A 144,179-nucleotide genomic window follows, 5' to 3' on the forward strand; every position below is an offset into this window, starting at 1 on the left:
GAACCGAAGCTGGGCACACGATCCTTTTTTTAATAGCGCCGTGCGGAGCTATATATACCCAAGTCAATGGTGGGTACCCCCTACCCGAGGCCGGGTTCAACAAATAGTTAAGTTCAGCGGTTACGCTTTTGCTCCCCGTGCAATTTAATTTAAAACAAACTATCCAACAGGGTCATCCGTGTAAACAGGATTGACCAAATCCTCATCGGGCTCTCCAATTTCGAAGCCTCCAAGGAAAGGCTTAAGCCTTTGACCATTCACCTTAAAAGAGGAACCGTTACTCATGTTCTCTACTTCTATTGCCCCGTGAGGGAAAACAGTTTAAAACATAAGGACCGACCCATCATGACCGCAATTTACCAGGGTGAAGATGCAAACGAGAGTTATACAATAACACTTTTTGGCCAGGTTCAAAGTTTTTTATCACAATTCTTTTATCATGCCTTTCTTTGATTTTAGACTTATAAGCACCAGAGTGGTTGTAAGCATCATACCTCATCTCCTCGAGTTCTGTCAATTGAAGCTTCCGATGAGCTCCGGCAAGAGGCATATTGAAATTGAGCTTCTGAATCGCCCAATACGCATTGTGTTCAAGTTCCACCGGCAAATGACAAGCTTTTCCATAGATGAGTCGATTGGGAGACATACCCAAAATTGTCTTGTACGCAGTACGGTAAGCCCACAAGGCGTCGACCAAACGAGTTAACCAATCCTTACGGGTAGGATTAACCATCTTCTCCAAGATGTTCTTAATTTCCTGATTCGCTAGCTCCGCTTGACCATTTGATTAAGGATGGTAAGCTGTTGAAACCTTATGAATAATAGAGCACTTCCTCATCAAAGCGGCAATGGACCGGTTGCAAAAGTGAGAACCTTGATCACTGATTATACCCCTCGGCATCCCAAATCTCGATAAAATGCTGTCCCTCAAAAATTCGACCACCACTAAATGATTGTTAGTGCGCGTAGGAATTGCCTCTACCCATTTTGAGACGTAGTCGACCGCCAACAAAATGTAGAGGTACCCGAAGGAAGAAGGAAAAGGCCCATGAAATCGATACCCCAGCAATCGACCACTTCAATGATCATGATGGGGGTAAGAGGCATCTCATTTCATTGAGTAACACACCCTAAGAGCTAACACCGAGCACAACCCCAGCAAAAGGCAAAAGTGTCCTTGTACAAGTTCGGCCAATAAAACCCACATTGCAAAATCTTAGCGGCGGTTTTCTTGAATGAGAAATTACCACCACAAGCCTCCGTGTGGCAAAATTTGATCTCGCTTTGTTGCTCGGAATCAGGAACACAACGACGAATAAGTTGGTTTGCACAATACTTAAAAAGGTATGGATCATCAAAGGAGAACCTCTTCACCTCGGCTAGAAAACACCGCCTTTCTTGAGCGTTCCAATGAGCTGGGACTCAAACCCGTCACCAAATAGTTTACGATGTCCGCGTACCATGGGGTTGTGAAGTGACATCTCTATGCAACCCTACTTTGCTAACATCGCAAGATTGTAACATCTGAGATCTTTAATCCTCATCCCTTCATCATGCTTCTTATCTAAAAGTTTGTCCCAAGACAACCAATGGATCTTTTTCTCTTGATCCTTTGAACCCCACCAAAACTTGGCCATCATTGCATTCAACTCGTTGCACAACTTGGTTGGGAGTTTCACACAAGACATGGCATAGCTTGAAAGGGCCAAGGCAACTGATTTAAGCATCACTTATTTGCCTGCTAGATTAAGGAAAACCTCATTCCGACCTTCCGTCTTCCTTCGCAACCCGTCCTTCATATAAGAGCAGACTTTGTACCTTGTTTGACTGAGATCCGTTGGAAGACCCATATAATTCTCAAGGCTAGAATCTCTTCTAATTCCCAACAATTGACTTAAGCTGTCCCGAGCTGCGATAGAAGTGTTCGAGCTGAAAAAACAGCAAGATTTCCCGTAATTTATAGGCTGACCCGATGCCTTCCCGTACAACTCTAGAATCTGCTTAATGTGATTAATCCCCTGCGTAGAAGGTTCCCTGAACAAAAGAGTTTCATCTGCGAAGAACAAGTGACTGACAAACGGACCATTTCTGCAGATTCTAACCCCTTTGATACTTTGATTAATTTCGCCTTGCTGCAAAAGGACAGATTGCCCTTATCCACATAACAAAAATAAGAAAGAAGATAAAGGGTCCCCTTGTCTCAACCCCCTTGAAGGTTGAACAAAGCCAGAAAATTGTCCATTTATCAAAAAAGAATACGAAACCGTTGACAAGCACTCCATAATCCATCCTACCCATTTTGGATGAAAACCCATCTTTAACATGATTTTCTCCACAAAAATCCATTCCACCCTATCATATGCTTTACTCATATCAAGCTTGATAGCCACACTATGCTTTCTACCAAATTGATCTACAATTTTTAAGATGATGGATTAGCTCTTGCCCGATTAGGATGTTGTCTGAAATAACCCTCCCCGGTACAAAAGCAGATTGATTAGGAGAGACCACATCAGGCAACGCTCTACAAAGACGGTTAGCAAGAACCTTAGCAAAGATCTTGTACGCCACATTACAAAGACTAATTGGCCTAAGCTGGGTCATATTGACAGGGCATTGCACCTTAGGAATTAAAACAACATGGGTATGATTCATACCTCTAAGGAGTTTCCCTGAATACATAAAGCTACAGATAGCATCAGTCAGATCCCTCCCCACCACCTCCCAGTACTTCTGAAAAAATCCAGCAGTCATGCCATCTGGACCAGGTGACTTCACTGACTCCATCTGGAAGAGTGCTGAACGAACCTCAATCATGGACACTGGCTTTAGGAGTCTCCTAATCATGTCATCTGTAATCTTCTTTTGAACCCCTGCAATCACCTCCTCCACCAGAGAAGGATTGGAAGAAGAAAAAATATTCTGAAAATAATCAGCTACAATTTCCGCTACCTCATATTCCTGCTCTCTCCAAATTCCGTTTTTGTCCTCCAACCCATGAATCTTATTCATCGCTCTCCATTGGACAGTCTTAGCATGAAAAAAACTTGTATTCTTATCGCCTAATTTTAGCCAGGAAATTCTGGGTTTGGCCCTCCAATACTCCTCCTCCTCCCTGCTAGCCATCCTCATCCCCCCCTCCATCCTTTTGTACGCATCTGCGTCGAAATCCGCCCTTTCATTTTCCTGTTCCAACTAGTCTCGGAGCTCATTCATCTTAGCTTTTGAGTTCAAATTCCTACTAGTTCTCCATCTTCGCAATTTCTTACGACAAAGCCGGATTTTCTGTTGGATACGGAACCACCTTGACCCAACAAATCTCTCCTCCCAGCAAGTTTTAACAATAGAATTGCACTCATCCTTATCTGACCATCTCGAGTCAAAGATAAAGCGAGGAATTTTCCTCTCGATAGTCATCCCATACCGCAGAAGGATTGGGCAATGATCAGATCCTCCTGGTTTGAGATGAAGAAGAGCCCCGTTAGGAAAGTCTACCCGCCAACGAGGATTTACCACTGCCCTGTCCAGCCGCATACGAATACTATCTCGCCCACCCCTCTTGTTGTTCCAAGTGAACGGATAACCCACATAACCCACATCGATTAGATCGTTGTCATTGATCAAATTCCTGGAATCTTGCATCTCCTAGCCCTCCTTATCCCTCCCTCCTGATTTCTCCTCATTGAACAGAATATCGTTGAAGTCCCCCGCAATCACACATGGTTCTTGGTCGTTTCCAAGTTTTGATGCAATGTGTCTCCACAGATCTCTTCTTGTCAATTGCTCTGTACTTGCATAAACCCCTATCACTCTGCTACACTGGCCTCTCAAATCAGTCACCTGAACATCAATAATGCCCCTATGCAGTTCCAGCACCTCCATTTTAACACCGAGTTTCACCAGCAAGCACTCCACACCAACCCCCCCCCCCCAAGAGATTCCCACCGGTTCCGCAGTAACCAATTTCTCCATTCGCACCACTTTTTTTAACTTTTCTAATTTTTAAGGAGTACTGAATCTATGTTCTAGGTGCTGAAATTTGGTGATCTAAGTGCTGAATCTGTGTTTTAGGAGCTGATCTAACAGTTTATGGTTTGCAACTACTTCATATTAAAGTTTATTTAGCTAAATGTGGAACTATATCTCAGATGTTTTTCTGAATTTCCTTCAATAGGACTTGAATCTGTTTGGTTTGCAAAATCAGGTTTACTTTTCTTTTCTTTTCTTTTTTTAAAACAAGTTGACACAAACTTGTTTTCCGCTTTCACTTTTTTTATAGGAAAAGTAAAAATTAATTTTAGCAAATACTACTAGAAAACAGGAAGCAGAAAAGTGATAGTATTACCAAACATAGCCTTAATGTTCAGCTTTGTATGGATGCACAAAGTCGTCATAGTGGCATCAACCTATTGGATTACAAAAGCAGTATCGAGCTTCTGAAAACTAAAAATTCATTCTTCTTTGGGAAAAGGTTTAACAAAAAGTTGCTTTGCAGGAAAAGTCGAAACCAAAGATAAATGATAACATAAAGGATGAATGAACAGAAAAAAACGGGTGGGACTGGAACACCAATGATCCTAAAAGAAAGAAGATTGTTGGTTTCGTACGTCACATAGGTTTAGCCTATCAAACTGGTAGTGACATGTTTTCGTATCAAGTCCAATGACTTCACCAAATTTATTTGCTAAGAAATTAGTGGAACCACATTTTAAAGATAGACTTTTTCTCGGCCGCTCTGTGAACAAGGTGTTTACAGAGCAGCGCAATCTCAACCGTTCATTCGCGCAATCTATGGCTGAGATTGTTTTCAATATGACCGGTCACAATTAACTTTTTCCCGGAAAAATTTCATTAAAATCTGGACCGTCCAAAACACTTTTGGACGGCAGTGATTCACTTCTATAAACTTTCTTTACAGAGTTTCCGTAAAGAAGTTTTTCTCCCACATTTAAGAAGGAACGAATAAGGTTTACAATTTGAAGATGGGAAATCAAGAAGTAGAAGATTTGGTGATGTTATTCAAGCGGTGGAGACTCCATTTGTGACACCTATGGATTCCCCTGCATTCTACTATTCCCATTTCCCCTAGGCCCTACAGACTCCTCATTAAACACCCATGGGTTTAATAATAAACTTACCAAAGAACACATGCTTTCATCCCAAAAAATCATATATGTATCTCTCTCGACCAACTAAAATTACAGTAAAAAAAACGCGCCTAAAATGCTGAACAAACGAAATCGTACAGAAATTGATGAGAGAGAGAGAGAAACGTGATTCTAATAGCACACATAGATTTCTTCTTTAATAGCTTTAAATTTTCTGAAAATGAAGCGCATAAAGAGAACCTCAAAAAGCATGGAAGAGCTACATAGCTTAAAAAACAAAATCAAACTGCAGAAAGGGAGAAGAGGATCACTCGGTGAATTCTTTTCCGAAAAAAATGCGACTATAAGTGGCAGTAGTGGAGGCATCATGACATTTGTTTGAAGATAGACAAACAAAATCCACGGATCTAAAATGTGAGGAAATATATTTCACAAACCATGCGCGTAGCATAGCGAGTGTGCATAACTTATGAAAGGAAAATTTCTAATCAAGCAACCATATGTCAAACCTCCTCATATGACTAACTTTCATCCCAAGAGTATCATTAGATCTACGAATCAAAACACAAAAAGAATCAATCAGTACCTAACAATCAAACTCACCTATATATGCACTAGTTTTATTTCTATGGACGTCGACTCTTGCTCATTGGCGGCAAAGACTCAAAAGTGGGCTGACAAAATGGCTAACGAGTAATTTTCAGCACATGAGCACGCTGTGAGTGCCTGCACACTATCAAGCGCACAAAATATCTCCAGTATCTCGCCATCTCAACCCAAAACTCAAGCGCTCAATCTAGCATGCTAATAGCTCTATCCAGTACTATCTCTCAATGCAGTGTCCCAATGCAATATTGAATCGCCAGTTTGTTTAACCATGAAAGGCATGGGAGTTTTGGGGCATGGCTTAGGGGGGTCCAGTGCCCAAGCACACTGTCAAGAACTGAAACAAAGTCTTTGGATCTCCGTGTTTGATCTAGGGCCTAAGCACACTCTCAATTTCATAACTTATAGCGTTATTTCAAACTTTATTGGACAGGAAATGAGATTAATGCAAACTAAAACATTGTATTAGATTATGAAAAGGTACTTGAAAAATATGAAAGTCTCGCGAGCTTTAGATTCAGCAGTCAAAAGTAAAACCCATCTACACTAATGTCCATATCATCGCATTCATCTCAATGCAACTGGCGCAAATATATTAATGTCGAAATAATAACTTTGATTGTCCCTCAAACTACAAAGCATTGCCAAATCCATGAGATCCTATCCAGCTTCCTAGAACCTCAGAAAATATATAGGCCCCCCTACTAATGTTGCAAAGAATTAGAGAACTCCTCCAGTTCCTTTTAATAGGTACGCGGCGTACGCCTATTCTTGTTCCATGTGATCACCAAGCCATTTATTCTTGTGAGTTTAAGTAGTGTTACTGGTTGTATTTTTCATAAACCTTATCTGTCCAAAAATAAGGTCCCCAAGTATTAAGCTGGTAGGAATATGTTGAACTAACAAAAAGGACCCAAGTTTCTCTTACCTCGGAAACATCAACATACATTGATTCATCATTTAGACAGTTTACATCAGTAACCTGTCACTCTACCTATGAATCTGTCACAGTCCCAGGTTGACCAATATGGAATCAACAATAGGAAACGAAGGCTTCAAGTTAGAGAAGTGGAAGAAGATTACAAGTTTTACTTGTTTTCACTTTCACCTACAGTTAATCAGAGAAGTTGGAAAAATAATAGGAAAGACAACACATGGGTACCATCTCAACTCTCAAGCCACTTAGATATGTTGTTGCTCTCATACTGACTTCCCTCTGAAACTAAGATAATATCGCACCATGCTTGAGGTAGAAGTTTGTCTAAGCCTCATGATCACCATACAAAACTCGAACCCCAAGTGACAAAAGAAACAATAAAAAATCCTCACATCATCAACGATCACAAAATGGGAAAATGCTGCAATATTTCAATTTACTTTCTACCTAATTCACGGCCAAAGTATTTGAAATTGAAGCCGTCACAGAAGTATAAGAAATTTCGAACAATGAGCTAACCCCGTGTGGCCACAACCATAAATCTCAACACAGAAAAGAAAAAACATGGGCCTGCAATAAGGAAGGATGTGACCTCATGAGGAATTTTAATTGTTATGCGATCACAAAAAAACTGAAGCAAACATTGGGTTGGCTGAGAGAAAACGAAAACCAAATGTCGCAAGAATTCTTTGTTCTACCTGGATTTCCGTCAATCGTGGCTAAGAAGGCTCGACATGAGCATCTACAACGAAATACTCCCTCCGTCTCAATTGTCTGCTCCCCAAAACAAAAACTTAAAAATGATGTACTTTAAGCTTTCGTCTTGCGAACTGGTCAATCACTATGGGACGGAGGGAGTACCAACAAAATAAACAAAAACATAGCCCTAAATCAATCCTTTATAGAGTCTAGTACCAAGATTCACCTTCCCAAGATTCGACATATGCTCAATTTGACAACTAATAACCAATCAATTCAGGTATTAAATTAAAAATACACAAGTGTAGAGAGATAAATATATACATTTATATGTATACCGGATGTCTTTGAGGAAACCGTATTTGATGAGCTCCTCATTCTTGAACTTGTTGAGGCCCATGAAGATGGTGTAGTCGCCAGCCTCGGGTCGGACTTTGAAGTAGAACACCATTGTCCCTCTTTGCGTGAGCTCACCACAATCCGCTCTCTCTTTCTCTCTCACAAAAGTGGTGTTTGCTTCTTGAGTAAGGAAAGTAGTACATAGAGTAGGTAGGAAAGTACCAGAGAGTCATTAATGAACAATGATATGGGCAGACGATTTTACCAAATAGTCCTCTAATAAAGGAGCATAAAAGGACAAAATAGTGAGTAAAAAAGAGGACACATAAGGAAAACATCAAAAGTCCGAAAACCCGTTAAAGTAATTTGAAAATAACATGAATGGTGCCTCTGGACCACGCCAAAACTGACAAAATGACAAATATCCCTAAACTCAAATCACAGCCTCCACCAATCAGGGGGCATTTTCGGAAGTATTGGCCAAAGAGCAAGCCACGTCTTAAGTTGAGCAATTCTCTTATTATACCAGTTGGTGGATATATAACCAATCAATATGTGTTCCGGCACCACTCCATATGCATCGTCTTTGATTTTTTGGCAGTACCTAAGCAACCAAACAAACCCTTTAATTGGATTGACTTACAACATTCCACAGACCAACAACAATGATCATCACGGCATCGCCTCTACATTATGGATATTTATATATGCACATATGCACAGATATGCTCATAATAATCACAATATCATAGGAACACAACTCAAGAAGATTTGAACTTTTTCATCAGGTTTCTGCGTGGGAGTAGAAACAATCATATATAGGATGGAATGAGTTCCTAACAATTATACCAAATACCAAAACGAAAAGGTGTAGATAGCAATTTATGCAGAAGATCTTTGAATTTCAAAAAATGACAAATTGAGATCTATGACGGACTTTGTAGCCACCTCGGATTAGTTTTGAAACTGGAGAAGGATATTAAGCAGTAAGAGGAACTAAGTTACTACTTAAATCAATGAAATTTGGTTTTCTACAAATTTATCTAAGAACTGTGCTCCCATGTACCAAAGAAATGATCCATCTGTCTCCTTTATAGTTGCTCTATACTTCAATAATTTTGCCTCGTCATGGGGCCAGAAGGGTATCTCCAACAGTGCATGAAAAAAAAAATCCTGATTCCAGTCATTATGCTTATTAGTTGGACATCAGCTGATTGACTGATTAACAATTTTAACAGATAATGAGGTTATCTTCTAATGAATGGCTTAAAGGTACATTGCTGTTAAGCATCTGTAAACTTGGGGAAAAAGGAGAGCCCACAAACTTGGGTTTCTCTCTCTCACACTTTGTATATATATGGACAAAGGTACAAGTACAAATCTACCCCTATGTAAAAGATACATGACAAAATAACCCCTACAATTTAACACTCTCCCTCAAGTTGGTGCAAGATATCTATCAAGCCCAACTTGAACACAATGGGATGAAAAATCTTACTACTAAGTCCCTTCGTAAATATATCAGCTAACTGGTCCTCAGATCTTACAAACGGCATACATATCAAACTCTTGCTCAACTTTTCCTTTATGAAATGCCTATCAATCTCGATATGCTTTGTTCTATCATTCTGCACAGGAATATGAGCAATATTTATAGCCGCTTTGTTGTCACAATAAAGTTTCAAATTCCCACCAAAAAAGGTGCAGTAGCCAGAAGTGGAGCGCCTATCGTCTATTGAACCAGCCCAGTCTGCATCAGTAAACGCTTCCAATCTCAAGTGACCATGATTGGAGAATAAAATTTCTTTACCTGAAGCTGATTTGAGATATCTCAAAATACGATAAACTGCATCTAGATGCACTGTACATGGCTTATGCATAAATTGGCTGACAACCCCAACGGCATATGTGATATCTGGTCTAGTGTGAGAAAAGTATATCAAGCGGCCCACAAGCCTTTGATATCTTTCCTTATCTGTATGCTCCCCAACATCTCCACTGAGATGATGAATCTCCACTGAGATGATGATTAGCCTCAATAGGTGAGTCTACAGGTTTGCAACCCAACATCCCTGTTTCTTCCAAGAGATCAAGAATATACGTCCTTTGGGAGATAAAAATACCTTTATCAAATCTTGTCACCTCCATCCCAAGAAAGTATCTCAATGACCCTAAGTCCTTAATCTCAAACTCTTGAGCAATACGAGCCTTAAATGGAGTATTTTTTCTGCATCATTGCCAATCATAATTATGTCATCCACATAGACAATGAGGATAGCAATCTTGCCATTACCTCCCTTGATGAACATAGTATGATCTGTCTGACTCTGCCGGTAGCCAAATCTTAACATAGCTTTATGAAATCTGTCAAACCAAGCTCTCGGTGATTGCTTTAATCCATAGAGGGTATTTCTCAATCTACACACCTTCCCTTCGGTTGCAAAGGAAGAGAAACCTGGTGATATATCCATGTACACTTTGTATGGCCCGTAATCCTCGACTTCGATCCTTTCCTCCACTGATTCAGGGATCGTCTAGCTTCCTCACCCTAGCCTGCACAATGAACGCACGACTCAGACCTAGCCGGGGTTGCCCGGCAAGGCCCTCCGGCGAGAGGATCAGAATGTGTAGAGAATAAAGCCAGAGACTAGGGTCTGTACCTCTTAGGGTCGTGATCCTTGAGTATTTATAGTCTCCTTAGCTTGCTCTCCAAGTACGGGCACATGCCCTGCACGAGCTAGGTGACATCATTGTGACGTCATAGAATGGATCTGGTAACCGTTTTGGCGTGAGCTGGCACCTCCCATGTGCGCTCATCATTATCTCTTGGCGTAATTGTTTTTAATCACGTGAGAGAGCACGCGACTTAGCGGGTGGCCGAGCCCCGCACCTGGCCGAGCCCAGTGATCGCCCCGAACGAAGAGCCTTCCAACGGACCCAATTCTCTCGCAGGTCGCCGAGCGCGGATGACACTTCTGGTGTTAGGCATAAGGTGGGTGCCATGTTGGTGGCTGATAGGCCTCGATTCAAGCCGAGCCCTAGCGCAGGTATGTGCACGGTAATCGAACGCGGACAACTATGCTCGGCCGGCTACAATAGCCCCTCAATCTCTGCCATTGCCGAGCGCATGGTAGAGATTGACGTTGAGCCTTAGCCGAATCCATTTGATCGCCGAACGTTAACCTTGGTAAAGAGGTGGAATTCTGGCCGAGCTTCAATCATTTTTCTAGCAACCGTCACAGACAAGCCCCAATGGAGGGGCGCCAGGTGTCCCCCCGTGGTTGGGTACAACTGATGAGAGGACGGCTGGCACGCAGGGAATTCTGCAAGGTTATCCCATCGCTGCCACGTGTCGAGTGTTGATTGGCTGCTGGTTCGGCGGTGTCAAAATGGGCGGGAAACTCGACTTCAAATCCTACCTCTTATATAAAGGAGGATGAGAGGAGAGAGAAGGGTTTTAAAACTCTCTCTCTCTAAACCTTCATTTCCAGAGCTCCAAAGCCCAACCGTTCATCTTCCATCTTGAGATCCCAGTGGTTTTATCATCAAATTTCGTCGAAACCTCAGGTATGCGTTCGATATCCACTTTTCTCCTCATTTCTATGGTTCTTGTCCCCTTTTTCATTGCTTTTCTGGGTTTTTTTTGGGGGTGTTTTGTTCCGTGTGAATAGTATTCCCCTGGGGATGAACAGTGATGTTCATCCCTACGTTCAACCTGTTCTTCCGAGCCCCAACTTTGAGGTTGGTTTGATTAAGCCGACGCTAAGTTGGGCCAAATCCCATGACTTAAGTCTCAGATCTTTCCAAGCTTGAGTCTCGTAAGAGTTAAAACAGGGTGGGCCAGTAGGGTAGCCAAGCGTAGGGAGATCCTCGTCTGTCTCCGACGATAAGGTTTCTCACTTTCTTCTTGTGTTGATAGGTCTGGCTCACCCGGTCATAGTCATCTCTTCCGACTCTGAAAGCTCAGGGGACGACTCTGGGGACTTGATAATCCAAGAGTATTTGGAAAGGCATAGAAGCCGACGCCAGAACTCTTCAATTGCTTCAAATATGTCTGCTGATACCAGCGACTCAAACGCCAAACGCGACTACGAATACGGCGGGGACGGATCCAATACCAAACCTGAAATTTCGTTCACAACGTCGACACACTCAGAGGCTGAGCCCCATCTAGGGGCCGAAGCTGAATCGAGATTCAACTCTCAGGCCGAAGCCACGTTTTCTGCACGATCTGGGCATGGCAAAGCGCCTTCAGAGGATAGAGAGGTCGCCGACCTCTATGAGAGGGGTCAAGTCTGTACCCGCGCTCATTTCTTCAGTGAAGAACTTGGTGAATATGAAAAGTTTTGTAAAGACTATAGTATTCCTGCAGATGTCATTATCAGCCAGGTAGCCAGCAACCGTATTAGGGATAAGAGGGAGCATCATCCCGAGCATATAACAGTTCCCCTAATGGCGATTTGTGAAGCTGGGCTGCGGTTCCCACTTCATCCGTTTCTGAGGGAACTTTTGGCTCGGTTCAGCCTAGTTCCCCATTACTTTGCAATTAATAGCTATAGGATTGTGATGTCAGTGATTGCACTGAAGGAGCTCCACAATCTGGAGTTCACCATCGCCGACCTTTTCCATACTTACATAATGTCTAGGCATGGCCAGACCGAGCGTCGATACTTGTCTACTCGTAGGGACAAGACGCCCCTAGTGGATGGTTTGCCCGATATAAGTGGGCAAATTTTTATGTTGAAGTAAATGGCAATTATGAGTTCGGCGACCAGTCTAACCATCGACACGCTGTGCCGAAGATAAAAGATTTCCGAGGTTGATTTCCTTTTATTCGGTTTTCTGCCGAGCCTTTTTTGTTCCTGTAGCCCCCCCTTTTTAAACAATGTTGACTACCTTTGGTTTATTGTAGATCACCGGTCCATAACGAAGACTCAATAGTCGCTGGCCGTTGAAAAGCACATAGAAGTCTTGCTGTCTCAAGCTGTCAGAGACGCGCCGACGCTGCTTGGTTACGCCCCATCTTACAAAGGTAAGCTCAAGAGGAGAGAGGAGGTTGGTGGGCCGAGCATAAGGGAAGGAATCTCTAAGAAGAGTGGACTTCCAACGGCAGAGGAACATCAGCGGAAGGGAGCAAACAAGAAGCAAAAGGAGCCGAGAGTGAAATTTCCTACGTTCAGGAAGCCAGCAGAATTCTGGTTCCAGGAAAGTCAACAGTCTGAGTTTCCAGATATAAGCATTCCTCTTCAGACCCTCATACCTGAGTTTGCTAGACAAATGGGAAGAAGGAACGTTGTTTGTGTCAACATTAGGGACGGCGCCGCTGTTCGACAAAAAGAGACCAATGATACCAAGCCTGTTGAAAAGAGGCAGAAAATTACTCATGATTTCTTCCCAACAAAGCCACCGACTCCATTTCCGAGCTAGAAGGACAGGACCGAATCATTAGCTGCAGGTGGTTCGAAGGAGGTCCAAAAGTCAACGGGTTCGGCCGGCCCAGTTACTGCTCAGGAATTTGCTCCATCTTTTGCTCTGGTTGAAGGCAGGGTTGTGACGATGGAGGGCTCTGTGAAGATGGAGCCGGGGCTGGCAGTTGCAATTGTCCAAGGTTTGGCTCTACCGTATGATATGCGGAAGGTTCCAGATGATCTTCAGCCGAGCTTGGTGCATGCCAATGCTTACCTTGTCCAGGTATGCCCGTACCTGATTTGTTTCAACATTTTTCCGTGTGCATTTCCGAGCTTGTCTCCTTTTGTTGTGCAGGCTGGTCAGGCTTTGCTTCGAGCGTCGAACAAAGCCGAGCTTGTTACTGCCGAGAGATCTCGTTATCGTGATGATCTCAAGTCTGAGCGTGAAAAGGTGAAGTCGTTAAAGACTAGCCTGAAGATGGCAAAGGCTCGGGTGGCCGAGTTGGAAAAGAAAAATAACGAGGCCGAGGAAAAAACGAAGAAAGTCGAGCGCGAGCTCGGGAAGATTTTGAGGAGAGAAAAAAGGAAGATGAAAGAGGTTGATGAAAAGGCCTATCAAGCCAGTTTTGACCGAGCCGGAGCCGAGTATATGCGGGATGCTCGGAAGATGGTCAATGAGGAGGCGGAGAAGAGGGTGCCCGTGGCTTATAGGAAAGGTTATAAGGATGGTGTGGCTGCTGCCGCCAGCGCTCTTCAACTGGAGTCCGACTCGAATTTGTACAAGTCGATTCCAGCACCTGCTGTTCCTGAGCTTATCCTCCCGTACACTGAGGAAGAGTGTGCGCCGCTTCCTCTTGAGGAATTCCCCGAGAGTGATGACGATGTTGAGGACGTCTCTGCGGATGATGCCGATGGTGGAGATGGGGCTGCTGCACTGGAGACTGGTGAGGTTGGGACTGAGAAAGTGGCTGAGGACGCTGAGCAGGAGCCAATGAATGTTGATAAAAATACCGAGGCCGATGCTGATGTTGCTAAAGAGGACACTGTTCAAGCATGAGTAGGAGATTACCATTTTTCTTTCTTTTTTGTTGTCTTTGTTGTTTTTGAACTTGAACTTGAAATTTTTGTTGGGCTGGGCGGATCCGAGCTTGGATTTTACCGTGCTAGATGTAATAGTTTGTGGGGGATTGACACCGAACGATATACTTGGCAGTATCTCCCAGCTTAGGAATTTTCTGCAACACCTGTTTTCTTTTGAATGAATGACTTTGACTTCTATGTTTGCAATGTATCACCTTTGCCGAACTTGATTGATTTTTCTCATGCCTTTTAAAATTTAAAAGGCTTGCTTGTTTGGATGGTAGATATCTGTAGCCCCCACTTTGGTCTGGGTTCGGCCAAATATTAAAATATTGGCCAATGTAGGAATTGGTTTGTCTATAGTGGGATAATTGCCGAGCCTTGACCAAAGTACGGAGGTAAAATAGACTCGATGGGAAGCCGGTTAATCACCTGAAGTTCGATAGGAGCCCCCTACATGTGATTGGGGGCTCGGCCAATGGTGCCAGCCCCTCGCCAAGGTATAAGGGTCTTGAAATGTTAAATGTCTGTGGGTGGTTTGCTCATCAAATTATGAGTATAACCGGGCGTTGGCTGACCTTATAATCTTGCCAAACCGAACCCGAGCCTAAATTCCAGCCGGAGTGTGTGAGTTTAGGCTCGGTGGACCATATGTCCAGTTTCTGCTTCTCTGGGCAGCGATAGTGGCCGTAGCAGGGGCATTAAAGTCGTTTGTGAGTGTGACCGAAGTCAACGTTTGTGGTTGGCAGAATTAGCCGGGGGTAGAGTTATGAGAAAAAATATTAAAACAAGCTAAAAGCGTAGAAGACATCGATCAAGATTCTTTTTAAATGTGAGAAACGTGAAGTACAAAAGAGTCGGGCCGAGGCCAGTTTAATCTTTGAAACAATGTGGCCGAAGTCACTACTTTAAAGAAATAAACAGGATAGGCAGTGGCCAAACATGAGGCCTACTGTTTGTAGCTGATTACATGTATGCCTTCTTCAGATTCTGTGCATTCCATGGGTTGGTAAGGATTTTACCATTCATGTCTTCCAGTACGTAAGCACCTTCACCAGCAATTTTGACAACACGAAAGGGACCATCCCAATTGGGCTTGAATTTCTGCTTCTTGCTGGCTTGCACCACCTTTCGCCAAACCAAGTCGTCTGGCTTGAAGATCTTGGTTCGAACACTTCGGTTGTAGCCTCTTGCCACTTGTTGTTGGTACTCGACGAGCTTTAGCTGAGCGTCGTCGCGCTTCTCTTCTACCAAGATCACTTCCTGTTCCACAGCTTCATCATTAGTCTTTGGATCGAAGTTCTCTGTTCTCAGAATGGGGAACCTAAACTCTAGTGGGATTACGGCCTCCATGCCGAACGCCATTGAGAAGGGTGTTTGGCCTATTGAGCGCCTCGGGGTAGAACGGTAAGCCCAAAGAACACGTGGCAGGTCCTCAGCCCATTTTCCTCTCTTGGAGTTTAGCCGACGCTTGATCCCGGCACAGACGGTCTTGTTTGTGGCCTCAGCTTGGCCATTTCCTTGGGGGTAAGCTGAAGTAGAGTTGAAGAAGCGTATACCAAATTCAACACAGAGACTGGTTAAGTCCTTGCAGACGAATTGGCTTCCGTTGTCTGAGACAATGGCATAGGGGACGCCGAATCTAGTGACGATGTTTCTCCAGACGAATCTTCTTACGTCGGCTTCAGTGATTGTTGCCAGAGGTTCAGCCTCTACCCATTTTGAGAAGTAATCCGTTGCCGTGATCAGAAATTTGAAGCCTCCAGGTGCCGTTGGTAGCTTTCCCACAATATCAAGCCCCCATTGTGCAAAGGGCCAAGGACTTGTGATGGGGGAAAGATTCTGGGCTGGTTGTTTTGGGATAGGGGAGAAAAGTTGGCATGGTCGGCATTTGCGGACGACTTCCTCGCAGTCTTTCTTCATGTTCTTCCAAAAGTATCCTTGACTTATTGCGCGTTGGCAGAGCGAACGGCCGCCAGAGTGGCAACCACAGCTACCTTAGTGGAGCTCGGTGAGAATTTCAGGTACCTGGGTTGGGTGGACAACGAGGAGATAAGGGCCCGAGAAAGATTTCCTGTAGAGTTGGCCACTTTCGAAAAGCCAGTAGTAAGCGGCTTTGTTCTTGATGCGATAAGCTTGCTTTTTGTCTGTTGGAAGAGTATCATGTTTGAGGAACGCCACGATCTCGTCCATCCAGCTCAGACCAAGTTCAACGTTGAGTACTTCTGGAGTGGTGTCATAGCTTGGGTGGTCGATGCTGCCAAAGTTGATAGTCCTGAATTCGGAGGCTTTGGAAGCTGAGGCAAGGCCAGCGAATGCATCTGCATGCGCGTCGTGTTCACAGTTGATCTATTCGATTTTGAAATTCTGGAAGTGCGTGATGAGCTCGGCTGCCATTGCCTGGTATTTTGACATTCGCGGGCCCCGAGCCTCATTGTCCTAAGTACTTGATTAACTATGAGTTGCGAATCACAATAAACAACAAGATCGGAGACTTTCATCGCAACTACGGAGCGTAGGCCAGCAAGGAGGGCTTTGTATTCAGCTTCATTATTGGTGGCGGGGAAGTCAATGCTTAGAGAACTTTCATGAAGTGTGCCACAAGGGGAAACTAAGACAACCCCTGCTCCGGCTCCGTTGCTGTTGGAAGCCCCGTCGACATGTAGTCGCCAGATGTCGCCTTGAAAAAGTAGCCAAGGCAGTGGTGCTTTAATTGATTCGGTGACAGGTTGAGGAGTGAGAGTTTTGAGAATTTCTGTGTCCTCCGGTGTTAGTTTTGCGATGAAGTCGACGAGAATTTGACCTTTGATCGTGGCTCGAAGCGGATGTCGAAGTTTGCTAATTCAACTGCCCATTTGGAGACCCTGTTGGAAAGATCAGTCTTGCGGAAGAGGCTTTTTAAAGGGTGCTCTGTTAAGACAGTTATGGTGTGGGATTGGAAGTAAAGGAGGAGTTTCCTGGCTGTCGAGACGAGAGCGAGTGCCAATTTCTCAAGTGGTAGATATCGTGTTTGCGCTAGGAGGAGTGTTTTGCTTGTCAAGTAGATGGGCAAGTCGTTTGTGCCAACTCGCCGTACCAATGCTGAACTAATTGCGTGGGCGGAGAAGGCAAGGTATAGATACAAGTTCTCGTACTCCTTTGGTTTCACGAGTAGAGGGGCCGAGCTTAAGTATTCTTTAAGTTCGGTCAAGGCGGAGTTGCAATCCGTGGTCCATTCAAAACTGCGTCGACTCTTGCCTTTCAAGGCATGGAAGAATGCATAGCATTTGTCTGAGGATTTGCTGATGAACCGGTTCAGAGCCGCTGCCATCCCAGTAAGCCTTTGTACTTCCTTGATTGTCCTTGGTGGGCGCAAGTCTTTAACGGCCTTTATCTGGTTAAGGTCGGCCTCAATACCACATCGGGTGACCAGGTGTCCAAGGAATTTCCCAACGCTCACGCCGAACGCACACTTTTCAGGGTTTAGTCGCAGCTTGTGTAGTTTAAGGATTTCGAAGAGTTCCGCCAAATCTTTGAGGTGGTTGGATTCCTTCTGGCTCTTAACAGCGAGGTCGTCAATGTAGGCTTCCACGGTGTGGCCAATTTGTTCTTGCAACATCTTGAATATGGCTCTGTTGAATGTAGCGCCTGAATTCTTGAGCCTAAAGGGCATGACTCGGTAGCAAAAGATGCCATATGGTGTGATAAAAGCAGTTTTTTCCATGTCGTCCGGGTCCATGGCAATTTGGTGGTAGCTACGGTAGGCGTCTAGGAAGCTTAACCGAGCATGTCCAGACGTTGCGTCCACAAGTTGATCAATCTTGGGGAGTGGAACCAATCATTTGGACAAGCGTCGTTGAGATTGGTATAATCCACGCAAACTCGCCATTTGCCGTTTTTCTTCTTAACGACCACTGTGTTGGACAACCATGTTGGGTATTGTACTTCTTGGATGGCATTGGCTTCCAGCAAATGTTAGACTTCTTCAACGACGGCGTCGGCATGTTCAGCTACAGAACGTCGCGACTTCCGGATGACAGGCTTGGCATCTTTCTTGATGTTGAGAGAGTGACTGATAAAGTTGGGGTCGATCCCCTGCATCTCGTTGGGGGTCCAAGCAAAAACTTCTATGTTTTGCTTGAGATATTGGAACATATCTTCGTGGTCGGCTCTGCTGATGGAAGAGCTGAGTAAGAAGAATCGGGAGCCATCCTCGTTGATGGGCATTTGGACGAGGTCCTCTTCTGCTTTGTCTTCGGCTCTCTGGCCGACGTCATCAATCACGGCAATGTTTGGGACTTCGACCCACTGCACTTGCTTGGATTTGGTGGAGTTGTGGACGGCTGAGGCGTAGCATTTTTTCGAGGCTATTTGGTCGCCTCGCAGATCTTCTTGTCTCCCATTGGTGCCGATGAAGCAAACGACCTGGTGATTGATAGGTTGAAGTGATTGCTTGCATGTCGTGCAACCAAGTTCGGCCAAGAATTGCGTTGTATGGGCTTGGTACGTTGACGACGATGAATTCGACGCTCAACGTTTTCGAGCCGACGACGACTGGCAGGAAGATTCGACTAAGTGGCCAGACAGGTGCTCCATTGAATCCGATGAGGGGTACTTTGGTGGGTTGCAAAGCCGAATCTGGGAGATCTAGCTTTCTGAACAAGTCATAGTACATGACCTCCGCCGAGCTTCCTTGATCGATTAGAACGCGCTTGACGTCATGGACTCTAATTTGGACAGTTACGACGAGGGCATTGGAGTGTGGGCTTTGCACACGCTCGAGATCGCGCTCGGTAAAAGTTATAGTCCATTTGGGTAATTCTTCTGGACGTGGACGTTCAGATCCAGGTCCTACCGCGAGTACTTGCTTGGAAGCGGAGGCGTGATTGAGGTCAACACGAAGGTTTGTTTCAGATTCCTTTGTCACGGGGCCGTGAATAACGTGTATCGTCGTCCGCGGCTCATTTGGGTTGGGATTTCCAGCAGGTTGACGGGTGGGTGTTTTGGTTCGATCGATGTACTGATCGAGATGGCCTTGGGCCGCCACACGCTCCAATAGTGCTTTGTACGGTGCGCATACCGTTGTGTAGTGACCGAGTTCGTTATGATACGAGCACTTTTTCCTTAGGTTTTGATCTTCTTGGCCGGTGTTTGTGCCGAGCTTCCCTATTGGCCATTCGAACCATGGTTGCCTCATTATCTCCTTTAGGAAAGACCAGATGGGCTCCTTGAAGTATGGGGTTTCAGCCACGTAGTCATGCACCTTTGGCGGACGTTTCTTTCCTTCCTTAATGTTGTTGACGTGTTTCTTTTGCTGGGACTGATGGGTTATGATTGGTGCAAGTAGCTGTGTCGTGGCCGTTAGGGGTAGAGTTATTGGGTTCGGTATCCCCTGAGTCGCTCGGTCTGCGTAAAATTCTTCAAGAGCGCAGAATCGTTCTACGATGCGCATCAATTCGCCCATGCCATGGGGTGGACGGATGGCGAGTTCATCCAGGATCTTGCTGCCAGTTTCCAAACCATTTTTGAAGGTTCGCGCAGCCTAGTACTTGTCAATTCCAGGGATCTCATTGAAGAGTTGCCAGTAGCGCTCGGCATACTGTCTGAGTGTTTCTGAGGGGAGCTTCCTCATCTGGGATAGTGACTCAGGCTCTTTGGCAGTCCTGTTGCTTGTGATAAAACGAGTGTTGAAGGCACGTTCGAGGTCGGCGAGGTTCCGTATGGATCCAGCGGGCAGCTTGTTGAACCACTTGAGCCCAAGGGAGCCGAGGCTAGATGGGAACGCTTTGCATTTGATTTTGTCTCTTGTGGTGCACAACTCAATGGTTTGGCAGAAGTGTATCAGGTGGGTATAAGCTTCGCACGTAGTTGGGTCGAACTTTGTGAATTTCGGCAGATGGAAGTTAGGCTTGACTGTTGTATTGATTATGTGGGACGTGAAGGGGGAGACGCTGAGGTCCTTCAGCTGTCGCTCAAAGCCTGGGCGCGGCGGCTTGTCGTGCCCTTCTGTCTTCGTTCTTTTGGATTCTTTGCTAGGTGATTTCTCGCGGGCTCTGTGCCGAAATTTTTCGCACAAATCTTTTGTTCGGTGTGGGCCGTCGACAGATTTTTCTCTGATCCGTCAATTCCTGGCGTCGTTCGGCCCTTCGATCTGTTCACCTTTCTTGTTCCACGGAGCTTGACTTCCATTGCCCAAGTTTTCTGGTGGGATCTCTCCGAGACGTTCAGAGACATGGCGCCTGGTTTGCATGGAATCTCGGCTACAGTGGGAAACCGTTGTGCGAGAGAACTCCGCGCGACCAGTCGAGTATGTGCTTGTGAATGACTCAATGTCCCTTGTGTCGATGCGATCATGGTGGCTCTTTGAGCGACGTGTTCCAGATGTTGTAGGCCGCTTGTAGAGAATTATCTCTCTTGCATCGCCCGTGTCTGGTGTGAAACCAAGGCGATCTTTGACGGAGCCACGATGGCCTTTTTCGTGAGGAAGCTCCAGTGGTGGTGGGAGGGGTGGTGGAGGCGGTGTTTGTCTTCGTCGCCTGCCGCCTCCAGCAGATCTGGATGTGGCAAAAGCGGTGTCTTGATGCATTTGTTGTTTCATTTGGGCCACTTCCGCCCTCAGAGCCGCCAGTTCGTTGTCTCTCTCATCATCGCGACGCTGTAGCAAGCGGATATAGGCCGTCGTTACGTCGTCCGCTACTGGGGATAGTCCGCAGTTAGGGGGATTGAGATGGACATGTGCCTCTCAAAGAACGGTGGAAGGATTGTGTTTCCACTGGCGTCTTTTGCTCCTGAGGTAGCGATGTCAATCAGATCTCTGCCCATGGTGGATGGATCTGTGGTTGTTGGGAGGAGGGGGGTGGATTGAAGGAGATTGGAGCCGTTTGAGTCAGAAGTTTCGTTATTCACGTCATGTTCACCAATTGTGTGGCCCGTAATCCTTGACTTCGATCTTCCTCCGCTGATTCAGGGATCGTCTAGCTTCCTCACACTACCCTGCACAATGAACACACGAATAAGACCTGGCCGGGGTTGCCCGGCAATGCCCTCTGGCGAGAGGATCAGAATGTGTAGAGAATAAAGCCAGAGACTAGGGTCTGTACCTCTTAGGGTCGTGATCCTTGAGTATTTATAGTCTCCTTAGCTTGCTCTCCAAGTACGGGCACATGCCCTGCACGAGCTAGGTGACATCATTGTGACGTCATAGAATGGATCTGGTAACCGTTTTGGCGTGAGCTGGCACCTCCCATGTGCTCTCTTCATTATCTCTTGGCGTGATTGTTTTTAATCACGTGAGAGCACGCGACTCGGCGGGTGGCCTAGCCCCGCACCTGGCCGAGCCCAGTGATTGCCCCGAACGAAGAGCCTTCCAACGGACCCTATTCTCTCGCAGGTCGCCGAGCGTGGATGACACACTTCTGGGATCAGGCATAAGGTGGGTGCCATGTTGGCAGCTGATAGGCCTCGGTTCAAGCCGAGCCCTGGAGCAGGTATGTGCATGGTAATCGAACGTGGACAACTATGTTCGGCCGGCTACACACTTCTTCTAAATCACCATGAAGAAATGCATTTTTAACATCGAATTGTAGAAGAGGCCAATTCAAAATAGCAGCGCAAGAGAGTAGGGTTCAAATAGAGTTCATCTTTGCTACCGGAGCAAAGGTTTTCTCATAGTCAATTCCGTATGTCTAAGTATAGCCCTTGGCAACTAGCCGCACCTTGTATCTCTCAACTGTCTCATCTGCTTTATGTTTTACTGTGAACACCCATTTACAACCCACCGATTTCTTTCCCTCCGGAGGAGACACTAGTTCACAGGTGCCATTCTTTTTCAAAGTTGTCATCTCCTCTACCATAGCTTCTTTCCACTTAGGTATTATGAATATTTCCTTCCAACTCTGTGGGATAGATATGGAAGAAAGAAAGGAAACAAATGCACAATACGAGGGAGAAAAACAATCATATGAAACAAACTGTGAGATGGGATGTTGAGTACATTGTCTAACTCCTTTTCTATGAGCAAAAGGAGCATCTAGATTATCAGAAACAAGAGGGATGGTTCATTACCAGATGAGTCAGCCGAAGAATCAGCTACTAGACTTGAAGCCGGAGTAGGTGATAGTGATTGGCAAGGTGGTATCGCACAAGCCGACTGTCCCTTTTTTCCGTCGAGAAAACTTCTGCAAGTTAGGCAATCTATGCGGGTAAAACCTATCATCATCAACATCTCGGCCACTCATGTCATGTTCTACTCTTGCTTCAGATATGGGTTCTTCCCTAGAATTTTTCTTCTCCCCCTCACCATAACGAGGTATTGGAAAGTAAGACCAAGACTCCTGATTATGGGATGTCAACATCTTTTGCTCCATATTATTTGTAGACACCCCAATCTGGGCTTCCAGATTAGTTTACTTACGGTATTTGATTCCTCAATGATGAAATGGATCAAGAACACCCCGGGAATGATAGCGTCTTTGAGTTTTGAGAGTTTGCAAAACCCTTGAACCTAACTAGCCTAAGCCACTTCAAAAACCAAAAACCCTACTGGTCCGCGCCAGGGCGCAACCATCCCGTGCCAGGGCGCACCCTCGCGCGATAGACTCACTCCATCGCGCGACAGAGCGCCAGGGCGCACCATCGCGCGCCTGACTCACTCCATCGCGCGACAGTGCGCCAGGGCGCACCATCGCGCGACAGACTGACTCCATCGCGCGATGGTCAAAGCTGTCCCCATCACCTTTATCAGCTGGGATGCTTAGCCACCAAGCAAACCTCAACCAGCCTCGTGGACTGGCTGAGCTCCTCTCATTACACCAACCAGATTTATCACCATCCATCCCTATAAATACCCCCATTCTTCTTTCATTCAAAGGGTTCCAAAAAATGAAAGGTTAAGCACAAGCTCTAGTGTTTTTCCTCCATTTTCACACTTCAACCTTCCAAGAACAAAGCTTGTTCTTTGCTTCTACCACTCAAACTCCACAATCAAGCCTTCAAACATCAAAGCTCAACACCTTTCAAACTCAAAACCGAAGGTATAGCTTACCTTTGTTCTGTTTTCTGTTCTGATCTTTGAGGGGGGGCTGGCAGGGCCAAGGCTGGTAATCAATACCAGTTCTGGTCCTAAAGCTGGCAAGGTTTCAAAAACCGTCATGGTAGGAACCAGCGCGCGATGGTCCCACTCTCTCGCGCGACACTCCGGTGCTGCATGAGATGGACCGCGTGGGGATTGGTGTCCTACTGTTTTGTGCTTTATTTTGTGTATAGATCACTCTGTTGAGCATGTTAATAACCAGTTTACTGCTTTCCTTTGTTAGAAATTGCTAGCCATAGTTCAATTTGCATGTCTTCTGTTTTGGAGTACCCCTGGGATCATTTTGAACCTGTCCCAGAACCCAGAAATGTGTAAAGCAAATGCTGGTACGCGCCAGGGCGCACCATCGCGCGCCAGACTGGCTCCATCGCGCGACAGTGCGCCAGGGCGCACCATCGCGCGCCAGACTGGCTCCATCGCGCGACAGTGCGCCAAGGCGCATCCTCGCGCGCCAGACTGGCTCTGTCGCGCGATAGTATGCCTCTGACCAGTGAGTGGCCTTGCACGGGTAGCTTAGTTTTAGGCCATTATTTTGTCCCCACACTGTTTATGGGGTGTTTTATTATTTTGTAAGGCTTTACAGCCTTTAAACTGTATATTATGCTGCCTATAAACTGCGTGGTTTGTCCTGGGTGTGCACTGGTCCTTCCAGAGCCCAGATGGTTTGAGAATAAGAGCTGTGGGTTTGAGCTCACCGGCACGCGCGTGTCTTGGAGTTGTGCGTGCATGAGTAAACAGCATGCAGTGACTCGTTCAGTGCATGCTGGTTTCTTCCTACGCACGTCACCCCAAAACAGGGGCCTCCCAGTTTGTTTAAACTCCCACAGCAGTCTGTTCTCATCCTATACTAACTGCTCATGCATGCTATCCATCACATCCTGCAAACATGTGACAGTTTTAAATCCCCGATTAATTGTTCCCCCGCTCTAATTGGCTAAAAAATTGATTAATCAAACAGAATCGCAAACAAACATCTTTCGCAAATGCCTAAGTAGAGACCGATCTCCGGATTGGGCGAGAGGGGTGCCATAAAACCCTTCCCCTCTCGTAACCTGGCTCCCGAACCCAGATATGGTTATGACGGACTGGTTCCTTAACTTTTTCAAATCAAACAGCGCGGCAAGTGCTTCGAAATACGGTTCCTTGTGTGTCGGACATTCAAACCCGAGTGGCGACTCTGTATTTTGCGAGCGCTTGCTTCCCCGCTCGCGCTCCCTCGATCTGGGCCCTTGCGTCTCGGAATCCGAAAATTCCAAGGGCACACTGCCCACAGTTCTCCCCCCGAAGAGATGTAGTGGAGAGGGGGGTAAAAAGAAGTTTCCCAAAAAGTGACATTCATAGAAACAAAATGTTTACGAGAGTGAGGGTCATAGCATTTATATCCCTTATGAGTAGGAAAATAGCCAAGGAAAACCCATTTACGAGCCTTGGGGATCTAACTTGCCACCAGGATGTTTAGGAGCATGGACAAAACATATACAACCAAAAACTTTGGATGGAAGGGAAGAAACCGAAGAACTACGAGGGAGAAACTCAATAGAGATTTTAAACTGAAAAACACTGGATGGCATGCGATTGATAAGATTAGTTGCACTAAGAACAGTTTCACCCCAATAAAATTTTGGGACATTTATGGTGAAAAAGAGAGAACGGGCTACCTCAGCAAGGTGGCGATTTTTACGTTCAGCAACCCCATTCTATTATGAAGTGCCAACACAAGTGGTTTGAAAAAGAATGCCATACTAAGATATGCCTGAAACTGCCCATCAAGGTATTCAGTGCCATTATCACTACGAAGGATTTTAATGTTGGTGTCAAATTGAGTACGAACCATCTGATGAAAAGATTTAAAGCATGAAAAAACTTCACTTTTTGACCGAAGTAAATACATCCAAGTGACACGAGAATAACAGTCAATAAAAGTGACAAACCATCGATAACCAGAAATAGAAGTAATCGGGGAAGGACCCCAAACATCAGAATGAATAACCGTAAAAGGGGAATCACTTCTTTGATTAATAGGAGCATAAAAAGAGTGTTTGTATTTAGCCAGCTCATAAGCTTCACAAAAAAAAACTGACTCCTACTACATTGCTTAGTTAAAGTAGGAAAAAGTTTTTCTAGAATCCCAAAAGATGGGTGACCTAATCTATGATGCCACTGATGCAATAAAGGAAGAGTTGAACTCGTATCTGCTTCAAGAGCTTGACCCAATGACAATGGTGTAAAAGATGGACGAGATGCAAACTCCAAAAAATAAAGACCACCATGTGCTTTACCACTACCAATCATTCTCCCCGAATCCAGCTCCTAAAAGACACAATGTGTAGGGAAAAAAATCACGGAGCAATTCAAAGAATGGATAAGATTACTAACAGAGAGAAGGTTAGTAGAAAAATTTAGAACATGGAGAACTGAAGAAAGAGAAATGGTTGGAGAGTAGCGAAGGAACCTTTCCCTAAAATAGCAGATAGGGAACCATCAGCTACTCTGACCTTATCCTGACCAAAACATGTAGAATAGGAGTCAAAAAATAAGAACAACCTATCATATGATCTGTGGCACCAGAATCTATTATCCAAGGAAGAGAGGAAGAAGCAGTAGATGTACTAGCAGGGATACCTGTGAGCAAAGTACGAGGATGAAGTGGACGTAGAAGCTGTGGAAGATGGAGAGTCAAGCCAAGCCATTAGGCGCCTGAGAGTTTGTAACCCCCCTTGAGAAAGAGTACCACCACCTTGACAAGTATTAGGCACGGGAGATTGCAAACGAGCACCAATAGGGTCACGCAACATGTCAACATTAGACTCCAAAACATGTACATGAGAGCGCACAGGACCACCACCTCGTCCACGAGGAGGACGACCATGCAACTTCCAACAAAATTCCCTCGTATGCCTGGTTTTGTTGCAATAGTCACACCAGAGAAGTTCTTTATCAACAGAGCCATTTTTATCACCAAGCTGACTCTGAGTAGACTTACCATCCCGTGGGGTGGGAACGGCAACTAAGGCAAAGCGATCCGAAATTGGAGGATGGATCATCACACTCCGTCTACTCTCCTCCTGTTGAACACATGCATAGGCCTCTCTTAAATTGGGAAAAGGAATACGGCCCAACACTTGTACTCTAATTGGATCATATTCCACATCAAGACCAGCAAGAAAGTCATAGATACGCTCCTTATCAACCATCTGCTGAAAAGTAATTGCATCGGCAATACAAACAGCTTGAAACCCCTAATAATAATCAAGTTCCTGCCACACTCTATTCAATTCAGCATAATACTCGGCAAGAGGTCGATTGTGTTGATCCAATCGGCAGAGTTTCTTTCTCAACTCAAAGGCCTAAGCATCATCACCTTTCTGGGAATAAGTTTGTGCTACAGCCAACCAAATCGTGTGAGGTGTATCCAGAAGCAAAAAGGTATGGCGAATGGTAAGAATCATAGAGTTAAATAGGCAAGTCATGGCTAAAGCATTCTACCAAGTCCATGTCTCAAATTCGGGTCCAGCAGCTGTTGGTTTTTGAACAAGGCCTGTGATAAATTCCAACAAGCCATCGGCAGTGATAGCCAGAGTAAAAGTGCGAGACCAAAGCAAATAGTTTGAACTATCCAACTTAATATGGCAAATATCAAGAGGAGAGTTATTCAGAGTCCCAATAGGACTCATCTCATTATTGGCACTAGCGGAAGTATTTTTGGGATCCTCCAACATATCAACAGAAAAGTAGCAAAAGACTACAAAAATGCCGCAAGTAAAAGAGGGAACCAACTACCAGACAATACCCCAAACAGTGAAAATAGCGCAGAAACAGTACATAAACAGTGCCGAACTACCTCAAAATCAGTTCTGAGTGCAAACGGTGACCTATTTGAACCCGTACGAACTCGAAATCAACATACCCAGCGTCTAAAAGACCAAAAAACGACTTTGGATAGCACAAAACCCTGAAAACGAACCTGTTCGTGGTCAAACAGTAGTCATACGAGGTTGGAAGTAATTGCGGTCATCGGTGAGTACTCTGAGGTAGCTGGAAGTGGTTGTACGGCATCGGAATCAACCATGGAGGTGCCGACAAGGTTCGCCGAAGGTCAGGAAGTGTAGATGAGGGTGCGTAGCAACTGGGAACAACTGCATACAACAGGTTCTTAAACAGCGTCGATGTCTTCAGCAGATCTAGGTCTTCAAATGGATCTTCACCTCTAGTCAGTTGATCAACGAGGACTAACGAGGTTGGAGCCAGCTGAAGTCGCCTAATTCGCCTAGGTCGAAACGTGCTCTGATACCATGTAAACTTGGGGAAAAAGGAGAGCCCACAAACTTGGGTTTCTATCTCTCACACTTTGTATATATACGGACAAACGTACAAGTACAAATCTACCCCTATGTAAGACATACATAACAAAATAACCCCTAACAATTTAACAGCAGCTAAATATTAATCACTAAACAAACTTACTTTGGGCGGAGAGAGCGCAATCAGCTGATATAACTTGCATTAAAAGAACTTGGGGGAAGAACATTAGCTCCATGATGAATTGTACGTCAGCTGACCATAAAACAAGCAAATCCTGGATAAATAAGCAAATTTGAGCTGGGTAGGCAATTGCAATCTCACCAATGGTCCATGCCAAAAAGATGCTTGAGATGCAAATTAGATGAATATGGCACATAGACACATATCCGTATCCAAGTCCATGCAAAACGCACCATTTAATTTCTGGAAACCACAGCTCCATATGAATTCCAAGGCGCCATAAGAAATAACTTCTTTGTCAAAAGGCCGGTCATAATTCAGAGGAGCTATCACCAAGAGAAACTGTGTATTGGCAAGAAGTGACGGGTCTCAAGGTATTATCTTCTCCAAATTGAAAGTTACTCCACACCTCGACACAGCTCCTGAAATCTCATTAACCTGCAATAAAAATTTAGAGACCAATCAATGTCGCATAACAGCACATTTCTTCTCTCTTTTTTCCTTGATCTTGGGATAACAGTGGTCACAGCTTATTAATCTCATTGTGAAAGCATAAAATTAAACCAGTTAATTAGCACAAAATTAAATCACGAGGAATCTGAGAAACATCTAGAAAACCACATGTTAGTGCTTTGTATTGATATGTACATTATGGGTAGAACAATCAGAATTGCAGGAACTTGAAATTGCAAATAGCATGCAAGAATGATACATGAAGGCCGGTGAAATAGGAAAAAGGTTCACTTGCAAATTTACTATTATAGAACCCATTTCTTTAACTACTTCAATTCAACGATAGTGTATCATCACAATGGTAGGAAGCACAAGATTAACAAGCCTATGTAATCCAATTTCAAAAGATTAATATCGTTGTTGAGCATATAAGAAACAAGGCTTCAGTTCCGCAAATGCAAACCTACCGTCCGCTAGATTTGAAAGTAGAAAACGAATGGATGTCATAAATCAGTCTCTAGGGGTCCATGAAATTGCTAAAAAAGATCAGATGCACCAACGAGATTACAGAAAGGTCATTAATCTGTTTCAGAAGGGGGATTGAAGAATTTAAATAGAATTAACAATCATAGAACTTGTGTTCCTTCTTATTAGCGAGAAGTGGTTTCACAAGCTAAATGACATATTGCTATTACATTACCATTAAGATGATAATAAGGGCAATCTAAACAGACACTTCCCGAATTGTAGATGGGAATGTAATACAAGACAAAAAAAAAACTAACCTTTGCAGAAGCACCTCTGGATTATATGGGAACAGATGTTTTTTATGGAGACTCTGCACAGATTTTTTCAATGAAAGCAAACAATCCTTGGCATTCTCAAATGGTAGCTTCTTTGTTCTATAGTGCTTGCTACCATTCATAAGATCCTTCAGCCGTTCCTTTCCAGGAGAAAGAATCCCATTGCTTTTGACTGATGAAGAGGGTAGATGTCCCAGAATCTCTGATTCATCTGCAACAACTTTTCTTTTCTTGGCAGATAACTTATATACATCTGTCATGTTAACGATTCCCTCTTCCGTAGAAAATTCCACAAAAACATACCACGAGTCACACACACCACGCAAGGACCTAAAAGTTAATTATTTAAAAACAAAAGGGAAGTGAGAAGCACATCAAGTTTGGAAAGAGACGAAATATAAGAATCAACGCAGCCAAGTTTCAATCCTCTAAAAACTAACATGGGAAAAAAAAATTAACTTAATCCCAAATGATCTATTAAGCGGGGTACTTTGCAAAACTGAAAGTCCCCGTTAATTAATGTGCTTGTTTGCGTCAGCTATTCAAATCAATAAAATTGTGGGGGGAAAAAAAATCTTTCGAAGGCAAGAAAGCTCTAAAAATTAACTACACTGTTGTTACTTTAGCTTAAGTAGGAAACAGTTTGTCTTGGGCACAGGATTCGGGTAAATCATTGTTCAGAACCTATATCATATGGACTTTCCTAAGGTGTAAAGTACCTGTGTCACACACTCAACTCCAGTAAGGGTAGGCGTTGCGTCCACATTCACCAAGAAAACATTTTCCATTCGAATTTACTATGAAACTCTGCAAAAAAAAAACTCCCATATTCTGCATGAAATGCCTATGAGACCTACTAAACACCATTTTACCCATGAAACACGTGAAAAATTAATAAGAAATTTAAATGCTGTGTCCCATTTCTTTAATGAGAAGTGGATGAACTGGACACTTTGAGGCATGCGTTCACAAGAGTCCATGTACAGAGTTCCCAACATAAGAGATCTGAATGCAATTCAAGCAACTAAACTACCTCAAAAGATATTCAGCAGAATTGGCTCCTGTATCTTTTGAAATAAGGTAATCAAGAAGCACTTCATGATCATAGTGTAACTGCAAAGGTAATGAAGATTGTTCGCATTACTTTAGTCAATAACCAGTTCCTGTAAGTGAAGATAGAACATATAGACACTAGAATCATCTAAATGGTAGAAGAAGTCTTGTTGAACTTGCCTCTGCAAGAAACAGATGGAATAGATGTATGGGGTTGAAAAGGTTCGAGACATGGAAAAGCATGTCATCTTTCATCTCCTCAAAAGCACACCTGTCTTGGCAGATTCTACATGCCAACTCTCATTAGAATTCTGCAACCACTATTCTTAGTACCTACTAAAGCATACGAGCTTGTGTATTACTTACCGTTGCTTGGCGAAGAGAGGCACACAAAACAGTTGCAAGAGCACTTCAAATAGGATATCATCCTATATGCAAGAGTTAGATGAGGGATTAGTAGATAGAACTGTTCAAAAAAGGTCGTAAATCTAGGAACAAGAAATTACGAAAACAACAAAGTGACAACCATTCAAGCGATGAAACTTCGATGTCAATTTCACACTAGAAAATCACTAGGAGGCTGGAGAGATTAATCTACTACATAGGCACCGAATGCCAGGATTTGTTTTCTTTGCAATGGTGAAATGTCACACACACACACACACACAGAGAACTGGATAAATGCCTTTCCATCCTGCCATCTTTCCATAATTGCTGGGGCACGGGACAAAGCATGTTGTGTAGCCAAAATACATTAAGAGTCGGGACATTTATGTAATCAATTTTAATGAGAAAAACAGAACCCCTTCTTGGGAAAGATTAGATGAATGGGAAACCTCAAATACATCCGATCCCTCTTCAAAAAAACGAATACGTTCCTATCGCCGACAAAACCAATGCATAGTATAATTGCCTTCCGCACCGCACCAAAAACAATGTCTGATAAACACTGAGAAGGAAAACTAAAAGACACAATCACCATGAAAGAAGATCTAAATACCACAGCTATAAAGACTACGTCAAAGATAATTATTACTATTAAAAACCTCAGGGGAAGTCAGTGTCATTTACCCATTATTTAGTTCTTGCTAATGAAATATCTGTCTGCCATATAAGCCTACCATCTTTCAGATGTTGGTGAAGAATCTTATATTTTAAACAAAAACTTTTATCGACCTTAACATTCAGCACCACTGCTGACCATGATGTGTATGAGAAATACATGTGACCCACCCACCAGCAACTTCATAGATTGAAACATAGGTGGAAGAACAGATACAGTACCAACACAGCATTTAAGCACTTTCAGCAGAACCTTTACAAGCCCAGAGATACATAAGCCAACCTCAACAAAAGAAATGAACATCCAAGGTGGTCGCCTAAAAGAAATATACTAAGTTCTAAAACTATTGCAAGAGAATATGGAAATAACCTCGTGAATGAATAGCCTGAGGAAGGATAAGGAAAAGTTAGTGCATCTACTATAATAGGATTCACACACTACAAACATTTCGGCCGGAAGGTGCCCTTGAAGCCACCAATAAAGCTCAGATAAGCCTGTCTTTCTACTGCAACACTCGAGGTCAGAAACCATGCAGAGCTTCATATGTGCACAATGACACTCTTCAGCACTTTTGTCTCTCATGCTGACCAAACAGAGCGAACACCTCAGGAAAAGGAAAAGAGCTAGCCTTTGTAAATGGCTGGGTGTCCTACTACACATTCCGGCATGAGAAACACTTGATAAAAATGGGGAGCCTTCTAGACTGTCTTGATCAGACGCCAGCTGAGTCATTTGTAGCACTAAAAGATCATTGAAGTACTTGTGGATAAGGTGCAACCACGAAACAAGAAGAGAATACTCCAAATGGAGCTGGAAACTAAGCCTGATCATTAACACCTGCATAGGACGTCCAAATCAGCAAACACAGCAAACTACACACTTAATAACAATGTGCTGTTAATATTCATCAGCAATGGTGAGCAAGGGTACATCTATGATCCGAAAAAAAAATAACCATATCACAGCATAAACAGCTCTACAGCCAGAGACGCAGAATGGGAAAGGTAGTAGATATTAATACTTTGTCACAACTGTTCTTCAAAATCAAGTAAATATACGTCGAACACAAGGTTGTCAAATCATGAATTTAAATGGCCTTTTGTCTGAATTTTGAATCGAATCAAATCATGGACTTAAAACTGTTAGAGCCTCGGTCGCGGAACAAAAATATGTACATATGCGTGTAGATACTAAAGATTCATTATTAAAATGAAAGCTTCACCTCAATACAATAAAAAAGTTTGATTTTAACGATGATTATGTAGCCTAGACCCAAGTAGGAAAGAAACTTTCTTATATGGCAACATATGTGGGCTGGCTCTGAGCCCAACTGCGATCGGTAAGTTAGAGAATACAAGAATTAAAGAGATCGACTTGTCAAAATTCACATTCACGTAGGATTTGGTATTGAACAATATTAACAACTGCTTGTGTAATCATAGTCTAGAAAAGTAAAATACTATTAGTGACATCTTAAAGACGTTAATCCCATCTATTGACTCATATGATAATGAACTATGGAAATTTCACAAAACTCATAATAGCTAATTCATGAGAACAAGTTATGTAAGCTTTAAAAATATCTAGAGTGAATATTTTAATGATTGAGAAAATTGAGAAACAACGAATTAAAAATATGCTACAAATTGAGAATAAATCTTCTAATCGACAAGTTAACTAACAAATTTTACATGGGAATACGGGTTTTCGAACTTAACTATCTATGGAGTCATATTCTTGTTTTTCCCAAAAACAAATGAAGGTTAAAGTGGTTTCATATTCATCAAATGCAACAATTGTATTTTGCAAATACTTGACTTCCCTTTCTTACACCTCAATCGCCTACTCTTTCTAATACTTGACTGGCTCACAAGTTTTAAGCGAAAGGACAAGTTGATTCAAACCACTGCTCCCCCCAAGAGTGCATAAACTCAAGGAGGAAAGTAAAGCACTTCATTTAAATGCTTTAATACAGTTAGGTTTACCATGGTGAAAGCGAATTTTTAAGTAGCCTCGCTTTCAGAGCTACTCCCAGCTCACACTATGTTGGAGGTTGTTCTTCCCCCTCACCAAGACAGTGGGAGTGGTTGAAGGTTGAAAGCTCCATAGCCAATAGTCTACTAAGGCTGGTGACCTACTTCATAGAAGTACATGGAGATCTTTGTTGTGCTTAGGAGGAAGGAATGAATTGAATCGCAAATCATTCGGTTCATCACTGATTCCATCTAAACCTTCATTCCCTTATAGATTCGAATCATTTTTGGATGAATCATTTGAATGTTTGCAATTCGTGAACTGTTCGATTTTGACAACTACGGTCAAACATGACATATCAAAGAACTAAAGCTTTTTGTTGTGTGTGTGTGTGTGTGTGTGTGTGAGAGAGAGAGAGAGAGAGAGAGAAGGAAAGTATACATTAATTGTACATCAAATGGACAACCAACCATTTTTTGATGTAGCACGATAAGAGGCACACTAGGGAACATGTGTTCGTTCAATCTTTTGATGGGTTCAATTGATTTTGGCTATAGCACGGTGGAAAACTTTTCGGTTATAAGGCGAAATTCCTTGTATTGATGATGCAAATTTCTGATAGTGCTTCAGCTACAGGGGCATCAAGGAATACAGCAGAGCATACTTTTGTTCATACATGTTCGCTAAAACAAGCAAGGTAATTGTAAAGTTGGACGATAGAATAGAAACCCCAAAAGTAGGGCTATTTTCTCATTACGTTCAGTTATACAAGAGTAAAGAATAATTACACTCTACATCCTTATCTACTAATCTATTTACATAAGAGATTAATTATGCGCTAATTGCACACTACACCGATAACTTAACACTCCCCCTCAAGTTGGTGCGAAGATATCAATCAAGCCCAACTTAAACACAATGGGGTGGAAACTCTTGCTACCAAGTCCTTTTGTGAATATGTCATCTAATTGATCTTCAGATCTCACAAAAGGCATACATATCAAACCCTCGCTCAGCTTCTCCTTGATGAAGTGCCTGTCAATCTCTATATGCTTCGTTCTGTCATGTTGAACGGCATTATGAGCAATGTTTATGGCAGCTTTATTGTCACAGTAGAGTTTCATAGGACCATTATCAGAAAGTCCCAAATCACGTAATAAGGTTTGGAGCCACACAAACACCATGTATCATAGCTCTATACTCTGCTTCTACACTAGACCTGGCGACCACAGATTGCTTCTTACTCCACTAAGTAATCAAATTTCCCCCTAGGAAAATATAGTAGTCAGAAATAGAGCGTCTATCATCCACAGAACCAGCCCAGTCGGCATCAGTAAATGCCTCCAACCATAGGTGACAGTGATTGGAGAATAGAATTCCCCTCCCTGGGGCTGATTTGAGATACCTCAAGATACGATAAACTGCATCCAGATGTGAAGTACGAGGGTCATGCATAAACTGACTAACAACACCCACAGCATAAGTAACATCCGGTCGGGTGTGAGCTAAGTATATCAGTCGACCTACAAGTCGCTAATATCTATCCTTATCAGTGAGCTCCTCACATCTCCACTAAAATGATGATTCGCCTCAATAAGAGAAATTGCAGGTCTACAACCCAACATACCTGTTTCTTCCAAAAGATCAAGTATATACTTCCGTTGGGAGATAGAAATACCTCTATCAGACCTTGCCACTTCCATTCCAAGAAAATATCTCAGTGGTCCCAAATCTTTAATCTCAAATTCTTGAGCCAAACTAGACTTAAGTTGAGAATCTCTTCCACATCATTGTCTGCCATTATTATATCATCGACATAAACAATAAGGATAGCAATCTTACCAGCACCTCCCTTGATGAACATAGCATGATCTGCATGGCTCTGTTTGTAACCTTACCTCAACATAGCTTTTGAAAATCTGTCAAACCAAACTATAGGTGATTGCTTCAACCCATAAAGAGCCTTCTTCAATCTGCACATCTTTCCCTCAATCTCAAAGGAAGAAAAACATGGTGGTACATACATATACACCTCCTCCTCTAACTCCCCATGAAGGAATGCATTTTTCACATCAAACTGGCGAAGAGACCAATTCAAATTGGCAGCACAAGAAATTAGAGCTCGCACACTGTTCATCTTTGTTATTGGGGCAAACATATCCTCGTAGTCAATGCCATAGGTTCGAGTAAAACCCTTCGCGACCAGTCTTGCCTTGTATCTCTCAACTCTCAACTGTACCATAAGCATTCTGCTTGACAGTGAAAACTCACTTGCATCCCACTGATTTCTTTCCCCCTAGGAGTGACTCAAGCTCTCAAGTGTTATTCTTTTTCAAAGCCATCATCTCCTCTACCATAGCTCATTTCCACTCATATATCATGAACACATCCTACCAATTTTGTGGAATAGCTATAGAAGAAAGAGACTAAACAAAGGCATGGTATGAAGGAGATAAACGATCATAAGAAATACTGAGAAATGGGATGTTGGGTACATGACCTAACACCTTTCCGAAGAGCAACAGAACGATTATCAGAATCAATAATAGGAGGTTCAATGGGAGAAGATTCATTACCAGATGAGTCAACTGAGGAGTCCAGAACTGAAGCAGGGGATGGTGATTGGCAAGATGGCAATACACATGAAGATTGGCCTTTCTTTACTTTCTTTTGGTACGTTTTCCAAGGTAGTAGGCCATTCACTTGGTCTGATACGCCTATCCCCATCCACTCGTCCACCAATATCCTGTTTTGCACTATCAACAGACACTGGTTCCACTCCAGACTTCTTTTTCTCCCCCTCACTATGAAAAGGAAGTGACCATGACCCTTGATTCTGAGATGTAAACACCTCTTCCTCCCTCATCTCTTCCTGACTAATATACTGCTTCCCCTGAAGAGATCGTGTGGGGGGAGAGTAAAAAGACTCGGTTTCCCAAAAAGTGACATTCATAGAGACAAAAAACTTCCTAGAGTGAGGATCATAACATTTATAGCCCTTCTGGGTAAAAGAATACCCAACAAAAACACACTTATTGGCTTTATGACCTAACTTGCCACCAACAGGGTGAGAAACTCTTTGAGGAAGAGTCAAGACACGAGAACTGTTAGGAAGACACTCAATAGGAGTTTTGAAGTGAAGAACACTAATGGCATACGGTTGATAAGATAAGTTGCAGTCAAAATCTCTTCTCCCCATAAATATTTGGAAACATTCATGGTGAATAAAAGAGAGCAAGCAACCTCAACAAGATGACGATTTTTGTATTCAACAACTCCATTTTGTTGTGGAGTGCCAACACAAGTCGTCTAAAAAAGAATACTATTTTCATCTAGAAAAGCCCTAAAATTCCTATCAATATACTCAGTGTCATTGTCACTACGGAGAATTTTGATATTTGTGTCAAATTGAGCGCGCACCATCACATGAAAAGATTTAAAACAAGAAAAGACTTCACTTTTTTACTTAAGTAAATACACCCAAGTAACACGAGAATAACTGTCAATAAAAGTGACAAACCACCGAAAACCTTTGAGAAAGGTCACCGGAGAACCCCAAACATCAGAATGAATAACCATAAAAGGAGAGGCACTCCGTTTATTAATAGGTGCATAAAATGAACGTTTATGTTTTCCAAGCTCAAAGGCTTCACAAAAAAAATGACTCCTAGAACAATGCTTAATTAAATTAGGGAAAAGTTTCTCTAAAATCCCAAAAGAGGGATGACCCAATCTACGATGCCACTGATGTGACATAGAGAGAGCTGGACTCGTATCTGCTTGTAGAGCAAGACCTTATGACATGGGTGAACGAGGTGCAAACTCCAAAAAATAAAGGCCACCGTGTGTTTTACCACTACCAATCACTTTGCCCATGTCCAGTTCCTGAAAAACACAATGAGTAGGAAAAAAGGTCACTGAACACTTTGCAGAACGAGTAAGACTACTAACGGACATAAGGTTAATGGCAAAATTTGGAATATGTAAAACCGAAGAGAGGGAAATAAAGGGAGAATCGCGATCAGAACCTTTCCCTGAAATAGCAGAGAATGATCCATCTGCTATTCTAACCTTATCCTTACCGGAACAAGTAGAGTAAGAATCAAATACAGAGGAACAACCTGTCAAGAATCAAATACAGAGGAACAACCTGTCATATGATCTGAGGCACCAGAATCTATAATCCAAAAAATAGTAGAAGAGACAGTAAATGCACTAGCTGGAATACCTATGTGAGCAAAATAGGATGAAGTGGGACCTGCTGTGGGAGTGGGAGCTATAGTAAATGGAGAATCAGCCTGAGCCATTAGGCGCTTGAGAGCTTGCATTTCCCCCTGAGAAAATTCACTAACATGATCAGAAGATACCTAAACCCTAGTACTGACAACGCATGAGACCACGACCGCGTCCACCCCCTTGCCCACGAGAGGGACAACCATGTAACTTCCAACAGAAATCCCTGGTATGGCCGGGGTTGTGGCAATGATCACACCGGAGTGACTCGCGATCAATAGGCCCACTGCTAGCACCAGACTATGACTTGCCACTCTAAGGAACAAGCCCACCAATAGAACCAAACTGACCCTGAGGAATGGCAACCAAGGCAGAACGATCAAAAGTAAGAGTATGCACCATAGCAGCCCTCCTACTCTCTTCAATGGCATAGGCCTCTCCCGAAGACAGCAACGGAACACGACCCAACTCTTGCACTCTAATCGGATCATATTCCACGTCAAGACCAGCAAGAAATTCATAAACACGCTCTTTCTCTATCCTCTTCAGCCAATTAGCAGCATCAACAACACAACCAGCCTGAAACTCTGATAATAATCAAATTTCTGTCATGCTCCACTCAAGTCAGCAAAGTACACAATGAGGGATCGATGATTTTGTTCCAAAGTACGGAGTCTCTTCCTCAACTCAAAGCACTTTGCACCATTACCTTGCTGAGAATAGGTTTGGGCTGTGGTAGTCCAAATTTGATGTGGAATATCAAGAAGCAGGAAAGTATGGCAAATATCAACTCTCATAGAGTTAAACAACCAGGTCATAACTAACGATTTCTGAGATTTAAACTTCTTGAGTTCAACCGCCTCAACAAGTGAAGTAACAAGCCCCTCAATGAACTTTAACATCCCTTTGGCCTCAATAGCCAAAGTAAAAATACGAGACCAAATCAAATTGTTGGTACCATCCAACTTAATGTGACAAATATCCAGAGAATAGTTATCCAGAGTCCCTACACGACTCAACTCATCATTTGGACTAGAGGAAGCCTTTTGTTTTTCATCCGACATTTCAACGAAATTAGATGATAATAACCGATGTAGAATAAGAAAGAATAAGGCTCTAGAAACACTTACTTAATATGATTCAAACACTTAATATGATTCAAACACAAACCAACATAAAAAAAACTCTTACCAATCCAAATGAGAACTACCAGTCCAGACCCAACTTCACATTGTGTAGAAAGCACTGACGCAGCCACAAAAAAAAACTCAAAAAAAGGATCGCGATAGTCAAGAATTCCAGAAACAGCACAGACGTAGCTACCACGAAGATCACCAGAGAATCGCCTGAGGGTCACAAGGGTGAGGCTGGGTAGCGTCCGGCGAGTGTCGATGTGGCTGGGTAATACCAAGGCAAAGGTCTGCAGCAGTGCACAGCAATGATCGAAGGATATTGGATGCTGTCGAAGATCACCAAAGACTGGAACAAGGTTGTCGGATGCAGTATAGAGTCAACAAGGGGCTGTCAGGTGTTGAACGATGGGTAACAAAGAGGTTGGAAGTTTCTAACGATGGGTAACTTTGGATCTCTTGCTCTGATACCATGTAAAGTTGGACGATAGAATAGAGACCCAAAACGTAGGGCTATTTTCTCATTCCGTTCAGTTATACAAGAGTAAAGGAATAATTACACTCTACATCCTTATCTACTAATCTATTTACATAAGAGATTAATTATGCACTAATTGCACACTACACCCATAACTTAACAGTAATCAACAAGTTCAGAAGTCCTACCAAGCTTTTTTAATTCAAAAAGAAGACATGAAATACTTACGAACTACTTATAATGAACGCATGCAAAACATCTTGCCCTAGTTTTGTGACCATCATTTTGCGATATCGTATCAGAGTAGTAGCACAGTATCATGTCACATATTTGCTCATATCTATTCGTGCTTCTGGCAACCAGAAGAAAGAAAGAAAATACTCCTTCATAATGCTCATTTTTTATATGATTTATGAAATAAAAATGATAGCATCATGTTCCTTCATGAAGGAACATGATGCTCATTATACAACACTACATGATATCGTACAATGGTTTATACAAATTGAGCGAGTACAATGTTCCATGTTCCATATATATATAGAGTCCCCTAATTAGCTTAAGTGCGGATCTCATAGATCCCGATCGAATTTCGATGATCCGAGCCGCTCAATGTGATCAGAACGTAATTTTAAGGGTCCCCACGATAAATCGTCAAAAAAAATGTCAGGAAGGGCTTTATCCGAATAGTTTTTTTATTGAATGGTTCAAATAAAAACTGCTCAAATCAAACCCTTCCCGGTCATTTTTTTTGCCGATTTCTCGCAGATACTCTTAAAATCACGTTCTGATCACAATGAGCGACTCGGATCATCGAAATTCAATCGGAAAATGGGAGAAATGGGGAGGTACGCACTTAAGGAGTTTATTTAAAGTCCTCACAGGAAGCTCAATGCCACAAACATAATAACCAAACTTCATGTAGTACGTCTGAGTTTTAAATATAATTCCAACAGAATAATAAAAGAAAAGAAGAAGAAGATAAAGTGCATAAAACAAAACTCATCAAACTTTGAAATTCATTCAAAGAGCGACTAATGGAAATCCATACCAACATCTTGTGTCTAAAGTACTCAGACATGCCCATATTGTTTCGATCTCCATGACCAAGACACCAGGCTAAAAGTCTGGGAATGAGGTTGCTGATTTCACAAATAATAGGATGCGTATTTAAGGTCACACCAACAGCTTCCATCCACACACGTGAATTAACCAAGGAACAGAAAATCTGAACAAGAGTACCACGAAACAGGAGTGTTGAATCTAGTTGCCCAACTCTAGAGTAAAAATTCCCATTAGATATTTTAACAGCCTCACAATTCTGATCATTGTGAAGCTGATCCAATGACTTCCAAGGCAAATTTGGAAGACAAGAACTGATTGAATTCAAGTACACTTCAAGAAGCTGGTCATCAAGGTCCTCCTTCAAATGTTTCAACATATTGCGTAAAACCCGACCAACACAAGCCACTGAAGACCAATTAGCTTTTGTAAGTTTTGACGTCAAGGAAATAATGGCACTTGATGAATCGCGATTTGAAACCAGGGCTTTAGTAGTTGGATGCTCCAAAGAATGCAAAAGAGCATTAGAAATTGCCAACTCCAAGCAAACGCACAAGGATCGCATAAATTCACCCCAATTGCCTCCCTATTTAGCATATAACTCTAATAAGATAAGCACAAGATAAACAGGAATGAATTGAATTCTCAAGCTAACATATTTCACATACAGATGCCACCATGTAGTCAAAGATGGCTACAAGAATGTTTCCGGCCAAATGTTGAACAAATTGACTCTCAAAAGATAGGAAAAGTATCTGTAAGAAAACAAAAAAACATGAGTTCAAGAGAAGAATATTAGCAGGGGAGAAAGTGGACCTTGACAGCTCGGCAGCAATTCAAGTACCAGAAAACAGGTACAAATCATCAACAACACAATGGATGATGCTCCAAAATGATCTAAGCATTCATCTTAATATTCTGGTAAATGTTTCTTTTACCCCAAGGTCAGGTATTTCTAATACAAGGACAGTCATAGTACGACAATGTCTAAACACACGAGAAGCTTTTGAAATGCATATCAGCAAAGAGAGGCCTAAAATGGTATATCACTTAATCACACTACTTTCTAAAACTAATATGTTTAGAGTGGAATGTTCCACACTCTCTGAGTCATTTTGTGTCTTTATCTAGAGGCAACTTACTATTTTCCTTCATTATGCTCATACGCACACGAGCACATGATGTCTCTCCAAGCATACTGTTTCATCGACCACTTTAGCAATCTAGACACCCATCAAAACCAAAGTTCTCTTCAATGGCATTCAAAAATAAATGACAAGAACTTTAAGTCAGAGCAATCATAGTTCTTCAACATTAAAAGCTGAAAACTACATATCATGTTATATTGTTATTTGACAACATTGATATTACAACAAAGTAATAATCTCCCATCTTTAATAACACCAGGAGAAAAAGAAAAAAAAGAAGCTTCTCCCGGTAGTGCTGAATCCCACAGAATCACATTCAAAAAGGTGGAAAACTCATCTTTAGCATGATAAAGACCAATTACCAAGTCACCAATGAGCTTAGGCAAGCAGTCATGATCGTGACGAAGTGAAGTTTCGTGGTCAGAAGCTGCTACGTTCACCACCACAACCTGTTTCAGATTTGGAGGTTTTTAACTGATGGGGAGCTAAAGTGTCCAACCAATTTCAAATTCCATTTGACAAGAAAACGACATAATGAAGAGAAAAAGAAAGCAAGTGAGAGTGAGTCTGACATTGTCGTTGGAATCCTCATCAAGTTCATGTATCCACTGCTGGATTTGCCGAAAGAACTGAAAGATAATTCATAAAAGCAACCATCCATCAGCAAAACAAAAACCCCAAAATCGAAGAAAAGACAAGGGTAGGGGTGACTTCAGAATTTTATCTTAGCGGGACAAAAATGTACTAAAAATATTTTTGTACACAGGACACTCTATAAAATGGAAGTTTATACTTTGAGTAATTGAGTGAGAAATTATCGGGCTTAGTTCTTTTTTTTTTTGGTTGAACTTACACACAAATTTAAGTGAATTTAAGTGAATAGTCATCTTTTCTAATTTCTAACTTTATATGAATGATACAATATTTAAAAAATACAACACATCTATACTATATATTAAGCAAAAGTGTCTATTAGTGAGAAGGCCTCACGGCGCGAAGTGACAACAATTGATTGGCCAAAACAATTATTTAGTACAATAATTTTTGAATGTTTGAAAGAAATCTCAAATCTTTAATTTGTGGGATAATTTGTTCAAACATGGAATTTAAACATGTACAAGGATCCTATATTAATCAAGCAGGATTTGTGGGATGAAGGAAAGGTAGTTATGGCATAAGTAAATCCTACATATATACTATGCTAATATTGTTTGACCTTACAAATTTAAGTCTAATTTTCATTGCTTCGGCTTAGAAGAGGGAAAGAACAAATTATTCAATCAATGTCCGGATATGTGCCGATCAGAAAAAAATTTGCCCGGATTTGTTGGTTGCCAATAAGAGGATTTGTTGGTTGCCAATAAGACACGATATAAATTCCAAGTTTATAAATCTTCTCCCTTTTTTGTCATTTCCAAATCTTCTCCCGTTTTTATAAATCTTCTCTAGCAAATTTACGTGTCTAATTATGTTGAGGTCCTCAATTTTCTCTCATTCCGCAATTTGAAGTTCTTTGATGCATGTAGCTCCTCTCCACCCTGATGAGTATCTACTTCTAAATTTTTTTATCATTCCCACCAATGTCTCTACCAGAGTTATCTCATGTATGTAATAAAAATCTGCCATAATGTATGAAGTTATGAGCTGTGAAAGAAGAAATGCATAGGTAATACGTGCCACCGCTAAACAGCAAATTGCTGATGTGAACTTCTCGAATCATCCTTCATCTAGAAGGTAGGTATTTTCGTTCCTCCCTCATGTTAGTAGAATACCATATACATATTTTTTCTGTTCTTCCTCATGTGCTTTGACACTACAGGTGTCGAGTCCGCACTTGCTCTACGTAAAAATCAAGGACTTGACTACCAAGCATGTTATGAATTAACTTTTCAAACAATTTGTGTGTAAATTTCAGTTTAGAAGGACCCATAAAATGCTGGCTTGCTTAACCAACTCACAAGAACATAGAATGTTGACTTGATTAATAGTTGAGTTGAAAGTCTTAACTAATCTCCTTTTTATGTTGTTTAGGTCCATTTTCAAGATTGGATGTTGATGACTTAACCGCATTCAGTTATTTTTTAGTTCTGAACAATGGGAAGGTAAGTTCAGTTACTTTTTTTTTTTTTCATCAGTTCTTTAAATTTGCTGGAAATAATGTTTCTTTTTTCATCAGTTCTTTAAAATGATAGTATTATACACAGATTTACATAGAGGCAAAGCTAGGGTTGATGAGTATTCAAGAAAAACAGAAACTTAGCATAACATTGCATACAAATTGGGATGTTAGAGCCACCAACTAGCAGAAGAAGAAGCATGGCTCACCCATAACAGAAACTCAGCATACCAGTCGAACAAAAACATTAGGGATTAGGATTTAGCTGCAGAGCCTATTGTTTGTGTTTCCTTGGATTAGGGAAAGCATTGCAGGGAATGAGAATTAATGTCGTGGCGCAAGAGACTTTAGAATTTCTACAATTCTCCATAGTTAAAAGAAATTAAAAAAAAATTAATTGTCAAAAGTACATATTACGGAGTAGAATTTAAATTTTCTATGTTTTACGATTCCCGTGCTATTGCTGCTAGTATGTAAAAAAACCACAAAGTTTTATTGCATTTTTTGGACCCAGGGTGTTCGCTTGAGTCCGTGGTTTAAAGAGAAGGGAACCTGAGAAAGAACGATGAGAAGGTCTTTCTCGATCTCTTTGGCCAATTCCTCCTCCTGCAAATACTGGGATTAACACAAAGAATTCTAGTGAATAAGAAGATTAAACGGGATGTACAGAGCAATAAGGGAGTGCTGAAGGAAGAAAAACAAAGAGAATGGAATAAAATTACGGCGAAAGGACGGAGAGACTCGTCGATTAGACGGCACAGCTTCGAGTGTGCGGCGACATGATGCATTTTCCCCGGCGAGTGTTTTTCTTTCCCGGCGGGGTTCAGTCTTTGAGAGAGAGAGAGAGAGAGAGAGAGAGAGAAAGTCATTAGCAGCTGTAGCGCCTTCCAAATTGCTGGGATCATAACCCGTATTTGGGTGAAAAAGTTGAGAGTATTTGGGTATGAGCTGTGCTACGAGCACAGCATGCTATGCACAGAGCCCTTTTTTTTCCGCCTTGGGTCGCACAAAGATGATCGGAGCCGCTCATTTTGTTCAAAATATGTCGTTTAAGGTCTCTGTAAAAAACGAGTTTCGTTCGATATCGTTAGAGGTGTTAACAAAACACCCAAAATCACTTCAGAATATAGGCCTAAATTCTGAAGTGATTTTGGATGTTTTGTTAACACCTCTAACGATATCGAATGAAACTCATTTTTTACAGAGACCTTAAACGATATATTTTGAACAAAATAAGCGGCTCCGATCATCTTCGTACAACCCAAGACGGGAGAAAAAGGGCTCTGTGCACAGCATGCTGTGCACATAGCTTTTCTGTTTGGGTATCTCTATGTTAAACCTTTTTTAAAAAAAACCAAAATAAGTGTTTTTCAATCAAGTTTTTTATTCAATTTTGCTATCAACAGTGACAGAGATCCCGACCTCCGGCCCGATCCTAGGTGGAAAGTAAGAGCTCCACTCCCCTACTTCTTGCAGCTCAAAATTCAGAATTTCGAGAACATAGATCTACTTTCTCAGAGACTCGGACTACTCTCTCTCTCTCTCTCTCTCTCTCTCTCTCTCTCCTTTTCAAAACACGGTCTCTCCTCCATCTCTTCCCAAACTCCGATCGCACCACCACCATCTCTCCTCTCTCTTGACTAATTTCCCTCTACGCTACCCCGTAATCTCTCTTATCCATCTCTCCTCCTAAACCACCGCCTACGGCCGCTACACCACCGACAGCCACAGGGTAATACCACCTCCAACTGTAATCGAGTTCTTCTCTAGGTAAGGTTTTATATATTTATCTGTTCCATTACTATTTGTTTGCGATTTAAGGCTCTGTTTGCAATTTAGGGTTTTAATCGATCTCTCTTGATCACTCTGTCCATTATTGTTTGTTCCCTTCAAGACATTCCACTTTGATTTGGGCTTTATACGGGGTTTGAAGTGTTTGAATTAGGGTACATAAACTAATTGCAGATCATCTCTCTCTCTCTCTCTCTCTCTCTCTCTCTCTCTCTCTCTCTCTCTCTCTCTCTCTCTCTCTCTCTCTCACACACACACACACACACACACACACACGAAGTGATTTTTGCCTCACAGGAATTGAGGGCTTTGGTGTACTGATGGATTCATGAAATTTTTTGCCAAAGGCTGACTAGCTCCCTAGGCAGCCAACTAGTTGGTGCCTAGCTAGGCTGATTTTCATCTAGCAGTTGACCTTTACCTAGCTCTTAGAATAGAGTATCAGAGCGTATGTTTAAATGAATCACCAAACAAGGAATTATATTTTGCCATATTTTTGCAACTTTCTTTGACAGTTTGGCACAATCAAAAGGCTTAGACTCGCAAGGGATAAGAAGGTTGGGTTGGATCACTATCATTATGCTTTTGATTTTTAGCTTTGTTTGTGTGTTCAAATTGTTTTGACTAGAATGTATGCTACAATTTTATGTTAGACTGCAATTCTCTTATGGTTTTAGTTCGCTAAATTTTTTTAGTTGTTTGCGAATATCGTAGCTGAGTCTATGCATGTCTATACATAACTATCTTATGTTTGCTCACATGTTGCTAGTTCATCTTATTCCTTTCATCTGAAATTGTAAGAATTGTCATTTTTGATAGATATCATTTGAGTTGTTTGAAACCTACCTCAATTCTTTCACCTTTTGGATGAGGAAGTGTTGGTATGTAAAACGTGTAGTAAGGGGTGTAAAACACACATCAGTATGTAAATTTTGAGGCAAGGCCACCATTTTTGTGGAAATTCTTATAAGTGATAATGGAGCAATTATCATTACAAGGTAGCTGTGAAAATAGTTCCTGTGTGGGTGATTTTCAACTGAATAAACCTAGGTTTCTTTGTCAGTAACTGATTATCCTATTTTTGTGATTTGATTTTATAGCAGGTGGGTGGCGATTAGCGCTAAGAAGATTAGGTTTGAGGAATAGTAGATCTTTATGGGAGGATGTTAGTATGTTGTGCATATCATCTACTATCTATTCCCCATTCATGGTCGTGAACTTCCATGAGAAAGTTTAAATTCTTTTCCCTTAACCATCTTGCGAGGAAATTTGGACACGGTGGAGAAGACATAATGGAAGTAGATGTTATGTAGTTTGAAGTTGTGTTTTTCCTGTTATGGTGGAACTAAAGGTTTTAGCTTTGAGGGATGCAATGACTTAATTTAAGGAGTATTCCAAGGTTATTTGCCCATACGTTTTGTTCCCTATATGAATGGATACAAGTTTTTGATGGAACTTCATTATGTTGATGCTGCCAGGGGTCTGTTTTGAACCCTCTAATCATTGTTTTGAACCTTCTAGTTTCATGGAATACAGTAGATGTTTTATATAATGAGCAACAGAGATGTAATAGAAAACCAAGTAAATCCTACTTTTGAATATGATGCCAAATATGCATTCATCTGCAAAGCATTCAACTTAAGCTACAAACTGACAAAGAAAACATGATTCATGTTCAACATATGCAATTTTAAATTTCAACCATGTACAGAACATTAAAACCAAACGAATTAACCTGTATTGTAAGCAATTCAATTTTTTGAGCATCATATACTAGATAAAGGTCGAGAGTAAATGTTGTGGCACACATGAGAGGAGGACAAATAGAGATGTGTGGCTGTAAGGGCTGAGAGGGTCTTGAGAAACAAGCCCAAATTTTTTTTTTAAAACAGAAACAATCACACATTGATTAGGTTGTAAAGCAGACTCCCAGCAACCTCCGAGGAATTAATAGGTTTCCTAGGGCCAACAGTCCAAAATAATAACAGTGGTAAGATTCTATGGACATGGGATACAAGACACTCACAGGAAACTATAAAAATTCTAGGTTATGGCTATTACTGCATTGGATACGAAAGCAACTCACCAACATAAGAAAACAATGGACTAGATCAACTCACAAATTTCATTCAAGCAACTAGCACAAGTGTTTTTATTTCTTTTCTTTTATTACTGCTAATATCAACAATAATTGTTGCTAATGCGTCCTGAAATGCAGTTGGATATAGGACAGACATGTCCAAACTTGTCTCTATAACTGGTCTAATGATACAAGTCACTACGAATAAGTTAAATACGCCATGTGGCAAATGCCATGGTATCCTAACGTGTTTGGGGTGTGATTTGCGTCCGTCATGTGTTACACTGCTACGACTTTGCAACAGCCAGTCAGAGCTTCATAGCCCATAACAAGCCCAAAACTATGGAAATGCTACCGTTGACAAATTGCCATTAGGAAGCTACCGTTGACAAACTCGACAAATTGCCATCCATCCTAGCTATATAAATAGCACATTAGGAAGCTGCAAGTGCAATTGACAAGCTCGATCCAAAACTAGAATGCCCTGCAAAAATCGTGAAGTGTTGAGGAAACTGAATAGGTGATACTCTGAATAAAGTAGGGATAGCATGAGTAGCTTGTTAGATTTGGTTATAGTTACCAATCAAAGCATCATTACCCTCCACATATAAAGAAAAAAATTTAGCCATAATATGTAAGAGATTTGAAGAGAGCGAGAGAGTCAAAATGGGTTCAAAAGTTTGGGGAAATGTTTCCCGGTATAAATTTGGTTCTACTTTGAAACAAAAAGTCACTCTTTGAAATTACTCTGTCAGTAATGTGTAACTAAAAAATAGCTTCATAGTGCTAAGATGATAACAATTTGAGTGTTTAGAACAATCTGAGAAGAACAAATAACTCTAGTGAACAAAACTAGGGCAAAATGATCTATTACCAGTTTTCAAATGGACCTTCTTCATTTAGGACTTTGATCTGTAAATATGCTCTTCAACAAGAGGAGTTCTAGAGAGAGCGATCCATTGGGGGAGAGAGAGGGAGATTTTGCGATTTCCTAATTTTGGGGAAGAGAGAGAACTGGTATATATGAGAGAACTAATCTGCAATTTGTTTGTGTACCCTAATTCAAACACTTTAAATCCCATATAAAGCCCAAATCAAAGTGGAATGTCCTGAAGGGAACAAACAATAATGGACAGATTGATCAAGAAAGATCGATTAAAACCCTGAATCGCAAACAGAGCCCTAAATTGCAAACAAGTAGTAATGGAATAGATAGATATAGAAAACCTTACCTAGAGAAGAACTCGATTACTGTTGGAGTCAGATGGTGGAGGTGGTATCACCCTGTGGCTGTCGGTGGCAAAAATGCTTGACGATTTCCTAGTCCTAAATTAATGGGTTGCCCCAAGCGTAGGGCAGAGATTGACGTAGCACAATATTCGGTAAGACTGGAGTCAAATCCACAAAGACGGTGATGTGTACTGACTTAAAAAGTCGGATTGTTATAATTTAAACGGGCTCTTAGATAGTCACCCCTTGTCGATTTGATTGAGATTAACTAAAACCTAGGAAATTGATTGTTCTTTTCAAATAATTAAAAGGAGGTACGGTCGTAGGGTTCATAGCACTCGCAACCAGTTCCGAACTTATCTGCTCTGTTCGGTGTTCTTAAAAACATTTGATTTTAGAGAGAAAAAGCTACCCCAAAAGATGCGAACCTTTGTGGTCGCCGTTTACCCATGTGCAGTGGAGAATGAGTTTTGGACCCCCATTCCCCCATTCACATGGGCTCCGACAATGCCAAGGTTCGTCTAACAAATGTTCTTTGTTAACCTAAAATTGTATTTTCTTTATTGTTTGAAAAACATGAGCAGAACATGTCCAACCTGGTCATGGTGTACTAATCACTCTGCGACCATACCTAAACAACTACCCACTCATTATTAAGCAAGAAACAAAAGAAACCCTAATTTGAAACATGCTTCTATCACGCAAGATGAAAAATAAACAAGAAATATCAACTAATCAAATATCAACGAATAACTTTTATTAAGAACAGAAATTAAAACGAGTTACCAGAGTGCGAGTAATTGAACAAAGCTTCAAAACTTGTAGGAAAAACTCGAAAGAAAAGTAAACAATATTAGGAACAAAAAGCCTCGGCTCGGCAGCCCCGTTCTCCGTTCCTCTTTTTCGTGTGTGAAAGTGTTGCTTGATTGCTTCCCTTTTATAAGCCACGTAGCCGACAATGTATCTCGGATAGCAGCCCCTTCTTTTTCCTCTTACAAAAGCCCTTATACGAAATCATTAATTTGGGCCCATTCATTTCCTTTGATAATTGAGCAACAAATTTCTACCCAATTGGGTCTTGACCCAATTCCCTTTTAACTTCAATAGTACACGTTGCACTTGTGCACAGTCAAAGAGAATCAAATTCTTCAAGCATTTAACATTGGCCCCATAACATACAATGGGCCCATCAATTAAATTAGTATCATTGGCCATGCTGGAAACTCCATGTACCAATCTGCCCACTCATATGCCAATTTTGCCATAGTAAAGCCCATTAGAATGGTAAGCCTCCAAATACCTACAACACAAAATAAACGCATAAAACTCCAAGTAATAATATAAATAGACGTAGCAATGATAAATTAGGGGGCGCTTATGTGAATATTTACGCGCCTATCAGCTGCAGCGGCCGTAGGCGATGCTTTAGGAGGAGAAATGGATAAAAGAGAGTATGGGGTAGCGTAGAGGGAAATTAGTCAAGAAAGAGGAGAGATGGTGGTGCGATCAGAGTTTGAGAAGAGATGGAGGAGAGACCGTGTTTTGAAAAGGAGAGAGAGAGAGTAGTCCGAGTCTTCAAGAGAGTAGATCTGTGTTTTGGAAATTTCGAATTTTGGGAACACAGCTGCTGCGAGAAGTAGAGGAGTGGAGCTCTTACTTTCCACGAAGGATCGAGCTGGAGGTTGGGATCTCTATCCTACTGATAGCAAAATTGTTTTTTATTTTTATTTTTATTTTTTATGTTTTCCCTCCAAAATATGGGTTAAAATGATTCATTTATATATCAATAACAAGAAAGTAAAAAAGTGATACTGAGAAAATCAGAAATGTTACACGCACAGGAGGTGCGGCACACCTCAGCCACATCAGCTGAGGTGGCAGTGGTCCCAGTTAAAAAAAAAAACTCAAATCAAAATCAGTATCGGTTTCCTCTTCAATCTTCTTTCGCGCTCAAAATTGAACGAAGAGAGAGCAAGAGAGAGAGGACGGCGACCTTTACCCAGACCAACCGGCCAACACTACCGGTGACTTCCGCCACCATCACCACGACCGACGACCTCCGCCGCCATTAGCCCCTCCCCTCCACTGACGGCAACCACCACAGGCTGCAATTGTGTCACACCGCTAACCGACGCGACTACGCACCACCAGCGTCTCTACACACTCATACACTCACTCTCACTCTCTCTCTCTCTCTCTCTCTCTGCCATAGCCCTAGAACTTGTTCCAATTTCACTCTGATTAGGGTTAGGGCTTGAACTGAAATTGGGGATGTGAACAAAACTTGTTTTTGTTTCGATTTCAATTTCTATTATTTCTTCACTGCTTTTTTTCTGCTCGAATTAGAGTTAATGCTAAACAGAAATTTCGATTTGGTTCATTTATCAACCCACACCCTAGTTGAATTGTTCAAAGTCTGTAATTGATATTGCCACATGCTTATGTTTGGTTGCCATAAAAAAGCAGACGAAAAAATGTGATTAATTGTTAAAGTCTGTATTGCTTGGTTACTATGGATTTTAATGTGTTGGTTACTTTGTTCATTTTAATATTTTCATAAATCATATGTTCATTTTAATGGAGTCTAACATATTTGCTTATATGTTTCTTTTTATTTTTACCAATATGTGATGTTTCCTTTGCCATCACCATCGTCTTTGATATCGCTGGAGTCTATTCGGTCGGCTATGCCTCCTCCCGATGGCGAAATTGATTTTGGAAGGTATTTTCCTCATCCTTTAATATAATTAACATGGTTTTTTGGGCAATAGTTGAACAAGATTTAATTAGTTGTAATTTTTTATTAAATTTTGAAGAGATGTATAAGAATATGAGGAGGAGGAGGAGGAGGAGGAGGTAGGGAGTGGAGACAATGAAGAAGAGGTATTTGTAGACACCCTATTCTGGATTGTCCAGATTAGTTTATTTACGGTCTTTGATTCCCCGATGATGAGTAAGATCAATAACATCCCGAGAATGTTAGTGTGTTTGAGCTTTGAGTATTCCAGAACTCTTTCAAACCCTTTCAAAATCCCTCATGCCAGAACCAAAAAGCCTCAACAAAATCCTACTTGCATACGCTGGTACCAAACTGGTGTGCGCTGGTCCACTGTCACTTGTCAGTCATCAGTCAGCTTTGACCATTGATCAGGCTATGACTAGCGCACGCATGTCCACTACTAGCGTATGCCGATCAAAGGTAGTCCCATCACCTTTATTCAGCCACATTTACAAGACTTTTGTGCCATCCAGTACACTATTTGATCAACTAAGATGTGATATCGGACAGGGGATCTTCCCTCTCTCTCATGCAAACTCCCATCTCCTTGTCCCATGCATTTAATGCATGGGAGACTTACACTCCAAGGCTAACCAGCCCATTTCAGCTGGTTACCTTCATCTCCCTCCTCTATAAATACCCCCATTGCATTTATATGCAAAGGGTTACCAACTTCAAGAGCCCTGGTTAAAGCCCACACCCCCCCCCCCCCCCCCCCCCCATTTATATTAAGTTAACTGATTTTTGCTTTAACTTTACATTTATTTTTATAATGTCCTTTCTTACCACAGTTTTGATATGTAATATTACTTTTGTCATACTTTACATCATTAGTTGTATTTTTCTTTTTATTCTTTTGACTTTTAGGTTTTTTGTAATATTTATCTTTAGAGGATTGTGGTTTATTATTCCTAGAATACTTGTAATTTTTACTTTTATTCTCAACTTTCTTATGATGTTTATGTTTTCTTCGTGATGGTGCTACTGGAGGTAGACCGTATTGTTCACAAAAGTTTTCTAACTCGTACTTGGCTTTATTTTTGTTTTTTTGGGCTTGTTTACTAATTTTCATATCAATACACATTCTTAATCTTTCTTTTTGAATTGTACTAATAATGTCACCATATGTTAACTTATCATATTCAGTTACTCCTGTAGGTTGACTAAGGACATCTCTAATTTTGTGGACAAATAAATTTTTCTTTCCAAAATGACTTTGTACAATCATCTCTAAGCATTACTCTAGATATAAAAACATCTTTGTACCATCTAAAATTGTTGGACAATGCAAATTACTTAGCTGATCATGTATTCTAGAAGTAATGTTACTATGTTTACTAATAAAATGTTTAATTATGGTATAGATAAGAGTATTAACTCCATCCGGTACTCCCATGCCAACATCATTATCAAAAATTGGGAGACCATTCTCATTGATTTGGATGGCATGTTTTATCTCTTCACGTGACTCATTGGTGAGGTATTTATCCCACAATGCTTTTAACATTCCAATAAACCCAGAAGTTAATAAATCAACAATTTGTGATTGATTAAGGTTAGTGTTACTCAAGTAACTATTGGCAACCATTGATATGTGGTTTAACTTTTCTAATATTTGGTGTTCACTTAGACCATTATTATTCCACTTATATAACTTATTTGAGGAAACAGAAAATTGATTAGTTAAATTATTTTCTTCATATCGTAGGTTGGGGGGGTTGGCCTAGAGTACCAATTCTTTGTGAGACTGGTAGGATTTGTTGAGGGGTGAAAAAGACGATTTATCTCTTGGCCAGAGAATTGTCTTTGTAGTTGTGAATTTCTTTCATCAGAAGAAGTGGGTGAATTTTGACTAGAAGTACTAATATCATAATTTTTTTGTAATTGTGATAACTTGGGGTACGTCTGGTTCTGACTTAATAGCTAACTTTGTCAGTATTTCCTCAATTTTTTAAATATTTTGATTCTGATTTATACTAATTCTTGATTTTTTTTTCAGAAAGGTGTATAAGGGATTTTTCTATATTTTTACTAGATGAGCGAATGCTGCTAGATGATCCGTCTTCAATTGTAGTTTCTATTTTATCTAATTGTTTCCTTATAGTCTTGAAACACTGATTAGTGTAATTAATTTGTTCAACTATTTGTTTGCACTCAGCTCTCTCATTTGGTAGTTTGAATCGGGATGCTATTATAGATGTACCTTTGTAATCAATAATTATAGAATCTAAAGGAGGATGGCTAGAGGTTATAATAGTTGTAGGGGGATGAAAACAGTTGGTACTACGAATCAACTGGATCGCAACGACTTATTCGTGCCTCTTCACCGGAACCCTAGCTCGACGTCTGAACCCTAATCTGCAAAATAGACAGGGGGTGAGTGCACCTTTGCCTCTCGTGGCAAAGGCCCTCCGATGCCTTTGTTAGTATCACGTACTAGAAAACTCAACCCTAATTATCAGTAGGAAAGCAATAATAATGCAATGTATTGCGTACCTTTTTCCTCTAGGTTCACCTCATATTTATAGACTTTCGTATGCTTATTGCTCAAGCATCCCTATTTCCATAGGATTCCTAACTCGTATAGGAAACTCAGGATATCAAGGAGTCTCGTTTCCTCTATCAGTTTATAGAAAAGAGTCCTTTTCGGATTCTTTTCCATTAAGAGCCGAACATCCCATACTTGTTAGGTATCTTTCTCAGATCCTATATTCTTGGGATCTCTATCCCTTTATGGGACATGACTACTCTGGAATCTTCCAGAGTATTCCCTCTGCTCCTACTCTCGATTGGAGCTCTTTCTCTGTTCGGCTGTCTCATGGCCGAACAGACTACCTGGACCAAGGACTTCACATGTAACTTGGTCTAAGTGTAATCAGAATGTCTCTTATCTGCCGAACAGATAGTTTACACCAGTGACTTGTCATGTCATTGGCCTTTATTCAGCCGAACAGATTGCATGGACCAAGGACTTCACATGTCATTGTTCCATATCGCTGTTCTTCATACTGCCCGGCGATAAGTCCAGTCGTATTTACCACGTGTTCCCAAACATCACGTGTTCGGTAACTAAATGTATCTGCTCGGGAATACCTCCCTACAATAGTATTATCTGACTTTTTCCATTTCGTTTTTGTAATAGTGTTGGCTTTTTTTTTATAGTAATGCTCCAAATAATCGAAAAAATAAACTTGATTTTTAGTCTCTTCCATAAATCTTTCCCAATAAGCTATTATTTTATATTGTTGACAAGGTGTATATTTACTAGCATATTCTTTTCTTTTTTGCTTATTTTCTTTTGACTTAAATTCAAGAAATAATTTGTCAATATCAATATTAAAATCTTTATTTATAACCCATAAAGACGGATCAACAGGGTGTGAGGTTATTTCTTCAAAATCAGTTTCAGTTGGAGACCCTTGTGAAGTGTCTTCATCGTCAAATTTTGACTGTGTAGAATAACAAGGTTTACTGATTTGTAAACTTGATTCAATAGCCTTTAGCTTAATTCTAGGATCAAATAAATTTCTATCTAGCCTAGGCATAGCGATTGAACTATTTGACCTGCTTAGTTCTTTAATTCTAAGAGGAGGGTTTACTCTTTGTTGATCAAAACTTATCCTAACCATATCATCTAGGTATTGTTGAATATAGTCTAGATCAATAGTATCATTTTACATTTTTTGTGGGTAACTTTTATTTTCACTAAGCCAACTGGCTGGTAGCTGGATATCACTTCATGAGATGGTTTTGGGTACTTGTATATTAGCATTAGTGCTACTTTGTATGAGTAAAGTTTTATCCTTTGGACTTTTGACTTAGGCATGAATATTCAAATTAGTTTTCATACATTTATAATAAACACAGTAAATCAAGACAATTGATTGACTTCCTTCGAGCATTTTAGTAATTGCTCCGACAGTTTGAATATTTAAAGTTAAGGCTTTTAATATATTCTTGTCTTTTAGACTAAGAGGTCAATCAGGGTAACAGTTAAAGTAAACTGGACCATTATGTAAGCTTGACTCCATTAATCCTAATAGACTATCATTATAGACTGTGAATCTACTATCTCTTAAAGATAATAAGACTGAAGAATTTAGTCCTTTTCTTGTAAGGGGTTTAATAGCTACTTATACTAATCCTACATGAATATAGCTATATCCTCTTTCAATGTGTCATTTGACTGATTCTTTACTAAGAAGTGTGAATCTTTTTTCTTGTTTAGTAATAGCATAAACCTGTTCTATAGTTTTTGCTACTTGATCAGTTCTAAAAGTATCTTCTAAAAAACTTGTTTTGTAAATTTTTTTTACTGGGATTTTGGGTATATTCCAATTTCCTAATTCTGTATTTAAATCTCGGTACTCATGTTCTTCTTGATTGACTATGTCTGGAAATTCAAATAACCAAGTCATTGAGGAGCTGGCTGAAGAACTACATTTGAATAATCTATTCATTGTGCTTAATCCTAGAGATTCTTCTTTCAATATTTTAATCCTAGACAACCATGTTTAAGACCTATCATGTATACACGCATAACCTAGTTTTAATTCTATCCTTTTCGACTGCCTCACACTAGGACTTACACATACGGATAGATAACAACTTAGGTGGCCATTGACAGAATGCTCAAATGATGACAATAGAATTAAAATACTAATTAAAAATTCAATAAGAATAAAAACAACTTACAGATTACTTAGTGTTTACTTCTTCAACTATATCCTACTTGGCTCTGATACCATGAGGGGGCGGAAGCACAAAATATATATATATACACACACACGCACACTTTTATAAAAGGGCAGGTAAAGAATGCAGCCAATATTTACTGTATTTATTTTCGCAAAACATGAATCTAATTGTTCAAGTATAAACCATTCTTCTACAGCACACATCATTTCTCTCCTCTAGTCAATTAGTTGAGAAACCTCGTGGTTAGGGATGAGCAAATAGTAGTTCAGTTGGAGAGGAATGTAGCGTTCTCATATAATACTGTATGGGTCCGAATATTCTGGTTCGGCCACAGTCGCTACGTTCGATGGAAGACCACGATGCTCCCTTGAAGCTCAGGCTCGGCCATGTCTCCCTCGATGCTCCCTTGAAGCTCAGGCTCGGCCTAGAGCTAAGCAACTGGGCTCGGCCACCATTTGGGGGCTGCTACGCAGACGACGTTCGCCTAGCCCGAATTCCCTTCGGGCTCGGCTTCCCTTTAGGCTCGGCTACCCTTCAGGCTCGGCTACCCCCGCGATCTTACGGGCTCGGCCACCTGCACACTCACGTGTCGCCCTGCGTGCTGAGGCGGTTACACCAAAGGATAATCATGAGCGCACGTGGAATGTGCCAGCTCAGCCCTAAAAACGGTTACCAGATCTGTTTGGTGACGTCACGATGACATCGCCTGGCCCGCGCAAGACACGTGCTTGTGCTTAGAGAGCAAGTCAAGGAGCTCTATAAATACCTAGCAATGGTAACCCTAAACAGGTACATGCTTCTACATACTCACACTCATTGTCTTCTGCCTCCTCTCTCTGCACAATACTTATCCTCTCGCCGGAGGGCCTTGCCGGGGCAACCCCTGGCCAGGTCTTAGTCATGCGCTCCCTGTGCAGGCGAGGAGAAGACTCTAACCATCGAACCACCAGCGGAGGAGAAGATCGAGGATCACGGGCCACACAATTGGTGAACCTGACGTGAATCGCTTCTGATTCAAACGGCTCTCACATCCTCCAAATCTCCTCACTCCTTCGTGAAACAATGACCAAACCACTCACCATGGGCGGAGATCAGACGGATGTGGCCATCTCAGGGACCAAAGACGCTAGCGGAAATGTCATCCCCACAACACCCCATGAGAAGCACATGTCCATGTCCCTCGCCCCAGGATCCGGTCTCTCACCAGTCGCGGACGACGTAACGACGGCCTACATCCGTTTGCTACAGCGTCGCGACGACGAAGGCGATAACGAGTTGGCTGCGCTAAGGGCGGAGGTGGCCCAAATGAAATAGCGCATGCAGCAAGAGACCACCCCATCAGCATCCAGATCTGGTGGAGGGGGTAGGGGAAGACAAACACCACCTCCACCTCCACCACATGGGTGTCAGAACGAGGGAGGCCAACGCGGATCCGTAAAAGATCGCCTAGGCTTCACCCCGGCACCGGGCGACGCCAGAGAAATAATCCTCTACAAGCAACCCACCGCATCTAAAACACACCGTTCTAGAAGCCATCATGAGCGGACCAGGACGAGGGATACCGAGTCATTTACAAGTACGTACTCAACTGGTCGTGCGGAGTTCTCTCGCACAACGGTTTGGCACCACAGCCGAGATTCCGCACGGACCAGACCCCATGTCTCTGAACGTTTAGAGAACATTCCGCCTGAGAATCTAGATGAAGAACACCATGCACGGCGAAACGGGAAGGCCCTACGCACCGAGAGTGCGAACGAAGACAATAGAACCCGTCGAAACAAGGACAAAACCGTCGACGGCTCACGCCGAACAACGACGGACCTTCGAGACAAGCTTCGGCGCAGGGACGCCGAGAAGGCGTCAGCAAAGGAGAACCAGGAAAGGGTTTCAAAGAGAACAAAGACGGACAAGCACGGCAAACCGCCGCGCCCAGGATTTGAAAGACAACTGAAGGACCTCGCCGTCTCTCCCTTCACCTCCCACATCATCAACACGGCGCCGGAATCAACTTTCCATCTGCCCAAATTCACTAAGTTCGACCGAGCAACCTGCGAGGCCTACACTCACCTAATCCACTTCCGGCAGACAATTGAGCTCTTCACACTAAAGGATGAAGTAAAATGTAAGGCGTTCCCGTCCAGCCTCGGCTCCCTAGGACTCCAGTGGTTTAACAAGTTGCCCGCTGGATCCATACGGAACCTGGCCAGCCTTGAACGTGCCTTCAACACACGCTTCATCACGAGCAACAAAACGGCCAAAGAGCCTGAGTCCTTATCTCAGATGAGGAAACTCCCATCCGAAACTCTCAAGCAATATGCCGAGCGCTATTGGCAGTTGTTCAACGAAATTCCAGGAATCGATGAATATTGGGCTGCGCGCACTTTCAAAAACGGTTTGGAAACCGGCAGCAAGATCCTAGACGAACTCGCCATTCGCCCACCACACGACATGAGAGAGTTGATGCGCGTCGTGGAGAGATTCTGTGCTCTTGAAGAGTTTTATGCTGACCGTGCAGCCCAGGGAATCCTGAGCTTGACAGCATCCTTCACCTCGGCCGCACCCCAACTGCCGGCACCAGTAATCACCCAGCACTTGCAAACCAAGAAGCACCCCAAGACATACAATTATGCCGAACCTAAACCCCACACTACGGTTGGGGCTTATGCTTTGGCTCGGATTGAGCAGTTTGACGTTAGAACCTACGATCCGGAATCAACACAACGGTTGATCCAACGGTTGGCACTTTCTCCATCAAAGGCCTTCATATCCGTCCGCCAACTTTCTGTGTTCAAGGCTACCGCACTTCGGCGACATAGCCGTTAGGTCCACAAGAGCAACTAAGTTTTATCTGACACGATCAAGGCACTGACCGAGTTTGCCAGGTTTGGTCATGTTTGGTTCGGCGCAGACGACGTTCATACGAATGGTTACAAGCAATCGACCTATGCTGAAGTTGACGTTCCTCTCTACAGCTAAGTACAACCACAATTTCAATCCAAGTATTCCTCCACACCGGCATAGGCTGAGCATCTAAATGATGACTTCGGTCACACCTATACAAACGGCGTTTGCGCCATCAACGGCCTTCGGCCAACTCTCAACCGTCGGGGCTTTTTAGAGTCTAATCGACTGTTCGGTGCTTGCGCCATCAACGGCCTTCGGCCAACCCTCAACCGTCGGGGCTTTTTAGAGTCCAATCGACTGTTCGGCGCTTGCGCCATCAACGGCCTTCGGCCAACACTCAACCGTCGGGGCATTTTAGAGGCTTATGCCATCAACGACCTTCGTATCAAGTTGGCCAACTCTCAAAACCGTTGGGGCTTTTTAGATTCCACATGACATTCGGCGCTTGCCCCATTGAAGACCTCATAGCGGTCGGCCAACTTTCTCACGCCAAGGGGCTTTCTAGAGTCCGCACGACATTTGGCCCTTGCACCAGCAAAGGCTCTCATCACGGTTCGGCCACTGATATTCAGCCAGACTCATTGTCAACTTCTTCTGCTACAAAGCTCCTGTACTCTTTGTAGCAGAAGAAGTTGAGGGGCTATTGTAGTGGTCCGAATATTCTGGTTCGGCCACAGTCGCTACGTTCGATGGAAGGCCACGATGCTCCCTTGAAGCTCAGGCTCGGCCTTGTCTCCCACGATGCTCCCTTGAAGCTCAGGCTCGGCCATGTCTCCCTCGATGCTCGCTTGAAGCTCAGGCTCGGCCCAGAGCTGAGCAACTGGGCTCGGCCACCATTTGGGGGCTGCTACGCAGACGACGTTCGCCTAGCCCGAATTCCCTTCTGGCTAGGCTTCCCTTCAGGCTCGGCTTCCCTTCAGGCTCGGCTACCCCCGCGATCTTACGGGCTCGGCCACCTGCACACTCACGTGTCGCCCCGCGTGCTGAGGCGGTTACACCAAAGGATAATCATGAGCGCACGTGGAATGTGCCAGCTCAGCCCTAAAAACGGTTACCAGATCTGTTTGGTGACGTCACGATGACATCGCCTGGCCCGCGCAAGGCACGTGCTTGTGCTTAGAGAGCAAGTCAGGGAGCTCTATAAATACCTAGCAATGGTAACCCTAAACAGGTACATGCTTCTACATACTCACACTCATTGTCTCCTGCCTCCTCTCTCTGCACAATACTTATCCTCTCGCCGGAGGGCCTTGCCGGGGCAACCCCCGGCCAGGTCTTAGTCGTGCGCTCCTTGTGCAGGCTAAGAGAAGACTCTAACCATCGAACCACCAGCGGAGGAGAAGATCGAGAATCACGGGCCACACAAATACGACTGTTGGAGAGTAACTTCTGCTAATGAAAAAGAAAAAAAAATTATTCGACAGGCAATTATGCTCAAGAGATGGGTAGAGGAAGGGGCTGAAGCCCCTGCCGAAGAAGCGGCCCTGCCGCCTTCACCAACAATTCCAGAATTTCATAATGGAATGTCAGATTCCAACTTTAGAAGTGCTTCAAAAGACAACGGGCCTTCTAATAACGGAAACCTGGAATATAATTTTTAATGGTCGGAGCATGTATCATTCAGTGATTCAAATGTTAGGGGCCGTTGGCGACAACGGACGGCTTATGTTCCGGGATCATTTACACGTGTTCTCCTTTACTCTCTAAATAGATGTTGATTTGTGGACTTGAAGAGAAATTTAGCGTACATCTCAGATCAGAGACCCAGCAGCATCTGTACATGAATTTTTACTGTGTGGACATAGACGATCAGAGAATAAGAGAAAGATGGGATTTATTGTGATAATCAAAAGAGTAGAATGTTAAAACCCAAGATTAGAACCTTAAATAGACATTAACATCAAATACCATTCTCATGAGTTCAATAAACAAGCCGAAGAGGACAAAGGTGGCATCCATTTCCAGATCAACAGAATTAATTCTTAACAAGGATCTATAGCCAAAACAATCAGGTCAAGACGCAATTTACAATGTTACAAGAACAAGGATCTCAGGGCATTATACCCGCAACATTTGAAGTCCAAAGGCAAGAAAAAACCTCTGATTCAGAGACCAAGAATCCAACAACCCGTCTGCAAGAATTGTCCATAGAGTTCAAGAATCCAGGCAAATCCAGATGCCATGGGCTGCAAATAACTAATAGTAGTTCCCCACGGAAGGGATGCTGAGAATCAATCAAGCATGTAAAATGTTGCCTCCGTTATCATTACCTCAGGAAACTGCTACTAGCGTCGACCAGTGCGACTTTTTGCTCTTGCTTTCTGCAACACATAGTATAATCAGTGAGACACCAGAAAAATTGAATATTAGGCTCTCAAAGGCCTAGTAACAACTTAGTTGTGCCACGTAAACAGCTTCCCCATCTGTATTTTAAAAAATCTAGTACTATTGGATTGGCACCAACATTGACAAGAAAATTGAGAATGGTGGGACAACGGCGCTACGTCTTTCTATTCCTTGTACCTCTTCAACATTCATAAATACATGGTGGTCAGCAGCAAAGTTCACAAGAGCCAGTTTCTTTAAAATTGTGCATTTGTGTGTGCAAGTGTTTTTTTTTGGCATTATTCATGCATTCTGAATGAAAGAATCATGGTAATGAGCACAGAAATTCTATCGGGTCTCTAGATCTGCCTTCTCCAATGCATTCAGGCCTTGATTTGGGGGGCATAGTTCCACGCATAACGTGCCTTGCAATCTTCGATTTTTTTTGCTCCTAATCTAGTGGTATGTCTAGAACAGCCACTTTGTGCATCTATTACCAAAGGTTGGATCCGTCTCCAGTCCTCCCCACCCACACCCTCCTCGATTGGGGATTTACCTGGATACTGTCATTGCATTTATGCTGTTAAGTTCCCAATTATCACAGACTCACAAAAGCTTAATCTATTAGGATATGGGCCTTACTATGTATACCAAGTTATTCAACACCTTCTGTCAAGTGCAACCTCGTCTTGCGTGTGGAGATGCAAATATTTATAGGTATTCAAAAGAGGATATGAAGAGGAGAAGCACAGCAAACGAGGAATGAATCCAAACGGAGAGACTTTAACCCAATACCTCTCACAACCTGAGTTTTGATACCATGTTAAGTTACCAACTGTTCCTTGGACTGTTAGGAAATGGGCCCAATAACATAACAAAGTATATCAAGCTATTCACCAAATGCAACATAGAAGAGAATTCATAAGCTTGAAATTTGGTCTTTTGGTAGAAAATAAAACTAAAGCAAAGGTCAAATTTAGGGTGTTCTTCAGAAGAACCAAATTGAATCTAGGAATGCAATTGTTTCAAAACATTCAAGCTCTCTTTTTTAACATGCAGGAACATCAATACAAAATAGTACCTTTTGAGATGAAAGGAACGAAAATCGAACACTAAACCTAAATTTACTTGGAACAACCATCCAACTACTTGGGCTAGCTAGCAATTTGAATATTTAATTATGTAATTAATACAGGATAAAAAAGCCAAGGCCTTAGTTGAACGACCTCTCTCCTATCGGGGTAATAATCCACCCCAAAACCTCGCTTCCATGCTCCCAAATCAAATCTCTAAAAATCTCGCTCCCATCTTGAAAAGAGCATGTTTACAACTAGGATAGAATCTCACAAGCATATGAATGCCAACAAAACAAAAGAAAAGTTACCAAGCAAGAGAAAATGTGAAGCAATCATCAGATAATAGAAAAACATTGACTCAAATTTGATAAAGGATAAACACAAAATTCGCTTATATTTGCAAGAAAAAGAAAACACAAAGCCATCATACACCAAATTTTCCACGCACCAAAAAACACGAAAAGAAAATTGCTTTGATTTCAATGTCGTTTGTAACACTTCAAGAATGTTAGTTAGCTGGACTAGTTTTGGGGGATTAAATAAGAAGGGCGAATGAGAGGAGGCTATGAAGCACAGATACTCTATTTTGGTCTCCGTATCACGTATCGTATCCGTATCAGATACCAATACTCTCGGATACTCTCCGGATACGTATCCGATACACTTTTTAAAGTATCCTGCTTTTAGAATTATTTTTGGGTATCCCGATACGTTTCAGATACGCGCAGGTACTCTCGGATACACTCCGGATATGTATCTGATATGTTTTGGATATGCGCGGGTACGTGTTGGATATGCTCAGATATGTTTTGGATACGCGCGAGGGTAAATATGCTCGGATATGTTTCGGATAAGCGCGAGGGTAAATATGTTATTACTTAAAATATATGGGTTAAAATTGCAAGTAGGACTATATTTTTCTTTTCCCCCCACCAATCGACACCAGAAACACACCGACAATATCCTCTCTCGACAACCTTGTAAATCTCTCATCTCTCTCGTTCTCTCTCTCTCTCTCTCTCTCTCTCTCTCGTTGTGTGTATGTAAATATATATAACTATAGGTGAATATATCTCTCTCGACATGTGAAATGGTGAACTAGTGTAATGAAAAACTTTAATCATTAATGAAATTTTAGGAATTAAAAATTATATATAATATATTTTTTATTTACTTTTATATTCAAAGTATCCCCCAACGTATTGTATCCTTCTTTCTCAAAAAATCACGTATCCGCGTATCCGTATCGTATCGTATCCCGTATCCGTGCTTCTTAGAGAGGAGGATATGGTAGAGGGAGGACATTAAGAAGGGAATAATTTTATACTTTGTTTGGTTGGTAGCATGTATGGGTGGATAAAATTTGGTGGATGATGCAATAGTCCATCAACCAAACACTGGTAGTATATTCGGTTGGTAGTATTAGTATGTATCGGGATTAAATAGTTTGGGTCTGTGTGCCCACCAAACATTGGATTAGCTAGTCCCGGTCCCCAGATTAACTAGTACCGGAAAATAGTCAATCAACCAAATAGTCCAGCTAACAAACAGGCTCTTCAGAGAGTGGTTTAGGTGATGTAGATGACAAAGCAATGTAATACAGAATTTTAAGAGCGTATCCGAATAATCGAAGCCTAACTCATATTAGCTTAAAATTTGCCAGTGTCACCAAGAAAATCCAATAATCCACATCACCCCCTCCTCGACCAAAAAAAAAAGAGAGAAAAGAATACTAAGGTTGTGGTTTTCAAACGGACATAGTTTAAACATGGGGCACACGCGCTCGCGCGCGTGCACACACACACACACACATAGAGAGAGAGAGAGAGAGAGAGAGAGAGAGAGAGAGAGAGAGAGAGAGAGAGAGAGAGAGAGAGAGAGATCACTAACAGATGCAGTCCCGAAGCTTGCTCCCGACCCTGTTGCAGCACCTACAATAATATTAAGATCACTCGATCAGGCAGTGAAGCTCAGATTGCAATTAGAAAACCAGCCATGTGAAGGAAAATTTGAATGTTTCATCGCTAAATGTTATGAACTTCTTTGTAACAAAATAAAAATAGAACGAGAGGGAAGAAGAGTCCCACTTCGAGGGGGGAAGACCTCTGATTGGTTCAAATAGAGGAGAACTGGACCTCTGTACTTCAAAATAGAAGACTTTTATCAATCAATATTCAACTCCCTTAAATGATACACAAAGGTTATATTTATAAACAATGAAGGACAACCTCCCACTAACCCACTACACTACAAACTAGGAACACTTACTTATCCCACTAATAATATCTTCTACCACTACCTTAATTAAAATAAATACAAAGTGATTTTAGGAAAACAGATACGTAACAATTCTATCCCCTTGGGATCAACCTTGCCCTCAAGATGGAAATACAAAAAACATTGGAAATCCACCGGGATCCCACATTTTAATAAAGAACCCTGTAAGCATGCGAACGAGGTCTTTTTCTAGGTCACAACAACCAACTCTTCGGAAGCACTAATCTTGAACTTTAACGCCACTTGCTACTTTGTGTCAATAGATGATAAAATAAGTTGATCCATACTCGAGTTTTGATGAAGCCAAGGATTGATGGCTCTGATACCACTTGTTACGATAGGGGGACTCAGATTGGTAACACTAAAACATAGTCATAACAAGGAGGCCATGAATTGAGGTCTTTGCAAACCTATGATGTCTACGTATTCATCAATACTTGGCAAATAGTGTCAAATTGGTAACACTAAATTTTTGGTCTTGTATTTTTTCTGTTTACTTTTGCAATTACTGTATTTGTTTAGCTTTTTGTCGTAATTTTTGGGATTAATCATTCGTCTCAACTAGAGGAATCAGAAATGTATAAAAATATGGACCGCAGTTGAAAAAAGTCCATATAAGACAACACTAAAGACAAAAATACCAGTTGTTTGGTAGCTTTGTCGTCTTTAGTGAACCTTTTTTTTTTTTTTTTTTTCGATTGGTCATAATTTTTTACTTTTTAGACGCCTCTTGTCAAGACAAATGATTAATAAAAATATATATATAATGTGAATTTACAAAAATTCAGAAAAGACGAATAAACGTACCAAAAAAAAAAAGACAAATATTCTTTGGGAGAATGGGCTAAAAGGTTAACAATCATTTGCTAAATTGTAAGAACTAAGAAGCAAGATCAGAAGAACACATTTGATCAACAATCACATCTAAATCAGAATTAAGAATATTACAAGCTTGTAAATAATGTGGCAATCTGTCCAAAATACAACCCCATTGACATATTTTGTCTGTTCCAGACATCGCCTTACGAAAAAGTAGAATAAGAGAAGGGGCAACATTTGAAAATTGGCAGTGTCACATGTGTTGGATATTAATCTAGTTCCACTTCTCAAACATTTTCTGTTTTTGCTTTGTAGCTCAGGGGTACTATTATGTATAGAGTTCATGGCCATGGGCTGCCCATGTTCTGTCCTAAGGATCACGCCATAAATCTGTGTTGAGTAAAGAGTACTGTTTTGTTTGAGGTAGGTTTTGAAAATTATTAGTCGCAATCTAAATAGGAAGTCAAAATCCTGACATGAAAAAATGTTCCGTGAAGTCCATACAAGACCAAGTAATGCATATAATTCAACAGAGCTGAGTTCAGAGGCTTGAGAGTAGAGTCATGCAATTATAGCCTTATGTGTGATGCTGTTAGAGAATCTAGGTACGTTGCCAAGTTTTAAGAGTGATTCCTTCTTAGTTTAGGTGCTTTTGGCCTAAAATATTCCAGAAGTAGATCTTGAGTGAAATATATCGGAATCCTATGCATTGTACTCACAAAACTAACTCTTCTCCATAACAGTTAACCATTGACTAACGTTGTTGCACACAGTAACCAGAACAGTCCTTTTGGTTCCTTTGCCTTGTTCGGTCAAGCGGCCCTAACCCTACATCCATCAATACGCTACAAAACCTAGTTTCAAAATTCCACAAAGTGCTGTCCTACATTGTTGCACCAAAACGTTGATTTGGATCTTTAAAGTATTCTAATAACATAATCTGCCGCACTTCAAGATCTTGGAACACAGTTCATAGTAATGTATATGACTAATCTTAGTGGTTACCAAAGCCCTCATGAAAGACAACTTCAGATAAAACCAAACAATACTGGCTACCACAATGACGTATGAGTCTTTGCAAGTTTGTTTTCCTAGCCCTTGTCCCCAATCCATAAATAACAACGATAGTCGTAGAATGTACCTGAAGCAAATGGGGTCAAAAAGGATGAAACTCCAGCAGAAGGGACACCAAGTAAAGAAGGGGTATTACCCAATGAGGGTGTTGAAGGACCAAAAAGTGACGATGGGGCTGATGCACCAGGTACTCCAAATGAGGCTGTTGGAGCAGCACTGGGAGTGGAAAATAACGAAGACGAAGACGCAGCAGCAGATGGAGTACTAAAAAGTGAGGACCCACTCCCTGACGAAGCTGCTACAACTGCTGCAGAAGTGTGTGGGGCAGAGGATGCCTCAGGTGTTGCTGAGCTGGCAAACAACCCTGCAACTTGAGTCAACGGTTGTGAACTTGCAGGCAAATGCAAGGTTGGGTGTACCCTCCGGGCAGCTGCTTCTTGTTTGGCTGTTTCCCTTCTATCAGCCTCAAGAAATGGATCATTTGAATCCCCACGGTGGCGTTGGTCGGCAAGATATGCTGCTTTCATGGATTCAATGTACTGATGAATGCTCTCCACCTACACAGCACCAGAGTATAAAGTTCTTACGATTAGTGATAAATACAGAAGAGCATATTCATGAGTACATGAGAAGCAACTCCAATCAAATAAGAAGCATGTCGAAAGTATAAAATATGAAGGGCATATTACAGTTTCTGAGCTTCAAAAAGTATGCTCACACAATCACTGATCCAAGGTATTTGAAGTAGTGTAGAAGAGAAATTGCATGATTTAGAGTTCAAAAATGTAGACCTGAGAATACAGTCCCACAAACTGCCACAGTTATCATGCTATCTCTCAGGGACCTGATAATGTGTCTAACTGTGGTATCCATTGAATTTCTATATCGAGGACGTCTGAACATGCCAAAAATAGTGATATTTCTTACCAAGTCCGTGGTAATTTTGAAACACAAATTGTGATAGCTAGGTAAATCCCAACAGGCAGACATGGATCTCATACCATTGCCGAGCATTTTAAGTGTCATACATTATAAGAATCCATGTAAAATGGCTATCATGTAATTACTGCCAGTCTGCCACTAATGTATCACACCAGACTTCCAAAAGTAGACTCTCAGATTCCACATTCCAAACTAAGTTAGGTATTCCATCCTTTTGAACAACTGAGAATTCTTTCCAGCTATACATGAAGCTAATACCCGATCACAAGTGAAAATAATTGCTTTGGCATCTGGTTTCATAACCGAAACCGAAAGCAACCAAGGAAGACACTAATTGTGCTTCCATTCATGTTATTATTAAGTAGACAGTAAATACTGAACTTCTTTACGTTCAAAGAAGTTAAAAACAATCGACTCAGTTTTCTTCACCTTTGCTGCCACATGAACAAAAAAGTCATGCACATTTGACATAACTTTGGGAAGAGACTGTAACAATGAGGAGCTAGAGTTTAAAGAGTTCCTGCCAGAATCGACGAGCAGCAGCTGCTCTAACTCTTCAATCCACTGACGGCATTGACCAATATACTTCTCAAATCTTGCAACTGTTTGCTGCAGAAAGGGAGATGGTTTCTTGGGGAGACCACTATAGAAATCAAAAATTGGCACTCCAGAGGTAGCTACAGGTTGAGTACTTCCACTTGGAGCACCAGTCGCTCCTGAAAGCTGTGATGGTGCAGTGGCATTTGACGCAGCACCTGTATTTGGACGGACAAACCTTGGCCGTAACATAATGAAAGAACGAATAGCGACCTCAGTGTTGCGTAGCATATCTTTGACAACAGCCATAAGTTCATACAAAACAGCCTTCTGCCGTTCCATTGCTGTACTAACTCCACCTAGTTCCTGCCACAAAAAATTTCAATATCATCATCACCAATAAAGTCAGATTTAAAGAGAGAAAAGGTTGTTCAAGAAAACTTGAGGCATCTATCTAGCAGAGGTTACAGTAGTCAAAACTTAGCCCAACACGGGTTAAAAAGAAAAACTTAGCCCTACAAATTCAAGAATTAAACTATATTTTCTCCTAAACTTAGCAGCGATCACATGTCTGTCTACAAGACTACAACCAAACAAAAATTGAAGTCAACTGAAGAATTTGAGATTCAAATCTTCATTGAAAAGTTGGTAAGCAGAAGAAATGAAAATAGTTTAAGAATTCCATTAAGACATCAGTTTTTCTTTTTCGGGTAACTTGATTGGAGACATTCATGTTGCTTCATATAACAGAGGGACTGAACACATCCAATCATGGGCAAGCTATAATTTAATCATCTCTGACTTTTATGTAAAATCTGCTTCCAAATCTAGGTCAGAAACCATCACTGGGAAAAGCCGATGACTAGGGTAAAGGAGCAATAATTTTGGGGGAGTTGCAAGATCTTTTATATCCGTGAGGAGAAAGGTCGTTGCCCACCTTATCATAGTTGAGTTGAAAAAATAAACGTAAGAACTTACCATAAAGCTAGGTTTAGTAAGCTACAATCATGTCACAAGCAGCTACAGTATGAAATTCATTAAATTAGGAATGTAAGAAACCTGTACAATGTGGCTTGCATCAGAATCAAACCCGTCATTGGAGATCAAAGAATCATAAAGTCTACTACACTGATCCAGCCGCTGGCTTTCGTCCCTACACTCAAGGATCTTTTCCCTAGCCACCAAAAACCACTACTTTAGCAACTCGAAGCCTAAAATAGCAAATCAGATTCTAAGATAAGGAAAACACTCTACTGGCGAAATTGAAAAGCTCCTTAATCAAGACATTGCAGCAGCTCAAACCAAATCCCCAGCCAAAACTACACACACCAACTTCCACTGGCTAAAACTTGTCACTCAACATATACATGCGTCTATTGCATTATATTATTGTCTATAGTCCCAACATTTTCAATTTCAAGAAGTATACTTTGAGGGGAAAGAAATATCCAAATCATCGAAAAAACCACCCCTTTAGCAAAACAATTAGTACATATCTTCACAATCAACAAATTAACAAAACAATTAGTACAAATTTTCACGAAATTCAAATGCACCTAATTGAAACCATTGAGGCACTTTAAAAACAATCAACTGGGTAAATTTTTTTTAACTCCTATGCGCGCATATATATACACAAAACTATGTCATTTGGAACATACTCAATTTGAAGGAGGAATTTCTGGGAGTCCGGGTGGAGGTCGGCCCATTTGGTGCCGTACGTGGCCGGAGTTTTTTCGTTGGTGAAAAGGTACAATTGTTGCTGCGGCTGGTGGTGTTGTTGCTGCTGCTGCTGGTGTTGTTGCTGGTGTTGTTGTAGAAATTGTTGCTGTTGTGGTTGTAGTTGAAATTGCTGTGGTGGTTGTTGTTGTTGTTGGAAAAATGGGTTGCTCTGTTGGAATGGGGATTGCTGTTGCTGTTGAGATGGGAATAGTTGTAGTTGTTGGGGTTGTTGCTGTTGCTGTGGGGTGAAAGAAAACGCCATTGCTGAAACCCTTGATTTCTTCTTCGTTTGTTAATTGGCAAAATATGGTTTGAAATCTGGAAGAAAGAATTTTCAGGCAAAACGTCTGCTTTAAAACCCTAGAAAAGAGAGGGAACTGAGAGAGTAAAAGGACCCGCCTCCGGTGGAGACAGCATTCGGGTTTGAGGGCTTTCTCACGTACTCAGCCCAGTCTGAGCCCAAAAGGCGTATACTGTTCTTTGCTGGGATTGATTCCAGCGCATTGTAGACATCTGTTCCACATTAATCACGATCGTAACTCTAAGGTATAGCTATCTGTCCCGAAATGGATTACAATCACCTTGTTTGGTTGTTATATTTTTTAAAGTTATTTTTATATAATGAGTGGAGAGATAGAGAGAAAAACGTACTGAGAAACGTGTAGATAGAAAAATGAGATGAGATGGGAACCAATATATTCCCTTCGTCCCAATTTGTTTGTCCAATTGTCGAAATTCGTGTCTTTTAAAAATATACTTATATCTTATATTTTATAATTTTTTTTATGATTTTAAAGATTTTATATAATAAAACTAATTGAGATCTACCAAACAAGATCCATATTGCATATTAAAAACATTACGAATTGAAAATTATAAACAATTTTGTTAGAGGTCAAATGTTCTTAAAAAGTTAAAAATGAGACAAACAAATCGGGACGGAGGGAGTACTTTTTTGAACCTTTGAAAAAACAATTTGTAATTTTCCGTTATGAAATTTGAGGAATGATATGTCATTCCCTTTTTTACCAATATCACTCTCCTTTTTGTCTTGTAGTGTATGAATTTATACCATACATTTTGTGAAAGTTTATTGCATTGTGGGGTAAATTAGTAAATTCACCTAACTAAAAGACAAAAGGGGAGTGGCAATGGTAAAAATGGGAGTGGCATTATCATTTGCCTAAAATTTCTTTGTGTAATATAAATCTTATTTAATGGAGTAGATCACAGTCAATTCTATTAGACAATATTTTCAACATTAAAGGAAATTATAAGTTACATAATAGAATCAAATTTTTGGGAGGCACAAATGTAAAATTTGTCATTCATTTTGTGACGGAGTGATTTAGTTTGGTTTTTATGAAGTTCCATCTAATTTTCTTAGGGAGTCCTAAATAAGTTGTGAGACCAACTATAAAAGTCAAGATTGTTGGAGAGACCTGTAGAGGAATTTGTAGACGGAAAAGAAAATACTCCTACAATGTCAGATTAATAACCATAGTGCGGAAGCGGGTGGTTCGGGTTATCTTGCGAACTTTAACCAAATCGGACATTGGTGTGGATGAATTACGAACTCCCGATCACGTACCAAATCAGCGACAAATTCTTGCGATGGAGTGATACTACGAGGATTGAGTATCACCCTCTATTCCACGGTGCAAAAGCTCAGATTGCTCTTTAATGGTAGAGAGAGAGAACTATCGAAGAGAGAGAATTTCCCATAACTCTATATCTTTTTTGTATACCTCTAGTGTATATACTTGTGTGTGTTCTTTATGAATATCCTATAGGAAATAAATAGAGAGAGAGAGAGCATCCTAGATGCTTTAGAAGTAGAAGTCTTTTTTAATCCTAAGAGATTAGAATTATTTCAACTTCTCCTATCTTATCTCCAAGATGAGAAAGGACTCTCTAATATATGGGTCACTGGGTCATGCCCACATGGGCGACCCGATTTGGTCCCGGACCAGCCCCAAATTCCAACATCTCCCACTTGTCCATGCATTGGCATGACAAGTTGTATCAATCTCTCTTCCATCTACCCAACTAAGAAGCAAACTCATACGCGCTAATGAATCGTGCGATTGCTGGAGCACCTGCAAGTGAGAGCTCTACACTAGAAACTCTTTAAGAGCCAGCCTAGAGACATCAACCTATAAGAGTGCCTCATGTATCTTGAATCCATTTAGTTACACCGGACCAAGCATCTTTAATCTTTCCAAAAAGCATGCTTGACCCAACAACATCATGCACTCTAACTTTAACTTCCCCTACATGGCCCAAACACATCTCCTAGTGCATCATAATTCCAATAAAAGTATAATTGTCGCTTCTGTCCCCACAAGGAATTAGCTAGAAGAAGCTAGCTATGAATTAATTGATTGGACCATACATAGAGATATCATTGCTTAAAATCAGTTGCAAATAAATGTGGAGCGCATGTTCCATCTATTCCCTTGTTCAAAGGAGCAATAATTTTCCTGATCAATGGCCCCACAAGAGGTCCTCTTTCTAAGGGGCAGAATGAAAGCAATGGCTAATATTTGAGGTGTAATAGCATTTATCAAATGTCCAGCGGGTCGCTCCCACCTTGGCACCAACGTTCACAAAAGGCCAAAGGAGCACCCTTTTTTCTATTGTACACCCATGATGGAAATCATAACCCCCACTAATGGGGCTTTCAAGATGACTTGCCCCATTTCAGAACACCTTCTTAAAAAAAAAGTACTGATGAGCAGGGAAAAACCTGACAAGGTCAGCGCTATACAATATACGGACCTGGGAGATAGCGGCCAGCTTTGCCTACAATTCCCAAGGAGAGATAACCAATGACAAGGTCAGGGGATACCGACTCCGCCTATAGGACGGAGCTGGTGTAAGGTCCAAGGACCAGCTTTGGACCTTGGTTAGAACGACATAAGTAATATTTTTTGGATATTACTTATCCTAACCAAAGATGCCCGGATGGGATAAACTGCAACTGAAATCCTACAGGATAAGGAGTGCTATAGACGAGATAAGCGCTAACCATCCCAGATGTACATGGACTCCTAGTTAAGGCAGAACTCCTCCTCACCCCAAGCGGGTGATTCGGAATACAATCCTACGAGGACTCTACCTCCCAAACAAGATGCCTATAAATGTGACGGTAGAACTCCAATAAAAGGTACGCAACCCTAAATAGAGAACAAAAAGACTCTGAAGTATACTACTGACTTAGGCATCGGAGGGTGGTTGGCAAGCCACCACACCGGTGACTCAAGCTCTCACATTGTCTTTGCAGGAACAGGTCGGGGCCAGACACAAAGCTGATTCATCAGCTGGCGCCGTCTGTGGGAAACGACTTCTTCCTTACGGTGAATAGTTTTGTATGGTGGACACCCGATCAAGCAGAACAACGATGGCTTCAAACCCCCCATAAATGGGTGTCGACGACGCCACGAAGGCCGCAGACGCAGCCAAGGCGGCCGAAATCGCCAAGGCTACGAAGGATGCCATGGCCGCCGCCGCCACCAAAGCTGCTAAGACGCAGAGGCGGCCAAAGCTGCTGCAGTGAGCAAACCAGGAGGCGACCAGATGACCCCAGAAGCGTTCGCTCAAATGTAGGAGCAAATTAAAACGCTAACCCAAGGGCTACAAGGAGCGATGCAGGAGAACGCAGATCTACGAAAGCAAATCTCAGAGCCAAGCATCTTAAATCAACGACACAACAAAAAATAGGAAGAGGATGACAGGGAGGACGCCGAATCCAGCAAAAAGGAAAGCTAGAACCGAAAAAAGCATAGCAAACCACTCCTAGAGAAGCAACCCCACGAACAGGAAGCGTTGCTCAAGATGCAGGACCAGATTGATGGGTTGATGAAACACATCAAGGCACAAACTCCTGCCATGGTAGAAGAGTTGGTGCAGAATACGGATTCACCCTTCACATCTGAGGTCATGGGGCTGCCACTCCCCAGGAAATTCAAAATGCCTCAATTGGAGACATTCAATGGTTCCACGGATCCATTGGATCATCTAGAAACATATAAATCCCTAATGCATCTACAAGCAGTACCAGATGAGGTAATGTGTCGTGCATTCCCTGTTACCCTCAAAGGAAGTGCTCGGGCATGGTTTAACTAACTCCCCCGAGCAAGCATACGTAGTTTCAAAGAGCTTAGCACTGGCTTTGTAAGCTACTTTATTGCTGGCCAACGCTACGGCAAACCAGCAACGCACCTCTTGACAGTAAAGCAGGGGAGATGGGAGTTGTTAAAGGAATATACTACCAGGTTTAACAAAGAGGTGGTTCGGATAGAGGAAGCCGACGACAGCGTGAGCATAACTGCGAATATAGCTAGACTGTATTCAGGACAGTTTTTATACCTTCTATCTCTAGAACCACCCAAGACCCTGGCAGAACTTATGCTTAGAGCACAGAAGCACATGAATGCAGAGGAAGCCGTCTACGCAAGGCGTTCCCGTGATAGTTTTGATCCCCATGCAGGACCATCACAGGTTGGCAAATTTCCCCCATCTGATAGGAAAAGAAGAGAATCCTCCCGCAAGACGGGAGGGGAACCAAAAAATAAAAAGATGGACTCCAAATCCTCCCTAAAACGAGGAGGAGGACAGCCCCAAGGCAAATACAAGCAGTTTACACCACTCATTGCCACGGCAGAACAAATCCTCAGCAACTTACAAAATGATCCGGACCTCAAATGGCCCGGAAAGCTAAGGACTGATCCTAACAGGAGAGCTAAAGACAAATACTGCAGGTTCCACAAAGACCATGGTCACAACACGGATGACTACACTGACTTAAAGCAGCAGATCGAGGAACTGATCCAAAGAGGCAGACTTCAACGTTTCGTAACAAAGAAGTATCAGAAGATATCCATGAGGGATGATACAAACAAGGAAGGAAAAGAAGCCACGGCTCCCCGATCAGGTCCCATTGGAGAGATCAAAGTCATCCATGGAGGATTTGCTGGAGGTGGAGAGTCTAGCAATGCCAGGAAAGCTCACCTCAGGAAACTGAGAACGGAGGAATATTTGGAGGTCAACACAGTTGGCCGTCCAAGTAAATTCCAAAAGAAAGAGGAAATACCCATCATTTTCTCAGAAGAAGACATTAAGGGAACTCAAGTTCCTCATGATGGCCCTCTGGTTATAACCATTGTCGTGGCCAACTACCTCACGAGAAGAGTATTGATAGACAGTGGAAGCTCGGCCGATATTCTCTACCTCCATGCATATGATCAACTAAAAGTTGGACGAGAAAGATTAAGGCCTTTAATATCACCGCTGGTTGGATTTGCAGGTACGCCCGTCTATCCAGCTGGTCAAATAGCCCTACCAGTTACAATAGGGGATGAAGGAAGTCAAATTACGTGAATGATAGATTTCATAGTAGTCGATTACCCTTTAGCATATAATGCGATACTGGGGAGGACGACCCTAAATAAAATTGGGGCAATAATCTCCACGTATCATCTAATGATGAAATTCCCAACACCGGAAGGAATTGGTTGCATCAAGGGAGATCAGAAAGCAGCACGAGAATGTTACGTCACCTCACTTAAAGGAGCAAACATCACGATGAGTATAGAAAGCCTCAACACACAGGACGAAGAAAAACTCTAGCATGGAGAACTTGTGGAAGAGCTCCTAGAAGAACTTCTGGAGCCAGGTCTACAAGGGAGGACTGTGAGGATTGGATCGGGGTTGAGCACAGAGGCAAAGGCAGAACTGTTACAATTCCTAAGAGATAACAAAGATGTCTTTGCATGGTCCCGCGAGGATATCCCAAGAATCGACCCAAGGGTCATATCTCACAAACTGAACGTGGACCCCACAGTGCGACCTGTTAAGCAAAAGAAAAGGACTTTTGCTCCAGAAAGGAACGAAGCTATAGCCAAGGAGGTAGACAAACTGGTACAAACAGGATCCGTCCGCGAAGTTCTCTACCCCGATTGGTTAGCCAACGTGGTTATGGTGAAAAGGCCAGCGGCAAATGGAGAATGTGTGTGGACTTCACCGACCTCAATAAAGCGTGTCCAAAAGATAGCTTTCCTTTGCCACGAATTGATTCCTTGGTCGACTCTACAGCTGGGCATGAGTTCCTGAGCTTCATGGATGCATTCTCAGGATAAAACCAAATCCAAATGCATGAAAGAGACCAAGAGAAAACCTCGTTCATAATTGACAGGGGCGACATACCAAAGGCTGGTCAACAAAATGTTCAAGCAACAAATAGGACGCAATGTAGAAGTATACGTGGACGACATGCTAGTCAAGAGTGCCAAGGCACGAGATCATGTGACAGACTTGAAAGAAATCTTTCGAGTCCTGAGGAAATACCAAATGAAGCTTAACTCGACGAAATGTGCTTTCGGGATCTCCTCAGGAAAATTCTTAGGCTTCATGGTTTCTCAAAGAGGCATTGAAGCAAGCCCTGAAAAAATCCAGGCTATCCTTACCATGCGCTCACCCCAGAACATAAAGGAAGTCCAGAAACTAACAGGACGTGTCGCAGCACTTAGTAGGTTCATCTCACGAGCAACTGATAAATGTCAAACGTTCTTTAAAGTTTTGAAAAAGGCCTTTGAATGGACTGCCACGGAGGAAGCAGCTTTCAACCAACTGAAGGGATATTTAACGTCCCCACCATTACTAAGTAGGACTCAAGATGGAGAGGACCTATATCTATACCTTGCTGTCTCCCCTCATGCCGTCAGTGCAGTTTTGATACGAGAAGAGCAGAGGACACAACTCCCAATATATTATACCAGTAGGGCGTTACGAGGAGCTGAGCTGAGATATCCCAGGGCTGAGAAGATAGCCTTTGCAATGGTGATAGCAGCCAGAAGGCTACATCCATACTTCTAAGCTCACTCAATCAAAGTATTAATAGATCAACCACTTCGAAGGATCCTCCATTGTCCAGAGACATCAGGACGATTAATTCAATGGTCAATAGAGCTTGGCGAGTTCGATATAGAATACAAGCCTCGGATTGCTGTCAAAGCACAAGTGCTCGCCGACTTCCTCGCAGAATACACGTATCCAGAACCAAAAGAACTCCCTAAGTGAGAACTTAAACCTTGGGTCCTTCAGGTTGATGGATCAACAACTAGAGAAGCAAGTGGAGCTGGTCTGATTCTAACGTCCCCAAAAGGACAACACCTGAGCTACGCACTTAGGTTTGAGTTTCAACCAACCAACAACGAGGCTGAATACGAAGCTCTCGTTGTAGGTTTGGAGCTGGCTAAGGCAGTAGATGCTAACCACGTGTTGGCCAAAAGTGATTCACAATTGGTCGTAGGACAAGTCCTAGGAGAATACGCTATAAAGGAAGAAGTAATGCAAAAGTATTTGGATAAAGTGAAGTCCCAAATAGCAAGGCTTCAAAGCTTTAATATCATCAGAATCCCAAGGGAGGAAAATACTGATGCCGACTATCTGTCAAAATTGGCCACAGCCAAGGAAGATGCCATTCCACGGAACGCACCAATACGATATTTGGAGTTGCCAAGCATCTTTGCCCCAGGCATACGAGTCCAAGCTATCGACTACAGCAATTCTTGGATGAGTCCCATCGTTGAATACATACAAAATGGGGTGCTACCAAAAGATAAGATCCAGGCTAGGCAGCTCAGGATCAGAGCTGCGAAGTACTTGATGATGGGAGACGTACTGTACAGAAGGAGCTTCTCACTTCCATGCCTCAGATGTCTGACCACGACGGAATCTACACGAGCCATGGAGGAAGTCCACCAAGGAGTATTGGGGACCACCAAGGTGGCCGCATGTTAGCCTACAAGCTCCTTAGGATGGGATACTACTGGCCCAGCATGCAAAAGGACTACAAAGCAATGGTCCAAAGGTGTGAGAAGTGTCAACGTTTTGCCAACATCATGCATGGATCACCCACAGTCTTAACCCCAATGAGAGGACCCTGGCCGTTTGCCCAATGGGGAATAGACCTGATTGGCCCACTTCCTATAGCAGCAGGCCAGGTCCAGTATGCCATTATAGCTGTAGATTACTTCACAAAGTGGGTTGAAGCCAAGGCATTAGCCATGATCATAGCGGAAGTAACAATTGATTTCTTATGGAAATTCATCATTAGTCGTTTTGGTCTACCGCGAGTGGTAGTCACAGACCGAGGAAGGCAATTTGACAATGCTCAGTTTAAGGACTACTGTGTTTCCAAGGGAATACATGTACACTATGCATCCAAGGCTCACCCAAAAGCCAACGGACAAGTAGAGGTCACAAACCGAACTATCAAGAAGGGAATCAAGAAAAGGCTGCGAGAGGCCAAATGAGTTTGGCCAGACGAGCTTTATAATGTGCTATGGGCATATCGTACAACACCCCGAACTGCAACTGGAGAAACCCCATACTCTCTTGCATTTGGAGCTGAACCTGTAGTCCCAATTGAAATTGAACTCCTCAACTATAGAACTGCAAGCATGGACCACCAAGAGAACCAGGAGGATCTTAGGGCTGAGCTAGATCTCTTGGAAGAAAAAAGGGAAACAACAATGGCCAAGGTGGCTGTATTCCAGCAAAGAATGGTTAAATACCATGAAGCACAAGTGAGGCCAATAGATTTTCGGGCTGTTGACCTAGTCCTAAGGAAAGTTGATCCAACTGGAAAGAAGGTGGGCAAGCTTGGCTCAAATTGGGAAGGACCCTATCAGGTCTTGCATCACATCAAAGCTGGAGCATACAGACTCGCAACCCTAAAGGGAAAACAGCTACCGAATTCATGGAATGCAGAACATCTCAAAAAATATTACAAGTAGGTACTTGTAATGGAAATTTGTTTATGTTTTTAGGAAGTTTATTTCTGTTTTTAGGAAACTTTTGTTTAAACGGTTGGCAATAAAGTTGTTTTCGTGAGCACCATGAGTTCTTTCTGTTAGCCCAAGTGGCCAATAAAACTCCCCACGAGGGACGGTTATTCAAACTTCCTGTGAAGCAGGATATGGTCTATTTTTCCTGTTTGCATGATAAGGAAGAACAAACAACAATAATAAAATTCTTAAATTTTATTCATCATAATCCACACCTCTAAGGAGGAGCAAACCATTATTACAAAAAGTACTTTGTGGGAAAAACCCACAAAGTTGCAACCTAAACGCTACCTCCCTCCCTCGGAGGGGAGGGAATCGGGGGCGCCGGTTGCCCACGGAAAGCATCAAGCTGATCCCAGTTGGCGATCAGCACCATGCGGACGGTCTTCTCCATGACAGACAGTGAGTCCACCATGGCATCCATCTTCACGGACAGCCCATTAATGGCTGCCTTCAAGTTCTGCAACTCTTGGCACAGCTCTGAGACACGCTCGTTGTTCGCCATTACAATTTGAGAAAAGCATATGGAATGGGAAGTAATCCATCACAACTACTGGTTTTTATAGCACATATTAGACGGTTCATTAACCGCCTTCTAAACCAATCAGCATGATCATAACCAAGGTGGCAATTAAAGCCGCCACCTCAACCGCTTAGAATAATGGGAAGTTGCACTAGCGATTACCTTGGGTAGTTGAAAGGTTGGTCTTTATTAAAGCTTTAATGAGACTTATGGCACATCCTACCAGAACCTATAAAAGTGTATTAATTAATTACATGCCAAAGAAAATTTTTACGCTTAGGGGAGTAGGATTATAAGATAGGCATAGCACAGCTATGCATAAGCAGCTTCGGAAAGATTTCCAAGCTCGAAAGATGTAGCCAAAGCTATGCATAATTAAGCAGCTTCGGAAAGATTTCCAAGCTCGAAAGACGTAGCCAAGGCTATGCATAATTAAGCAGCTTCGAAAATATTTCCAAGCTCGAAAGACGTAGCCAAGGCTATGCATAATTAAGCAGCTTCGGAAAGATTTTCAAGCTCGAAAGACGTAGCCAAGGCTATGCATAATTAAGCAGCTTCGGAAAGATTTCCAAGCTCGAAAGAAGTAGCCAAGGCTATGCATAATAAATCAGCTTTAGAAAGATTTCCTAGCTCAACAGACGTAGCACAACTCTAAAAAGTCATAACTTACCCAAAAAGATGTCCCAAGGGAAAAATAAAAAAAAGTGTCTCAATTATTTGCATGTAACCAATTCACACACTTAGGGGAGTAGGACGTGGTATAAACCACAAAGTACACAAAGCTCAGAATGAAAACATCTAGCTTTGAAACAAAAAACAAGTACCTGGTGTAAAAATTACAGCCCTGATAAAAGACCAAGCACAAGTGCTTAGCAAAGCTGAGATAAAGACAAGAAATTAAATCTATGAAAGACAGCATACAAAGCCATATCAGGCACAAAGACTGATAGAAGTTGCAACAGAACTTGGCTCAAACTGAAAGCACGCTTTCATCTGTACCTGTCATGATCGTCAAAGAAAACAACATTTACAAGACTCCCAAAATATGATCTTAATGAGATCATCCTCAGCGATCAAGAAAATAAAGTTTCCAAACCATCCAACCAGGAATAAGGGCCAAGATTAAGGCCACTCCAATACGGTTAAAAAGTACGAAAATACAAAAAAGTATTTAGTTACAGACCCTAGAAAATGAATCAAAAGTTTCTAAACGGCCACTCAGGGGCCCAGGGTAGAACCATCAATAGCTTGCCCATCACCAGATGATAGGCCAAGAGGTGTTACTAGGGGTGGGCACGGGTCGGGCGGGTCGGTTTTGACCCGAAACCCGACCCTGACCCCGACCCGACCATGTTCGGGTAAGTATATGCAGGCCCGTAACCACACCGCACGAGAGATGAAAACCGTCTGTGAACCCGATCCCTCGGTCGGGTCGGGTCGGGTCCGGTCCGGTCCGACGGGTTGCACAAAAACTGAAGAATTGGGCTTTTGGATTGGGCTTCTGTGGTTTTGTTATTGGAATTTTATTGTTTGAATCATTTTTTTTTAATTATATTCTGAGCCCAATGGCCACATAATCATGTGTAGCCCATTCTTGTTTGGGCTTCCACTAGTTTTAAATAGTAGATTTAGGCCAACCCATTCAGGATGCTTCAGCACCCGACAAAGCAGACGGCAGACGCTAGAGCAGCAACTTGAGAATCCGCAGACGCGAAAGTCTCAGCCAAACGAAACAGAGGCAGTAGATCGAGAATCAACCAAACCTTGGCATCTAGTTCATAAGTTTCACATGCTTGATAGATACAATAAATACAGCCATCAAACATCAAAAAAAAGTACACCAAATACATTTTAAATGCAATTTTCGTCCACAATACCATAAAAGGAGCAAGCACTATACCCCATTCAAACTTCAAAGAAATCAAGTCCACTTCAAGTTTAATACACTTAGTTACTTCTGTGAGTTCTGTCTAGTGTCAAGTGTCAACTAACAACAGAGTATCAAAAGTCAAGCTTTGCACATCCACAAAAAATATACCCCATCCAGAATATACCCCATTCAAAGTAAATTAAAGTCCACTTCAAAAACTATACCCCATTCAAACTTCAACAAGACTATACCCCATGTTGATTTTGTACCACTTCAAAAACTATACCCCATTCATACTATACCACTTCAAACCCACAAAAAAACAGCCATAAAATTAGAGTGTTCGGCTGCAAAATATCCACAAAAAGCATTATACCTGAAAAAAATAAAACAAGTTCGATTAAAAGTTTAAAAAGATAGAATATAGTGAAGCAATGCAAATGAGGTTTGAGGTAGAAATTTCATACCAAAATCCATTGTTGATGATAGTTAATCAACCTGAACCAAGGCTTGAGTTCGAGGTTGATCTTGATCCAGTAAAACTAGCAAGAAAAAAAATTAAGATAACTAGTAATATTGGTGAATGTAATTAAAGTAAATTAACAAAACAACAACGTACATTTTAAAGTAATTACCTGAGTCGTAGGATTCATATTGCTCAATGTCATCCATTGCCTTACGAAGAGAAATGGGGACATCATTTCGAAGCCAATTTTGTCCACATACAAGCATCTCTACCATCGCAGGAGAAAGTGAGCTGCGAAAAGGATCAAGTATGCGTCCTCCGCTGCTAAAAGCTGACTCGGATGCAACTGTAGAGACGGGAAATGCTAACACATCACGAGCCACTTGCGACAACACATTATACCTCACAGAATTGTTCTTCCACCACATCAAAATGTCAAACTTTGAATCATCATCTTCTGATTCACAAGTTTCAGCTAAGTACTTATCCACCTCAGACTTGGACGAAATGGAATATTGCTTCTCCATGTAAAAAGAAAATTGACTGGCTAAAGATTTATGGGGATCATTGAAATCATCAATAGTCATAGCCGAAGCCTCACGCACATTAGGCACTTCCACACTATTCTTATCATGCTTAGCATAGTCGTTAAACAAACGTATCAAACAATTCTTCACTTTTTCCTTCATTGCTTTAGCAATATCTTCACCATACAATCTTATGAAGCAAAACTTCACATAGTCTAGCTTATTTCTAGGATCAAGAACCGCAGCAACATACAACAACAAATTCATTTTGTCTCCCTGTCCCCAATACTTATCAAGCTTTTCTTTCATACTCAATGCCATTGAAAACAAAAGAATATCACTGCTCTTAAGCAATTTCTCTACTTCCAATTGAATCACATACATGTCTTTAAAGAAAACATCAGAAGTGACATAAAGGGAACCTGAAAACCTCTTTGTTGCAATATAGAAAAGCCTTAAGAAATGGACAAACGTTCTACAATCGCCCCAATCTTTCTTGGTTGGCTTCCTCTTTTCCCCACTCCCTCTATTTCTCCCACTCCCTCTATTTCCCCCAATTGCCCCATTATTATCGTTTTCCTATTCTCCCTCGCTAAACTCATCATCCTTAAAAATTTCCTTGAAATTGGAGTCCTCTTCGTGTAACCGGTTAAAAGCTTTCTCAAACTTTTGAGCAGCATCAAGCATTAAATAAGTGGAGTTCCACCTGGTCGGAACGTCAAGGCACAAATACTTCTTGGATTCAATTTTCTCTTTCAAGACACATTTCTTAAAAGAATCAAGCCTACTAGGGGAGGATCTTACATACCTCACAACCTCACGTATGCAAGCAATAGATGGAGCACGCTCTTCCAAACCATCACTAACAATGAGATTGAGAATATGTGCACAACAACGAACATGTAAATAGTCATGACCTAAGACGGTTCCCTCCCAATCCTTTGTTTTCTTTACCAAATACCTGATAGCCGAGGCATTTGAACTAGCATTGTCTACTATTATAGTAAAGACACCTCCAATGTTCCATTCAAGCAAACACGCCTCAATCTTTTTACCAATTGTATCACCCTTATGATCATCGACAATACAAAAGTTCAAAATCCTCTTATGAAGTTTCCAATCGTCATCAATAAAGTGTGCAGTTAGACACATGTAATTTAGATTTTGAATCGATGTCCATGTGTCTGTAGTGAGAGAAATCCTACGACCTCGTGTACATTCATTAACTTAGCCTTCTCTCTATTGACAATCTTGACGACATCTCTAGCAACAATATAACGAGATATAGGTTCAAACTTTGGTTGTAAAGCCTTGCAAAACTTTCGAAAACCAACTCCTTCTACGAACGCAAATGACAATTCATCAAGCATAACCATCTCAACAAGAGCAGTTCTAGCAGATTCTGCAGAAAAACTTGTGGCAACAAGTTCAAAACCTTCTTTTCCATCTTTTTTAGGTTCAAAACTTAAAGTTTGTTGACCACCTGTTGGTTCTCTATTGTAAGGGTACTTCTTGCAGACTGTAATATGAGCCAACATGCTACTTGTTCCATGCATTTTAGGATCAGCCATATACTCGTTACGACAATACTTACAAATACCTCGTTGTATCCCATCCGTAGTGTCTTTAGCCTCGATTTTATCGAAGTGATCCCATGCTACCGATTCCGGTCGGCCAGTTGGTCCAGTTCCTTGTTTTTGTGCCTTAGGGGGCTTAGCCCTAGCCTTAGCCTTAGCCTTAGCCTTAGCCTTAGCCTTTCTCTTAGTAGATTTTCTGGGCACAGTAGGAGTATCACCACCATGGATAACAGCTTCAACTTCATCACCCGAAGCAGAATCCATAACCTGAACAGAGATCACAAAATAAATCAAATCTCAGAAATCTGCACACGTTGCATAAACATGCAGAACACATAAATCAAAACTCAACTGAAAACCCATGACTCAAAGAAATTAAAAACCCCCAAAAAGTAAATGTCTGTTAAAATCAAAACCCCCCAAAAATCAAAACCCCCCCCAAAAATCAATTTTATTACGAGAGACAGAGAGAGACAGAGTGAGAGATTTACCTATTGGAAAGGTCTGGAGTTTGGACCGTGGACGATGGCGATTCAGCAAAGTTCAACAGCTAGATGCGAGATGGACGAGAGAGAGGAAGAAACGATTGATGAAAGAGAGAGACGGTGACCGGCGAAGGGTCACGGTGGAGGCGAGGGAGTGGGGCCAGTGAGCTCAGTGGGGTGCGACATTTTTGTTTTGGGGTAGGGTCGGTAGGGTTTTGGTTTGGGGCGTCTGGGAACTGGGAAGAATGGGGGAAAGTGGAAGGCTTTTCCTTTTATATTCCTAGGGTTGATAATAACATATATTATATATTAAAGGGTCGGGTCGGGTCAGACCCGACGGTTAAAAAAACTTGAACCCGAAGTCCGAACCGAAGTCATATTTTTAAGGGAATATGAACCCGCACCGTCCGAAGCAAGTGGTCGACCCCGCCCGTGACCCTTCGGGTCGGGTCGGGTCCGAGTACCCGCGGGTTTTTTGCACAGGCCTAGGTGTTACGGCTGGGATTGGAGCTTTAAGAGGCAGAGAAACCTTTTCTGGAGTTTGGAGAAGAGATGCAAGGGAAGAGCTCGGGGCAGATGTATCTTTTGAAACCGCGTCATCAGCTTCATCCTCCTCCTTTTGTCCCCCGTCAAAACATGAGGGCCCTTCTTTGTCATCAACTTCAAATTTGAAAAAATCCAAATTTGGAAAAGCTAAGGCTGCTCAGCTCCTCATGGCTTCAAACCCATTAGAGTACTGCTGGGTGATGTCTTGACGGTACACATGGGACTGAAGGAAGAGTTCAATAGCTTCTTTGCGAGCGTTCTTCACCTTCTCTAGCATCCCCATGCTTATGGCCTTGTACTTCTCCATCTCCTTACCCCATTTACAAAGTTTCTACTCTAAACTACGAGCAGTAGCTACGGCCTTGTCTCTCTCCTCCTCCAAGCCTCTCTTTGACTTAAGAGCAGCATCTCTCTCGCTGATCACCTTTCGAAGCTCAGTGGACATGGAGGCACCCTGCTTTGTGAGATTCAGATTGGCCTCTGTCAGCGTGACCACTTGTTTCCCCAAGCTATGGCTTTGGGAAGCAAGGTATTGACCACGAGCCGCAGCCTGCCAGAAAGAAGCAAGAATTTAACCAAAGGAACAACAAAGCAATGATTTAATTTCAGAAAATGGAAGAGCATACCATGGCCAACTCGACCAGCATTTGCTCCCCCATTGCCTGAAGGGACATCTCAGCCATCAGCTCCTTATCGGCTGCATGAAGCAGCCCAGAAACATGCTCAAGAGCATCCTTATAATTGCCCAGCACCGAAGGGCCACCAGGAAGCTTCATCTTCTTCGCAGGAGGGGTACCCTCCACAGCTACACCTTTTGGCTTTTTTCTAGATTTCTCAACTTTCCCCTCAACCAGCGGCTCAACCTTAAGTCAAGTGCGAGGTTATTAAGAAGATCAGCATCCAGAAAGCTGTCCACATTCAGCTCTTTTTGAAGACGAGAGCTCTTCCTTTTTCCTGCTACGGTCCCGGACGGTTGCTTCGCCCTCTTAGCTTTCAGTTGGGTCAGCAAGGCTTTGTCCATTTTTGGTGCCATTTCTTGATTCTCACTTTCTTCCTCTGAAGAGAAATAAAACAAATGAGGGAATCAGCTGACACTAAAACACTAAATAAAAACATAAAGATACCTCGAGAGAGAGCTAAGGCCTCACGAGAAGTTTTTGGACCAAACAAATAAACAGCTAAAGAATCTGGAGTTACAAGCAACTCCCAGCTATGGACTGTGTAACTTCTGGCCTGTTTAAGCTCGGCCTCAATAGCAGGACTCGAAGGATAAGGAGTTCGAGCTGCACAAACATGATCGAATTCCTAAGGGAATAATCCAAGAATCATAATTGCACAGACAAAACGGAATTTCCAAGGGAATGATTCATAAAAATTGCAAGGATAAAGAAAAGTTCAGTTAGCTTACAACTTGTGATAGGGACCCCCCACCTACGGGGAATCTTAGGGGCATACATTTCGACTTCCCAGTTAGGGAATTCCCAACCATTACCACCAACAAAGAAAAACTTATCTTTCTAGTTTTTACTCACAGCACTAGCTCCCCCTCACCAAGCCTTTTCGTGAAGTAATACCAGCCAACCCCTCCTGGGGCTTCCTTCACAGAAAAGTGGTTGAAAAAGGGCCCTTGGTCAAAAAAAATCTCCCCATCTGACATCGCGCCCCAAAGCGCCGCACAGCCTATTAACAGACGCCAAGAGTTTGGCACAATTTGGATAGGTGCCAGACCAAGAAAACTCAAAACATCCCTTACTACGGTGGGCAAGGGCAGGCGCAAACCCCCTTCTAAAGCACCAATGTAAATACAAATCTCATTTTCAACAGGGTCACAAGCTCGCTCGGACCCTAAAGGCTTCCTAAGGGAAACTGAAGGTGGGATTGAATACTTAACCCTAAGAACAGCCAACTCCTCGTTTGTGATCGTGGATGGGATGTTGGAGGCAGAAAAAGCAGGAACCCTACGGGAATCCCTCGACGAAGACACAGGAGGCAAGGAAGTTCTAACGTCACTCGACTGCCCGATATCAGACGAAGCCCTCAGGCCGCTGCTACGACGCATCGAGACTTCTTCCTCAACAGTCGATTCCTCGGCTTGAAGGATCGAGGAGAAATTGATAAAACCCTCTGACATTAGGGTTCCAACAGAAAACTTGGGATATAAGCGAACTGACAGGTAAAAGAGATCACGAAAAACCCTATTCTGAAGAGAAATGGAGTAAGGGGCAAAGTCTTTTATAACCGGGGAGTAAAGATTGATACAAGAAAAACCTATTAACCGGGACAAAATAAACTCGCCTGGAACGACCCACTTTGGGTCTGAAAACTCTATACTAGGAGGAGAATCCAGCATGAAAAACAAAGAAAGAACAGTAAAGGAAGGAGAACGCACCTAAGAGGGACGGGCTCTAAGCACAACGACGAAGGAGAAATCATGAGGGAAGTCTCACAAAGAAGAGCACCTGGGTAGACTCGGGCACTTCTCTGGCTTGAAATCGATTAAAACAAAAGAGATGATAAAGCGATGAGCATCAATCCCGAGAACGGCTCCTCGATACACGTCATCCACCTCCCAGCACCGGGAGAATCGAGATCTCGCCACCTGTCCCCATGATGTGACCCACGCATTTAAAACCTCTAGGAAAAGAAAAAGGGTGGTAATTGCCAGTTAGGTCTTACCAATGTTCCCAATCTCCAGAGAACTGCTGGAGCATGGAAACAGGGGAGTACTTGATGAGTAGGGAAAAACCTGACAAGATCAGCGCTATACGATATACGGACCTGGGAGATAGCGGCCAGCTTCGCCTACAATTCCCAAGGAGAGATAGCCTATGACAAGGTCAGGGGATACTGGCTCCGCCTATAGGACGGAGCTAGCGTAAGGTCCAAGGACCAGCTTTGGACCTTGGTTAGAACGGCATAAGTAATATTATTTGGATATTACTTATCCTAACCAAAGATGCCCGGCCGGGATAAACTACAACTGAAATCCTACAGGATAAAGAGTGCTATAAATGAGATAAGCGCTAACCATCCCAGATGTACATGGACTCCTAGCTAAGGCAGAACTCCTCCTCACCCCAAGCAGGTGATCCGGAATACAGTCCTACGAGGACTCTACCTCCCAAACAAGATGCCTATAAATATGACGGTAGAACTCCAATAAAAGGTGCGCAACCCTAAACAGAGAACAAAAAGACTCTGAAGTATACTACTGACTTAGGCATCGGAAGGTGGTTGGCAAGCCACCACACCGGTGACTCAAGCTCTCACGTTGTCTTTGCAAGAACAAGTCGGGGCCAGACACAAAGCTGATTCATCAAGTACTTATTTCACATTTTTAAATTCAAAAATAATGTAAATGAAAAATAATTTTTTAATTTTTTTGTACCATTCAAAAGATCTCAATGAGATCTATCGAACAAAATTCATATTACTAGGAAAATTATTTGCGTAAAGACATTATTTTTGAGCTTAAAATTTTCTTCTAAAAGATAAGTACTACTTATTTTGAGTTTGGGGACATGCCCTTATAATATTACTACCAGAGAAAAATTTCTTTCTGTAAATAAAGTTTACGAGGCTCAATCGCATGCATCCAAAAGTGTATTGGACGGTCCAGATTGAAAATCAATTTTGACTGGTAAATATTAATTGTTATCGGTCAAAATTGAAAACCAAATCTCAACCATTGATTGCCGAAATGGACAGCTGAGATTGTGCGGAGCCGTGAATAAGTTCTCTCATTACTACCTCCGTCCCAAATTGTTTTATCTGTTTTTTTTTTGTGATTTTACAAATATTGTCTATATGTCATAATCTATAATATTTTTGATAATTTTGAAATCTTTATTTGTTTAAACAAAATTAATTGAGATCTATAAAATAAAAATCATATTTCATATATTTTGAAAATTCTAAAATCAGCCAAATGGACTGACAATACTAAGTGTGTGAATGTGTATTAAAGGATATAAAAGGTAGACAAAAATATGTGTTTTTCTTGTCTTCTAGGGTATTTATCGTCAGCCCAGTGGGCTAACAATAGCAAGACCGTACAAAATATTATAAATTAAACGATACAAATAATTTTTTGAAACATCCCATAAAGGAATCAGGCACAACCTTTTGGAACGGATAGACTAATAAATTCAGGGAATCTAACTATGGGGCGGTTCCGAGAACACCTAAAAAACACCCAAAGTTTCCAATCAAATTTTGATGATCCGAGCCGTTCAATGTGTTTAAAACGTGTTTTTATGGGTACTCGCTAAAAATCAGCTCAAAATATGATCGAGAAGTGCTCGATCCAACGGCTCGGATCATCAAAATTTGATTATATATAATTATATAAAATCAAAGTCGCAGTTGGGGGAGGTTAGGTGAAGTACAAAATTAAGCGAAAGTGCCTAGCACATGTATAAGTAAACTAAATAACGTACATCTTGTAATTATGTTTTGGCTTTTTCGTGATCAACTATTTTGAAACTATGTTTACTTTATGGTAATAGAATTTCTGTATAGATTACAGGTCGGGCTGACATTAGTATTTCTACTTTCATAATTTTCTTCATCTTACACAGATTTTTCTTGTTTTGCATGTAACATTTGTATATTATTAATTGGTTTTTCTAAACAAGGGCATAACAAAATCAAAAATTAACAAAAGAAACTTTAAAAAATTTCACTAAAGAAACAAATGATTCCAATTTAGTGAATTTTTTGGTTTGTAGGAAACTTTTTAATTTCGAAACATATTTATTGATGAATCATCTTTGTCGTCAGTTCCGACCTGATCCTGCAAAACAAAGGAAGAGCTCGAGTCACCGGTGTGGTGGCTTGCCAACCACCCTCCGATGCCTAAGTCAGTAGAGTATTTGCTATATGGTGAGAGAATTGAGATTCTCGATTATGGATTGCCTACCTTTTGTTGGAGTTCTACCGTCATATTTATAGGCATTTTGATAAGAGGTTGAGTTCTTGTGGGACTGTATCTCGTGGATTCTGGATTACCTCTTTGAGGAATGTTGAGTCCTGCCTTAGCTAGAATTGAATGTGCATCCCCCCTTAGCTAGGGATCCTTATCCATCTTTGATTATGCATATCACTAGCACTTTATGCTTATCCTGTCGAAGGCATTCCTTTATCCCTTAAGATTTCGGTTTCTCAATGTGTAGTCTTTTTATTGGAATAAGTATATTCTATGGATAATATTACGAATATTATCCTCCCTGCCATAGCTAGGGGCCAGAGCTAGTCCTTGGGCCTTATGACAGCTTCGCCTAAAGAGCGGAGCTGGCACGCCCTGATTTTTTTCCAAATAGATTTCTAGTGAGGTTCAGATGAGGCTGGTTTATACTCCCAAGGTCTGTAATTCTCGTAGCATTGACCTCCTTAGGTCTACCATACTTATCAGGTACTCCCCAATTTCCAACGTACAGCTTTTCCCTGGAGGTTGGGAACATAGATTAGACCTAAGTTGCGGTTACCGCTCTTTTTCCCTTATTGAGGGTTTTAAACGTGTGGGTCGCATCGTGGGACAGGTGGCAAAATCCTTACTATCCCGGTGTTTTGAAGTGGACGACGAAGATTAAGGAGGATTTCTTGGGATTGGAGCAAGGCTCTTAAGCTTCTTCTTGTTCTAATCAACCTCAAGCAGAGAAACATTTGAATCTACCCAGGCTATTTCCTCCATGAGGACTTTCTTCATCAATCTTTTTCGTCGTTCTCCTAGAGCCCGTTCTCTTTAGGTACGTCCTCATTTCTTGGTTGTTCTTTCTGTTGTTTTTAAGCTAGATTCTCCCCATAGCGTAGAGATTTCGGGCCCAGCGTGGGCCGGAGTTCATCTATGCTAGGTTGGTCGGCTTCGTTTCCGTCAACCTTCACTCTCCTATCATAGAAGATTTCACCCCTTATTCTATCGTTCTTCAAAACAGGGTCTTTCGGGACCTTTTCTTTCTGTCTGCTAACTTGTACCGTAGGTTCTCCGTATGAACTTTAATGTCAAAAGGATTTATCATTTTTTCCTCTATTTTGAACGTCGAGGAGTCATATGAAGAGGAGGAGGTGTTGTTGTAACGTAGCAGTAATGTTAGGGTTTCGTCTGACAAAGGTCAGTCGAGCACTGTTAAACCCCTGTCGCCTCCTGTTTCTTCATTGAGGGGTTCCCATTTTTTCTGCTTCTAATATCCTTTCTACGATTACAAATGAAGAATTGGCCCTTCTTAGAGTTAGATACTCAATCCCAGTGTTCGTCTCCTTTAGGAAACCTTCTGGGTCTGAACGGGCTTATTCCCCTATCGAGAATGAGACTTGTCTTTACACCGGTGCCCTAGAAGGAGGACTGCGCCTGCCCTTTCCTACCGTGGTGAGGGAGGTCTTGAGTTTTCTTAGTTTGGCCCCAGGCCAAATCGTACCCGATTCTTGGCGCCTTCTGATAGGCTGTGCGGCGCTTTGGGGTGCAATGTCGGATGGGCAGACTCTTCTGACCAAGGGACCCTTCCTCAACCAATTTTCTGTTAAGGAGGCCCCATGAGGTGTTGAGTGGTATTACTTTACAAAAAGGCCTGGCGAGGGGGAGCTGGTCACAGAGCTCCCTATTGTGAATAAGAATTGGAAGGACAAATTCTTTTTTGTTGGCGGAGATGGTTAGGAGCTCCCTAATTGGGAGATTGGGACTTATACCCCTCAGATTCCCAGTAGGTGGGGGGTTCCCATCACAAATTGTAAGCTGTTGCTTTTCTTTAACCTTGCAATTTCATAAATTTATTCTATATCTTTATGAATTCTTCTATGGGATTCAGCTCGAGCTCCATATCCTCTGAGTCCTGCCTCAGAAGCTGAGCTCCAACAAGCTAGAAACTACGCGGTCCACAATTGGGAGTTACTTGTAACTCCAGAGTCTCTAGCCACATATTGGTTAGGTCCAGAAACCACTCGTGAGGCCTTAGCTCTCTCTAGAGGTACTTTTTATTTGTCTTATTTAGTGTTTTGCTATTAGCTGACCTTTACATTGTTTTCATTTCTTTTCTTTTCAGAAGGAGAAAGTGAAGACAAGGATATGACACCCAAAATGGACAAAGCTCTGCTGGCACAACCTAAAGCTGAGAGAACAAAGCTAACATCTGGGGCCGTGGCTCCCAAAAGGAAGAGCTCTAGTCTCCAGAAAGAGCTAAATGTTGATAGTTTTCTGGACATTGATCTTTCCACTGACCCTGCTCTTGACATGGTGATTGAGAAAATCGCAGAAGAGGAGGTAGAAAAATCAAAAAGAAAAGCAAAAGGACTAGTTGTGGAAGGGACTCCTACTGCTAAAAAAGTTAAAGCTTCTGCTGGTCCTTCTGTTTTGAGTAATTATCAAGAGGCTCTCGAGCGTACTTCTGGGCTGCTGAGTGCAGCAGATAAAGATTTGATGGCTGAGATGTCTCTCCAGGTGGTGGGGGAACAAATGTTGGTTGAATTGGCCATGGTATGCTCTTGACATTTTCTTGATTATTGTTGTTCTCTTTGTTGACTTCTTTCTTTCTTTTTGTAGGCTACGGCTCGTGGCCGTTGTCTTACCTCCCAAAGCCATAGCTTGGGGAAGCAAGTCATTACTTTTACTGAAGCTAACATGAAGCTTACAAAGTAGGGGGCCACCATGATGTTGGAACTTAAGAAAGTTACTGGTGAAAGGGATGCTGCCTTTCAATCAAAGAGAGGTTTGGAGGAGGAGAGAGATGTCGCTGTGGCGACTGCTAGAAGTTTGGAGCTGAAGATCTTGAAGTGGAATGGTGAGCTTGAGAAGTACAAGATCATGAGCCTGGGGATGGTAGAAAAAGTAAAGCATGCTAGCAGGGATGCTGTTGAGCTCTTCCTGCAGTCCCCTGAATACTGTCAAGACTTAACCCAGCAACACTTTAATGGATTCGAAGCAATGAGGAGCCGGGCAGCCTTAGCTTACCCAGATTTGGATTTCTCCAAATTTGAGGCTGATGATGATGAGGGGCTCTCAATTCTGGACGAGGGACAGAAGGAAGAGGACCAAGCTAACGATGTGGCATCTAAAGATACGTCTATCTCGAGCTCTTCGATTGCATCCCTTCTTAAAACTCCAGAAAAGGTTACTCTCTCCACTGAGACTCAAACTCCGGCAGCTACACCTTCTGGCCCATCATCTGGTGATGGGCAAGCAATTGACGTTTCCACCTCTGGCCTTTGAATGGTTGAAAACTTTTAATTCCTGGGTCTGTAACTAAATACTTTTAAATACTTTATTTGATTTGACCTCTACTCCTGCTTGGTTGGTTGGCTTTGAACTCATTTTTCCTGATGACTTGTAGGGGTGATCGTGGTGAGACCACATTCATTGGCCTTTTGTTTTGAAAATATGAATATGTCAGGTACAAATGAAGGCGTACCCCCATTTTGTGCCAAGCTATGGCAGATTTGACAATCTTTGTGCATGTTATGATTGTGCTATACGTACTGAATTTTGTGGATTTTGCCAATTTTTGCTTTTGTCATAGATATGCCAAGCACTTGAGCTTGGTTTTATACATCTTAACTGTGCCAATTTTTGAGCTCGGAAATTTTCCTGAGCTTCTTTTATTGCATAGCTGTGCTATGTCTGTGAGCTTGGAAATTTTCCTACTTCGAAATTTTTCCTAAGCTTCTTTTATTGCATAGCTGTGCTAGGTTTGTGAGCTTGGAAATTTTTCCTAAGTTTCTTTTATTGCATAGCTGTGCTACGTCTGTGATTTTGGAAATTTTTCCTAAGCTTCTTTTATTGCATAGCTGTGCTACGTCTTTGAGCTTGGAAATTTTTCCTAAGCTTCTTTTATTGCATAGCTGTGCTACGTCTGTGAGCTTGGAAATTTTCCTAAGCTTCTTTTATTTTAGGGTTGTAGTAGTCCTACTCCCCTAAGTGTGTAAATTGCTTGCGTCCAAACAATTAAAACACTTTTTTGATTCTCCCTTGGGATATTTCTTAATTCTGTGGTAACCTATAGTTCCATAGAATGTTGCATTTGTGTAAAACATGCGAGGTTGGCCCTGAGGGTCCAAATCTTTTGCATTAAGTAAAAGCAATCGCTTCAACTGCCCAAGGTAAAAGCAATCATTTCAACTGCCCAAGGTCATCGGCTGTGTAACCTCTCATTTACTTTAAGCAGTTGAGGTAGCGGTTTTAATTTCAGCTTTGAATGTAATCATGCTGATTGGATCAGTAAGCGGTTAACGAACCACCTAGAATTTGTGCTATAAAAGCCAGTAGTTATGATAGATCACTCTTCATTCCTTATTCAGTTTCGAGTTGTAAATGGCTAACAACGATCGAGTTTCCGAGTTGTGCCAAGGATTGCAGAGCCTAAAGGCAGCCATCAATGGGCTGTCTGTAAAGATGGACGCCATGGCGGAATCACTTTCTGTCATGAAAAAGACCGTTCGTATGGCGCTGATAGCCAACTGGGATCAGTTGGAGGCTTTCCAAGGGCAACTGGCGCCTCAAGTTCCCTCTCCTCCAAGGGAGGGAGATAGTGGTTAGGTTCCAACTTTGTGGGCTTTACCCACAAAGTACCTTTATGTAAAAGGTTTCCACACCCTTTAAGTGTGGATTACAAATAAAAATTATTAAATAATTTTATATTTGCGTGACATTTCCATTTCAAATTTACAGGAAATATTTAATGATTCACCCTCCTAGGGAGATTTATTGTCCACTGTGGCTAAAGAACAAAAAAGAATACTGATAAGTAGGATAGACCTGAGGAGCTCAGCACTATGAGAACTATAAACCTGGGGAGTATAAGATAACCTCACCAGGACCTCTCTAGGAACCTACCTGGAACAAAGTCAGGATTTGTCAGCTCCGTTCTTCAGACAAAGCTGGCAAAAGGTCCAAAGACCAGCTCCGGCCCCTAGCTATAAAGAGGAGGATAATATCCATTATATTATCCACGGAATATACTTATTCCAATAAAGATACCACGCCGAGAAACCTAAATCCTAAGGGATAAAGGAATGCTGACGGTAAGATAAGCATAAAATGCCAATGATATACATGATCAAAGATGGGTAAAGATTCCTAGCTAAGGCAGGATGCTCATGGATTCCTAGCTAAGGCAGGACTCCACATTCCTCAAAGAGGTAATCCGGAATCTACGAGATACAATCCTACAAGGACTCAACCTCCTATCAAAATGCCTATAAATATGACAGTAGAACTCCAATAAAAGGTACGCAAACATATAAACCGAGAATCTCAATTCTCTCACCACATAGCGAGTACTCCACTGACCTAGGCATCGGAGGGTGGTTGGCACGCCACCACATCGGTGACTCGAGCTCTTGCTTTGTTTTGCAGGTTCAGGTCGAAGCTGACGACAAAGCTGATTCATCAGCTATCATTAGGCTTGTGCAAAATACCTATGAACCCACGGGTCCGACCCGACTCGACCCGAAGGGTCTCGGTCGGTTTCGAACAGGTATATCGGACGGTTACGGGTCGAGTTTTGGTAAAAAATGGGTCTTGGTTCGGGGTTCGGGTTCTTGTCAAACGGACCCGTCGGGTCCGACCTGCCCGACCATATTACATATATATGATGTCCTGAACTTCTGCTAGTGCAGGTTTGAAAAAGCACGCCTGCTGTGCCTAAAAAGAAATTCTGAACTTCTGTACACATCAATACATTCAATACCCACCCACTCTTTTTTTTTTCTTTCAATCTTTCTCTACACTTCTCTCTCTTCTCTCTTCTTACCACAATATCCCATACAAAAAAGATAGGTCTATCTCTCCTCTCTTCAATATTTTCAAATTGAAGCCATCAAAGGGAAAATTCTCTCTCTCTCTCTCTCTCTCTCTCTCTCTCTCTCTCTCTCTCTCTCTCTCTCTCTCTCTCTCTCTCCTGCAAACAACTCATTCTCTCTCATCACTCTTTCTTCTCCTCTGTAATTTTTATCTAGGAACCATGGCCATGGCCATACCTTTCCACTTCCAGATCTCCGCCTCCGCGAGCCTCCGTCCCATTCCAGACGAAAGGCACACCATCACGGCGTCGCCTCCACCGCCTCTCTCTCTCACATCCCTTGCGTCCGGCGTCCACTGTTCGACCTCGGAACGACGGAATCAGTGAAGCTCTAAAGTTTGAACCCACAACCCACAAACAACTTGCTATCTTTCTCTCTCTCAAATTTTTTTTCTGAGTTTTTCCATTTTTGTAGTTGTGTTTGGCTGAGATTGGATTTGTTCAAACTTTTGAGATTCGTTTAGCCCAACCCGACGGACCCGACCTGACAAAAACATTCGATTTCATGGACGGTTTTGGTAGTTCTGCGGATCGGTTACGGGTTAAAAAATAGGCTACCTGACATGGTCGGGTTAGGTTCGGGTTTCAGGTCAAAACCGACCCGCCGTGCACACCCTTAGCTAGCACCGTCTGTGGGAAACGACTTTTTCCTTATGGTGAACAGTTTTGTATGGTAGAGACTTGATCAAGTAGAACAACAATGGCTTCAAACCCCCCACAAACGGGTGTCGACGACGCCACGAAGGCTGCAGCGGCTGCCAAGGCCGCCGAGATAGCCAAGGCAGCAAAAGCTGCCAAGGCTGCCGTCGCCCCCGAAAAGGCTGCTAAGGCAGCAGAAGCGGCCAAGGCCGCCGCAGCGAACAAAAGCGGAGGTGATCAGATGACCCCGGTAGCGTTTGCTCAGATGTAGGAGCAGATAAAAACATTAACCTAAGGGTTACAAACAACAATGTAGGAAAACGCAGATTTGCAAAAGCAAATCTCCGAGCCAAGCATCCTAAACTTACGACACAGTCGACATGAAGAAGAGGATGACAGGGAAGAAGGCGAATTGCTTCGTTCGCTCCGATATAAGGAATAATGCCCCAAGCGTAGGGCTTAATACGTTAGTTGAAGCATAATAATCCGGAAGACCAGGATCGTACCCACGGGAATAATTAGTACAGCTTGGTTGGATTTGTAGAAGTAAGCAAGTTTTCGGCTTTTAGGCAGCCAACTTTGTTTTACGTTTGCGGTGGAAAGTAAAACGGCTAAATTAAAAGCGAATAAACTAGATAAAAAGTAGGTTAGGTCTAGGAATTACTAACACCCATGACTCAGATAAAGATACATTTCTCACCCAATTACGCTGTTTAAGATACTCAACTAAGGTTCTTAATCCGGAAGATAGAATGGTTTGATTACCAAGCTAGCTCTAGAATTTATTTAGCGAACACCTCGAGTGACAGAGCTCCAAGCATCATGTGTGGTAAGTAGACAATGCTCTTACCTACACATGATCAAGGAGGTTAACACCTTAGCAATTTGACAAATAAACCTGAATCCCACATCAATTTTCAAACCAAAGGTTTAAATTTTATGGTGAAAATTGCAATTTTACTTGAGCCATGAGGTGCTAATCACCCCATGACCTAACCTTGGAAAACTACTCACACATATCTACGAAGATAAGAGCAAGCAAAAATCTACTTAGCATAATTGAAATAACAATGTTAGAAGAAAACTAGATTAAACGATAGATCGGAGTAGCGGCTACAACTTTAATGAAGACTACAATAGCAAAAACTAGCTAACTAAAGCAGAAAATTAAATTTAAAGTGCTGAAAAATAAAGAACAATTCAAAAAGTAAGTAAATCTAGGCTAGATCTAAATTATGCAATACAATCTATGCTTGTACAAAGTGACATCACGCCTTTTATATTCTCCAAGGAACGTGCACGGAATATTCTAAAAAGGTTCCAAAAATCCTCCTCTACGGCCCTCGGTACCGACGGAGAACATGCTACACTGGTGATTAAGAGTCTCGGTATCGATTGAAGTCAAAATGTGGTATCAATACTGAGTTGAACTTGAGCTGCCATAGGGACTTCCATGATGTTCTCGGTACCGATGGAATGATCCCTTTCCTACTGATACTGAACAATCCAATGGCTGGTCTAGTGAAGCTCGGTACCGATTGGAATGATGGCACGGTACTGGTACCGAGCAGTTTGAGGTTGCTCTTGACCGTTGACTTGCCTTGATCTTTGCCTTGGCCAATTCAAGCCGTCGGGTCATCTTTTGAGCCTTGAATAACTTTGGTAAACCTTGGGGCTTAAAACTCTTGCTTTGAACAATTTTCTACAAAACAAAACAAAACTACCTTACAAGCAAAAGCAATTAAAAATGACTAATTAAACGATAAAATTAACTAAACTAGATAACTATTGCACCCTACATTACATTATCGGGTGCTTATCACACCCCATAACTTGAGGTTTGCTTGTCCCTAGCAAATAAAGTACGGGAAATTTGAAAACTAATATCCTTGCAATCCATTCCACTATCATAACTTAGAACATGCTCAGCATTGTAAATTAACAAGAGTTCAATCAACCCGACTTTTTATTTCATTCCTACAATTCACAATTTTAGCATCTGTAGGTGGACAAATTCAAGTAGTGCTTTGAACAGCACTGGAATGCAACGGCTTCACGTGCCTCTTGACCGGAACCCTAGTTTGTCAACGAAACCCTTATCCTGCAAAACAGACAAGGAGTGAGTGCACCTTTGCCTCTCGTGGCAAAGGCCCTCCGATGCCTTTGTTAGTATTTCCTACTAAAGAAAACCCTAATTATCAGTAGGTGAACATCGAATAATACAATGTATTGCGTACGTTTTACCTCTAGGTTTACCTCTTATTTATAGATTTATGGATGCTTGCTGCCCAAGTATCCATATTGCCCTAGGTTTCCTATCTCGTATAGGAAAACTAGGATCTCTTGGATTCTCGTTTCCTTATCAGTTTATTTCCTTAATCCTTGTAGGACTCTTTCCATAACAAGCCGAACATCCCATACTCGTTGGGTATCTTTCTTAGATCCTATATTCTTGGGATCTCATCTCTTAACGGAATACCAGTGATTCTGGACCCTTTTAGAATGTTCCCTCTAATAGGACTTCTCTCAACAGACGGCCTGGACCAGTTACTTCACATGTAACTGGTCCTAAGGAAGCAATTTGGACCATTTCCTTTCTAAGGAGCTCTCCTCCTGTTTGGCTCTTTCTTGCCGAACAAGTTTCTTGAACAATGGCATCTCATGTCATTTTCCTTGTATTTGGTCCAATAACGTCTCGTGTTATTGCATCGAGAATCGTACAACCTCTCTGGACCATTGACTCCTCATGTCACTGGTCCATAGCGTGTTGACCTTTCTTTGACCGTGCTCGGGCTCGTTTTGTACCTGTTCGGGAATACCTCCCTACAATTGCTCCCCAGCCTTACTCGTTTATAATTTACTTAGATGACGAGTAAAGCTCTTTTACCGAGCAAATTCATTTTGTCCCTGCACCCTATTTCATATATTGGTGCAATGTTTCATCATTTTACCAAGGCGAAAACATCTTTTCATTTGGCCGTCACAGGCTTTTTAGCCCTAATCTTTACACATGTCGATCATTGTATTGCTTTACATTAAATGCAGACAGACGTGTTTTGGGGAACGGAACGCTCAAACGGCGTCTGGGGTGATGTTTCACCTATGCCACCCACTTTTAGGGTATTTTTGGGTTTTCGTCCCATTTTCAAAACCCCAATCTTTCTCCTAGACTCCCTCTGCAGAAAAAGACAGTTCAAGCTTTTACCCGCCATTGAAGCTCTATTCATCATCTCAAGGCCTCCTCCTTTCTGCTCTTTAGGGATTCCATCGACTATTTTCGTAAGTCATCATTCTTCTTCTTACTGCTCCATTTCTCTGGTGGATTGTTTACAATCTCTTTTTAGGGTTTCATCGTCCCCTTTTCTTTATACTTCAAAGAACCCCAAAAACCTTTCTGGTAATGGGAAGATTTCGGAGACACTGTAATACTCCTCAAACCATGGCTAGTTTCAGATCTTGATATGGGATTCCTGACAACGTAGCTACTGTTTTGGCTCCTGAGGATGCCATTCGTGAAAGCTTCGATTTCGACACCCTTCACATTCCAGTAGTAGCCGTCGTTGAAGGCGGAGTTAGGTTTCCCTTAGCCCCTCTGCTCCGCCAAGTCTTAGCATATTATAGGCTTTCGCCAATGCAGGTTTCTACTAATTTCTTTCGAGTAGTTATGGGCATAAATGCCTTAAACCAGATGTTAGGGACTTCTCTAGGTTTATACGACATTCACCATTTATATAGTATCTCCAAAACCGGGGATGCCCTTTCATATTATTTGAAAAGTAGGGATTCTAGAAAGAAGCTAGTCCTTGAACTCCTTGACTCTGCTCGAGGGGATGACGACGACTTTCTGATTGTTACGGGCAACTTCGAACCCAGAAATGAGGACGGCCAAGTGATTGGTTTCCATGACCCTCACATATTCGGGAGCCCACGTTAGTGCTTTCCCCTTAATTCATATGTTTTGTCCTTTTTCATAGGAAAAGCTTTTTCGTGCTTCTAATTATTTGTGCTTTGCTTTGTTTCAGCATCAAACATTAACCGAGGTTATAATATCATAACCCCCAAGTGCACGTAGCTGATATCAGACGAGCACTTGCTTTCAACGGTGAAGGGACGTACCTTGCTGGGCGAGCAAGAGCGGCTCAAGTACTACTCAGCTACAAAGCATCATACGGGGGTTTTATTGATCGGCGTACCCGTGCAGCTGACAACCCTTCAGTAGCTGGTCCTTCAAGACCAATCCCCAAACAAGAAGAGAGGCGTTCCCGGACTCCTCTGATCTCTGACGAACCAATCCCTCTTGCTGAGGAAGCTTCCAGTTCCACATCCAACTCGTCTTCCAGCGGCCATACCCTCTCACCTCCAGAGATGAACCGGCCAATTGACTTAGGCAGCCTCCTCACCATTCCTGGTCGGGGTCGTGGTACTGTTCAGGGCCAAGGTGGTCAAGGTCGTGGCCGTCGTATCCAGACTCAAACTGATGCTCCTCCTGGATTTTCTCTAGAAGAAGTTGAAGCCCTCCACAGAGAAAAACGTCAACGGGTGGAAGAATCCCAAGAAAGACCCCCACCATCCTCCTCATCTCCTGCTCCTGCTTGGGCTCCCTCTTTCTCTCATGGGAACCGAGCTATCACTGCTTGGGACACTGTTGAGACTGATGGGACTGCACTTGCATTATCCCAAGCCTTCTTGTTGCCTGGAGATATGCAGAAAGAAGTTGCAATGTCTCCAGACAATCTCCTGAGCACTTTTATGTCCCATAATGCCAAGGTAAATTATTCCTTTAAAAACCACATCGTACCATATCGTTTGGTATTTATGTTTATCACAGCTGTTTTGACCATTCCAGGTGATGCAAAAGATGGAGGCCATGGCTCAAAAGCTCAGTCAGTCCGAGCTCCAACGTGCCAAACTTGTCAGTGAGAACACCAAGCTACAACGTACCATTATCAGGCTTGAGAAAGAGAGAAACCAAGCCTTGGGAGTAGCTGATGGACTCAAGGGACAACTGAAAGGGGCTGAGGACAGCCTGAATCAAACTCTGAAAGAACTCGAGGCAAGCCAGACTGAGGCCAAAGCTGCACTTGAAAGGGATATAATGAAGGAATTAAAGTTGCTATAGAAAGCTACACAAACCAGATGCCTGGAATTCAGGACCAAGTTTGGGTGGCTTCCTGGACAGCCTGCCTTACCAAAGCGGAGATTCCTGAATCATCCCCCCTTTGGACCAACATTGAACTACCAAGTGCTGCTGTTAGCTGTGAGGAAGATATTGCAGAGGAGAGAGATGAAGAGCAGGCGGTGAACGTGTTTGAGCAACCTGTTTCTGAAGTGGAGCCTCATAATGATATGACCAACCCTGGCCAAAAGGAAGTCAGTGGTGGTCAACTTGGAGATGAAAATACCACAGAAGACGTAATTGCACCAGTAGCTCCTTCAATTGCTCCTACAACTGTTCAAGATCTCACAGAAGATGAATAAATTCAATCGTCTTTGTATTTGACAATCTGTTTTGCCACCCGTGGGTTTGTGATGTCAGAATTCTGTGGTGAAAACTCTTTTAGTATTTCGTACTTGTCTTTGATTTGTAAGTTTCCCGTACTTTTCATCGTTTGACGTTTCACGTACTTATGCATATATTCGTATGCTCGTATGCTTTGAACTGTTTGTGCATATTCTCGTATGCTCTATGCATGTATTCGTATGCATCTCAAGGGTTTAAGTTTCTCGTACTTGAATATTTCGTGGCTAACATATACTCGTTAAAGTTTATGCATGTCTATCCAAGTTTCTCGCACTTAAATTCCATACAAGTGTTTTCATACTCGTATTCGTTAAGTTTCACATACTTAGAACATCACACAAGTGTTTCGTACTTGCGTTCTCACTAGTGTTTCGTACTTGCGTTTAAGTTTCACGTACTTAAAAGTTTCAAAATCACACAAGTGTTTCATACGTTGTGTTGCACATACTTTAAATGTATACCCTGCTCCCCAATACGAATGAGGGAAACTAATCTCATAGTTCGTATTTAATACAACTACCAAGAACTAAAAAAGTAACTTTATTCATAATGTGCAAAACTCAAGAGAGCGTTATTCGTACCCCTTGCAACTAGAATAACAAAACTAGAACACAAGAGAGTTTTATTCGTAACTCTCACACAATCACGATTTGCATGAAGAAAAGTTTATTCATATAAAAAACTTTCTCAGATTATGGACATTCCAAGGTCTGGGGACTGGGTTCCCGTCCAAGTCTGCCAATCGATAAGCCCCAATGCCCGTGATTTCTGTAACTCGATATGGGCCTTCCCAATTTGCCATTAACTTTCCCTCATTAGCCACTTTAGTATTGCCGAGCACCTTTCGTAGCACAAGGTCTCCAACACCAAACTCTCGTGGGTGTACATTCTTGTTGTAACTTTTGATGAGCTGCTCTTGGTATGAGGCCAAGTGCACCAGGGCCCGCTCTCGTCGTTCCTCGGCAAGGTCTAATTCAATCTCCAAGGCTCTATCATTTCCTCCACTTTCAACCAAAGTGGTCTTATTGGTCGGCAGACCTATTTCCAATGGAATAACAGCCTCTGTTCCATATGCTAATGAATAGGGGGTCTCTCCCGTAAACCTCCTAGGCGTTGTTCGGTATGCCTAAAGTACCAATGGCAATTCATCAGGCCATTTTCCCTTTGCTTTATCCAACCGCTTCTTAATTCCATCAAGAATTGTTTTGTTAGAAGCTTCTGCCTGTCCATTACTTTGAAGGTAGGCCGGAGTTGAGTAGTAATTTCTTATCCCATACTGGGCACAGAAAGTTTTGAACTTCTTCTGAAACTGGGATCCATTGTCTATAATCAATGAGTATGGGACCCCAAAACGAGTAATGATGCTTTTCCACAGGAACTTTTCTATCATAGGTTCAGTGATCTTGGCCAATGGTTCTGCCTCAATCCACTTAGTGAAATAGTATGTTGCAACTAGCAGGAATTTTCGGTTCCCAGTTGCTTTGTGCAATGGACCCACTATGTCCATTCCCCATTGAGCAAATGGCTAAGGACTCGTTAGAGGCACCAGATCCTCGGCTGGTGTTCGAATCATTGGTGAAAACTTCTGACACTTCTCACAAATTTTAACGTACACTTTGGCGTCTTCTTGCATGTACGGCCACCAATATCCTTGGGTGATTGCTCGGTGGGCGATGGACCGGCCCCCAGCATGGCTTCCACAAGTTCCCTCATGAATTTCATGGAGGAATTTTTGCACCATTTCAGGATGCACACAAAGCAAGTAGGGCCCTGTAAAAGATTTTCTATACAATTTTCCCTCTGGGGATAACCAGAACCGAGCAGATTTAGTCCTGATTTTATGAGCCTCCTTTTTGTCCAAAGGGAGTGTTTCATCTCGTAAAAACTCCACTATTGGGTCCATCCAACTTGGTCCTTGGTTCACGTCCAAGACCATCTCCACGCTTCTCCCAATGCTCGGCTCAGTCAGATACTCCATGGCTATTTTTCTTTTAAACTCAGATGGTACAGCTGCGGCTAACCATGCCAATGAATCTGCATGAGCATTCTTTCCAGAACTTATCTGCTCAATATACACCCTTTCGAAGGTATCGAGCAGATATCTGGTCACTTGTACATAGGCCGCCATCTTCTCGCTCCGGGTTTCATATTGCCCGGACAGTTGATGGACTATGAGTTGTGAATCAGAATACACCCTAATACGTTCAGCTTTTAGGGTTTTTGCACTTCTCAAACCAGCTAAGAGTGCCTCGTACTCTGCCACGTTATTTGATGCACTGAACCCTAGCCGAACAGATAGTTCCAACATTGACCCTTCAGGGGGTAAAAGCACAACTCCAATTCCTGAACCGGTGTTGCAAGCCGACCCATCAACAAACAGCTTTCATTCCAGAGGATCTTGTTCGGCTGATTCCTGTTTCTTCGTTACAGGTGGCGTTGCTTCATGCTCCTTTCTCGTAGGAGGCAAAGGTGCTACTGTGGGTGAGAATTCTGCCACAAAATCAGCCAGCACTTGACCTTTGATTGCTGTGCGCGGCTGATAATCAATGTCGTATTGGCTCAACTCTACGGACCAAGTTGAGATCCTTCTCGAGAAGTCTGCCTTTCGTAGCAGTGATTTTAACGGGAACTCAGTGTAAACCACAACTTTATGACTCTGGAAATAATGTGGCAATTTTCTGGTTGCTGTCCTTAATGCCAGGACTAATTTCTCGAGGGGCAAATACCTTGTTTTGGCATCTAACAAAGTTTTGTTCACATAATAAACTGGGATTTGCTCGGATCCCTTATTTCTCAAAAGTACTGCACTCACAGCATGCTCAGAAACAACTAAGTATAAAACTAAAGACTCACCTGGTTCTGGAGTCGAAAGAAGGGGAGGAGAGGCCAAATATCCCTTCAGATCCTAGAAGGCTCGTTCACATTCTGCTCCCCACTCGAACCCCTCTCTTTTCTTTAACAGTTGAAAGAAAGGTCTGCACTTGTCACTTGATCGGCTAATAAATCGATTAAGAGCCGCTGCCATCCCAGTCAACTGTTGGACCTCTTTCGTTGTCCGAGGACTCTGCAGATTTTGTACAGCCTTTATCTGGTCGGGATTCGCCTCTATTCCCCTCAAGGTTACAAGGTGGCCCAAAAACTTTCCAGAGCCGACTCCAAACGCACACTTCGAGGCGTTGAGTTTCAACTTGTATTTCCTCAAAATTTCAAAAGCCTCTCTCAAATCTGCAATATCGCCTTGCCCAGCTTTACTTTCACCACCATGTCATCTATGTAAACCTCCATAGTTTTGTCGAGCAATTTTCTGAACATGATGGTTGCCAATCTCTGATATGTTGCCCCTGCATTTTTCAATCCAAAGGGCATGACATTGTAGCAGTACAACCCTCGTGGTGTAATAAAAGAAGTTTTCTCCTGATCTGGCCCAAACATGGCAATTTGATGATATCCTCGATATGCATCGAGAAAACTCATTCGCTCATATCCAGCAGTGGCATCTACGAGTTGGTCAATCCTTGGAAGTGGAAAGCTATCCTTTGGGCAGGCTTTGTTCAGGTCTGTGAAGTCTATGCAGACTCGCCACTTTCCATTCTTTTTCTTTTCTACAACAGTGTTGGATAACCATTCTGGGTAGTAGACTTCTCGTATTGCTTTGGCCTCCAACAAACGGTCGACTTCCTCGATAACTGCATCCACATGCTGCACGGCTGCCCTCCGTTTTTTCTGAACGACTGGCTTACGCTCAGGATCAACGTTTAAATGGTGGCAAATTACGTCTGCACTTACCCCAGGCATTTCTTCTGGTGTCCAGACAAATACGTCGACATAAGTCTTTAGGAAACTTATCAATTCAGCCTCTTCGTCTGCTGGCAATGATTCCCCAATTAAAAAATACCTGTCAGGATCAATCTCGTTGATCTGTATTTTCTTTAAACCCTCTACTACCCTCTCGGCTGGGTCCCTTCCGATATCCTCGATGGTCGGCTGATCGGGGATTTCTACTGAATTGATATGGTGGGCATTTTGGATGCATTTTACGATGGATACTAAACATTGTTGAGCTACCTTTTGGTTACCTTTGATGTGCTCAATCCCATTAGACCCTGGGAACTTTACCATCTGATGGAAAGTTGAAGAGACTGCCCTCATCTTGTGCAACCATGTTCTCCCTATAATCACGTTATAGGAAGACGGTACATCCACCACTAGGAAGTCGGTTCGTAGCACCACTGTCCCAGCCCGAACAGGCAGAGTTACCTTGCCTAATGGCCAAACTGCTCCTGCTCCAAATCCGACCAAAGGAGTTACTGATTGTACCAAATCTTCTTGAGTGAGCCCCAGTTTCTTGAATGCATCGTAGTATAGCACTTCGGTGCAACTCCCTGAATCCACCAGGATTCTTTCCATATCATATTCCCCAACTCGTAGGGTTATGACCAAAGCATCATTGTGAGGTACCTGGACTCCTCCCAGATCTTCATCCGTAAAAACTATGCCCTCGTTGCCTGCCCCTTCGTTGCGCCCTCTTTTCTTCCCCAACTGCATCACATGTTGGTCATGTTTCACTTGTCTCTGAAGCAATCTCACCTCATTTCTCGTATAAGGTTCGGCTAATCCATGTATCATATGGATTACCCCTTTTGGATTTTGTTCGTAATCCAACTCCATTGCTTTGTCTTTATCCTTGGGATCTTCTTGGATAAATTCTTTGAGATAACCTCGCGAAACCAAATCATCAAGATGCCGTTTAAACATCTCACAGTCCTTAGTCATATGGCCCCAATCCTTATGGTAACTGCAGTGCTGATTCGTAGCACGTTTTGCATCTTTATTCCCACCCAGAGTTGGGGGCCATTTGAAATGAGGTTGATTCTTTATTCGATAAAGAATCCTGTAGATGGCCTCTTTCCAAACCGTGTTTATTGAAAAGAATGACTTGGGATCCGGGGCTTGTTTATCCTTGTACTGCTCTTTCTTCGCCTGCCCATAATCTTTTCTTTCACGATAAGTTTTGGGCTCTGGCTTGTCTGCTTTCTTTATAGGCCCCTTTACTTGCTCGGCGGCCAGCTTACCATCGTCCCGTAGAATGTCATCCTCGTTCCTGGCATGCTGCTCAATTCTCTCCATCAGTTTTGCCAATGTCTGCACAGGACTCATGTTTAGGGACTTACGCAGTTCTCCCCGAACAGGTAAGCCTGTTTTGAATGTGGCTATTGCGTATTCTTCGCTACAACCCTCAATCTCGTTGAAGGTTTCCCAGTACTTCTTTGCATATGTCCTGATCGGCTCGCCCTCTCCTTGCTTCATAAAAGAAAGACTCTCAAAGGTTTTGAGAGCTTTCCTGCTCGTCAAGAACCGTGCAGTGAATTCCTCGGCCAACTGCACCCATGTTCGGATGGAGCGTGAGCTCAATCTATGAAACCAAGACAAAGCAACCTTCCCTAAACTCGACGGGAACATCTTGCACATGATTGCATCATCTCCTTCATGCATAAACATTGCTTGCTAGTAATGCTGTATATGGGCCACGGGATCAGCATCTGTCTCGTAGAGGATGAACGTTCCATGTTTTACCCTGGTTGGCAATCTAGCCTCCTGTAACTTTTTTGCAAAAGGGGAGGATGCTATATTCTGAAGTGCTTTCCGTGCAGCTTCCCGTGCAGTCATGGTTTCATCCTCTTGTCCTTTCTTGGATCGAGTTCTTTCCCAGTCGGAATCAGGTCTCTCGTACCTGTCCCTATGATGTTTCCTACTCCCTTCCTCCTCTGGGGTAGAGCTTCGACCTCTGCTTCTCCTCTTTCTCGGAGAAACCCTCCTTTGCTCGGGTGTTCGGGTCTTGCCCCTTCCCTTTCGTGGGGAAGCTTTATGTCGCCTCGGGGTCGGACTTCTGCTTCTGCTCCTTCTTCCTCGTGAAGGAGCCTTTTTGTACTGTACCAAAGCATATTCACTGCCTTTTGAATTTCTTCGAGATAGTCCGGAATCCTCCGGATGTTCCCTAATCCTCTCTAGTTCTCTGATCTCATATTCTCGTTTTTTGATCAAACGAGCATACTCCTCGATCTCTTGCCTCTTTTTGTCAAGAACGTCTTCGCTACGGTACACACTCCTGGAGTGCGCAATCGATTCGTCCCCTCGATGGGATTTAGTCCTTCTCGTGGATTTCGATGCCGTCTCTCCATCTCTATTTCTGGAGTTGCCGTGGATGGCAAAGGGGCGGCCCTTACTCGTGGTCCTCTTGTGTCCTCCCTCGGGCTTTCTTGGAGCCCCGGGTGGAGATTTATCCCCTCCTCCAACTAACACATCCTTTGGGTCGTGTGGTGTTGCTGGATCTACTTCCACCATGGTCGTATTTTAAAGGGAACTCTTTCGTTTCCCACAGACGGTGCCAATTGTAGGTGGACAAATTCAAATAGTGCTCTGAACAGCACTGGAATGCAACGGCTTCATGTGCCTCTTGACCGGAACCCTAGTTTGTCAACGAAACCCTTATCCTGCAAAACAGACAAGGAGTGAGTGCACCTTTGCCTCTCGTGGCAAAGGCCCTCCGATGCCTTTGTTAGTATTTCGTACTAAAGAAAACCCTAATTATCAGTAGCTGAATATCGAATAATACAATGTATTGCGTACGTTTTACCTCTAGGTTTACCTCTTATTTATAGATTTATGGATGCTTGCTGCCCAAGTATCCATATTGCCCTAGGTTTCCTATCTCGTATAGGAAAACTAGGATCTCTTGGATTCTCATTCCCTTATCAGTTTATTTCCTTAATCCTTATAGGACTCTTTCCATAACAAGCCGAACATCCCGTACTCGTTGGGTATCTTTCTTAGATCCTATATTCTTGGGATCTCATCTCTTAACGGAATACCAGTGATTCTGGACCCTTTTAGAATGTTCCCTCTAATAGGACTTCTCTCAACAGACGGCCTGGACCAGTTACTTCACATGTAACTGGTCCTAAGGAAGCAATTTGGACCATTTCCTTTCTAAGGAGCTCTCCTCCTGTTCGGCTCTTTCTTGCCGAACAAGTTTCTTGAACAATGGCATCTCATGTCATTTTCCTTGTATTTGGTCCAATAATGTCTCGTGTTATTGCACCGAGAATCGTACAACCTCTCTGGACCATTGACTTCTCATGTCACTGGTCCATAGCGTGTTGACCTTTTCTTTGACCGTGCTCAGGCTCGTTTTGTACCTCGTCAAGGGCCAAACTGGCCAAACCAATAAACCAACTACTAAAAATGTGCAAAACTAAACTACGAACTGAAATGCAACAAAACAAAAGGATAAAGTGGTTGGCATGTCAACCAACCTAGACCCCGACCAAGTAAGGGGATTTTCTAACCGCCGACTCACTACCTCCTCACATCATCATACCACATTACCAAGTCACCACTTCAATAAGCCAATTCTTCACTTTTGAACCCTGCAAAATCATCACTAACTTCCCCCTCATCAACCGGCTCGTGGACATACTTCACCCCGTGCTGTTGCTCCAGAATCGATGTCTGCCAGGCTATCTCTCTCCTTTGTCTCTCTTGTTCCCCCATAATCTGTCTCCTCTCAGCCTTCTCCTTCTTTCGAGAATTAATTAGTGCATCCCCTTGACAAAACAACTTCTTAATCCAAGATGATTGCTTCTCCTTCTTGGATGGAATTGTGGTCAAATAATCCCCCCTTTGAACCTATTTATCCTGAGCAGCATGAGTTTGAGACAGACTCTTTTCATCAAATGAATCATCAAATGATCCAGGTGAAAGTTCCTCCAACTTCTCATACGCCCACCCCTTAACTCCTTTTTCTTTGCACAAACTAGTGATCATACAGGGGAAAGGCATGCTGGCAGTAATCAACGTATTAACCCTGAAATCTCGCAACTGAGTGAAAATAAACATTGCCCAATCCATTACCAAATCATTTGTCATGAAAGCAAATAGAAGTTCTCCACTTTTCTTAGTTGGTTTGTGCTCGGGGGTATAGATTGAAATGGATCACTTTATTCAGAAATCTAACATTAGCTTTGAAATTCCCAGGCACATGAGGTACTGTAGCTCTGGAGGGATCACTATAAAGAACACTGTTCACCGCTTGCACATCCAACGACTCATCTTTCCTAGGATAATTTACCGACTGGGGAGGGGGGTGCTGAATTTTCAAATAACTTGTAATATCATCGGGGGTAATCTCAGCATCAATACCCCCACATGAGAAATAATTTTCACAGCTGGGTCACTCTCCCAATCACCCTCAGGAATTTGCATGTATTTATAAAAATCTATGACAACATTCTTATTATAACCACATAATGGCTCAGTCCAGAATGTCAAACCTTTGCGAATGATGCAACGGACGCCCACATGATCAGGTTTGAATTTTCCAGCATCCACTTGATGCTCATTTTTGAATTTTCTGCTGACAAAACTGCCCTCCCAATCTCTCCTTTTATCTGCTGCAATCTCAGTCAGAGTCCTACGCCTTTTTCTACTCCGAGAACCCAAAGCTTCCTCTGGCTGACTTTCCTCCTCCTCTGCCAAAAAATCCTCCTCCTTATTGATTTTTGGTTGAGAAGGGGCTGCTCGGTGTGCGGTTTGCTAGATTCTGGGCATTGTGGTTTGGAAGGTTTTTGGGATTTTATTTTTAGCTATTTTCGGATTAAAGGTGGGGTTTTTGATTTTTGGTAGAAAATATGGAATGTAGGTAGAAAAATATGGTGGGGGTGAATATATAAGTGAAAAATGGGAAGAAAGTAGGGATTTTTGTGGGAAAAGTGAGAAAAATTTGGACTTGAGAGGGAGAGAATGGTTTTACCTCTTTTCTGCTTGGAAAACTTGAAATTGGTGGGAGAATCTTGAAGCTCTTTGAAGGAGATGGAGGATTTGAGTGGTTTGTGGAAAAATATGGGGAATTTTAGTGGGATTTTGAAGGTTTAGGTTTGGGTTTTGGAGTTCAATGGAGGGATAGGGAGAAGGGCAGTCGGCTATTAGAAGATGAAAAAGGGTTTTTGTTTGATTGCATACTGGATTCCCCGACTGATTAGCTGCAGTAGGACTCTCGGTACCGATTGAAGTTAAAATTTCCTATGGATGCCGAGAGCTTTGATCAATCCCTAGAAATCACTTCGGTACCGATTGAAAATAACTCCCTCTATCGATGCCGAACTTGCTAATTGACCTCTGTTAACCATTCGGTACCAATTGAAACTTTTCCCTCCCATCGATGCCGAGACACTTAGCTCAGAAATGTTGCCCTTCCTTCCTTTTGGTCCCCGGATCTTTCAACAACTCTTTCAACACCCCCAAAACACCTTTGAACATTGAACACTCATCCCAACATCCCTCCAAACAATCGGTCGCCTAAGTTAAAGCAAAGAACGGAAAGAGGACAGGATGCAAAATAGGACGAGGTGACACATATGTGGTATGATCATGCAAAAAATGCCTTGTATCCCTTCCTAAGTGCGCCTTGGATTCCAAAATGATTGAAAATCGACATTAAACACAATTAGAGATGGACATGCGATTATTCACCTAACTACAAACATGTTTATTGAATGATGAGGATATGGGTAAAAGCTTGTTCAAAAACTTAACTCAACAACTAAACTGATCAATTTTCAACTAAGCATGCAAATTGAGAAGCAAAAAATTTCTTAGGATTGCTATGAATTCTTGCCAACTAACAATTATTGAGCATGCAACACGGGTCATGAAAAAGAACTAAAAACCATGACAAAAGGAAGAATTGCGAGTAAAAAGCTTTTATTTATTTTTAAAATTTTCCATTTTCTCATTTTTTTTGGAATTTTCAATTTTCATTATTTTTGAAATTTTCAAATTTTCTATAAAAAATGCAACAAATAGCATATAGCTAACCCCTCCCCCCAACTTAAAGCGATGTTATGCCTTCATAGCATTAAAAACAAGAGTGAAGAGAGGAAGAGTGCGCGAATGTACCGTCCAAGGGAAATGTCAACCCTTATATACCTCGACCAAGTTGGAGGATTTCATGTCAACGTCTTGTTCCAGTCAAATTAGATGCTTCTAGGGTTTACTCCTTCGGTTTTGCCAACTCGGAACCACAGCTAGTCACACTGGGCCATATCCAAAGCTTTATCGGACTAACAACCGCGACGCTTAGTCGCATCCATGCTTAGGGCTCCTGAACGCCTCACTCACTCCGGCTTTAGGCCTAAACTACCAAGACTGGTGTGGTAGCACATAAACCCTGCAAGACTGAGAGAACGACTTCCCACAAAACAATTGACATTAGTACCACCGGCCCATGTTATCCGGCTTCAAACAAAACAAAAATGAAAAGATAGAAAATAAAAGGAAACACAAGAAACAATTAAAAGCAGATAAAAACATGCAAAACAGAATTAAATGCACCACCCGATCATCACGTGATCACACGAGTCATACTTTTCTTCCCATTTCTTACCTGTGGACCGTCAAAAATTTGTTATGCTAGCGCCCGTAATAAAATTTATCGCTCGACCTCGCCAAACAATCAAGTCCAGCGTCTCCTAGGATCAAAACAAAGCAAGAAAAGATACAACCTAGCGTGCACTCTAGGAAATATCAAGCCTCACCCACAGACCTAAGCTGCCACCGATTAGGGGCAATTTCGGAGAGCATGGATCATTAACTATGAACTATTACCAAGAAGAACTAATGAAAGTCCTTTTTACACTAGCACATTGATGGAATCTTTTGCATGTGAATTCTCTCCAAGATTTTATTCAAAGCAAGAAGAACAGAGCAGAACAAACAAAACACAATAAGATATGCAAAACAAGAAAGAAGAACAAATATGCACAATATATACAGATTTGATATCAGAACTCGGAGCATCCAAGTCACAGCTCCGCCAAACAATGAAGTCCAGCGTCCCTTAAGATCGTAACCAGGCAAGCAATCAAGATAGAGCCAAGTGTGTAAGCACGGGAATATCAAGGCCTAACCTAAGGATCTATGCCGCCCCCGTTGGGGCTAATCTGGAAGATGTGAGTGTTTAACTGTGAATTACTCCTATTAGAAAAGCTAATTAAAGCCCTATGTCACTGATATCAAATATTTTGCCCTTCGAACCAGAGCTGGGCACACGATCCTTCTTTTAGTAGCGGCATGCGAAGCTACATATACCCAAGTCAATGGTGGGTACCCCCTACCCGGGGGCTGGGTCTGACAAATAGTTAAGTTCAGCGGTTACGCTTTCGCTCCCCGTGCAAATATAGTGAAAACAAGCTAGATCAATGGATCGACCGTGTAAACTGGATCAATCAACTCCTCATCCGGTTCTCCAACCTCAAAAATACCAAGAAATGGTTTAAGTTTTTGACCATTTACTTTAAAAGATTTACCATTAATTGGATTCAAAACATCAATAGCACCAGGAGGATAGCCCAACGAGAACGTAATTTACCAGGAAACAAATGAAGCTTAGAATTGTATAAGAGTACCTTTTGGCCAACCTCAAAGTCTTTCTGGTGAATTTGCTTGTCGTGATAAGCCTTGACTTTTGCTTTGTATATGGCGGTGTTGCCATAAGCATCTCTTCCAATCTCTTCAAGCTCGTTGAGTTGGAGCCTTTTGTGTGCCCCGGCGGCCGGTAAACGATAATTCAGTGCCTTGATTGCCCAATATGCTTCGTGCTCGAGCTCAACCGGAAGATGTCATGCTTTTCCAAAAACCAAATGATACGGCGAAGCTCCCAAGATGGTCTTGTATGCTGTGCGATAAGCCCACAGTGCATCGATCAAACGAAGACTCCAATCTTTACGGTTCGGATTCACAGTCTTTTCCAAGATATGCTTGATTTCTCTATTTCCCAATTCTGCTTGCCCATTCATCTGTGGATGGTAAGTAGTGGATACTTTATGAGTGATCCGGTACTTCTTCATTAATGCCCCAAATACTCGATTGCAAAATGAGTCCCCTGGTCACTGATGATAGCTCTCGGCATCCCGAAACGTGAAAGAATGTTGTCCTTGAGAAATTCCACCACCACCTTGGCATCATTGGTACGTGTAGCAATAGCTTCTACCCACTTTGAAACATAGTCGACTGCCAACAGGATGTACATATTTCCGAAAGAAATAGGGAACGGCCCCATAAAATCAATGCCACAACAATCAAAAATCTCGACTACTAGAATGTTTGTTAGTGTTATTTCGTCCTTCTGAGTCACACTTCCAAGCTTTTGACAACGTTCACAAGCGACGCAAAAGTGATAAGCATCCTTGTGCAAACTTGGCCAATAAAACCCAAATTGTAGCACTTTGGCGGAAGTCTTCTTAGATGAGTAGTGGCCTCCACAAGCTTCCGAATGGCAAAACTCGAGAATTCACCGTTGATTTGAATTTGGGACACAACGACGCACTATTTGATCTTGGTAATACTTGAAAAGATAAGGGTCGTCGTATGAGAACATCCGTACTTCATGAAGGAAACGACAACGTTCTTGAGGCGACCAATGCGGTGGTAAGAGACCCGTAGCCAAATAATTCACAATGTCTGCAAACCATGGGGTACTCGAAACGGCCAACAACTATTCATCTAGGAACGTGTCCATAATTGGAAGACTCGGAGTAGGATCCTCAAACTGTAACCTTGATAAATTGATGTAGGACAAAAATGGAGAGTTTTTGTATTTTATTTTTATTGTTTTAGAATAAGATTTTGGCTAGGAATATTTTCATTTAGGTTAGAATTATTAACTTTCCGTATTCAGTTTGATTTTGATTTCTGCCTTTATTAGGATTCTTGACGCGACGGAATTCACGAGAGACTAGTTAGCGTACTAGTCCAAACGAGATAAACAACTCGTCGCAACGAGCAATTCTTGCGCACAAGAAAGAAAAAGAAAATCTCTGAATATTATTGATAAAAGTTTAAAAGTCTTCTTAATTGAATAGGTTACAGCCCTTTTTATAAGATCCTAACCCTAGAAATCCTACTGTAAAAGAAATAATAAATCATGCCAAAACAAGCGGCATTAAACAAAAGATATTTCCCAATTAATTAAAATAAAATCCTAATTCTTGTAGACCAAGAATCCTAATAAAGGCAGAAATCAAAATCAAACTGAATACGGAAAGTTAATAATTCTAACCTAAATGAAAATATTCCTAGCCAAAATCTTATTCTAAAACAATAAAAATAAAATACAAAAACTCTCCATTTTTGTCCTACATCAGTCTCCTTTTCTTCAAAAGAACTCGCCCTCGAGTTCTCATTAGAAACTTGCCATCTGCCTTTCCAAATAAATAAATATTTGGAATACTTCAACTTCTCGCTCGTCTTCCAATAAAAGTACACTCGCCAAGATAGTTTTTTTGCACACTTCAATTGATTGACAATTTTCACAATACGAGAATTGAGTGAAAACTCAAACTGCTCCAACCCAAGAAAATCAACAAATTGAATGTCATGCAGAAATTCCAATTTCTCTTTATGTTGATCCATAGCAGAATTAATTGGTACATCATGTATGAATGATGTAGCATTAAGAGATCTTGTACCAAATTCACCATTGGGACCACTCATACTTCCGTGTGGCTCACAAGGCTCAATATTAGAGAAGACATCATCATGTCGAGAAATTATAGGTCCTGATTTATGACTTTCCTCTTCCTTTGGTTCTCGTACTTGATACAATGTTGCGATATTTTCATCCTTGCTTGCAATTACCTCATTGGTTGCACCTCCATCTAAATCCAACCGATGTTCGAGCATAGGGGCACTCAAACATTCCTCTTTGCCACCAACTTCTTCATCACCAGCTTCTTCTTCGTCACCAAGTTCAATCCGATCTCCCTCCTCTTTTGCAACTTCTTCAACATCTTTGACAATAATGGTTGTATTCTGTTGCTTTGGCCCATATTTTTCCTTCAGTAATTCCTCATAGTTCCAAGGCAAAAATCTCTCCACCAAAAGTTTTTTAATTCTCGACCATGCATGAATTCGACGCTTGCCCAATCGATCTCTTGACGATTGTAATTTTAACCACCATTGTAGCGCCGGGCCCGTAAGCTTCAATAATAAAAACCTCCATCTTTGTTCAAAAGGAGTTTTCGTATACTCAAAAAAATCATCAATGTCCAATATCCAATCCAAACGATCTTCAAAAAATTCAAGACCACTAAATTTTGGCAACTTATTGTAATACCTGAAATTTGTTTGTCGCTTTATCGACTGATAATCATCATGGCCCTCGAATAACTCGCCTTCAAATTCATTCCTACATCGTAGTGATAATAAGAATATCCTCCGGAGACGTTTTGGTGAATAGGTTGGTTGCGGGCAAATCCCTCAACGCGCGATCCTTCTCAACCCTTTCTGGCCTTTGGCGAATTTGTAGAGTCAACCCATGCAGTAAATCACGGATCTCTGCAAACTGAGTGTGAGTATCTTGACGGATTTCGGCTAACTGAGTGCTTCGATCCTGCATTTGTGTTCGGGTATCCTCCATCATCTTCCTTAGGTCAGCACGCCCACGACCAACGTCAATGGGTGTGTCTTCAACTTTGTTTGGTGACATTGAACCAGGCAAAGCCTTGCTCTGATACCACTTGACGCGGCGGAATTCACGAGAGACTAGTTAGCGTACTAGTCCAAACGAGATAAACAACTCGTCGCAACGAGCAATTCTTGCGCACAAGAAAGAAAAAGAAAATCTCTGAATATTATTGACAAAAGTTTAAAAGTCTTCTTAATTGAATAGGTTACAGCCCTTTTTATAAGACCCTAACCCTAGAAATCCTACTGTAAAAGAAATAATAAATCATGCCAAAACAAGCGGCATTAAACAAAAGATATTTCCTAATTAATTAAAATAAAATCTTAATTCTTGTAGACCAAGAATCCTAATAAAGGCAGAAATCAAAATCAAACTGAATACGGAAAGTTAATAATTCTAACCTAAATGAAAATATTCCTAGCCAAAATCTTATTCTAAAACAATAAAAATAAAATACAAAAACTCTCCATTTTTGTCCTACATCATAAATGGTCAGCTACCACATTCTCGACACCCTTCTTATTCTTGATGGTTAGATTGAATTATTGGAGAAGTAAAATCCACCTTATCAATTGGGCTTTGGCATCTTGCTTGGTGAGTAAATACTTGAGAGTAGAGTGATCCGTATAAACGGTAATAGGAGCGCCACCGATCAAGTACGACCGAAATTTGTCAAGAGCAAACACTACCGCCAACAATTCCTTTTATGTGGCAGTGTAATTCATCTGTGCATCGTTCAAGGTCTTACTTGCATAATGGATCACAGAAGGATGTTTGTCCTTCCTTTGCCCTAAAACAGCACCTACGGCCTAGTCGCTTGCATCACACATAAGCTCAAACGGGAGGCTTCAATCTGGCGGCTGAACAATTGAAAGAGAAGTGAGACTGGTTTTCAACTTGACAAATGCTTGCTCATACGCGGGGGTCCATTCGAATGGAACGTCTTTGGCAAGAAGATGGCATAGGGGCCGAGAGATGGCATTGAAATCTTTGATGAATCGGCGATAGAATCCGGCATGCCCGAGAAATGAACGGATATCTTTCACACACTTTGGAGTTGGGAGATTGGAAATAAGATTGATCTTTGCCTTATCTACCACGATACTGTCAGCAGAAATGATGTGCCCCAAGACAATTCCTTGAGTGACCATGAAATGACATTTTTCCCAGTTGAGAACTAAATTTTTCTCTTCGCATCTCGTCAGAACTTTCTTGAGATTGGCCAAACATGACTCGAATGAGTCGCCAAAAATTGAGAAATCGTCCATGAAAACTTCTACTATCCTTTCGACCATATCACTAAAAATCCCCATCATGCATCTAGAAAAAGTCCCCAGAGCATTGCACAAACCGAATGGCATACGATGATAAGCAAAAGTTCTGAAGGGGCAAGTAAATGTCGTCTTCTCTTGGTCCTCTAGAGCAACTTCGATCTGATTATACCCGGAATATCCATCCAAGAAACAATAGAATGCATGCCCGGCTATCCTTTCCAAAATCTGATCAATAAATGGCAAAGGGAAATGGTCCTTCCTTGTGTTTGCGTTAAGTTTTCGGTAATCGATACTTACCCTCCACCCGTCTGAATACGTGTTGGTATGAGCTCATTTTCCTCATTTTGCATAACGGTGACCCCAGACTTCTTTGGTACGACTTGAATGGGCTTACCCATTTACTGTCAGCGATAGGGTAAATGATTCCCACATCTAGTAGCTTCAGGACTTCAGCATGGACCACATCCTTCATGATCGGATTCAGACAGCGCTGCGGTTGGCGAGACGGTTTGACATTATCTTCTAAAGCGATATGGTGCGAATAGAGAGTGGCGTCAATTCCTTTAATGTCAGCAACAATCCACCCTACAGCATTCCTATGCCTCTTCAATGAATTAATCAACGCCGTCTCTTGGAGATTCCCAAGAGATGAGGATATAATCACAGGATATGTCTCATTATCTCCAAGGAAGGCATATTTCAACGTGTCGGGCAAAGGTTTCAACTCCAATTTTGGTGGCTCAACGCTAGATGGGAGGACTTTCTTCTTTATTGAGGGAAGCTCTTCAAATTCTTCAAACTTTGGAATCCAAGAATTCATAGCACACACTTCATCCTCCTCTTTGAGCAACAAATATAAATAATTGATCTCGGAAGACTCAAGAAATTCGGCCTCCTCGACCGTGAGAGCGACTTCCAAAGGATCACTATAGAGCAACTCATCCACATGTTCTTCTGTGAGGGTGTCAATAAGGCTTACTTCATTCACATTCTCGTCGTCCCCCATTTGACCGCTCACATTAAATACGTTGACCTCCATCTTCATATTGCCGAAGGTCATATTAAGAAGTCCGTTTCAACAGTTGATAACTGCATCTGCTGTGGCTAGAAAGGGTCTTCCAAGAATCACCGGAGTAGAAGCAGCAGAAGAGTCAGTCAGATTTGTGTCAAGAATTACAAAATCCACTGGATAAATGAACTGATCGACTTGTACCAAAACATCTTCTACTACCCCTTTTGGTGTACGCACGCTTCGATCGGCCAACTGTAGTGTAACACGAGTAGGCTTCATCTCCCTCAAACCAAGTTCTTGATAAACAGAGTACAAAAGTAAATTGACACTGGCCCCAAGATTAAGCAAGGCTTGTTCGATACGCTTCCCTCGAATGGTAATCGCGATAATAGGGCTCCCCGGATCTTTGTACTTAGGTGCGATATTCGTCTGAATGATAGAACTCACTTGTTCAGTAAGAAAGATCTTCTGAACATTAAGCTTCTGCTTCCCAGTGCATAGATCTTTAAGAAACTTAGCATATGACGGAATCTGCTTTACCGCATCCATAAGAGGAATGTTGATCTTCACCTGATTGAATAACTCATGCAACTCTGCATTGTAGTTCGGTTTTGCCAAAGCTTTCAAACGATTAGGTTATGGTGCTGGTGTTGGAATAACTCGAGGTTCCGGTACACTTTCTTCCTTCTTCTTTTTTCCCTTATCATTTTCCTCGGAAACCTCCTTGCTTGCCTCCTTAGGAGATTCCCCAAGGGTCGATGTTGGACTTGAACTTTTAATAGGAGAAAGTAATAAAGTTGGTTCCGGAGGCATCACCACTTGGTTGTCTACTGTCTTTCCGCTTCAAAGTGAGATAATGGTCTTCGCTTGCTCGGGGAAAGTCACCAAGGAGCTCGCAAAGTGAAGACCTTGAGAATTAGGCGGGTTAGACATCGTTTGAGGGTTAGGTTGAGGTTGCGTTGGGAACTTCCCCTTCTCTTGCTGAAGCATTCCCACTGTAGTTGTCAACTTCCTCAACTGGTTTCGGATATCACCCATCATTTGGGTTTGTTGCTCGTTGATGACTGTTTGGCCTTGTAAGAACATATTCAGTTGATCTTCCAATGAACGCTTCGGTGGTTGTTGTTGAAATTGGGCAGGTGGTTGCTGAAATTGGTTTGCATGTGGGAACGGATTAGAAGGAGCAAATCCTGGCTGACCTTGAGCCTGAGGGAAACAGAAAGCATTCTGGGGTTGTTTCCAAGGCACTTGAGGAGCGGGCGGTGGGACTTGAGAAGAACTCCCTTAATTAGGTTGATTCCAACAGAAGGCCGGATGTTGACGAGTCCTCGGATTATAAGATTGAGAATAAGGGTCAAAACGTTGCACTACATGTACTTCTTCTAGAGCAATCCCATTAATCACGTTCTTAAGAGCAGGAATGTTAGGGCACGTCTCGGTAGAATGGCCCACAATCTCGCAAATAACACATACTTCCTCCACTTGGCATACTGTTTTCACCTCTTGAGATTGAGCACTCTTCAATTCAAACTTATCAAGCTTTCGAGCAATCTCCTCCAATCGTGTTTCAAAAGCTGTATGCTCCACAATAGAGAATTTCCCTGAACCAGTAGGACCTTGATTGTACATTGCCCTATCTCCTGGATCTGGAAACTGCCAAGACTGGGTCTTCTCAGCTGGTGACTCATAGAAATCCCAAGCATCCTCCGGTATCTTCCCTATAAAGTCACCTCCACCCATAGTATCTAGAAGTTGTTTACTCTCTTGGGAACACCCTATGTAGATATAGTTAACTCTGAGATACAATGGAAAGTTGCGATGAGGAACTGACATGAGCAAGTCCTTTGTATCGCTCCCAATACTTGTGGTAAGTCTCTCCATCCTTTTGCTTGAAACTTTGAATCTAATCGATAAATAACTTCGTTTGGCTGGTTGGAAAGAATTTAGTGGTGAAAGCATCCTGGACATCTCCCCAGTTACAGAAAGATCGAGGCTTCAGAGAGTTGAACCACTGTTTTGCCTTGTCCTTAAGAGTGAATGGGAACAACTTCAGGCGAGCTTGATCAAGTTGCCTCGGAATTGTAACGAAAGAATGTAGAATATTCTCGAACTCACGGATATGCAAATAAGGATCCTCCAATTCTCGCCCCCGAAATTCTGGAATTATCCGAAGATACTCAGCTTTGAATTCAAACGCATTCCCAACAGTTAGAGTCGGAATAACGATAGACGATACTTGAGGAGCTCGTTCGGGATTCAGATAATCACGCAGAGTACGAACTGGAGTTTCTTCGGCCATTGGGCCTTTGCGATTGCGATTTAATTTGCGAGGTGGAGAATGGGCAAGATACGCCCTGGCAATGCTACGAATTCTTAGCGGAGAAGAGGAACGATGAAGTCGATTGGAAATTGGGCTTCGGTAAACACGCATACACACAAACAAGTACTAACTAACTACCAACAAACTACCATACAAGAGGGGCTATGTCGCCACCTCATCTCATCAACAGAATATGCGAGGGGTTATGTCACCACCTCGTCTAAGCAATGTAGTCAAATTTAAACTAACTAACTAAACTAAGAACAATCTCGATATTTAGCTTGGCTTCATTACTCCTCAGGTTTGGTATGAAACCAGGTTAGAGGTATCCACCAAACTAAATACGAATTACAAGCACATAAACTACTAAACTACTACTACTAGACGAAAGTGGGATACTTACAGCGGTTTGTCGAACCTCCAAGAAAGCCATAATAAGAAATCCCCGGCAACGGCGCAAAAAATGCTTCGTTCGCTCTGATGTAAGGAATAATGTCCCAAGCGTAGGGCTTAATACGTCAGTTGAAGCATAATAATCCGGAAGACCGGGATCGTACCGACGGAAATAATTAGCATGGCTTGGTTGGATTTGTAGATGTAAGCAAGGTTTTCAGCTTTTAGGCAGCCAACTTTTTTTTACGTTTGCGGTGGAAAGTAAAACGGCTAAATTAAAAGTGAATGAACTAGATAAAAAGTAGGTTAGGTCTAGGAATTACTAACACCCATGACTCAAATAAAGATACATTTCTCACCCAATTACGCAATTTCAGATACTCAACTAAGGTTCTTAATCCAGAAGGTAGAATGGTTCGATTACCAAGTTAGGTCTAGAATTTATTTAGCAAACACCTCGAGCGACAGAGCTCCAAGCATCATGTGTGGTAAGTAGACAATGCTCTTACCTACACATGATCAAGGAGGTTAACACCTTAGCAATTTGACAAATAAACCCGAACCCCACATCAATTTTCGAACCAAAGGTTTAAATTTTATGGTGAAAAATGAAATTTTACTCGAGCCATGAGGTGCTAATCACCCCATGACCTAACCTTGGAAAACTACTCACACATATCTAGGAAGATAAGAGCAAGCAAAAATCTACTTAGCATAATTGAAATAACAATGCTAGAAGAAAATTAGATTAAACGATAGATCGGAGTAGCGGCTACAACTTTAATGAAGATTACAATAGCAAAAACTAGCTAACTAAAGCGGAAAATTGAATTTAAAGTGATAGAAAATGAAGAACAATGAAGAACAATTCAAAAAGCAAGTAAATCTAGGGTAGATCTAAATTATGCAATACAATCTATGCTTGTACAAAGTGACATCACGCCTTTTATATTCTCCAAGGTACGTGCACGGAATATTCCAAAAAGGTTCCAAAAATCCTCCTCTATAGCCCTCGGTACCAATGGAGAACATGCTACGCTACTGATTAAGAGTCTCGGTACCGATTGAAGTCAAAATGTGGTATCAATACCGAGTTAAACTTGACCTGCCGCAAGGACTTCCATGATGTTCTCGGTACCGATTGAATGATCCCTTTCCTACCAATATCAAACAATCCAATGGCTAGTCTAGTGAAGCTCGATACGGATTGGAATGATGGCACGGTACTGGTACCGAGTAGCTTGAGGTTGCTCTTGACTGTTGACTTGCCTTGATCTTTGCCTTGGCCAATTCAAGCCATCGGGTCATCTTTTGAGCCTTGAATAACTTTGGTAAGCCTTGGGTCTTAAAACTCCTGCTTTGAACGATTTTTCTACAAAACAAAACAAAACAACCTTACGAGCAATTAAAAATGACTAATTAAATGATAAAATTAACTAAACTAGATAACTAGCGCACACTACATTGCATTATCGGGTGCTTATCACGAATCCAGTGAGAAGGAAAGCCAAAATCGAAGAAAGCATGGTAAACTGCCCCAGAAAAGCCACCCTACGAACAAGAGGCATTGCTCAAGATGCAAGACCAGATTGAAAGGCTAATGAAACATATCAAAGCACAAACTCCTGCTACAGTAGAAGAGTTGGTGCAGAATACGGATTCACCTTTTACGCCCGAAGTCATGAGGCTGCCTCTTCCAAGGAAGTTTAAGATGCCCTAGTTAAAGACGTTCAATGGCTCCATAGACCCATTGGATCATTTGGAAACGTATAAATCTTTGATACATCTGCAAGCAGTACCAGACGAAGTAATGTGCCGGGCATTCCCTGTTACCCTCAAAGGAAGTGCCTGAGCTTGGTTTAATAGGCTCCCACTGGGAAGCATATGTAGTTTTAAAGAGCTTAGCATAAGCTTTGTAAGCTACTTCATTGCTGGCCAATGCTACGGCAAACTAGCAACACATCTCTTGATGGTGAAACAAGGAAAATGGGAGTCATTAAGAGAGTACACCACCAGGTTCAACAAAGAGGTGGTTCAGATAGATGAAGCCGACGATAGTGTGAGCATAGCTGCGTATATAGCTGGACTGTACTCAGGATAGTTTTTATACCTCTTATCTCAAGAACCGCCCAAAATTCTATCAGAACTTATGCTCGAAGCTCAGAACACATGAATGCAGAGGAAGCTGTCTATGCAAGACATTCACGTGATGGCTTTGATCCCCAAGCATGGCCGCCACAGGTTGGCGAATTTCCCCCACCTGATAAGAAAAGAAGAGAATCCGCCTGCAAGATGGGAGGCGAACCAAAGAACAAGAAGGTTGGCTTAAGATCTTCCCCAAAATGGGGAGGAATTGGAGGCCCTCCCTAATGCAGGTATAAGCAGTTCACCCCGCTCATAGCTACAGCAGAGTAGATCGTTAGCAACCTACAAGATGACCTGGATCTCAAGTGGCCCGAGAAGTTGAGAACTGATCCTAATAGGAGAGCTAAGGACAAATACTGTAGATTCCACAAGGACCATGGTCATAACACGGATGATTGTATTGACCTAAAGCAGTTGATCGATGATCTAATCCAAAGAGGGAGACTTCAACGTTTTGTAATGAAGAAGTATCAGAAACAATCCAGGAGGGAAGATACAAGCAAGGAAGGTAGAGATGGCACGGCGCCCCGGTCAGGTCCCATTGATCTCCATTGGAGAGTTCAAGGTCATTCATGGAGGATTTGCTGGAGGTGGAGAGTCTAGCAATGCTTGGAAAGCTCACCTAAGGAAGTTGAGAGCAGAGGAACATTTGGAAGTCAACACAGTTGGCTGTCCAAGTAAATTTCAGAAAAAGGAGGAAATACCCATTATTTTCTCTGAAGAAGACATCAAGGGAGTTCAGATCCCTCATGATGACCCCCCGGTTATAACCATTGTCGTGGCAAACTGCCTCACACGTAGAGTACTGATAGACAACAGAAGCTCAACCGACATCCTCTACCTCCATGCGTATGACCAACTAAAGGTTGGACGAGAAAGGCTAAGGCCTTTGACATCACCACTAGTTGGATTTGCAGATACGCCCGTTTATCTAGCTTGTCAAATAGCCCTACCAATCACCATGGGGGAAGAAGGAAGTTAGATTACACGCATAATAGATTTCATAGTAGTCGACTGTCCCTCAGCATACAATGCAATACTGGGCAGAACAACCCTGAATAAAATTGGGGCAATAATCTCCACATATCACTTGATGATAAAATTTCCAACACCAAAAGGAATTGTTGCATAAGGGAAGACCAGAAAGCAGCACGGGAATGTTATGTCACCTCACTCAGAGGAGCTAACACCACAATGAGCATAGAAAGTCTCGATACACAAGATGAAGAAAAGCTCCAACATGGAGAACCCGTGTAAGAGCTCGTAGAAGAACCCCTAGAGCCAAGACAACAGAGAAGAACGGTAAGGATTGGCACAGGATTGAGTGTAGAGGCGCGAGCTGAGCTGCTGCAATTTCGAAAAAAGAACAAAGATGTTTTTGCATGGTCCCATGAGGACATCCCTGGAATTGACCCAATGGTCATATCCCATAAACTGAACGTGGACCCCACAGTGCGCCCAGTAAAACAAAAGAAAAGGACATTCGCTCTGGAACGAAACGAAGCTGCGGCCAAGGACATAGACAAGCTTATACAGGCGGAATCCATCCGCGAAGTTCTCTACCCCGATTGGCTAGCCAATGTAGTTATGATGAAGAAAGCTAGTGGCAAATGGAGGATGTGTGTAGACTTCACTGACCTCAATAAAGCATGTCCAAAGGATAGCTTTCCCCTGCCAAGGATTGACTCCTTGGTAGGTTCTACTGCTGGGCACGAGCTCCTCAGCTTCATGGATGCATTTTCAGGGTATAACCAAATCTAAATGCATGAAGGAGATCAAGAGAAAACCTCATTCATTACTGACAAAGGATTATATTGCTACAAAGTAATGCCCTTCAGTCTTAAGAATGCGGGAGCAACATACCAAAGGCTAGTCAACAAGATGTTCAAGCAACAGATTGGGCGCAATGTAGAAGTATACGTGGATAATATGCTGGTCAAAAGTGTCAAGGCGCGAAACCATGTCACAGACTTGGAAGAAACCTTTGAAGAAACCATGTCAACAAAATGTGCTTTTGGGATCTCCTCAGGAAAGTTCTTAGGCTTCATGGTATCCTAAAGGGGTATCGAAGCAAATCCTAAGAAGATCCAAGCTATACTCAACATGCGCTCACCCTAGAGCATCAAGAAGGTCCAAAAGTTAACAGGACGAGTTGCAGCACTAAACAGGTTTATCTCTCGTGCGATTGACAAATGCCAAACATTCTTCAAAGTTTTGAAAAAAGCTTTTGAATGGACTATCATAGAGGAGGAAGCTTTCATCCAGCTAAAGGAATACATGGCATCCCCTCCATTACTTAGTAGGACTCAAGAAATGGAGGATTTATTTCTTTACCTTGTTGTCTCCCCCCATGCCGTCAGCGCGGTCTTGATTAGGGAGGAGCAAGGGACACAACTCCCAGTGTACTATACCAGCAAGGCATTAAGAGGAGCTGAGCAGGGGTATCCCAGAGCTGAAAAGATAGCCTTTGCAATGGTGATACCAGCTAGACAGCTACGACCATTCTTTTAGGCTCACTCAATAAAGGTGCTAACAGATCAGACACTTCGAAGGATTCTCCATTGCGCAGAAACTTCAGGCCAGTTGATTCAGTGGTCAATAGAGCTTGGCGAATTTGATATAGAGTACAAACCTTGAATTGTCATCAAAGCACAAGTGCTTGCAGATTTCCTTATAGAATACACATATCTAGAACCCGAAGAGCTCCCCAAAGAAGAGCCAAAACCTTGGGTCCTTCAGGTTGATGGATTGACAACCAGAGAAGCAAACGGAGCTGGTTTGATTTTAACATCCCTAAAAGGGCAACGCCTCAGCTATGCGCTTAGGTTTGAGTTCAAAATGACTAACAATGAGGCTGAATATGAGGCTCTTGTGGTTGGATTAGAACTGGCTAAGGCCATTGGTGCTAACCATGTGTTAGCCAAAAGTGATTCACAGTTGGTTGTAGGACAAGAACTAGGAGAATACACTGTGAATGAAGAGGTAATGCAGAAATACTTGGATAAGTGAAGGCCCAAGTTGCAAAGCTGAAAAGCTTTAATATTGTCAGGATCTCAAGAGAGGAGAACATTGAAGCTGATTATTTGGCAAAGCTGGCCACGGCCAAGGAGGATGCTATTCCACGAAATGCGCCAGTGCGGTATTTGGAGTTACCAAGTATCTTTGCCCCAGACATGCAGGTACAAGCTATTGACTATAGCAACTCATGGACAGGTCCCATAGTTGACTATATAACAAACAAAACATTACCAAATGATAAAGTCAAAGCTAGGCAACTCAAGATCAGAGCTGCAAAATACCTGATGATGGGAGATGTACTATACAGGAGAAGTTTCTCACTACCATACCTTAGATGTCTGACTACGCCAGAATCTACACGGGCAATGGATGAGGTCCACAGGGAGTATGTGGGGATCACCAAGGTGGTCGCATGCTAGCTTACAAGCTCCTTAGGTTGGGATACTATTGGCCAAGTATGCAAAAGGATTGCAACTCTATGGTCCAGAAGTGTGAAAAGTGCCAGCGCTTCGCAAACACCATTTATGTAGAGACCTGTAAATTAAATTTCCTTTATTTGATAAATTTTATGTGGAATTATGCTTTCAAATATGAATAGTGACGTAAGTTGTGGTATTTTGGGGCCCAATGTGCAAGGAATTGGTGATTGAGAAAAAAAAAGTTAATGCTTTAAGTGTTGTAAGGTGAAATGTATAATATACATGTATATAGAGAGAGTTGAGTACAGGAGAAGATTCACTCCCCATTCTCTCACGCCATCCCTCTATTCTCTCGGCTCTCTCTCTTTCTCTCCTGAGCTTTCATCCACTCTCTCACTATGTGGGCTCCCCTCCCGGCGCGATCGAAGAGTTGCCACCCAGATTTTTGAGGTGGATGATCCGAGAAACCAAGAGTTTGTTTAAGAGAAAAAAAAAGGCTTTGGTCTAGCGAAAACATCGAGATTTTGGATCTGGGAGCCACGTTATGAGTGGGGAAGGTTTTGTTGAAAAAGCACCCCACTCGCCCGATAAAAAATCGGTCTCTACTAAGCATTTTAAATAGGGGATTTAATATCATTTGAAAAACTTAACTTTAAAACATGTATGGGAAAGGGACACGGGATTAAATATAACACATTGGCGTGCTTGTGGTAGTATGAAATGGATGAGCAATGTACATAAAATGAAATAACAACATTATAGCAGTCCACCAATATCATGTGAAACACTGCACGACGACACGAATACGTCGCACGGTGTAACTAAAACACCGTGCGGTGCACCTGTTTACACATTCCAGCATCAGTTCGCTTTTACATGACAAAACAAACCATAGGTCTGCAAAATAGGTTTTTAGATTTCTTGAATCTCTGAAAAATGATTTACGAGACCCTTTTGTTCATCTCTTCATGTAAAGCAATGTTAAAAACTCTTTGAAATGTTAGAAGATTTAATAAAAATAAAAAAATGACTTTTAACATGAAACTTGACTATGGAATGTACCCGCACAAAAAAACCAATAAACAGACTAAACAGAATAATGTAAGAAGGAGTATGTACAAGAAACAAAATAATGCACGGTATAATACACTACATCGTGCGGTCTTGTAAAACGCTGCACGATATAGCGTATCCAGTGCAAAAATTATTTTTTTGTGCTTTTTGAATATAAAGCTCATTTGAGACTCAAACTCAGTATAGAAAGACCGAGAAGGGCCTCGATCGGCTCCCCTCAAAGCTAAATGTGGTTTAGCCCAAGGAATTTATTTATACCTTTTGATCGAAGCTTGAATGTGCTTGAAGATGGAGGAATGGAAGTTGATTTGAACTTGAAATGCTTGAATGGGGATTGAAGGATGTGAGGTTGTTTTCATGCTTTGAGGTGGAGGTCCTCCTAAGTCAGTAATTTACTGAACTTAAGAGGAGAAGAAGAATGGGGGTATTTATAGAGAGAGAGAGTGAGAGTCTAGAAAATGGCAGAGTAACTTTATTTGGAGTTAAAGGGGTACTTGTCAACTAGAGGGGCAGTGTATTTATAGGCAAGAGAGCCAAGGATGAACACTACAAAGAGGAGAGGTGGCTTCTGGGCCAAATAAAATTTATTCTCTGCACCTGCAGGCGTGGCCGACAACTTTCTGCAATTGTCAGAACTTTTTCCCGAAACACCTCGTGACATAAAGAGAAATGTCGTGGTGTATATAGAAATCTCGTGCGGTGGAGTGATTTTTTTGAATTTTCTGAAATGCCGCGAGGTATTGTGTGTCAGCACAGCACACCAAACTTTGCGGGGGCGCCCTGGACACTCCCGAACTCGGATTTGGGCGTGGTTTGAAGCTTTGGAAAGCTTGTCGAGTCCTCTTTCTAACCCAATTGGTTTCACTCAAAGACGTTTTATACATTGAAATGTGTTCCCATTTTACCATCAATGTGTTATGGAAAAAGTTATTTTTGACTACACAAACGCATTTTTCTCTTTACAATTGAACCAGGGGCCACCCTACATGTTTGGAAAAGTTGTTTTCTTGAGGTTTAGAGGAGTAAAAAAGGAGCAACAATCCAAGCCTCGGAGGTATATTTTTCCTTATTTCATCATCGGGGAACTTAAAGATTATTCGGTGGCCCAGATTATGGTGTCTACAGTAGTCCCTCTTTAACAGAACTTAGGTACCATTACTTGGTATAAGTGACGTTAAAGATTAGACATCCCAATCCATGGCTCCAAAGTCTTTAAGTTAAATGCATGAATGCAATAAAGGAGGTCGCGTTCATGGAGCCGCCTACGTACCCCGTTGTAGGGATCAGACCAACGTAGTTCAGTCGAGACAATGTAGGTAAAACGAGTCTCGAAAAATGAATTAAGTAGTAAACTTGAGAAGATTGAGTGCTTGAGTGCCATGAAATTTCTTGATACGAGTCTCAAGGGGACTAAAATTGAGATGAGTCCTTAGGGGACTAAAAATGTAGAGACCCGTAAAATTTTAATTATTTAAAATGTTTATTAATTGGCTAATCAGGAGAATACGGTTTATTTGGTGGTTATTTGAATTAGGGATTGAAATGAAGGAATTGAAACTTGAGGGAGTGGGAGTGTGATTAAAGGATATATGTGTATATATAGGATGGGTGGGTGTGTAGGAGATTATGTATCTCCCATCCTCTTTCTCTCTCTCTACCGTCCTCTCTCCCTCTCTCTATCGCTCCCTCTCTCTATCGAAATATATATATATATATATATATATATATATATATATCTCTCCCTCTCTCTCTCTCTCTCTACTCTCACTCAAAACTCCTCCAAGGCCTTAAGAACCTCTAAGATCAACCACCCTTCGGCCCTCCAATCGTGTTCTCGAGCTTGAAATTTCGTGGGTCAAGCTTGGAGGGAATCTCTTGGTCGATTTCGGAGCTTTGGAGGTCTAGGGCTTGCTTGGACTTTGATCAATCACCTGGGTCTCATTCGAATCACTTGAGGTAGGGATTTCTTACTCTTTGTGTGTTTATGGGTTGATTATGTGCTTTGATTGTGCTTGATTCATTGTTTATTGTTGAGGTTTCATTGTTGAAAAGCTAAAAATCTACAAAAAAACTCTGTGGTATTGATACCCTAAAATGGGGTATCGATACCCCACTCTCCTCTGGACCAGACTCTGGCCAGGTATTGATACCTCGATCAGGGGTATCAATACCCCCCTTCCGTTCTGGGCATATTTGGTTCATTTGTTTTTTCTTGTGCTTGTTCGAACCTCGAACACCTTAATCACCTTTTGAATAGTTTCACATCACTTTCAAACTTGATTATTCGTACCTCGAAAGAGTCATTGACCAATCGATCTCCTTGGACTCTCGTCATAACTTAGAAAGGTGTAGAAATAAATGATTAGGATATTCGTACGTTATTTACGCTTTTAGTTGATGGAAGTAGATGTTGTAGCATGTCTCAATGAACGATATAAACTTATTAAGCGTTATGGTATGACATGGTGATTGGTGGATTGGTTGACGTACCATAGAGTCGTTATTAAATATCGTAAGCTATAAGGTATGACGTGGGTGCTTGGTTGGTCGATAAGGGTTTGTCTAGTGGTCCAGAAGAGAATAGGGTAACTCGTATCTTCTTGCTTCGTCTTGATTGATCATCCTAGGTTCCTTTGGTATTCGTTCTATAAATTTTCGTTTAGATCCTAGCTGGTGGTGTGTCGTGAAGTTGTTGTGGGTTTAATACGTGATGTAGGGCGTTGCAATAGACTTAGGGGAATAATGTGGACTTAATATATATATATATATCAATGTACAATGGGATATGTCTCGAGTTTGTATTATATTGTGTGATGACGAATGGAAGGATGTGACTTTGGAAAGTGTCATCTTCTTGTATATTGATTGATAACGCATGTGTGTTTGTGTCAGTTTTGAACTTTGAATTGAGGGTCCTGCAACGCAAGGTGTGGTAATACGGAAACCCAGGTGGAGAGAATTCACTGTAACGCAAAGTGTGGTAATACGGTTGAATGTCTTGCATGACGAAGGAAGTTATGATTTGTTTAGAAGTTCGTGTTGTTGTTTGAGTTGTTTATTGCTTGAGATGGTAACTGTCGAACAAAGGAATAAACGATCGATTTTATCAAAGTTTTGAAAAGAAAGGAACTTGGTTTTGGAAAAAGGATTTTTATGAAAAATCCTCCGGTATTCCTAAGCGAATCAACGGTTCCGGTATTTGGGCACAAATCAACGGATTCCGGTATTCAAGCGAATCAACAGAGCTTGACCCATGAAGGTCGAAAGTTTTCTCAAAGTTTTTTTTGGCAACCAAAAGAAAATGTTTTCTTTTTATAAAAGAGGCTTGATGGTAAATGGTAAGAAATGAGGAAAATAAAGGTGGCAGTCATTCGAGGAATCTTAAAATGATTTGACAAACGGTATTGGGTTGATTAGATTGATTTGTGCTTAAAGCTACACCTAGTTACTGTACGAATGGCTAGGGATATCTATAAGACGTATTGAATTCTATAGTCGTTGTTCGTCGGTTCGTTGTGCCTTTTGTATCTTCAATCATTCATTAGAAATCATTCATTCTTATAGCATGTTTCATTGCATTTGCATATAGCTTGAGTATAGAATTCTCTATTGGGCTAGTGTAGCTCAATCTATCATTTTCAGGTACACCTCAAGGATCTTGACGCAGAGTGCATGGTGTGCATGCTTGACATCATATCTTTTGAAAGCCGCCCGAGAAGTGATTCTATCATCTTTTGTATAATCTCTTGAAAAGATGAAATTGTAAATTAATTTGAAGTCTTTTAATTTCAGATATTATGTAACCTCTAAATTGACTGTCTTTAACTAACTATGAAATTTGGGCCATAGTGCCAATGTTGTAAATTTTTAAACTTGGGGATTTAGTTTGTAAATGATCATTTGGGAACTCTCTTTGGGGTATTATCTGTAATATGCGAGGATCATTTATTGAAATGGATTGTTTATTTATGTTGAAAATCGAGGGCATGACAAAAAATTGAGACGAGTCCTAAGGGGACTTAAATTGAGGTGAGTCCTCAGGGGACTAAAAATTGAGACGAGTCCTCAGGGGACTAAAAATTGAGGCGAGTCCTCAAGGACTAAAAATTGAGCCGAGTTCCTGAGGACTAAAATCGCGACGAGTCCCGAAGGATGAAAAATGCACCTTTGACCAAGGCATGGTCATTTGACAGATTTTAATGCTTAGACGGCGAAGAGACTTGATTTTTTGAAAAGCTTTAATTTTCATGAATTTTGAATTGAATTTTGGAAATAGCTTTTAATTTGAATTTGAATAGCTTGAATTTTGAAAAAGACTTGAATTGAATAGCTTGAATTTTGAAGAGCTTGAACTTTTGAAAGTGGTTTGAAATTGAAGTGCTTGAATTTTGAAAGACACTTTAATTGAATAGCTTGAATTTTAAAAGAGACCGGAATTGATTAGTTTGAATTTTGAAAAAGACTGGAATTTGAGACTTGAATTTTGAAAGACACTTGAGTTGAATAGCTTGAATTTTGAAAGAGATTGGAATTAAATAGCTTGAATTTTGAAAGACACTTGAGTTGAATAGCTTGAATTTTGAAAGAGACTGGAATTGAATATCTTGAATTTTGAAAAAGACTTGAATTTGAGACTTGAATTTTGAAAAGCTTGAATTTTGGAAGAAATTTGAGTTTGAATAACTTGAATTTTGAAGACTTTGAATTTTGAAAGAATCTTGAATTTTGAAAGAAGTTTGAGATTGAATAGCTTGAATTTTGAAATGAGACTTGAATTTTGAAAAGCTTGAATTTTGGAAGAAATTTGAATTTGATTAACTTGAATTTTGAAGACTTTTAATTTTGAAAGAAGCTTGAATTTTGAAAGAGACTTGAGATTGAATAGCTTGAATTTTGAGAGGGGACTTGAATTTTGGAAGAGACTTGAAATTTAATAATTTGAATTTTGAAAATCTTGAATTTTTTAAAGAGGCTTGCATTTGACGTTCGATTGAGACAGTACATGAATGATGATGCAAGTTGATATGTCATAGAATGTCATGTGAGCATGTAAAATCAATGCAAGTATGACAAAAGTGAGTCCCGAAGGACGAAGTGCAAATAAAGTGCGAGTACCGGAGGACGAAGTGCTAGACAAAGTGAAGTCCCAGAGGGCAAAGTGCGAGACAAAGTGTAGTCCCCAGAGGACAAAGTGCAGATAGAGTGCAAGTTTCGGAGGACGAAGTGCTAGACAAAGTGTAGTCCCGGAGGACAAAGTGCTAGACAGAGTGCAGTCCCAGAGGATGAACCACAGCTCGAGAGACTAAAAGGCTTCTAGGTTGGTTATACCATAGCTCTAGAGAAGCCACATGCTTAAAAGATCATGGATTGATCTTCGAATTGACTCTTGAACAATCATTCAAGATTCGCCTATGACACTGAACGACAGTGATGATGATATTCCTTGAAAAACAGGGGACGTGTCTGAGCACCCTATTTGCTTTACTGTCTTTGGCCAGTGGACCGGTATTCTCAGGAACTTTGAATTTGGGTTGGATTCCGTTTGAGCTGGGGTTTGCCTTTGGCCGGGGTTTGAGTCTTGGATTTGCTTTTCCCCGGTAGATGGCATTGAGCCAATTTACCCTAGTGAGTAATAACCCCCAGTCTTGATGGTTTTGACAAGCAACTGACCAAGCGCAGTCCGAGCTTCTCTCAGGGGTGACTTTCACGAGTTTAGGATTGACAAGACCAAGACGACTGGTTCGACCTTTTAGCAAAATGAGTAGATTTTGACAGGACTATGTTGACTCAAATATACGAAGGAGGGAAAGACCTGAAGCGACTTTCAAATAGTGCTTATGATTGGGCTGAGAGTTTGACTCTTTCAAGAAACTAGGATTCATGTCCTATTTACGACAAACCAGGTTTTTTTGTGATTTTTCCCTTCGAAATTTGTTTTACTCCATCAATTGATCAAAACAAGAGAGTTTTTATCACGAACCAAGTTGCTAATGATGATCCATGTCCCCGTTTGGATTTTCGCTTTGATTGATGTGGGTTTCGCACAATGTCTCGATGTATTTATGCCCTTTAACGTAACACCTAGGATTCTCGCTATCAAGTTGTGCTTTCCAATCTGAAAGGACTTTTTGAGTTGTAATGTGGGCCATGGTTTGGGCTTGACAAAGAAAGGATATTAGGCTCAAAAATTTCACTTTCTTTTGGGTTTTCAAAACTAGAAGCTATCTTTGAATTGTAGGTGCCTTCTTTTCATTTTTCATTTGCTTTCTCATGCCTTCAATGCCTTTTAGTGTGTTTGGCACTTTCATCCTATTGATGCTTTGAATCTTGATGTGTTTGGCACTTTCACCCTTTTGATACTTTGAATTTCAATATTTCTTCTGGCACTTTTATTTTTCATTTCACCCCGAAGTGGGGGATAGCTGGCTAGTTGGGCTTCTTTTCAAAGAATTTGATTGAGGCTCAAAAGGGCTATCAAAGGATATATCTTTATGTGTAGGATGAAAGAAACAATGGCCTTTCTTCATTTTGGATTGCACAACCTAACAACTAAATCCTAAATGCTCATTAAGAGGCTTTTGTCTGCTCTAACTTTTGCCTAGGTCAGATTTTGAAGTTTTTGACCTAGCGAGCTCTTCTTCTCTTTTTTTTTTTTTTTTTTTTTTTAGAGTTAAGGCATTGTTCATTGGAATGGCGTCGGGGAGCGGTCCCTTGAAATTATTCTTCTTGCTTGGGGTGAGGGTTCAATCAAAAATCATCTCGTGTTTCGAAGTGATTATTATGATTCTCAAGTGATGGCGGAAAACAATTCCGAGTTGGGCCGGTGATAATCACAAAAAACTTGAGTTTATTATGACGATTTTGACACAAATACACGACACTTGAAAGACAACGGCCGAACCAGCAGGGGTTGACTCGAAAGACTACGATCGAACCTTGGGATTGATTCGAATGCCCGTGACCGGTCTCAGGGTGAGGCTGCCTACGTATCCAGTAAAGGAATCAGGTCACAACGTAATTCAAGATTACGAAATTGACTCTTTGTTTTGATTTTTCTTTTTCAATGTACAAACACGAAAGCGAAAGCATGAAAGACTTGAAGTACAGACTGACACAACAAGGATGAAAACTTGACTCGAAACTTCAAAAATTTCCAAAACTCATGGAAAGTCGGACAGTTGCATGGCTCTTGATATTTTACTCCTCTTTGCTGAAAAAGGCGGCATTTATGCAAGAATTGCGCTTGGGCACGAGGTTTGGCTTTGGTTGAGGAGGTGCCTTAATGACCTTGTTGTCAATGAGGTCTTGGATAGCATGGCGAAGGCGGATGCAGTCGTTTGTGTTATGGCCGGGCATTTGATGGAAGATGCAGAAGGTACCTGGGTTATGGGATGCTGAAAGCTTTTGAGGTTGAGGAGCTGAAGGGAGTGGCTTGATGAGGCCAGCTTTTAGGAGCTCCCCATAAACCATGGATTGGGGTGGGGAGAAGCGGGATGAGGTTCTCGATTTGGCGTTGCGATTAAGTTGAGGGCCAATAGTGGTACCGGGGATGCCCCTAATGGAATCTTTGCAAGCCTCGCTTGCTTCGGCTAGGCCCTTGAACATTTTGGAGAGCTTTGTCTTTGGGGGGTGATCGCCCTTCATCCATGTCTTCCTTAGCATTTTGCTTTAGATTTGGATGCGAGACTATGAAGGTGAAGAGACTATCCATCTTTTGTGTTAAAGCCCTTATTTGGATCATTTGCGTATCCATTTTCTGACCCATTTCCTCCACAGCCTTCCTTAACTCTTTAAGTTCTGTTTGCTCCGTCGTTGGTTCAAATTCCAATACTAAAATACTGGATTTATCGGGAATGGGTACAATTGATTTGGGTAGGTGAGCAGGGATGATATAGTGAGTGGGATCAAATATAGTGGAGCTGGTGTTGATGTAGTGGTTTGGCAATGTGCTTGATTCCTTTGGTGGTAGAAGGATGATTTCGTTATCGATAAGGTCTTGAATTTTATGACAGAGACGGTGACACTTATCGGTAACATGGCCGGGCATTTGGTGAAAGGCGCAGAAGGCATTTGGGTCATGGTAAGTTGGAAGCTTTTGAGGCAGAGGGGTTGGAAGGAGCGGCTTGATGAGACTGGCTTTGAGGAGCTGTTCGTAGAGTGTGGATAGGGGTGTGCTGAATTGGGTGAAGGTGCAAGTTGGTTTATCAGCTATCTGGTTTATTTCGAGGGGTTTGGCATTTAAGGAGTTCCCGATGTGGAAGGTATTGCTGTTTTCAAAAAGGACTTTGTCATCGACGGGATGGAGTCCATTGCCTTTTAAGGTGGGTTCTTTCTTCTCGAGGGTACCATCCCTAAGGGCTTCTTCAACAGCCAGTCCAGAATCATAGAAGGTCTCAAAATCGGGAGACGATTGCGACAAAACCATATAGGGGGCAAAGGCACTGGGCAAGTTTTTAGTGATGATATGTATCTGCTTTTTTAGGTCTAGCTTAATGTGCATTTGGGCAGCTTTGGCTCTCCACCTTTTTACATAGTCAGCGAAACTCTCACTTTTGCCCATTTTGGTGTTCTCAAGTTCTCGGGTGGTCAATTTCAGCTCAACGTTGAAGTCGTATTGGGACACAAAAGCCATTCCAATGTCCTCCCATGTCTTTTTCTTCGAGGGTGCTAAGGAAATGAACCATTGTAGAGCCAGGCCAGTAAGTGACTCGTGGAACAGTTGAGCCATGGCGTCTTTTTTGAACCCTCGCATGGAAAGGGACCCAACATACCCTAGCAAGTGGGCCTTTAGATCAGTAGTCCCATCGAATTTGGCAAAGTCCATCCCTTTGAACTTCTCAGGCAGTTTTGCATTGGGAAATAGACTTAAATGATCCATGTCTATTTCACTCCTCCCCATCCTTTCTGTTTTGAGGATAGATTCCTCGAGTTTGCTGATTTTGGCAATCAATTCTGCCACTTAGGGGTCAACAATGGGTGCATCCCCGGCGAGCAATGATTCTGGGCTCGGAGTAGAATTGGCTGGTAGGTAGTCACTGATTTTTTGCATTGATTCGAACATCATGGTCATGTTCTTTTGGACATTGGCGATGACTGACTTGAGCTGACCATCTATGTTCGTAATTGACTGCCTGAGTTGATCCTCTTGGTTAACCATGGCTTGCCTGATTTTCCCTATTTCATTCCTTTGACCCACCATTTCAGATATCACCACTGGTGACTAAGCTTCTCTTTGCAAACCCACCTTTGAGTCAGATGGTTCCAATTGGGTGAAGTCCCTATTCTTATGCGACAAATATTTCAGAAATGACAGTAAAGCAAAAAGGCGGCTCAAATTTTGCCCGAGAATCATGTCCATACAATGCCGTCGGTGTCGTCTACATCCTAAGACCTACCTCAGCTCCAAATCTCACTTAGGATATGACTGTACCAAGGGTTTCAGCAGCCACGGGTAAGTCGTGTCAGACAGGTTAAATTCTGAATGCTTCGGAATCAAAGCCAATCTCCTTATCTTGACCATCCGAGATAAAGCAACGAGGTTGTCGAAACCTAGATACAAGCACATCCTAAGGCTATATCCAAACCAGAGGGGCCGTTTGGGCACGTCAAACACCGGAGGTATCTCAAACTCCATAGATTTTAAGTCTCCTAGACTCACAGAAAACGGTTTTAAAAGTTGCCTCGATCCTCAGAGTTTCTTTTGACAATGTATCCTTTATAAACAACAAAGCTTTAAGAGATGTCAAAACAAACTAAGTCTTCATTTGCTTTTTTTTTTTTAAAGGTTCAATTTCTGTTTTTGAAATGACATGGTAAAAATGACGTGATATTATGACTAGGTGGCATGAGCGACGTGACACTATTAGCCTATATGGTGTAAGTATCACAACATTAATACTTTAGTCATTTCTCCCCAAACCATTTTTTTTTTTGCTTTATTGTTTTTTCTTTTTTTGAACCTTTGATTGAAAAACGCATTGAAGACTTGGTAAGAATTGACTTCTCCCAAGCATGCCATTTTTAAGAACTAATTAGTACTAAGCAATGTGCGTCCCATGGGGCACGACTCTTCATCGGGTGTTAGCAACCTTTTAAAGACCGTGGAACCTAGAATTATTCTAAAAGGCGGATTAGCCTACCGATTTGCAGGGGCCTGAGTTCTAGCCTGCATGAGTGCATGATGAATGTATGATATGCTTAAGGCATGACAATATAAGATGAGCACGTAAGCAGAATATGACACATAGTAAAAGTAAAGGGGTTCCTGTCCTAGTTTGGATGGTTCTATGGTTATGTACAAGTGCAAAATGCCGGTTTTGGTTTAGCGGGGTTCCCCGGACTAGAGCCAAGATGTACTTCCCATTGTCAAGTGTATTGCAAGACAATTGTCGAGCAGTACGATGACTCATCATAGTTGAGGGTTGCAAGGCATCCCGGGAGAGCTTGTCACCGATAAACTGGGGAAGATTGCCGAAACACACTGGTGAGGCTGTGCGGTGCAGAGTGTAAAAGAAAATAAAGTTCAAATTTTTCAAATGATTTTAAATCCCCAAAGAAAAATGCTTTTCAAGCTTGGCTCTCTTGATTATTCAATACTTTTTATTCCTCTTTTTTTTGTTTTAAAGTACACGTAAAGTATTGAATAAAAGTCCCCAGTAGAGTCGCCACTGTGGGCTCCCAGCATGGTGCGATCGAAGAGTCGTCACCCGAATTTTTGAGATGGATGATCCGAGAAACCGAGAGTTTGTTTGAGAGAAAAAAAAAAGCTTTGGTCTAGCGAAAATGTCGAGATTTTGGATCCAGGAGCCACGTTACGAGCGGGGAAGGTTTTGTTGAAAAAGCATCCCGCTCGCCCGGTAAAAAACTAGTCTCTTCTAAGCATTTTAAATAGGGGATTTAATATCATTTGAAAAACTTAACTTTAAAACATGTATGGGAAAGGGACACAGGATTAAATATAACACATTGGCGTGCTTGTGGTGCGAACTGTACAATATGAAATGAATGAGCAATGTACAGAAAATGAAATAACAGCATTACAGCAGTCCGCCAATATCATGTGAAACACCGCACGATGACTCGGATACGTTGCACGGTGTAACTAAAACACCGTGCGGTGCACCTGTCTACATATTCCAGCATCAGTTCGCTTTTACATGACAAAACAAACCATAGGTCCGCAAAATAGTTTTTTAGATTTTCCGAATCTCTGAAAAATGATTTACGAGACCCTTTTGTTCATCTCTTCATGTAAAGCAATGTTAAAGCTCTTTGAAATGTTAAAAGAGTTAATAAAAAAAAATGACTTTCAACATGAAATTTGACTATGGAATGTACTCGCATAAAAAAGCAATAAACTAAACAGAATAGCATAAGAAGGAGTATGTACAAGAAACAAAATAATACATGGTATAATACACTACATCGTGCGGTGTTGTAAAACGCCGCACGATATAGCGTATCCCGTGTAGAAATTATTTTTTTGTGCTTTTTGAATATAAAGCTTGTTTGAGACCCAAACTCAGTATAGAAAGACCGAGAAAGGCCTCGATTGGCTCCCCTCAAAGCTAAACGTGGTTTAGCCCAAGGAATTTGTTTATACCTTTTGATCGAAGCTTGGATGTGCTTGAAGATGGAGGAATGAAAGTTGATTTGGACTTGAAATGCTTGAATGGGGATTGAAGGATGTGAGGTTGTTTTCATGCTTTGAGGTGGAGGTCCTCCTAAGTCAGTAGTTTACTGAACTTAAGAGGAGAAGAAGAATGGGGGTATTTTTAGAGAGAGAGAGTGAGAGTCTAGAAAATGGCGGAGTAACTTTATATGGAGTTGAAGGGGTACTTCTCAACTAAAGGGGGGGAAGGGTGGGGTATTTATGGGCAAGAGAGCCAAGGATGAATACTACAAAGAGGAGAGGTGGCTTTTGGGCCGAATAAAATTTATTCTCTACACCTGCAGGCGTGGCCGACAACTTTCTGCAACTGTCAGAACTTTTTCCCGAAACGCCGCGCGACATAAAGAGAAATGCCGTGCTGTATATTGAAATCTCGTGTGGTGGAGTGATTTTTTTGGAATTTTTTGAAATGCCGCGTGGCGTTTCTAAAATGTCGCGCGATGCTTTGAAACTCCGCGCAGTATTGTGTGTAAGCACAGCACACCAAAATTCGTGGGGGCTACCCAGACACTCTTGAATTCGGATTTGGGCGTGGTTCGAAGCGTTAGAAATCTTGTCGAGTCCTCTTTCTAACCCAATTGGTTTCACTAAAAAACGTTTTATACATTGAAATGTGTGCCCATTTTACCATCAATGTGTCATGGAAAAAGTTGTTTTTGACTACACAAACACATTTTTCTCTTTACAATTGAACCGGGGGCCACTGTACATATTTGGAAAAGTTATTTTCTTGAGGTTTAGGGAAGGAGTAACAAAGGAGCAATAATCCAAGCCTCGAAGGTATATTTTTCCTTATTTCATCATCGGGGAACTTAAAAGATTATTCGGAGGCCCAGATTGGGGTGTCTACACACTAAAATCTTGCTCACACACCTCAAACCCTTGAAGATCCTTCACATATCTTTCACCAATGGTTGATTTCTAGTCATTGTGGTTGTTAATCTTGCTTGGAGGAGGTTTATTGGAAGACTTGAAGCTAGGGTTTGGATTTGAAGCTTTGGGTTTGCTCTCAAGCTTGAGGTAGGGAAATCTAACTACTTTTATGTGTTTTTGAGTTAGTTTGATGTGTGGATATTGTGGTTGATCTTACTCTTATTGATTGTTTGAAGTTTGGCCTCGAAAATCCCTTATTGTCGTCACTTTTTTGCACCTAGCCGGACTGGTTCAAGTTTTTTTTACAGATCTTACAGAAATTCCCTAGGACTCTACAATGCTCCGTTTTTGTTGATTCTTACGCCAAAAGTTTTCGTGTTTGAGTCTACTATCTAGGAAAAATATGAACAGAAATTCACACTCATAAATTATGCCCAAAAACGTCCATTATCCAATCTGTATTCCAGATCTGGATGTCCTGTTTTTGTTCCCAGACAGCAGTTCGTATTTTGGACATAACTCTTACATGCGATGTCTGTTAGACTCGATTGAAATTGCATTGGACAGCTGATTCGATCCTCTATAACTTTGTTTGAATACTTGCTTTCGGATTCTGAGGTTTGGTGGACCAAAATGGGCATGAAATCAGTCTGAGAAACTCGAAACACTTGGTTTTTGTGCAGCTCGTTAAATTGATAGCGTTTGCGAACTTGTATTGGTTATTATGTGAACTAGTAACACTTTATGAATGATGAGGGGATTAATAATGGGAATTAGGTTGAAATGGATGAATGATTGGACTATCTACTAACTTATTGTATGACAACAATAATGGATTCGTGCCAAGAGAACTGTGATTTTAAGACAAGTTTTGTATAGCAAACGACTAATAGTGAGAATTACGAATGAAATAGGTGATGGCTTGGGATAAGTAGTCCTTCGGGTTTCATACATTGAACTTTTATTATATGTTTAGTACTTGTTGGTATACGCCGGTGGTGTGAGGTCATTAGGCCTGAACATGAGATTGTGTATGATGAAATTGGGATAGTCCGAGGTCCCAAATGCTTGGTGGGGGATAGTGTGAGGTCCCAAATGCTCGGATTAAAATCGTATGACAAGGATACGGAAATGAGATGTATGATACATTCAAAATGCTTGGTGTAGTGGTACTTCGATAGAAGTAGAAATAGACGAGTAGCAAAGCCATGTGTTGGGTCGTTTCGTTAAGTTCGTAGAGTCATATGTAAAAGATGGAACGTGGGCAGAAATGGTATCGATTGGGCGTTAAACTCCTTATTCGGTTTAAACCTTCTTGTTGGTGACTTAAAGAGATGTGTCCTCATTCATTCATTATACTTTACTCATTTTCATATAAACGTAGCACCGATTTCTCTATTGGGCTAGTGTAGCTCAACCTTTTATTTTCAGGTACTACACAGGGGTGGTAGCATGGAGTGCTTGCGTGCATGGACTGACTGACTTACTTTTTTGAAAGCTAACATGGAGGAGGAGTTAGTCATCTTTGTAAAATCTCCTTTTTGTCAAAGATGTATATGTAACTTAATTTCATTTTCCTTTCTAAGATTGTTGCTCAGCTCTTAACATTTATGTATCTCGACCAAATGCTATTTTGGGCCGGTGTGCCACCAATGTAATCTTTTAAAATCTGAAGTGTTGGACTGTAAATTGAAGTTATGGGAACTATGAACTCTTTGGGTTATTATATTATATATTGTGAGCATTTTATTTAAGAAAAGCTTTATTTAATTATGTTAAAAATCGAAGGCATGACAATTCATGGATCTCCCACAGCCCTAACTCCAATGAAAGGACCTTGGCCATTCACCCAATGGGGAGTAGATTTAATTAACCCACTTCTTATGGCAGCAGGCCAGGTCCAACATGTCATTATAGCTGTGGATTATTTTACAAAGTGGGTTGAGGCTAAGGCACTGGCTGCAATCACTGCAGAGGTTACAATTGATTTCTTATGGAAATTAATCATTAGTTGATTTGGGTTACCATGAGTGATAGTCACAGACCGAGGAAAGCAATTTGACAATGCTCAATTCAAAGCTTATTGTACTTCCAAGGGAATACATGTACATTATGCATCCAAGGCTCATCCGAAAGCCAATGGATAAGTGGAAGTCAGAAATCGGACTATCAAGAAGGGAATCAAAAAGAGGCTGCGTGAGGCCAAAGGAGCTTGGCCAGATGAGTTGTATAATGTGCTATGGGCATATCGTACAACCCCCCGAACTGCAACTGGGGAAACTCCATGCTCTCTAGCTTTCGGGGTTGAAGCAGTAGTTCCTATCGAAGTTGAGCTCCTCAACTATAGAACCGCGAGTATCGATGACCAAGAAAACTAGGAAGATCTCAGGGCTGAGCTGGATCTCTTGGAAGAAAAAAGGGAAATAGCAATGACCAAGGTGGCCATGTACTAACAAAGAATGGTCAAGTACCATGAAGCACAGGTTAGGCCAAGAGATTTTCGAGCTGGTGACCTAGTCCTAAGAAAAGTTGACCCAATAGGAAAGAAGGTGAGCAAGCTTGGCCCAAACTGGGAAGGACCATATCAAGTCTTGCACCATGTCAAGGCTGGTGCATATAGGCTTGCAACCCTAAGGGCAAAAGAGCAGCCCAATTCATGGAATGCAGAGCATCTCAAGAAGTATTACAAGTAGGTGCTTGCAGTAGAAATTTATTTCTCTTTTTAGGAAACCTTTCGTTTTCAATAAAACTTTAGCAACGAAAATATTATTAGGACTACGTGTTCTTTTCATTTGTTAGCCCCTGTAGCTAATAAATCTCCCTACGAGGGAGAATCGTTCAATAAAGTTGAAATGGAAATGACATACAAATATAAAAATTATTTAATAATTTTTTATTTATATTCCACACTTAAAGGGTGTGGAAACCTTTTACATAAAAGTTGCAACCTAGCTACTACCTCCCTCCCTCGGAGGAGAGGGAACTTGAGGCGCCGGTTGCCCTTGGAAAGCCTCCAACTTTATCAGCACCATGAGAACGGTCTTCTCCATGACAGAAAGTGACTCCGCCATGGCGTCCATCTTCACGGATAGGCCGTTGATGGCTGCCTTCAGGCTCTACAGTTCTTGGTACAACTCAGACACTCGATCGTTGGATGCCATTTGAAACTCTAAAATGATGAAGAAAAATTTACTACAACCGTTAGCTTTTATAGCACAAACACCAGACAATTCGTTAACCGCTTGCTAATCCAATAAGCACAAAACATTCAAAGCTACAATTAAAACCGCCACCTCAACTGCTTAAAGTAATGGGAGGTTACATAGCCAATGACCTTGGGCAGTTGAAACGACTTCTTTTACTTAATGCAACTGATTTGAACCATAAGGGCCAACCTCCCATGTTTTGAACAAATATAATATTCTACAGAATTATAATCAAACCTGAGGAATATCCTATGGGAAATTGCAATAAGTGTATTAATTATTTAGATGCAAATAATTTACACACTTAAGGGAGTAAGACTGCTACAAACCCGTAATAAAAGAAGCTTAGGAAAAATTTCCAAGCTCAAGACGTAGCACAGCTATGCAATAAAAGAAGCTTAGGAAAAATTTTCAAGCTCAAAAACGTAGCACAGCTATGCAATAAAAGAAGCTTAGGAAAATTTCCAAGCTCAAAGACGTAGCAGAGCTATGCAATAAAAGAAGCTTAGGAAAAATTTCCAAGCTCAAGGGCGTAGCACAGCTATGCAATAAAAGAAGCTTAGGTAAAATTTCCAAGCTCAAAAAGCTTAGGTAAAATTTCCTAGCTCAAAGGTGTAGCACAGCTATACAGTAAAAGAAGCTTGGAAAAATTTCCAAGCTCAAAGACGTAGCACAACTATGCAATAAAAGAGTTCAGAATAAAATTTCTAGCTCTAAAACTTGGTACAGCTAAGATATACAACCTTGGCGAAAAAGACCAAGCTCAAGCGCCTAGCTCGACTATGACAAAGGCAAGAATTGACAAAATCCACAAAAGTCAGTATGCAAAACACAACTATAACGTGCGCAAAGATTGTCAAAACTGCCACAACTCGGCTCAAAGTGAGAGCACGCTTTCATTGAACCTGTACCTGTCATGATTTCAAAACAAATAACCTCTAAAGGCCACCAAAAATGATCCTCTAAA

The 144,179-nt window shown here is 41.9% G+C and overlaps 3 protein-coding genes, 1 long non-coding RNA gene and 1 other non-coding gene across 9 annotated transcripts; 2 read left to right on the plus strand and 3 right to left on the minus strand.

Moving 5' to 3' along the window:
- Positions 1-7,532: 7,532 nt before the first annotated feature.
- On the minus strand, positions 7,533-44,130 carry LOC131303739 (uncharacterized). Of its 3 annotated transcripts, none has more exons than XM_058330719.1 (14): positions 43,965-44,113; positions 43,795-43,857; positions 41,699-41,755; positions 41,489-41,575; positions 40,647-40,733; positions 39,968-40,564; positions 31,471-31,938; positions 30,405-30,466; positions 30,219-30,324; positions 30,019-30,098; positions 28,968-29,315; positions 27,963-28,167; positions 27,712-27,823; positions 7,533-8,293 (listed from the first exon to the last, which is right to left on the minus strand). In XM_058330719.1, the coding sequence occupies exons 1-12, from the start codon at positions 44,109-44,111 to the stop codon at positions 28,128-28,130; spliced, it is 2,142 nt and encodes a 713-aa protein (XP_058186702.1). In that variant the 5' UTR covers positions 44,112-44,113; the 3' UTR covers positions 7,533-8,293; positions 27,712-27,823; positions 27,963-28,127. The 3 variants fall into 3 exon arrangements, with proteins under 3 accessions (XP_058186702.1, XP_058186701.1, XP_058186703.1); XM_058330718.1 differs by having other exon boundaries at positions 7,880-8,293; positions 27,712-27,801; positions 43,965-44,130; XM_058330720.1 differs by lacking the exons at positions 7,533-8,293; positions 27,712-27,823; positions 27,963-28,167 and adding an exon at positions 29,705-29,792 and having other exon boundaries at positions 29,183-29,315.
- A 3,049-nt stretch (positions 44,131-47,179) lies between these two features.
- LOC131303740 (uncharacterized) lies at positions 47,180-48,413 on the minus strand. The gene is made up of 3 exons (XR_009192171.1): positions 48,346-48,413; positions 47,988-48,222; positions 47,180-47,597 (listed from the first exon to the last, which is right to left on the minus strand). It is a non-coding gene; the product is annotated as an uncharacterized LOC131303740 (long non-coding RNA).
- Positions 48,414-60,599: 12,186 nt separating this feature from the next.
- LOC131303741 (nuclear pore complex protein NUP58) lies at positions 60,600-69,968 on the minus strand. Of its 3 annotated transcripts, none has more exons than XM_058330723.1 (6): positions 69,436-69,967; positions 68,834-68,948; positions 67,667-68,140; positions 66,363-66,852; positions 64,016-64,056; positions 60,600-61,045 (listed from the first exon to the last, which is right to left on the minus strand). In XM_058330723.1, the coding sequence occupies exons 1-6, from the start codon at positions 69,756-69,758 to the stop codon at positions 61,010-61,012; spliced, it is 1,479 nt and encodes a 492-aa protein (XP_058186706.1). In that variant the 5' UTR covers positions 69,759-69,967; the 3' UTR covers positions 60,600-61,009. The 3 variants fall into 3 exon arrangements, with proteins under 3 accessions (XP_058186706.1, XP_058186707.1, XP_058186705.1); XM_058330722.1 differs by lacking the exon at positions 60,600-61,045 and adding an exon at positions 61,692-61,854 and having other exon boundaries at positions 69,436-69,968; XM_058330724.1 differs by lacking the exon at positions 64,016-64,056 and having other exon boundaries at positions 69,436-69,968.
- LOC131305846 (small nucleolar RNA snoR100) lies at positions 61,364-61,471 on the plus strand. Its single transcript, XR_009193401.1, has one exon. It is a non-coding gene; the product is annotated as a small nucleolar RNA snoR100 (small nucleolar RNA).
- Positions 69,969-73,333: 3,365 nt separating the features above from the next.
- Positions 73,334-74,878, plus strand: LOC131302966 (uncharacterized). Its single transcript, XM_058329758.1, has 2 exons — positions 73,334-73,601; positions 73,713-74,878. The coding sequence occupies exons 1-2, from the start codon at positions 73,334-73,336 to the stop codon at positions 74,876-74,878; spliced, it is 1,434 nt and encodes a 477-aa protein (XP_058185741.1).
- Positions 74,879-144,179: the final 69,301 nt, after the last annotated feature.

The sequence above is a fragment of the Rhododendron vialii genome, chromosome 10a (genome assembly GCF_030253575.1).
Source record: "Rhododendron vialii isolate Sample 1 chromosome 10a, ASM3025357v1".
Taxonomy (NCBI): Eukaryota; Viridiplantae; Streptophyta; class Magnoliopsida; order Ericales; family Ericaceae; genus Rhododendron; species Rhododendron vialii.

Excerpts from the sequence above, each read along its gene's own strand:
- LOC131303739 (XM_058330719.1), bottom strand. The coding sequence starts at position 44,111 with ATGACTTTCTCTCTCTCTCTCTCTCTCTCTCTCTCTCAAAGACTGAAC. Across the intron at positions 40,734-41,488 it reads CTAAGCTCATTGGTGACTTG|ATACTTTTCCTATCTTTTGA; the intron begins GTAATTGGTCTT and ends GTTTTCTTACAG. Across the intron at positions 28,168-28,967 it reads CCAGAGGTGCTTCTGCAAAG|GTTAATGAGATTTCAGGAGC; the intron begins GTTAGTTTTTTT and ends TTTTTATTGCAG.
- LOC131303741 (XM_058330722.1), bottom strand. The coding sequence starts at position 69,758 with ATGGCGTTTTCTTTCACCCCACAGCAACAGCAACAACCCCAACAACTA. Across the intron at positions 68,949-69,435 it reads AAATTCCTCCTTCAAATTGA|GGAAAAGATCCTTGAGTGTA; the intron begins GTATGTTCCAAA and ends TTTGGTGGCTAG. Across the intron at positions 64,057-66,362 it reads TTTGACCCCATTTGCTTCAG|GTGCTGCAACAGGGTCGGGA; the intron begins GTACATTCTACG and ends ATATTATTGTAG.
- LOC131302966 (XM_058329758.1), top strand. The coding sequence starts at position 73,334 with ATGCAGGACCAGATTGATGGGTTGATGAAACACATCAAGGCACAAACT. Across the intron at positions 73,602-73,712 it reads CCCTGTTACCCTCAAAGGAA|CAACGCACCTCTTGACAGTA; the intron begins GTGCTCGGGCAT and ends ACGGCAAACCAG.